The sequence below is a fragment of the Lissotriton vulgaris genome, chromosome 7 (assembly GCF_964263255.1).
Source record: "Lissotriton vulgaris chromosome 7, aLisVul1.2, whole genome shotgun sequence".
NCBI lineage: Eukaryota > Metazoa > Chordata > Amphibia > Caudata > Salamandridae > Lissotriton > Lissotriton vulgaris.
The window spans coordinates 968208559-968352737 of NC_141695.1; positions in this window are offsets into that span (position 1 = coordinate 968208559).

Genomic DNA, 144179 nt, shown 5'->3' on the forward strand with positions numbered 1-144179 from the left:
GGGTATAAGCTTTACCTGCAGTTTGTTCAAATAGGGATATTCCTACATTTTGCGGCAGATGATCGCTCAACGCGATTTGAGGTTGGGTAAAATCTTCCACACTAGACCCATAGCGATTAGAAACCAAAATGAAGTCTATTATGGATCCCAAACTGTGCCCATTAAATTTAGGGGCCAGGTGCACCGGGGTACAACTAAAAGTATTAGCAAAGCCCAGATCAAGGTCAAATACTAATTCATTTAGACATTCTCCATATAACATATGTGGGAAATGTGGATAGAAAATCTCCATATCATACGTTAAACCACAGTTCCCATTATCAGACTGTTGGCAGAGGGCAGTATTGAAATCTCCGCCCCATAGCGTAATCACGTCTTTGTTCCCCAGATCCTGCAACTTATATAAATGTCCCCGTATAGCTTTCAGTATGCCGTCTCCTAAATCATGTGGAATGTTATTATAGTAATTCACAAGTAATACTGAACAGTTGGTATCAACCTTCAGACTAACAATTTGATAAAAACTGTCCTCCCATACCAGGTCAACTTTTACAAATGTCGCTAAATTAGAAATATACCTACTAAGCCACCCCGCCCCCACCTTTGCTCTACCATAGACAGAGGCTGTTGCATTAGTGTGTAGAGTTCTATAACCATTAATGTGACATGGTTCTGTCACCCATGTTTCTTGAAAGCTATAAACATCAAATTGCTGAATAAAGTGATGCCATATTACATTATTCATTTTGGATTTTAAGCCGGCAGTGTTCCAGAACATAAAATTACATTTACCCTTCCCTGTGGGAGCTTTCACAGTTACCAAATTTTCTACGTTTCTCAACCCAGTAGTAGTATCCCTGCATCTCAAATGCGGAGCAGCAACTATAACAGGTTTCTCTGATAGAACCCTAAATAATTTGTCAACCTCTTGCAAGGATGCTCGCTCTTCATTATCATGTATTACCATAACTCCATTAGCTCCTTTATCGTCCTCAACCCAAAAATTCATTGGTGTGTGATCAATACAAAGAGCATTCAAGTTTTTATGGGATTCCCTCGAACAGGTTTTCTCAAATGTTTTTGGAACATCCCGCAACCTCACAAACTACTTCCTCCAGATTCTGCAGCATATGAAAATGATTAGAAGTGGGTATGCCATAATCTAGACTGGGTGATGTCCACCAAGCAACATTTCTCTGTGTCCTAAAATCCGGATGACTAGGTTTATAAAAATAACCTAGTGGGACAATATTAATGTGGTCTCCTCCTAATGGAATATTTTGTACCCTGTTTAAAATTGCCTTAATCAAACAAAGGGTTTTAAAATTCAAAATTACACAATCTCCCTCATTAACTTTAGGTCCCCTTCCTATCCAACCCACCCTTCTAGCCATTTTAAATTCCTCAAACATGTAATCTATTAAGCCAGTTCTGGTTCCTAACCAAGATAACGACGTATTTCTTAGGCTTTCCAGTGACTCATCAGACCCTTTGTAAAGCCTTGGGAAATTGGTTAGGACCACAACATACGGAGTTGCAGCCGGGGGAAGATCTATGTACGGCACTACTTTCTCAAACTCCATACATCTTGGAGCATCTACCATTCTGGACCCACTATGCTTCTCATATTGATTATTATCACGTCCATTATGGGCAGGTAGTCTAGTACTAGTCGCTATATCGCCAATCGTATTTCCAGTTTTACTAGACAGATTTTGGCTGTTAGGGTGCAAGTTTTTGCCCGATTCTGTAGTGATATTATCTGTTACAAAACGAATAACCTTGGATTGTGGTTGGGTTTTACTTAGACTATGGGATTTAATCAAGGATTCTTCTATTATTCCCAATCTTGCACTTAATTTCCCAAGAATATCTCTAAGATAAATATCTAGTGATTCAAGTTTGTTTTTTACATTCAAAACTACATTCTGCAACCGTGCCTTTGGCCTGGCTAAAACTTTCGTCTTCCCACTTGGTTTGTTTTGTGCCAATATCCTTCCCTTTTTTATTGCTTTTATTGTGAAGGGGTTACTACAGCCACATCCTTTGTAATATGTTCCTTGTCCTGCTTTTGAGATCTATCTGGATCGCTTTGGGGAGGCTGAGGATCACTCTGAGTCAGTACAGTCAATATGGTCGGAGATATTAACCACACACCCATTTATAGCCTCAGATCCAGCTGTTTTGACCGGGTTTTCCAGTTGGGGTTCTAATAATATTTGTGAATCATTAATAACACATACAGTTACAGTAGGGCCATCTTTACTTTTAGATTTATCTGAGGTCATAGCCACTTCCACATTTAATATTTGTTTTTTGATAGCACCCTTTGCACCAGTAGGATAATTCATTAGCGATAGGCATGGTCCTTCCCCCACTTTTCCCGGCTTCTTTTAAGGCACAGCACATGTTGTTTTTCATTTCCCCATATTGGAAATAAACAATACACTGGAGGGCCGGTTTGCTATCAACTTGTAGTCTAGAGGTGGCTACAAAAGAAAAGGGCGTAATAAACGCAGAAGAGGGATGATGATATGGGATCCCCTGCTGCTTTGAATGAATAATCGTGCTTAAGATGTAAAGTTAATAACAGGGGGAGGGAAAATTGTTTGTAATATATGATTTGAGCAACTTTTGATATATGTACTAAACTATGGACTTCTTTAAACGCTCCTCATTTAGTTTTTTCTGTGCTTTTCTTACATTCTCAAGGTATCTCTTTGTAAGTATAAAAATTGTGTCTTCTTGTTTGAGCTTGCTCTAAATGTTTGGGGTTGGGAAGGAGTGGGGGAGGCTTTTGTGTAAAGAAAATCTTAATAAAAATATTCCTTTTTTTTAAAAGGAAATAAACAATACACTGAAGATCTTTAACAAAGTTCACACGTGTCCAGAGTTCCCTACATTTAACAGTGGTTTTCAGTGAAATCCCCCTTCAGTCTAAGTACACAATACCTTCAGATGATATTCCGATGAGAATATGATAAAAGCAACAAAGAGCCGTGGCCCAGCCCAGCCTCTTTCAGCCGCTGACGGGCACGGACGGGCCTGGGCAAGCCAGCATGCGTCCCGCGTTGCGGGATGTGCACAGCTGTTTTAAGCGCCTCCGGGCACTATGAGGTGACGTGGTCGGTGAGCGCCACTCGAGGATGCCGGGAGATGGAGTCCCCTGTGGCCCGGCAGCCACCCCAGGACAGCCTTCACCTGCAGTGCAGAGAACAGGCAGCAGAGCCGCCCCGATGGGCTGAAAGCAGGTCAGTCAGTTCCCCTGCAGTGGCAATAGTTATCCAGCAAAGGTTTAAACGATCCCCATACACACAAATTTACCTTCGCACTCCCTATAGAACACCCCGTAAGCACCATTCACAAGTTACAATGTTCGAAACAAAAGTTCCTCCGAGTAAGTATAATTACATGCTGACCCTACTTGGATAGATGTGCCACAGCTGCCAGAGCACATGACTTCACACCATATGACACACAGTTTGGGATCACTCTTTCATCCCCGAGTCCGGCAGCACCTCACCAGCATAAGACTCTAGACACTACCTCACATATTTTCCGTACCCCAGGACTTTCAAACCAGTAAGGGTCAGTAGTTCGTCCAAGTAGTTGTAAACATGTGATGAGACTACTTCCACAGCTGTAATACAGCGGCACATGACTTCAAAGCATAAGACACACAATTTGGGCTTACCCTTTAATTCCTGAGTCCCGCTCCAGCTCACCTTAGTAGCATCAGACTCTAGGCAACACCTCACTTACTTTTCGTAGCCTAGAACTGTCTGACCGGTAGGTATGATTAGTTCACTTCACACCCCCTGTATAGCACATCCTGAACACCCCACAGCGGTTACAGTGTTCCTACCCTCCTCTTTCCTACTTTTTTGCCCTTTTTTCTCCATGCAAGATGGCCGCAGGGAAGGAGCTGTTGGGATCAGTTCCAGGGCCGGGATCACCAAAAGTGTAAATCCCGGCTGGATCGCCCACAGCAGCCTCCCTCCCTCCGGCGTTAGCCATGATGACTCCACTTACTGGGCGAAATCCATGAGCCTGAAGAAGGACCGTAGAGAAGGATCCGGAGATTCGGAGTTCTCCTGCGGGGCAGTGTGAGGAGTGCTCCCAAGTGGGATCTTCCTGGAGGTCTCCGAAGCAAGACGAGCGGGAGAGTCCGCCCCCCAGTACTGGAGAAGCGCAGAGGATCTGGAGCACCGAGACACTCCATGACGACAACGAAGCCCCGGACTGATTTGAGGTTGGAGATTCAAATGCCTGTCCCAGCAATGGCCGCCAGAGTCACAACTAAAAACTGCGGAGGTATATGCATTGATCCCAAATTCCTTCTACCACACAAATCGGCTAAAACCAAGCAGCAGCACTAACAATCAACTCACCAAATAATTATTGAGCCTGTTTTCACAGAACTCCCGCAGAGAGAGAACATTACACATAGAGCTCAAGACGCCTGACCCTGTAATGGCTGCCTGAAGTGACAATGAACGAGTCTAAGCATCTACACATTCCACCAACGCTATAACACCCTAAGCCCGCTAAGATTATTACATTGCCCATACTCTACCTGCAGCAAATATGCTATAAAGGAACTGAGATAAGCCAATTTCACGAACCTTTGCTGAGAATCGGCCATCTTAAATTGAAATCCAGACGCCTGACCCACTAATGGCTGCCAAAAGAGACACTGAAAGGGACAGAAGCATTTACACAGATCTCTACTACTATAATCTCCTAATCATACTCACATCAAGTATTCTAATAAATTGAGATTTGTTTTTTATTTTTAACATTGAGTATTCTAACAGATTGAGATTAATTTCAAGATCACTGTCAAATTAATCTATAGATCTCTCGCAGAAAAATGGGCACCTTGAGATGAGCACCTGTCACCTGATCCTATATTGGCCGCTAGCACAGAAACAGAAACGGCCTGGTTTAAGGCATCCTGAAGACCGCGGACTATCACGATCTTCACGATAAGTAGGGTCATCTGAGACCAGTGCCCATCCTGAGACGGGTGAAGACCCTCAGACCTCAACCCTCCTCAACCCACGAGAAACCCCTGAGGCCTGACTGAGCATTGGTCGACAATCTGTGACCTACCAAGTTATCCACCCTGAAGTCCCACGCTGACCCTGATTCAGAAAAGGGGGTAGTGATGAACAGAGTGTCTGAATTAAGCAGACCACTCTTACCCAGTCCAAAGATCAGGGCTTGATCCATCACCGTTTTTTAGCTCACTGCACCATCCCAGCTCAAAACTTGGCTATATGCAAATTAGTCTGACCCTGGCCCAGTGCATCATGGGAACAGGGCAGACCAAACTACCAAGCCAATTCTTATACTGGGAAGGAAACAAGCTACCGGGGACCGGTTTCTTGCATTTCAGCCGTCTACGGCCCGGCTTGCTTGAATCCTGATGGTGCAATGAGCTAGGGACTCACATCTGAGTATACCCTTCCACGCTTATGGTGGACAAAAATGATTCAGAAAAGGGGGTGGTGACGAACAGAGTGTCTGAATTAAGCAGACCACTCTTACCCAGTCCAAAGATCAGGGCTTGATCCATCACCGTTTTTTAGCTCACTGCACCATCCCAGCTCAAAACTTGGCTATATGCAAATTAGTCTGACCCTGGCCCAGTGCATCATGGGAACAGGGCAGACCAAACTACCAAGCCAATTCTTATACTGGGAAGGAAACAAGCTACCGGGGACCGGTTTCTGGCATTTCAGCCGTCTTCGGCCCGGCTTGCTTGAATCCTGATGGTGCAATGAGCTAGGGACTCACATCTGAGTATACCCTTCCACGCTTATGGTGGACAAAAATGATTCAGAAAAGGGGGTGGTGACGAACAGAGTGTCTGAATTAAGCAGACCACTCTTACCCAGTCCAAACATCAGGGCTTGATCCATCACCGTTTTTTAGCTCACTGCACCATCCCAGCTCAAAACTTGGCTATATGCAAATTAGTCTGACCCTGGCCCAGTGCATCATGGGAACAGGGCAGACCAAACTACCAAGCCAATTCTTATACTGGGAAGGAAACAAGCTACCGCTGACCCTGGGCACTAGGAACCTCACTTATAAAGCGAAGAGGATCCCCTGAGACCCTGTAAGACAAGGACCGCCCGATTGAGGAAAGGAGCCCCAAGACACTACATCCCAGAAGTCCCAGATGCCTGACACAGGAATGGCCTTCTATACAAAATCATTACAGACAGCGTCCAACAATTAGGCCTCATCAAGCCCTCCGTGAACCTCAATATCTCTGATAACTGCAACAAGGAATAAAGGTTAGTCTAGTCAGCAGACCTAAGGGTTCACTAGAGACCCATAAAGGACTGGCTTGATCCAGTGCACCTCCAACGTGGCCCAGGTCCCTTAGGATAACTTGCGTGCCCTCTCAATGCTTACTCTGGCCTAAATCTCTTATCCATGACCCCAACTTGACAGTGGTACGCCCACCACCCACTGAGAATACCTCCAATGACAAAGGCCCCCTTTCCAAGAGACCAGTCCAACTCCCTCTACCAATCCCAGACCCAGAATAGCCCTTCTCAGCATGCCCCTCCCCCCTCTGCCCCCCAATATGTGAGGCATTCCCCAGCCCCCTCCTTCCCGCACCTGACCAGACAGATCTCTCTCCCCACACAACACCTCATCCTATCAATAAAAATGCCACTGGACACGCAAACAGCTACCGCCCCGCACATCCCAAACCTTCTGATCCCTCATTGTCTGAACTCCTTCGCAATCGCTTCTCCCCCCAAACTCTTGAGTAAAGCGAAGAAACTCTTCAAACAAAGACTGCTCTGACAACATCCCGAGACACTATTCGCAGACACCTATCACTGCCTCTCCAGAGGTCAGATAGAAATGGACCTCATCTTCCACACTGACAGACCCAACTTTTGGCCCATCACTCTCAACACCCATCTCAACATCTCCAAAACCACCACTACCCTCCACAGCCGCTAACTGACAACCTCTCTCCCAAGCCACCAGTCGAAGAGCAGCAATATCTCCATAACCATCTTCATGAACGGTACAGTCCTAATACAGGCTAAGAGCGCTCACCTTGAGGTCTTTCGACTCCCTCTTCCTCTCACTAAAAAGGCCCCATGATCACCTCTCGATTTGGATCAACCCCATCCCTCCCCCTGAGAGCCTTTCACGACAGGGAAGGCAGCGGACCCCTCTCTCAGCTGCCTTGAGATCCACCTCGCTACCATCTCGAGGCCCTCATCCTCATCCTTACTCTATTCCTCCCAATACCACCCACTCCCCCTACATCAGACAGCTCGCTCACCCGTGCCCCATCAGCCTTCCCCTCCCAACATCCAGGATTGAGCATTTCTCTCCAGCTCAGCCCACTCACAGCCCCACCCCGTCCCCTCGCCACACGAGATCTGTCACCTGCCATGAGGCAGCACCCCTACCTACCAAAAACAATCCAGGCAGCCCCTCCCCTAATATTCATCAGGACCAGGACTCACATCCCTTCTTCAACTTCCATCACGTTAGGGACCCATCCCCCTCCCCAAGGTCAAGGCTACCCCTGTCACCCTCTCACCCCCTCTGGTCCCTCCCCCGCACCCAAGGGCAGTGATGCCACAGACACCCTCCCTCCCTCCTTAGACAACATGACGCAACGCCTCTCCCTCCTAGAAACCCAGTTGGAAATCCTGACGCGAGGCCTGAATGAAATTCTATCCAATCTTGGCTTGATCCGAAATCCCACCCAGCGTCCCAGAGAGCTATCTAATCTCACCCAACCCAGTCTAGACAAGGAACCACCGTCCACAGAGTCTCAAGTCCCCCCAGACCCCGACCCTGGTCATCCAGTAAGGGGAAGGATAGTGGCTACGAAAGTCCTAAAAGAGCTATTAACTCACTTCCCCTCAGGAAGTGACACACTAGCCACACCCTACGACCCCCCTGACAAATTCCTCCCCTAAATCCGCGATACAAGTAATTATGGGATTTAGAAAAGAACACCCCCCTCAGAGAATCCCCAGACCCCCTGCCCACCTAGCCTTCCTTTTTAGAGTCCAATCCAGCAAGATCAGGTGCAAAGAAGAACCCCCCATCAATTGCTTGCTCCTAAACTGCAGATCTGCCTCTAAACATGTAACCGATCTAGCGGAAGCTATCCTCTCGCATGACATTGACATAGCATTCATAACAGAGACCTGGCTCAATAATCTCGCCTACCCCAGCATGGACATGCTGGTCCCTCCCGCATTAACTATGATTAACCAAGACATGCAATGTGAAAAGAGGTGGGGGCATTGCAGTCAATCACAAGAACTACATCTCCATCACGGAAACTCCCTCTTGCTTGTACAGCTCCTTTGAATGTCTCTCAGTCAATATCAAAACACAGGATACCAGGCCTACACTCTATCATCTACTATACCACCCCCCAGGCAACTCCATGGAATGAAACAATTAACCTGCTCATTCTAACCCCAAACAACCTACTGATAGCTAACAACATGCCTGAACACTGCTCAGAAGAAACACACCATAGTGGAGCAATTCTTGACGCTATTATTGCCGAAAGCAATGCAATTTCCATCGACCACCTCCTCCCCGTTAACTGGTCCAATCATCACATAGTTCTCTTTCGCATCAACCATCTGATCATAACCAATCTAATTCCCAAACTTGACCTCCCCCAAATGGGTCAGGAACACAACCCAGATTCCGCGAGCTGACCTAGAAGAAAGAATTAGCTTGCTGCTCCCTTCCTCGACTGACCATCTCTCCACTACCAAGCTAAAGAGGGTTCAAAAGAAGAGGAATGGGAGTTGCGCGACGTCCCAGGGTTCCTCGTACCATTGAAAACTGGACCTCAGCTTTCCTGATATATGCAAGTATTTATTGCGAGAAATATCCTGAGTGGTCAGTTGCCCTCTATAAATACATAGATATAGTCAGGAAAGCGCAGTTGCATTTTGGGGGATACTCATGGTTGAACTATGACGAAGAATTTAGAGCTTATATTAGTATATGCGCTGAGAAGCTGTGGGAGGACGTGAACTCGGAACTTTGGCTCCAATGGATGTCCACTTCTCACCCATTGGCAACGACAAACACGGCAAGCGGATTGCCAGTGCCTTACCGGCCCTTTCTGTGGCGTCCCGCTCAATCTGGGGCGGGTGCATGGGGAAGGGGTTTCAGCTCTGGGACTGGGGCCTGTTGGAACTGTAATAGAGGAAAGTGTAGTAGACAATTGTGCCGCTTTAAACATGAATGTTCACAGTGTGGAGGACGTCATCCACTCACGCAGTGTGGTTCCCCAGCAAGAGGTTTTGGCGGCCAAAGATTCAGTGACCAACAAAGATTTAACAAACAAAACAAATGGGCATATAGGGGAAGGGGCGCCCCTTTCCATGCTTTTCCAAAAGGCGCATACACCAGTTAGATCGCCAAGTTTGACGCCTTGGTTAGACATGTATCCAGATACTGACACAGCGGCTAGATTGTTTTGGGGGTTCCATGAAGGCTTTAAGCTTGGATATCAGGGCCCCCGTCATCGTAGGTGGGCTCACAATTTACGTTTTGCTAAAGAGTTGCCAGAGGTTGTTCGTCGTAAGTTAGACGCAGAAATCAAGGAAGGCAGGATAGCGGGCCCCTTTCAGCACTGTCCTTTACCAAATTTAATGGTGTCCCCACTAGGTGTCATTCCAAAAAAGACAAAAGGAGAGTATAGGATGATACAACATCTGTCCTTGCCAGAAGGTGGCTCCATTAACGATTTCATCTCGGCAATTGGTACTTCAGTGTCTTACACCACAGTAGACGAAGCAATTAAGTTAGTGACATTGATGGGAGAAGGGGCAGAGATGGCAAAATGTGACATCCAATCTGCTTTCCGTTTACTACCAATACACCCTTCTGATTTTGAACTGCTGGGTATGTTTTTTTCAACGCCAATACTATGTGGACAGAGTTTTACCAATGGGCTGTGCGGCTTCATGTGCGCTTTTTGAGATGTTTAATACGTTCATTCAGTGGGTATTTTCTCAAGTGTGTGCCAAAGGCATCAGCTGTCATTATTTAGATGATTTCCTTTTTGTTGGGAAGGCTCAGTCGGTCCATTGCAAGGAAGCACTCACTCAATTCCAGGCACTGACAGAGTCTTTGGGGGTCCCATTGGCTCCTGACAAGACAGAGGGGCCTGGCCCGATAATGCTCTTTTAGGTATTGAGATTGATACACTGAAGATGACAGCGCGCCTCCCAGAGGGTAAGATACAAGAAATCAGATAATTTTTGATATTAGTCCTAGACGCATGGAAGATTGAGTTGAGACAAGTACAGCGCTTGTTAGGCTATTTGAACTTTGCGTGTAGAGTAGTGAGAGCAGGGAGGCCATTTTGTAGGCGATTAGGTATGGCGTTATCAGGTGCTTCTCTCCCACACCATAGAGTTCACATGACTAAGGGAATTAAGGAGGATTTGAGAGTGTGGTTGTGTTTCCTAGAAAGTTTCAACCGAATACCGTTGCAATTCATGGATGAGGATTTTGTTTGGCAAGTACAAATTTATTCTGACGCTGCTGGATCAAGTGGTTTCGGAGTATTCTGGGAAGGGAGGTGGTGTGCCGAAAGCTGGCAGGAGCATTGGAAGAATCAAGGCCGCAGTATTGCCTTCTTGGAGCTGTTTCCTTTGATTGTTGCTCTGTTGGCATGGGGTCATGAATTCCAAAATAGATCTGTCTTATTTCACGTTGATAATACAGCAGTGGTAAATTTAGTGAATAACCAGAAAGCCAAAGACGTGAGAGTTTTACAATTGCTGAGGATGTTCATGATATTGAGTTTGCAGTTCAATATGATTTTCAAAGCTAAGCATGTCCCTGGAGTTAACAATTCTATTGCTGACGCCCTTTCCCGCTCTCATTGGCAGAAGTTCAGAGAATTGGCTCCGGGGGCGGATGTCAGAAAAACGAGGGTGCCACACAACCTTTGGGCCCCAGGGGAATGAGGATTATACAGCTAGTCGAGCAGTCCATTGCTCCTTGGACTAGACGAGGTTATGTACAAGCATGGGAAGAATTTGTATACTATAAACAGGTTTTAAGTGAAACAGGGTCAGCAGAAGAGGAGAGTGTAAATATTTGTGACTTTGTTCTAATGTTAATAGATAAAGGTTTATCTCACACGACCATTGCAGGGAAATTGTCGGGTTTGTCATTTTATGGACAATTGTTGTGGGGTTTTGATCCAGTGGATACTATTTTAGTTAGGAAAATGTTGAGGGGACTCAAGAGGAGGACAGTTAATTTTCAATGGCTACGGGCCCTCATTACTTTTGAGCTACTACAACAGTTGTTAGAGCAGCTGGCGTTATTTTGTTATGATGTTTGGGAATTACAGCGTTTTAGATTGGCTGTGATTTGGATGTTTTTTGGTGCATTCAGGGTGTCAGAAGTTTTGGGTTTGCGGAGAGATCGGGGTTTATGCAGCAAGGAGATTTCAGTTTTTGAGCACAAACTAGGTATATGGGTTAGGAGGTCCAAAACTGATCAGTTGGGTAGGGGTACATGGGTTTTTCTGAATGACAGCGGGATAGGGCATTGCTGCCCAGTACAGGAATGGGTACAATTTTCTTCTTCAAGCTCTTTTCAGCAAGGCCACATTTTCATTCACGAGAATGGAAACAAAATAACGAGTGCACAATTCTTAGCAGTATTGCGAAGAGCCTTAATGTTCTTAGGAGAGAACCCGCAAAATGTTGCCACGCATTCATTCAGAATAGGGGCGGCTACAAAGGCAGCTAGGTTGGGGCTGGGACTGGACGTATTGCAACGTATTGGCAGATGGAAATCCAGTTGTCACAAAAGATATGTACGCAAATCAATATGCATTGACAATCGTCAAATTTTTTGCAGTAGGTTAATTTCTGTTTTCTTATTTAGGTAATGTTCGGGGAGTTACATAAAATTTTAAAAAGCAAACGTGGATGGTAGGTCATTCCTTTGTAAAATGGGCAGGTCTTTTTGCGGAGAAACAGATTTATGGAAGATCTCTTGGTATTCCCAGCGCCCAGCATGAATTGATGTGGAAAGGCAAAGGAGGTATGAAATGGGCTGATTTGTTCCCAACGCTATCAAATATCTTTCATGTACGAGGTTGCCCGGATTATCTCATTATCCATCTAGGAGAAAATGATTTGGTGGACTTATCTGGCCTAACGCTCATCAAAAAGATGCAATTAGATTTAGCGGTTTTGAAAACCAATTGGCCGACCACTCGCCTCATCTGGACTGAATTCATTTATAGACAATCTTGGAGAAATGCCAGATGTCATGCTGCAGTAGAGAAAGCAAGAAGAAAGTTGAATAAAGCAATGAGGGTATTTTGTACAGTGATGCAGATCAAATGTATTGTGCATGAGAATATCACAAGCACCGAAGGTCACCTTTTTAGAGACGAAGGAGTACATTTGTCACACTTAGGCATAGCTTATTATTTAATGGAAATCGGGGATATGCTGGCTCAGGTGCTACAAGTCAATTTGTGGTGTAATTCTAAATTGTGAATCGCTTCAGTTTAGGTAGAGGGTGGGGCCAGGAAAACTCTTTGGTTTTCCTGGGTGGCAAAAATCTCGGGGAGGAAAAGTCTAGAGCGGGCTTCTCCAGTCATTAGTTGGGGGTAGGGGGACTTATAGAGAACAATTGAGGAGAAGGATGTAAAGAAAATGTTGGGGAAGTTTATTTCAGTTTGGAATACAAGAAAAATATATTGACGGTTTCGTTCTGAATTCATATTTATAGTTAAAAAGTTAAGATGACAAATGGTTTTCTTTTCAATTGCCAAATTGCATATTATAATAATAATAAACGGTTATCTGATGGGAATTCATATATCCTGAATAAAGTGGCCTTCTATGCTATAAAGAAAAGCGAGTGGTCTTGATTTTGTGGGCAATCAACATTCTATACTGACACGTACAGGCTGAGCAGCACTCTACATGAGGTAACAACTGTCTTGTACCCTCCGCTCCAAATAATCTCCTGACCTGCACACCGTCACATGTCATACCCGCGTCCGAGGGGGCTGTCCTCCCACATCGCTCTCGGACTGCATGTCGGCTGTGTAATCGGAGCAGTCTCCGTGAACTGTGCACGCAGCGTGTGATATGTGACAATATGTCGAGTGTGTACTCACACCGCCACAGTAGAGATATGTATTCACTTTGCCATCATACGAAGTTAGTGCATTTTCCCCTGTTTTTCCCCCGCTGTTTCTCTTCTTTTTCTCGCCCTCTACCTCCTATTTCTCCTCTTTTCTGTTATCACTGGTTTGCTTCGTCTCAGCCTAACTGTGGTAACTTGCGTCTGTGCATGCAGGAACCAGAGCATTCAATTTTGCATGGCCCCTCCGTAAAAGTAATGGGACGTTAGGAAAAATGAAAAATATTCTGATGTGCTACATTTAGACTCAGTTCTCGCCAGGAAGAAGGATGTTGGCTTGTGCAAAACACCCACCTTATATGCATTGTCTCCTGGGTACATAGCTGAGTTTTAGTAGCCATGACAATAACTTGTCCATGCATTCCCTAGAGTAAATGTGTAGGGAAACCTGTGTGAGGTCACGGATTCGTATCCCTGAGGAACAAATGCAGCAATCTTGCGGTTTAGTGTTTACATCATTCTTTAAGTGACTGGGAAATTCATATTATAATCTGTCTTGCTCGCTCAGGCAGGCTCTGTGATCCTGGGGAAGTCCCTTTATCACGCTGTGCTTCGGTTCTTTCCCTTTCAACAAACTGAGAGCTCTTCAAAGCGGAGGAACCCTAGAAGCTGCTAACATTCTGGACGTTACAGGTGCCCTGGGGTGGAACGAACAGACCTGGTATGTACTCAATCCCACCTCAGGCGACTGAGCAGTGTGCTGTTTGGCACATGATCACATGTGGGGCCGCCCACCTCTGCTTCTCTGCCGTGTATCGACGGTCCGATGAACCCTCCCGGGGTGCTGAATACTTGCGGTAGGTAAATGACTGCAGAGTGGTCCGGAGTGTCCCACCCAACCTGCCCCTCTCCAAATTGCTGCACCTCTACCCCTTGCCTGCTGACAGCTGCTCGGTGCCCTGCTCAATACCCCGAGGGCACCTCTCCAAGTGAGGCACGGGTGAACCCAGCACGGCTTGCGCAATGATGTCCAGCGGTGTCGAAACCTGGCCCAACTTCAAAGGGAGGGACCACTGAACTTGGCGCACTGTTCAAAATCGGCAAAAACTGTATCACCAGTTGGGAGGGAGAGGGAATAAGAAGGTGGGAACTTGTCTCTCCCCCTGGGAGTTTCAGTTTGTATAGCGCATATTTTGATCTCTGTGACTTTCTGGGCGCTGTGGGGCACTTGCAGGGTTAATCTATTCGGACAGGATTTCCATCAATTACACACCCTAGCGGGATTTAAAGAGAAGTGTTAGCTTGTATTATCAGATTATGCCAATGAGATGAATGTGGATCCAGTGGACAGCTGGGTCAGGCTCTTGCTGCTGTGGCGAAACTGTTCGGTGAACTAATAACCCTGAGCGGGAGGTAGATTGGTGGTTGAGTGCCTGCTTCAGAGATCTAAGTGAAATCTGCATATTAAGGGCATGGCCCCCCAACAACCCCATTGCAGCGTTTCGTTAAATGGGCACTATGCAAGTACAACAAGATAAGCGCTATGGAGCTTTTCAGGTCTAGGAAAGAAGGACTACATTTATCACCATCTTGCTGCAGTTCAAACGTGAGCAAAAGTGACGCTCAATAGAGCAGAATGTCATTAAGGATTTACTTTTAGTGTAGATTTTTTTTGGGGGGGGGGCGCACTGTCCACTTCTGTTTCAGTTTTTTTTTTAACCCCCCTCTGACGAAAGTTTCCAGAAGGGCCTCATGGGCGTGTGGTGCGCGGGTCATGTTACAGGCAACAACATGTGGGGACGCAGGCAAACATGGCTGACACCTGGACTGGCTTCAGATTCCAACAGGCGGGGGGGGGCCTGGCACCTCGCATGGGGAGATTTTCACCTGATCTTGTTTTAGGTTTCTGCGGGCTCTTAGATCTGACTCCAGTAGGTGCCTAGTTCTCCCCAGCATGCCCCAAGTTCACCTGGATGTATTCCCACAGTGCTCACATGCTCTCCTTGGTGAAGAGCCCTCAGGCTGCACACCAGAGTTAAGTAAACCAGCCTTTCCCCCCAGGGACCTCCCGTAAGCATGTGTCCTACCTCCAGGAGTACACCCCTCCCCGGACAGCTAAGTGTGGTGTCCACCTGCCCCGTCTCCTCTTTCCAGGAGTTTCTCTGCGTCAATGGTTTGCAGGCCACATGGTGTAACAGAAGGGGTATTATATAAAGCTTCGGGTGGACTGTTCTCGTCTCTCCCTCTATCTCTTACTCTCTACCCTTCGTCTCTTGCCCACACTGCTTCTTGCTACCCCAGTGTACCTTGCTCTCTTACGCTCTACCTCTTTTTTGCCCTCCATCCTAGTGGCTTTTGCACCCTATCCTGTCTCATACTGTCTAGCCCTATCTTTTGCTCTCTACCCTGTCTCTTGCGGTCTACCCTCTCTTTCCTTTAGCACTCTCTAATCCCCGTACTCCTCAGCCTCCTGCTCCCTGCCTCACTATCACTTACGCCAAACAACACTGTCTCTTGATTCCGTCCTCTCTTTTCTTTCTCCCTCCTCAGCGCTGTCATAAGTAAATAGGTATTGTGTAACCATGTGTGTATATTTGTCAGGGGAGGTTCCTACAGGCCTCATGGACACAATTCTGAGAACACCCACACCGCTAAGAGGGGGAGGGGCAGAGCGGGGCCTATCCACAGACGGAGGCACCAGATCCCCCACTTGGTTTTTTATTCTGCACCACAAGGAGCTTTGAGTCCGGGGCCGGAGGCGCTAGAGGCCACTCACAAGTGTTGCTTTTAGTAGCTTTTTTAGCAATAAACATCAGTTATTCAGCGCCAAGAGACCCCGATGGGGTGATCGTTATTAATATCTAGGGTTTATTTCTCTCAGATGGGGGAGGGGGCTTAACATGGGGCAGAGGGTGTACAAGAGACCACGGCATGCTCTCAGGTGGGGGCGGGGGCTTCACATGGGGTCTGAGGGTGCACAACAGACCAGACCATGCTCTCGGGTGGGGGAAGGGGCTTTTCATGGGATCTGAGAGTGCACTATAGACCAGACCATGCAAAACACATTGCCATTTACAATACCAACAACTTTAAACTTTACAAATGCGAGACCTATTGCACTGCAAATGCTTGTTTTAAAATGTACATCTTTTTGGCCTGTGTTGTCTACAAGCGCGATCTTAAAATATTTTTCTCTCCGGATGTACTCCATCCAAGGTAGCTGCCTAAGTCTCGTGAAACTTGTACATTTTTTTTTTCAATTACAATATACAACATTGATAAACTACATCACTTTTTGAGCACAGTCATTCTCCAGTCATACCATTGTTTACCTTTTCGTTTTCATGTCCTGTTTGAGAGGATCAAAATCCTCAAATATTTTCCTAGATGCTAAAACTGCCTTACTCAAAGGGCTGACATTTATAAGTACTTCTTCTTCTGGAACCATGTTAGACTTCTTTATATGTAAATCCAATCTGTGCATTCTCCAAGGAAGTTGGAGATAAAATCTATATATTTACACTGTAAAAGAAAAGTGTATATATCTTTCCGTACACAATCAGTGGTTGTGAGAAATGTGAAGAGCGTGCCTTTAGGAAGAGAAGGATTTGTTTCCTAGAGTACGGGCTGGAAGTGAACACAGGTCGCTCCATGATGCACCCCCCTATTGTATTGACTCTGCTTGCGAAGTCCTGCAGCGTGTAGGGCAGCCAAGTGGAAAATACGGAGTTTAGATTCTTTCACTTTCTGCCTTGTCGTGGCTGAAGAGGAATCTGAAGACTCATCGACCTGAGGAAAATTGAATTTTATATGGCCAAGTATGTCCCCTATCGTGTACCCCAACGTTCAATGTATGTGCATGACCTCCATGCATTCTCCCTCCATGGCCGAAAATGAAGACGCATTTACATTTGCGTCCAACGTTAACATGTCATCTACCAAGTCCTCCATGAAAGCAACCTTAATTTGGTTCTTAAGCCTATGTTGCCAACGTCTTTACATGATGCACGTTTAAAGATGCACACGTTTTTCTGGCTCAGCCGAGCCAGGCCCTGAATTCAGGCTCCGAGCCTCTTCTGTCTCTGAAAGCTACAGTTTAGGTATGCATCCCTGACCTCTACCTTACTTCCTGCCCAGGCAAGCGGTGCCCGGCTCGGCCTGGCCTGCCTGCCAAGACGGTATTTTGCCTACAGTTATCTGCTCAGCCTCCGCAAAAACACATTCCAGTCTAGTGAAATAGGTAAACATATTCCCGGCTGCAGAGCAAAGGGCCCGGCCTTCCTGTCTCCTTACAAGTAATTTACTGCACCCGTTGCCATAGTAGGCCCATGGCCCCGCGCACTGCACGAAGACACGTATGCACCCACTAGCATTCAGTGATGTATGGCCTCTGCCCGAGAGACCTTGTGCTTCAGACAACACATCCTCCAAACACTAGATATCAGATATGCTATAGGTGCAGGTCGTTCTGACATCCCAGACACCAGACTCCTCTACTAGTGCTAAAGTCAAGCCCCCCAGCTCTCCCCAGTTACACGTCAATACCACGTCATGCTCAGTTGCGCACGCATCCAGGGTAAAGGTTTCTGCAGACCCAGCAGATTTCTCTATGCATCCACCCACCTATGACACTTCTGTGACGTATCTAGCACGCACCTCCATGTACGCCCTGTACACGCCTTCTTTTACGCCCATTGGTTCTTATCTTTCTCTTTTCACTTGTCACGCCTACTGTATTCAATGCAACTGTTCAGTATTACTATATATAATGTGTGATGTTAATAAAATGTTGAATATCCCTTCCTGAACCTTAGTGGTGATGGAACCCGATGTCCAGTGTCTCGAGGCACTTAATTAAAGCCCGTATGACTCAGATACCACGGACTCTGCCTCTCATTTTATTGAGCTATCCTTATTGTCATTTAATGTATAGAAAAATAGTCCCGGTAATTGGAATACATGTTATTTATACCATGCTTTTTAGCTGTGCTGTTAGTAATATAGAGCAGCAGTTGTTACCCTTTTGTGGACCCCTGCGGAATCTCTAAACTGGGCATCTTAGCTTAAGCAATTTCTAATACTTAAACATCAAAACAATCTACAAATATATAGAAACAAGTATACATCGTACAGACAGACAAACTGACATTTTATTTTATTAACAAACAAAATATACAACTTGAAGAAAAGTACCTCTTTCAGTAGGACCCCGCCCCCAAAAGAGTCCCAGAGTATTTGCTCTGAGCCACACAGAACGTGTACTATTGACTAATACCAGATTGGTTCATTTAACTTAACTGAAAGTCCCTAGCATATGGTACCATTGATACTCTGGGCTAGTAAGTTAAATGTCAGTAGTGTGCTGCAGTGGCAAGGTGAAAACGTGTCTAGGTCTGCCACTACAGCCTCACCAGGCAGCCTTAAAACTACCTACCCACCATAGGAAAATGAACCCTTATGCCATGTCAGATCCTTCCTTTTAGGTCAAGAATGCATGAACGGGGGAGGAGCCAAGATGGCGACCGGAGCGGACGCGTAAGCTCCCGGCTCCGCCAGCCCTTGAGCCCCGTCTTACTATCCTGCCTGCCATCCTGCCCAACTCACCGGCTGCCCAAGCGGGGGCGACGCGCTGATATCGCCCATGTCCTTCCGGACTCTCAGCTCGTCCGGAGTGTTGAGATAACCTGGTGCCCGTCCCGACGCCATTGCCCCGAGGTTGCTCGCCACTGGATGCCGGACCTCGGCGGAGCGGAGACGGACAACCTGCCTGCAGGGCGCTCACAACCTGGAAGAGGCTGCTTTCCCTGGATCGCGGATCACAGCGCTTCGGATGCCGTGGAGTGCTGAATATCGCGATTGTCACGCGATTGAAGGGAAGATCGCACTGCACTCCGGCTCCTTTGTTCCGTGCTGGGAGAGGGCGACTCGACTCCATTACGGGACTCCCCCGGACTTGGCTGACCGCCCGTTCGCCCTGACTGACTGTTCTTGCCGACGGGGGCTCCTCACTGGCGACGCTACACTGCAACTCATGGCAATGGGAGACGGGGCAACTGCTGGTCCATGTCGCACCCCCCCATGTTCCTGTGACTGGCTTGTGGGCGCTATGGATGTTCCCGCTGACCCGCGGGACGGAGATGGACGTCCGCCCTTGCCCTGTGCCTGTGGCGCCGTGGCCGTGCCGGGGATTAACTTGCCTGCATCTACCTGTGTCGCAGGCGGGGGGGGCACACTGCCTACCCTGTCCTATGGAGATGTCCTGCTTGCCCTATGTGAACTGCGGGCGACGCTATTACAAGACTCCCAGGGGCTAAGTGACAAACTCGACGACATTGCCTTTGACCTGGCGCAGATTCGGAAGGACTGCTCTCAGCAACAACTGATCGCTCCCCTGATGGTTCCTGCTACTGCTACTGTGTTGCCAAGTGTTTCCAGCGGGGCTGAGTTTCGTGATGCCAGGACTGGCGCCTGCAGACGATCGCTCACCGACTCTGCCTGTGATACATTGTTCCCACATTCGGCTACTGCTCCATTATATTCGCTGCCACTACCGGCGGTGGGACTGCCGGCTAGGCGACTCCTGGCCCCCTTGAAAACTCTCTCATCAGAGCCTCCGCTTTTTCCCCTGTTGTATCTGGTTTCTCAGGGCAATTTTGTGACTCTTTTGACTGTGACCGATGCATTATTGGGTATGTGGCGCCGTCCATCTTATACTTGTGAGTCTCCCCCTTCTTCTTTGCTTCCATCTTGTTCCTTTGTTGTGGAGGGGGTCGACACTCGTAGAGGGATGTGTACTGAAGGGCGTCCGAGATCGGGCCAGGGTTAGGCAGTTTTTCTGCTGTATTGCTCTCTTACCTGATGGGGGTTGGGTTCAGAATGCTATGTGGAGGGAATGTATGGATCACACGCAGAGTGCAGCTTGATTTTTTTCCAGCTGGTTTGATGTTATTAGATATGGCTTAGCTCTCGCTCTCAAAGCATCCTTTGTGACATTGCAATCTTGTTTACGGCATAGTCGGCGCTACAACTGGCTATCCTGGTACCTAGTGAGCCGTCGGCTCTGTTGCATTCTCTTGGGTGCCTGACTTGCCAACAACGTTCATTGGGACAGGGGGGTTGCTTGTGAAGGGTGGCGTCCATTTTACTTTTCTTTGTCTTTGCACTGCCTGGGGCGGCCATCTTAGTCTTTGTTCCAGCTGGGGCGGGCTCCGGGCGGGTACCATGGTGTAGTAGTCACTTGCGACTTACATAGAGCTAGGGGGCTCCGGGTGTCAACTTGTACTGGCCTATTTGATGTGGTCTATAATTGCGGCGCCTTTTTGGCGCGTATCTACGCTACAGCTCCTCACATTTATTTTGCTCTTCTTGTCTATCCTGGCACCTTCGATTGTGAGATGGAGCTGCTCATATCCTGTTGTCTATTTTACAGATGGTGTGGTGACTCATGGGTTCATTCCGCGTCCTGGGTGTACCTGTTTTTGTACCCCCTTTGATTTTATGGCCTTTGACTTTTTTGATTCTAATGGCGTAGGAACTGCTAATGGCTGGGTGTCCGGGAGATCTGTTATTGTATTGGCTCCTCCCCACCTTCTCTAGTGGCAGATCTGGGACAGATTTCTTTCCTTGCTCCCTATATCACTGGTGAATATTTTTCTTTGCCTCTTCTTTCCTTTCTCTCTACTTTTCTTTTCTTCCTAAATTTCGGGTTTTTGGGGCGACAGACACTCTGCTGGGGGGGGGGGGGCAGGCCGTAGCCTCTGCATGTGTGTAGGGTGGGGGGTTACATTTCATTTTTGTTAGTTTCTATGGTGCCTATGTATGATCTTCTTTTATAATTTTCTCTTTTTTCTGTTCTGGGTCTGTGACAGGGGTTTAGTAGGGAGTGGGTAGCGCTGTGGGTGGTACGTAAATGCGAACTGTTTCTTCTGTTGATTTGTGCAATACTACCAAGTTGACGGGGTGTTCTTCACTACTGTTGGTTTTTCTTGATGCTGCCTGCCCATGTTGTGAAGTTAATGTACGGACTCAGTTCTCCTTGATTCTATTCTTCACTGATTTATCTTTAGACTAAAACATTTTAAAAATTTTAACCTTCAATGCTCCTTCTCCCTGGCGACATGAGTCCGTTCAGTGTAACTGCTGTTAATTGTAGCTGTATTGCCTGATGGCGCTGGGGAACCGTAATGCTTGCTCCTGTGCTTAAAAGTATTGTGGCCGGCCTGACGGTTGTAGGCCCGTATTTGTCTCATTTTTCATGCACAATAAAGGTTTTCAAAAATTAAAAAAAAAAAAAAAAGAATGCACTCTTGCCTGCAAAACGTTTGTGTTCAGTAATGAGTTTAGAACTCATCCATTGCTCACAATTTGTGGGTTTTAATGTCACTCATTTGCTGCCCTCTACTTCAATCAATCAAGCGTTTGTTAAGCGTGAATACTCACCGTAAGGGTGTCGTAGAGCCAGGTTTTGAGGAGTTAGAAATGGGATCCCTGGCTGGCCAGGGCTTGCGCCAAAGTCAGTCAGAGACCACCACTCCTAAGTCAGGGCAAGGGAGTTACACACCAAGATAACCCCTGCTCACCCTCTAGGTAACGTGACAAGAGCAGCAAGGCTAAACTTGGAGGCTATGTAAGTTAAGTATTTGCGCGCACCTCAGCAACAACACCCAAGGCCCACCACAAAGGAAACTCCACACAAGGTTATATATAAAAATAGCCTTTGTATTATACCAAAACACATTAGATAAAAACACACACTTTACAATGTGCCAACAGGCATGGGCAGAATTTAGAGGGGATATGTACAAGACAGGGCCACATGGACCACTGTCAGGAATATGCACTTTCAGACTTAGTACTTGGTAGAATTAGCACTTGTAGGAATAATAATTAGCACATAGCACATGTAGTAATAATCACTGTAGCACAAAATAGAACATAAAGCACACAACCAGTAACTACTGGTAAAGGTTAAGTACCACCTACGCAACGCTAACCACCTTAGGAACAGGTCACGCAGGGAACCAGGACCTCACTAGCACCACCTGTACTAGCAAGAACAACCACCTAAGTATCACAATACCTGTAGGGGTATAAGCACATTACACATGATGCATCACAACACATTCCGAGGTGTCGGGAAGGAAAACACATGATGCAGAACCTACATTCAGCGGTGTAAAAACAAGGCGCATGACGCATAAAAACACATTCAGAGGTGCAGCAACAAACAATTGCGCAAAACTCACATGAGCCACCACCTGTGGCAGTCCCTAGGACCTCTGGCCTTGTTGGGGCTAGGACGCCCTGTGTCCCAATGCCAGGGGCCTAAACGTAGCAGATGCTCACTAAGTGCTGGGCAGCTGGAACACTTCTGGGCTCTCTGTCGCCCCATGAATAACCTGTGCCACGCTGGAGCCCTCTGGCTCAAGAAACAAATGCGGCACTCCAGAGCCTCTCAGGCTCGCAAAACCAACTATGCCGCTGTGAACCTCTCGGGCTCGTCACCAATGTGACCCTCCAGAGCCTCTCTGGGCTCGTAATAACAAAATGGCCCTGTACCTCTCTCGGGCTCTTAAGCAATGCCCAGGTCGTTTGGGAGCCCTCAGGCTCGACAGGAAGGTCACCCACACCGATGGAGTCCCACTCGGGGGACTCAAAATTATAAAATGCCCCCGGAGCCCTCAGGCTCCAAATGCGGAATGCCTGCTGAAGCCCCTCGTGGGGTTGGGAACCAATGCGGGATCTTCGCTGGAGCGGCCCACTGCCAGTCGGGGCCGCTCGGTGATGGGTGTGAGGAGCCCCGCACCTCCCTGAGACCAACAACCCGGGTCTTGCACTTACCGGGTCTCTGCAGGCAAGGGCTCCTCTCTCCTTCTTGCTTCCGTTGCGGGTCTCCCTCAAATGGCGGGATTCCCACGGCCGAGTCCCCGCAGCCCTCCTCCAGCCACGGCAGTCCTGGAAAGCGTCTCCTCCCAGGGGAGACTCCAGCCGCAGCACGGCTTCCGGTTTCCTGGTGCCGGCTTCTTCTGCTCTCGCCAACGCGTCCCAGTGCGGGGTAGGCTCCCGCCTGGGCTTCCGGTTGTCCGCTTGTCCAGCCCCCGGCCTGCCTGACTTCCGGTTGGGGCGCCGGGCGGCGGCAGGGATGATTTTGCGCAACTTACGGGGAAAATGCCGGATGGGCACCGGCTCCTTTAAAATATCAATAAATCAGGGTGGGCTCCCGCGCCGCTCCTCACGCAAAATGCGGGCCAAAAAAATGCCGGGTGGGCACCGGCCAAAGCACACAAACTGCTCCCAAGCACTACGAACAGGTACAGCGCTCCCAGGCGCTTTCAAGCAGGAATCAAGCGCTCCCAGCGCTTAAGGGAACAAAAAGTCCAGCAAAGTTCTTTTAGGCAGGCAGGGGCGCAAGGCTAGGCCCAGAGCCAGCTCACTGGGCCTCCAGGCAGGGAGGCAGTCCAACTGGCGGTCCTCCTGGCGCCCAGCACAACAACAGCCCCCCTCAGACAGGATCCTGGAACACAACAAATTGTAAGGGAACACAGCCCCTTTTTATACATTGAAAACCTTTGTCTGTGTGCAAGGTGAAGGAAAAACCAGATGCAACTGGTTTGTGAGCACTCTTGAAGTGCTCAGCCCCTCACTGTATTCACTGGCAGGGCTAGGGTCGTTAGACGCACCACAGGGGGCGGAGCCAGCATTGTGTGGGGGAAAGCCCAGCCCTATTCAGGACCCAGGTGCACTCCTCCCCAGCCATCAGCATGCTAATCTCCACACTCACCACCGGGCAGACCCATACAGACTCCTGGAGCCAGGCTCATCAGCCAACTCCAGCCAATCACGTGCCAGCACACTCACTGCACAGACAGGCATACTTCTAGAAGTGGCACTTCCATACTAGACACATACATGCCGCATACATCATTGCGCAGCATTCAATCTCACGAGTTCGCACGTACCAAACTCGAGCCTGCACACCTCACACATCAGAAACTACCAGGGACACAGACATTCCCCATGCATTCCTATGGGAGGGCAGGCCTATCTCACCCCATGCACTCAGAGTGTGCACGCACTTTCCACTGGGACACAGTGAAAGTGCGCAGAAACCAAAAATCACCATCACCAGGTCACCATTAAAATCAAAAACTTTATGGGTGAACCTGCCAGAAGGGCCAAGTCCAACACAACCCCCTTCCAGCCAAAACGCAGGGCAGACCAATCACCACTGTGATGGGCTTCCCTGCTTGGGGCGATAAAACACGAACCCGCAACTGCAGGGACACTCTCCTGTTCTACGCCACCGTGAACCCCTGGGGTTCCTTCTAAAACTACTGTAGGGACTAACTGGGCTACCCCACTGGTACTCTCCAGCTGTCCTCGGCCAGGACCAGGCCCTAGGCCACCCAGGTGCCACTGGTTCCTGCCTACTCACAGAGTGGGGGGTAGTAACCCCTGGCACATAGTAGCCACTCTCCACTCTTCCTGTCTGCAAGACAGGGCTGGACTGCCACTGGTTCTCCAGCCTAGGGTCTACAACCTCAGGCGGACCAGGAGTCTCAGGGAAGGCTCTCCTCCCCTTACCTCTTCTTCTAGGGTTCCTCCTCCTCCTGCGAGGGGTACCCTCAGAACTCCATTCTCCCAACCTAGGGTTTAACCCCTCAGGTTGCACCGGGGTCAGAGGTGGGCTCTCCCACCCTCTGCACCCCTTTCCAGAGTCCTGCTCCCTCCTAATCTGGCCGGTACCTCTGGAAGAAGAACTGGTCAGGACACTGATTACAGTTGTCCCACCCTTCAGGTCAGGCTGAACCTGAACCTGGCCTCCCAACCTTCGGTCTAAAAGTTTTGGTGGAATAATTGCCTGACATTCCAGGACTTCTGGGGACTCAAACACCATCCCCCTGAGGCTGACACATGACCCATGTGTCGTGTGACTGTCTGTCTGTCGCAGATCTCCCGTCCCCTGTCCACCTGACAGCGCTTGAAGATCCCCCAGAACAGAAGAGGCACCACCCGGGTCCCCCCATGCAGATCTAGCCCAACTGGCTAGTCCCTGGTCCACTGGTGCATCCACTGGGAAACTCATCCCCCAATCACTCCCCACTTTGGACTTCTGTGCCCTCCCTCCTGGAGTAGCACTGCCGGACACTGGAACCCCTGGAGCTCTAGTTACAGATGCTCGAGGTTCCCTAGCCACTAGGAGATCCTCCTCAAGTGTACTAACAGGACAGCCTAGGTCCCCAACCTGGTGTTCCCTCAAGAAACCACCCAGGTTCTGAGATAGGGCTTCGGGCATCTGGGGACTCTCAGCCTCCCACTGACTCCTGCTCCACTGAGCCAGGTAGTCAGCCTCTCCACCCCTCTCACTATATTGGGACCTAGCTGGGCTACACTGAACCTCTTCCACCACGCTGGGCTGGAAGATACCTGTACCACTACTGTTGGACTCACTCTCCAATGACTCTACAGAACCTCTGGCACTCTCCCAGCGCTCTGCTTCTTATGCAAGGGTGTCTGGATCAGTCAACCCACATTCCAACAGGTGTTGGCGCAACCCTGGCAAACAACTACTGAGCACCTGCTCTCTAAGAACCAGATCAAATAGCTTGGCAAACTCAGATTCCATGTGAACCTCTAACCAATCAGCCAGTGAACCTTGACATTCAACCACAAACTCTTCCCAAGACGGGTGAGACAGTTTCCTACTGCCCCTGAATTTCAGCCTTAACTCCTCCTCTGGGGGAACAGGTACCAGCCTCTGGGAACTGGGAATGGGATTTCCTGCACTGATGTCTACATAGCTGCCACCACTGGACTCAACCCTCCCTGGGGAGTCGAGAAAATTAAAACTGCGCTCAGGGGACAACCTACCCTCCTGAGCTAATCTCTCTCTGGCAAAGGCCCTCTCAGCCTCCGCCATCCTCTCCTGCACACCCAGCTGCGCTATCTCCTTGGCATGCTCTAACCTGAGCTTTTCCAAGGCCAGCTGGTGCTCCCTTTCTTCCCTCCTATCTACCCACTCCTCTGGGGACAGGGACCGGGATAGGGATGAGGTACTGCCTCTGCTACTGGACCCAGCAAGGGACTCCCTATCTATGGGGTCCTCACTATCTGCTGGTGCCCATCCACTGTCATTTTCATCCTCCTCTTCAGGGCTCCCCTCAGACCCACCACCCTTATGGCGTGCGGCCCGGGCCCTCTTTTTCTCACTGTGCTCACGTTCCCAGTCATCCTTCTGCCATAGGATCAGGTTATCCCTAAGCTTGGGCTGGGTGTCTGACTCATTCACTGTGATCTCTCTCTCCTCACAAAACTGTACCAGCTCATGCATACTGTACCTAAACAGACCACAGAGGTTAAAAGAAGATTCCATCTTGGCAGGATGCTCACAGACACGTGCAACACAGGGGACCTAACAGTCTGAGCTGAATCAAAAGTACACAATTCGCAAAGTATTCAGCAAGCTCCCTATCCCAGAGAACTCACACTCACTTGTCTAGTGCCACACACCATTCATCCACACACAACCCCCCCCTCGGACTAGTAAGGCACTTTCTACCACCCCTGATTTCTCAACCTGACCACACGTGACACAGGTACCAAACTCTGGGCGCAGGGCGGGGAACAAATGTACTGGACACAATTATGCTGCTCCCACTGGATCCCACCCACTGGTGAATCCAGAAACTTCACACTGCACTAGAAACACATTTCCCAAGAAATGACATTCAGAACAATTCAGAAACAATAATCCCCAAAATGTGATTTATCTAAAATGCAGAGTTTTGTGGTGCAGCCAGTTGCTACAATGGTACAGCGCAAACACAAATCCTTATCCTTTCCGTCGCTACCAATGTTAGAAATGGGATCCCTGGTTGGCCAGGGCTTGCGCCAAAGTCAGTCAGAGACCACCATTCCTAAGTCAGGGCAAGGGAGTTACACGCCAAGATAACCCCTGCTCACCCTCTAGGTAACGTGACACGAGCAGCAAGGCTAAACTTGGAGGCTATGTGAGTTAAGTATTTGCGCGCGCACCTCAGCAACAACACCCAAGGCCCACCACAAAGGAAACTCCACACAAGGTTATATACAAAAATAGCCTTTGTATTATACCAAAACACATTAAGTAAAAACACACACTTTACAATGTGCCAACAGGCATGGGCAGAATTTACATGGGATATGTACAAGACAGGGCCACATGGACCACTGTCAGGAATATGCACTTTCAGACTTAGTACTTGGTAGAATTAGCACTGTAGGAATAATAATTAGCACATAGCACATGTAGTAATAATCACTGTAGCACAAAATAGAACATAAAGCACACAACCAGTAACTACTGGTAAAGGTTAAGTACCACCTAGGCAACCCTAACCACTTTAGGAACAGGTCACGCAGGGAACCAGGACCTCACTAGCACCACCTGTACTAGCAAGAACTGTGAGAAGTTGGCCTGGTATATAATGCTCACTAATTCTTAGTGATCACTTTGTACCATGCCAAGCAACCCTTATGATGATGGTTGTAATTCAACCTTGTAGACCAGTTATCCTAGTGGTAACGTGGACAAAGCAGTCTTAGGCTAAACTCTGAAAGGCATGTGAAGCCAGCTGTTATACCATACACAACCCCCTTGAATACCAAATGAAAGGGACACCACACAGATATATATTAAAAATATATATATTGATTTATTAACTATAAAATCCCCTGGACTCTTTATGAGCACAGAAGCACAAGCGTTAAATCACAAGACAGTTTAAAATACACAAAAGTTGCACAATATGGATGAGCCCTAGGGGCCACCTAAACCATATACTAAGAAAGTGGTATAAGAGATACCAGGAGGAAAGTGAAGAGGCCTAGGGCCTTGGGAATCGCTGGAGCTATTCGAGACTAGCTGTGACTAAGTCGGGAGAGGCCCACGGGACTCGGGTGCAGTGTTCAAAGTGCACGCACTTTCCAATACAAAGTCTATGGTGCGTAAAAAGTACAAAGTTAGAAAGTTAGGAACCTTCCGAGTGACCTACGGAGCTGAAACTTAAAACACAGGCCCTTGGGATGTGTACCAGTGCAGGAGCACCGGCGGAGCTGAGTTACCTCACCCACAGGAAGCGGGTGCACAGGGTCGAAGTCGTGTCGGGTTTCGTCACGCTGGTCGATGGTGCTTGGAGCTGAAGATGCTGCAGGCGGCTCGATGAGAAGAGTTCCGGTGGATCCAAGGGTGGATCTGAAGATGTGAAGACCTGAAAGCAGAGGGGACAGTGTTCAAAGTCACTAGCCAGTGACTACCGTGGAACCAGATTGGAACCAGGCGATGTCGGGTGCAAACAGGCGTTGTCGGGTAGCTTCTTTCTGCAGCCACGTGGATACCCGGGGTCGAGGACGTCCAGGAGTCGGTCACGAGCTGTCCCACGCAGGCTTCTCGCTGTTGGCGGTGTCGGCACCTCGATCGGAGCAAACAGGCCTTGGCAAAGGCAAGCCAGGCAGAAGTTGAAAGATGCTTAACACTCGGACCAGCAAGGTCAGAGCAGGTGCTCCTTTTCACAGGAGCTTGGGTAGGTCTGGAGCAACCAGACCTGCTGTGTAAATCTTCGGGTTCGTTGCCAAGATGGCCGCTGACCACGTGGCTAGTGGCCGGGACGGCGCGTCGAGTGGCACAATGCAAAAGGGCCCCACGCAGATCGTGGAGATGCTGGAGGGCTGATCTTCGGTGCAAGGGCTGCTCGGTGGTGGGGGTTCTCAGTCCCTAAAGCACAACGTCGAGGATGCCTCAGAAGCTGCGCAGTCAGCTTTTCGAGTGTCTTCCAAGAGGTCCGGTCCCACGTCACTCGGTGCCTCCACGGGTCCCTTCTTTGCAGGGACTGTGGATCGGGCTCTGAGAGGTCTGGGACTCTGGTTCTTGTCGGGCTCTGGGCTCGGTCTCCGGCGGGAGGTGGCGGCAAAGCAGACGTCGAGTTGCTGGTTGGTACCTGTGTTCACAGGGTGGCCACTCCTAGGCCACAAGGGAGATTCTCTTCAGTCTTCTGTGCAGCAGAATGTCGAAGTCCAGTCTTCTTCTTCGTGTAAAGTTGATTCAGGATGATCTGCTGTGCAATGGCACTGCTCCCTCTCTTATTCCCAATCTGAGGGGTGGATCACCTACTAGGTCCCTCCTCTGGGAGGAACCAGGAAGGGGGGCGGTTACACCCCCTTTCCTTTGTCCAGTTCTGCGCCAGGCCTGGGTCTGGAAAGTCCCAGGACCGGTTTGGACTGGCCTATGCACGGGGACACCTTGTGTGCCCCGGGCATGTCTGATTCTATTCAGCCCTGTCCTACCCAATACACAAAATCCTGTCTGGGGTGGTGCTCGCACCTCCCAAGGCAGGAAACCCTTTGTCCAGGCCACCATCTGCCGAGTTTCGGTCAGCAGCAGGAGGCCAGACTCGTGTCTGTGGTGGCAGCATCCATTTTGTGATGCTGAGGCTCTGTTTAACTTTAACCGGGGTTAAGGCTACACACATGTCGTGTCCCTCTAGAAGGGTGGAATGCTATCCCCGTCGCCAGAATTGGCGAGGGGATAGTATTCCAATTCGTATGACACCTTACTCGACATGTTTTGATAAAGCCAAACCAAAGATAGCAAATAACCGCGAGGATTATAATGCACTTAAGAGTATATGGTATGGCAATATCCCGGAACAGCTTAGGGAGTGGTTCCCGACAGCTGCAGACAGGCTCAGCTCATGCTAGAGCACCATCTCACATATTTCCAAGCACTCTGCCTCCAGGATTGCTGAGGCCTTCCATAGGAGTGGCTGATAGGAACATATGTGTCCAGTTTAGGGTTAGGCACAGACATACTGTACCTAAGTAAGAGGTGATTACACCGACTTACCCCAGCTGAGTGATCAGCCAGTTGTGTCAAATATGGAGGCCAGGTCAGGGGTGGCACAATACATGCTGCAGCCCCTGGTAGGCCTTGGATACACCTATGCCCTGGGCACCTAGGGTGCACTAATACAGGGGCTCATAAGGTGAACCAGTTCCAATTCGTAATGCACCTAGAGTGCATTGGCAGTAATTTAGAGAGAGAACAGCAGGCTGTGGGTCTGATTAGCAGGCCCACAGCCACATTAAGTCAGAAACCAGTGAAGCAAAAAGCAAAAATTTGGGGTGACCATAGGATAGCAGACCCTACTCTCCTACATAACCCCCCCCCCCAAACGCAGGGACATTAGACTAACCTTGACCAGTTGTGTCTTCATGTTCTAAGTGGAAGTACCTGGAGAGACCATCTGCGTTGCCATGGTCAGTCCCTGGGCGGTGCTCCACTGTAAAGTCCATCCCCTGTAGGGAAATGGACCACCTGAGTAGTTTGGGGTTTTCACCCTTCATCTGATTAAGCCATAGGAGGGGCTTATGGTCGGTCTGAATCTTGAAGTGAGTACCAAACAAGTATGGCCTCAACTTCTTCAGGGCCCACACCACAGCAAAGGCCTCCCTCTCTATAGCTGACCAACGTTTCTCTCTGGGGGTCAGCCTTCTGCTAATGAAAGCAATGGGCTGGTCCTGGCCATCTACATTAAGCTGTGAAAGCACTGCTCCCACTCCCAACTCAGAAGCATCTGTTTGGACAATGAACTCTCTTGAGTAGTCAGGACTCTTCAGGATAGGTGCAGAGCACATGGCCTTCTTCAGGTCATCAAATGCCTTTTGACCGATCTCTGTCCACTGAACCTTTTTGGGCATCTTCTTGGATGTCAGATCATTAAGAGGAGTCACAATGGACCCATAGTTCTTAACAAACTTCCTGTAGTACCCAGTCAGGCCCAAGAAAGCTCTGACCTGAGTCTGGGTAGTTGGAGGGGACCAGTCCTTGATGGTCTGGATCTTACTCTCCAGTGGTTGAACTTGGCCTCCACCTACAAGGTGGCCCAGGTATACAACCTTACTCTGCCCTATCTGGCACTTTGTTGCCTTGATAGTGAGGCCTGCCTTCTGCAGAGCCTCAAGCACTTCCTTCAGGTGGACCAGGTGATCCTCCCAGGTGGAGCTAAAGACAGCAATATCGTCCAGATAAGCTGCACAAAAGTCATCCAAAGCAGTGAGGACTTGATTCACCAACCTTTGGAAGGTGGCAGGTGCATTTTTCAAACCAAAGGGCATCACCACAAACTGATAATGCCCACTAGGGGTAGAAAATGCTGTCTTGGCTTTAGACTCCTCAGCTAACCTGATTTGCCAGTAGCCAGCTGTTAAGTCAAATGTGCTCAAATATTTGGCAGAAGCCAACTTGTCAATGAGCTCATCTGCCCTTGGAATAGGGTGTGCATCTGTCCTGGTGACAGCATTGAGTCCTCTGTAATCCACACAGAACCTCATCTCTCTCTTGCCATCTTTGGTGTGAGGTTTGGGGACCAGAACCACTGGGCTAGCCCAGGGGCTCTCTGAAGGCTCAATGACACCTAATTCCAGCATCTTTTGCACCTCAGTCTTTATACAGTCCCTGACGTGGTCAGGGTGCCTGTAAATTTTGCTCTTTACAGGAAGACTGTCACCAGTGTCCACCACATGTGTACACCAGTTAGTCTGACTGGGTGTCAATGAGAACATATGCCTGTATGCCTGTAGAACTTGTCTGCAGTCATGTTGCTGATGTTCAGTGAGGCTGCCACCTAAGGCCACACCATCAACTAAGCCATCCTCAGGGTTCTGAGTGAGCAGCTCTGGGAGAGGGTCACTCTCTTCCTCCTGTCCCTCATCTGTAGCCATGAGCAAGCCCATGTCTGCCCTGCTGACATATGCCTTCAATCTGTTCACATGGAGCACCCTGTGGGGGCTCCTGGGAGTTCCTAGGTCCACCAAGTAGGTAACCTCTCCCTTCTTCTCCAGAATTGTATGGGGTCCAGACCATTTGTCTTGGAGTGCTGCTGGGGCCACTGGCTCCAACACCCATACCTTCTGTCCAGGCTGAAATTCAACAAGGACAGCCTTTTGGTCATGCCAAGCTTTTTGTAATTCTTGGCTAGCCTCAAGGTTTTTGGATGCCTTTTCCATGTACTCTGCCATCCTGGAGCGGAGACCAAGTACATAGTCCACTATGTCTTGCTTAGGCTTTTTGAGAGGTAACTCCCATCCTTCCTTCACCAGACACAGGGGTCCTCTTACAGGGTGCCCAAACAACAATTCAAAGGGGCTGAAGCCAACCCCCTTTTGAGGGACCTCTCTGTAAGCGAACAAAAGGCAGGGCAGTAGGATGTCCCATCTTCGCCTGAGCTTTTCAGGTAATCCTTTAATCATGCCCTTTAGGGTCTTGTTAAATCTCTCAACAAGCCCATTGCATTGTGGGTGATAAGGAGTGGTGAACTTGTAGTTGACACCACATTCCTTCCACATAGCTGTCAAATATCCAGACATGAAGTTGGCACCTCTATCTGATATTACCTCCTTAGGAAACCCCACTCAGGAGAAAACTCCAAGTAAGGCCCTGGCCACAACAGGAGCTGTTGTGGTCCTAAGTGGAATTGCCTCTGGGTACCTGGTGGCATGATCCACTACCACCAGTATGAATCTGTGCCCAGATGCTGTAGGGGGATCCATTGGACCAACAATATCAATCCCCACTCTTTCAAAGGGAACCCCCACCACAGGTAGTGGTATCAGGGGGGCCTTTGTTGTTCCACCTGCTTTACCACTGGCTTGGCAGGTTTCACAGGAGCGACAAAACTCCTTGGTGTCTTCAGACATGTGAGGCCAGTGAAAGTGAGGGACAAGCCTGTCCCAGGTCTTGTTCTGGCCTAGGTGTCCTGCTAAAGGAATATCATGGGCCAAGGTGAGTAGGAAGCCCCTAAATTGCAGAGGTATAACCAACCTCCTGGTAGCACCAGGCTTGGGGTCTCTAGCCTCTGAATAAAGGAGTCCATCGTCCCAATATACTTTATGGGCACCTTGAGCATTCCCAGCAGCCTCAGCAGCAGCCTGCTGTCTGAGGGGTTCAAGAGAAGGACAGGTTAACTGAGCCTGCCCCAAGTCTGCCCAAGAAGGTCCCCCTGTCCCCAGAAACTCAACCTGATCAGGTTCAAGTTCTTCAGGGACAGTTCCTTCAGGGGTCTCAAGATCAGTTTCCTGTGAAGCCTGATCCTCACTTGTAGGCAGTTGGGAAGGCGCAGCCTTAACCCTCCTGTTCTTCTTCTTGGAAGGTACTTGGTCCATTGTTCCAGGATCCAAGACCTGAGGTTCAGAGAGGCACTTTTTGGCCTGTGACCTGGTCACAGCAAGGACATGTGATGATATCCCTAACATCTCTGCATGAGTCCTGTACTCAACTTCTGACCATAGAGAGTTCTCCAGGTCATTGCCCAACAAACATTCTACTGGGAGATCAGCACTAACCACAACTTTCTTTAGGCCAGTTACCCCTCCCCAGGAAAAGTTAACAAGTGCCACACTATGTGTAGTAGTGACATTGCTGGCATTGGTCACCAGGTAATCATCGCCTGGCATGTATTGTCCAGGGTCCACAAAGTTAGGTGTCACCATAGTGACACTGGCACATGTGTCCCTGTAAGCTTGAGCCACTTTATTGTTGATCAAAGGTGTCTGTCTGTATTTGCCCAGGTTACTGGGACTTATGTCAGGGGTCAAATCTATGTCCCCTTCACAAACCAGAACAGCCTGTGTAAGGGTTCTGACTAGGTCAGAATCTCCTTCAGTTCCCAAAGTGATACCCACTAATCCCTTGGCTTGAGGACCAGCACTGCTAACTGTACTAGTGGGTGCAGGTGCCTTAGGGGCTGCAGTGCTGGGGGCTCCACCCTTTTTACACTCACTTGTCCAGTGAGAGGTGTTCTTACAAGTTTTACACCAGGGTTTCTTCTGACCTTCTTTCTTCTTCTTCTTGGAAGTTTGGGACCCACCCTCTGTCTCAGTTTGGGGCCCTGTTGAAGACTTCAGGTCTTTAGCTTTCTGCTCCCCACCCTTCTGGTCTGTTTTCTTCTGGTCACCACCCTGGTTCTGGTTCTTTTGCTTAACTCTGGTTCTTACCCATTTATCTGCCCTCTTTCCCAATTCTTGGGTAGAGGTCAAATCTGAGTCAACCAAATGTTGATGCAACTGCTGGTTCTGACAATTATTTAAAATTTGTTCTCTCATCAGCAAATTATACAATCCTTCATAGTCTGTAACCTTGCTTCCCAGCAACCATCCCTCCAGAGCCTTAGTGGCACACTCAACAAATTCAGACCAGTCCTGAGTCTGTGTCTTCTGGGTATCTCTGAACATTAACCTGTACTGTTCAGTGGTTAAGCCTAACCCATCAATCAGAGCACTCTTCAGGACCAGGTAGTTTCTAGAATCGCCATCACTAACTGTGAGGAGTCTGTCTCGGCCTCTACCTTCAAAGGAGAGCCACAAGATTGCTGCCCAATGCTCCTGAGGGATCTGCTGTACTCTGCAGGCTCTCTCCATTGCAGTAATCCATTTATGGATATCATCCCCAGCTTTGTAGGGGGGCACAATCTTACTCAGGTTTCTGTTATCAAAAGACCTGTCTTTATCCTTGTGGATATTGCTGCCACCAGTGGGTTCTATTACCCCACTCTCTCTAGGCTGTCTTGCTCTAGCAAGTTTCTCTTGGGCCAGGGCAATCTCTAACTCTTGTCTCTGGACTCTCAATTCAGCCTCTCTAATTTGAGATTCTCTCAATTTGGCCTCATGTTCCCTTCTCTGAGGGCTAGTCATCCCCCTTCTGGAGTGACCATGAGAGCCTCTAGAAGCATGGGAGTTGTCAGAGTCACCTGAGTGAGTCCTTCTCCTCCTAGGCTTCTGGTTAAGTCCACCTGGGGGTCTGAATGGGTTGTTACCTGATTCATTCCCAAGTAAGCTTAAGTTAGCATGGTTCAGTCTACTGACCAGCACCTGACTATCTCTGTCATCATCTGACTCACTGCTTTCCACCTCCTCCTCTTCCTCCTCTTCCTCTACATCTACCTGAGGAGCTCCAGTGGTGGAGGCTTCCTCATCTACCAGGATGATAGGGGCAGGGGTGTCTACAGTGTCTTCCTCTGAAGGATGGCCTCCTTCAGCATCCCCTGTGGGGTTTGCCTTAGAGGGCTTTAGAGTCTCAGACTGGTCTAAGAGCTCTCTTAGGTGGTCTGTAGTAGGGGAAGGCCCTGTCTTCAGACCCCTTAAGACACAAAGCTGTCTTAATTCCTTAAAGGAAAAAATAGCAAATTTGGATGGTGCCCTTGGAGGGTCACTCTCAACAGGAGTAAGTCCACTGGACCCCTCTGCTCCAGACATTGCTCTAGTGTGGGTGGATGTGTTGCAATCTACCTACACTGGTGTTTACCTACTAAACCTATCTAGTAGTTGTAGCTAGGGTGTGCTACTCCCTTTGCTCTACAACAACTAAGTTCAGTAGAACTTAAGTATACTAGTCTTGTTTTATATGTACCTAGCAGGTACCTGTATGATCTTTCAAATGATAATCTCAAAGATTGTAATGGTAAAACAACAGCAAGCTCAGATCCCAATCCGCTGCTCACCAATGTGAGAAGTTGGCCTGGTATATAATGCTCACTAATTCTTAGTGATCACTTTGTACCATGCCAAGCAACCCTTATGATGATGGTTGTAATTCAACCTTGTAGACCAGTTATCCTAGTGGTAACGTGGACAAAGCAGTCTTAGGCTAAACTCTGAAAGGCATGTGAAGCCAGCTGTTATACCATACACAACCCCCTTGAATACCACATGAAAGGGACACCACACAGATATATATTAAAAATATATATTGATTTATTAACTATAAAATCCCCTGGACTCTTTATGAGCACAGAAGCACAAGCGTTAAATCACAAGACAGTTTAAAATACACAAAAGTTGCACAATATGGATGAGCCCTAGGGGCCACCTAAACCATATACTAAGAAAGTGGTATAAGAGATACCAGGAGGAAAGTGAAGAGGCCTAGGGCCTTGGGAATCGCTGGAGCTATTCGAGACTAGCTGTGACTAAGTCGGGAGAGGCCCACGGGACTCGGGTGCAGTGTTCAAAGTGCACGCACTTTCCAATACAAAGTCTATGGTGCGTAAAAAGTACAAAGTTAGAAAGTTAGGAACCTTCCGAGTGACCTACGGAGCTGAAACTTAAAACACAGGCCCTTGGGATGTGTACCAGTGCAGGAGCACCGGCGGAGCTGAGTTACCTCACCCACAGGAAGCGGGTGCACAGGGTCGAAGTCGTGTCGGGTTTCGTCACGCTGGTCGATGGTGCTTGGAGCTGAAGATGCTGCAGGCGGCTCGATGAGAAGAGTTCCGGTGGATCCAAGGGTGGATCTGAAGATGTGAAGACCTGAAAGCAGAGGGGACAGTGTTCAAAGTCACTAGCCAGTGACTACCGTGGAACCAGATTGGAACCAGGCGATGTCGGGTGCAAACAGGCGTTGTCGGGTAGCTTCTTTCTGCAGCCACGTGGATACCCGGGGTCGAGGACGTCCAGGAGTCGGTCACGAGCTGTCCCACGCAGGCTTCTCGCTGTTGGCGGTGTCGGCACCTCGATCGGAGCAAACAGGCCTTGGCAAAGGCAAGCCAGGCAGAAGTTGAAAGATGCTTAACACTCGGACCAGCAAGGTCAGAGTGGGTGCTCCTTTTCACAGGAGCTTGGGTAGGTCTGGAGCAACCAGACCTGCTGTGTAAATCTTCGGGTTCGTCGCCAAGATGGCCGCTGACCACGTGGCTAGTGGCCGGGATGGCGCGTCGAGTGGCACAATGCAAAAGGGCCCCACGCAGATCGTGGAGATGCTGGAGGGCTGATCTTCGGTGCAAGGGCTGCTCGGTGGTGGGGGTTCTCAGTCCCCAAAGCACAACGTCGAGGATGCCTCAGAAGCTGCGCAGTCAGCTTTTCGAGTGTCTTCCAAGAGGTCCGGTCCCACGTCACTCGGTGCCTCCACGGGTCCCTTCTTTGCAGGGACTGTGGATCGGGCTCTGAGAGGTCTGGGAGTCTGTTTCTTGTCGGGCTCTGGGCTCGGTCTCCGGCGGGAGGCGGCGGCAAAGCAGACGTCGAGTTGCTGGTTGGTACCTGTGTTCACAGGGTGGCCACTCCTAGGCCACAAGGGAGATTCTCTTCAGTCTTCTGTGCAGCAGAATGTCGAAGTCCAGTCTTCTTCTTCGTGTAAAGTTGATTCAGGATGATCTGCTGTGCAATGGCACTGCTCCATCTCTTATTCCCAATCTGAGGGGTGGATCACCTACTAGGTCCCTCCTCTGGGAGGAACCAGGAAGGGGGGCGGTTACACCCCCTTTCCTTTGTCCAGTTCCGCGCCAGGCCTGGGTCTGGAAAGTCCCAGGACCGGTTTGGACTGGCCTATGCACGGGGACACCTTGTGTGCCCCGGGCATGTCTGATTCTATTCAGCCCTGTCCTACCCAATACACAAAATCCTGTCTGGGGTGGTGCTCGCACCTCCCAAGGCAGGAAACCCTTTGTCCAGGCCACCATCTGCCGAGTTTCGGTCAGCAGCAGGAGGCCAGACTCGTGTCTGTGGTGGCAGCATCCATTTTGTGATGCTGAGGCTCTGTTTAACTTTAACCGGGGTTAAGGCTACACACATGTCGTGTCCCTCTAGAAGGGTGGAATGCTATCCCCGTCGCCAGAATTGGCGAGGGGATAGTATTCCAATTCGTATGACACCTTACTCGACATGTTTTGATAAAGCCACACCAAAGATAGCAAATAACCGCGAGGATTATAATGCACTTAAGAGTATATGGTATGGCAATATCCCGGAACAGCTTAGGGAGTGGTTCCCGACAGCTGCAGACAGGCTCAGCTCATGCTAGAGCACCATCTCACATATTTCCAAGCACTCTGCCTCCAGGATTGCTGAGGCCTTCCATAGGAGTGGCTGATAGGAACATATGTGTCCAGTTTAGGGTTAGGCACAGACATACTGTACCTAAGTAAGAGGTGATTACACCGACTTACCCCAGCTGAGTGATCAGCCAGTTGTGTCAAATATGGAGGCCAGGCCAGGGGTGGCACAATACATGCTGCAGCCCCTGGTAGGCCTTGGATACACCTATGCCCTGGGCACCTAGGGTGCACTAATACAGGGGCTCATAAGGTGAACCAGTTCCAATTCGTAATGCACCTAGAGTGCATTGGCAGTAATTTAGAGAGAGAACAGCAGGCTGTGGGTCTGATTAGCAGGCCCACAGCCACATTAAGTCAGAAACCAGTGAAGCAAAAAGCAAAAATTTGGGGTGACCATAGGATAGCAGACCCTACTCTCCTACAAGAACAACCACCTAAGTATCACAATACCAGTAGGGGTATAAGCACATTACACATGATGCATCACAACACATTCAGAGGTGTCGGGAAGGAAAACACATGATGCAGAACCTACAGTCTGCGGTGTAAAAACAAGGCACATGACGCATAAAAACACATTCAGAGGTGCAGCAACACACAATTGCGCAAAACTCCCATGAGCCACCACCTGTTGCAGTCCCTAGGCCCTCTGGCCTTGTTGGGGCTAGGACGTCCCATGTCCCAATGTCAGGGGCCTAAACGTAGCAGCTGCCCACTAAGTGCTGGGCAGCTGGAACACTTCTGGGCTCTCTGTCACCCCGTGAATAACCTGTGCCACGCTGGAGCCCTCTGGCTCAAGAAACAAATGCGGCACTCCAGAGCCTCTCAGGCTCGCAAAACCAACTATGCCGCTGTGAGCCTCTAGGGCTTGTCACCAATGTGCCCCTCCAGAGCCTCTCTGGGCTTGTAATAACAAAATGCCCCCTGAACCTCTCTTGGGCTCTTAAGCAATGCCCAAGTCGTTTCGGAGCCCTCAGGCTCGACAGGAAGGTCACCCCACTCCGTTGGAGTCCCACTCGGGGGACTCAAAATTATAAAATGCCCCCGGAGCCCTCAGGCTCCAAATGCGGAATGCCTGCTGAAGCCCCTCGTGGGGTTGGGCACCAATGCAGGATCTTCATTGGAGCGGCCCACTGCCAGTCGGGGTGCTCGGTGATGGGTGTGAGGAGCCCTCTCTCCTTCTTGCTTCCGTTGCGGGGCTCCCTCACACAGCGGGATTCCGACGGCCGAGTCCCCGCAGGCCTTCCTCCAGCCACAGCAGTCCTGGAAAGCGTCTCCTCCCCGGGGAGACTCCGGCCGCAGCGCGGCTTCTGGTTTCCTGGTGCCGGCTTCTTCTGCTCTCGCCAACGCGTCCCAGTGCGGGGTAGGCTCCCGCCTGGGCTTCCGGTTGTCCGCTTGTCCCGCCCCCGGCCTGCCTGACTTCCGGTTCGGGCGCCAGGCGCCGGCAGGGATGATTTTGAGCAACTTACGGGGCAAATGCCGGGTGGGCACCGGCTCCTTTAAAATAACAATAAATCGGGGTGGGCTCCCGCGCCGCTCCTCATTCAAAATGCGGGCCAAAGAAAGGCCGGGTGGGCACTGGCCAAAGCACACGAATCGCTCCCAAGCGCTACGGACAGGTACAGCGCTCCCAGCCGCTTTAAAGCAGGAATCAAGCGCTCCCAGAGTTTAAGGGAACAAAAAGTCCAGCAAAGTTCTTTTAGGCAGGCAGGGGGGCAAGGCTGGGCCCAGAGCCAGCTCACTGGGCCTCCAGGCAGGGAGGCAGTCCAAGTGGCGGTCCTCCTGGCGCCCAGCACAGCAACAGCCCCCCTCAGACAGGATCCTGGAACAGAACAAATTGTAAGGGGACACAGCCCCTTTTTATACATTGAAAACCTTTGTCTGTGTGCAGGGTGAAGAAAAAACCAGATGCAACTGGTATGTGAGCACTCTTGAAGTGCTCAGCCCCTCACTGTATTCACTGGCAGGGCTAAGGTCGTTAGACGCACCACAGGGGGAGGAGCCAGCATTGTGTGGGGAAAGCCCAGCCCTATTCAGAACCCAGGTGCACTCCTCCCCAGCCATCAGCATGCTAATCTCCACACTCACCACCGGGCAGACCCATCCAGACTCCGGGAGCCAGGCGAATTTGAGTCGACTGTTCAGGTTTGCTGATCCGGGGTCGTGGAAGGCCTTTTGTGCGTGGGTGAGCATCTTGAAGGTGGCTGTAGCCTCGATGGGGAGCCAGTGGAGTGTGCACAGGTGCTGGGAGATGTGGCAGTGTCTTGGCAGGTTGAGGACCAGTCTTGCAGCGGTGTTCTGGATGTTCTGTAGCTTCCGGTTGAGGTTTTTGTTAATTCGGCATAGTGCATTGCGTAGTCGACTCAGCTGGTGACCAGGGCATGAGTGACGGTCTTTCTGTGTTCGAAGGGGATCATTTGAAGGTCTTACGTGGGAGGTAGACGGTGTGAAAGCTGGAGGACGAGACGGAGTTGATCTGGCGGACCATTTTGAGCTCAGAGTCCTGGATGATTCCCAGGTTGTGTGCGTGGTCTGCGAGGGTGGGTGGTCTCCTGAGGGCGGGGGGCGACCAGGTGTCGTTCCAGGCATCGGGGTTTGTGCCCATGATGAATACTTCTGTTTTGTTGGTGTTTAGTTGTAAGCAGCTGTTTTTCATGAATTTGGCAACTGCTTCCATGCCTTCTCGATAGTTGTGTCTGGGGTTGTTAGGTTTGTTGAATAGGGAGAGGATGAGTTGGGTGTCGTCTGCGTATGACACATTGTTGAGTCCATAGGTTCTGACGATGGGGGTGAGCCGGGCCATGTAGACGTTGAAGAGCGTATGGCTGAGGGAGGACCCCTGGGGGACTGCACAGGTGGTTGGTGTAGGGTCCGAGAGAAAAGGGGGGGGGGTCTGACCCGCTGCGTTCTGCTGGTGAGGAAGGAGCGGATCCAGTCGAGGGCCTTGTCCTGGATCCCTGCGTTGTGGAGTCTGCGAATTAGGATGCAGTGAGAGACTGTGTTGAATACCGCTGAGAGGTTGAGGAGGATGAGGGCTACTGTTTCTCCTCTGTCCAGTAGGGTGCAGATGCCGTCTGTTGCTGTGAGGATGGCAGTTTCCATACTGTGTTTATTTCTGAAGCCGGATTGGGAGGAGTCGAGGATGTTGTACTCTTTGATGAATGTGGCAAGTTGGCTGTTGATGGCTTTCTCTGTGACTTTCGCTGGAAACGGGAGCACTGAGATGGGTCTGTAGTTTTTGACAGTGGGTGGGGTCCACCAAGGGTTTCTTCAGGAGGGTGTTGACCTTGGTGTATTTCCAGTTATCGGGAACGAGGTGGTCACCAGGGAGCGGTTGATGGTGTGGCGGAGCATGGGTACGATGGTGTTGTTGGCTCTGTTGAAGATGTGGTGGGGACAGGAGTCCGTGGGGGCCTGGAGTTGATCGTCTTCAGTGTGTCTTCGGTGGTGAGGGCTGTCCAGTTGTCAATTGCTGGCCTCAGGGTGTCGGAGTGGTTGGTGGGGGTTCAGTGTGTTGGTTGTCTTCGTCAAAGTTGTTGTAGATGCCCTTGATTTTGAGGAGAAAGAAGGTGCTGAGTGTGTCACAGATGTCTTGTGAGGGAGGGATGTCAGTCGACTCGCTGGTGGGTTGGGCGAACTCCTTGATGATGTTGAAGAGTTGTTTGCTGTTGTGCTTGTGGAGATTCTGTCTTCAATCGCTTTTTCGTTTTTCTGATGAGTTGCTGGTGGGCATTGATTGCGGCTCTGAAGTTATTGTGTGCTTCTGTGGATTTGGTGTTCCTCCAGGCCTTTTCGAGGCAGCAGCAAGTGCGTCTGGACTAACGAAGTTCATTGGTAAACCATCTGGCTTTCTTGGCATGGGTGTTGTTTTTCTTGAGGGGAGCTATGGCGTTGGTACTGTCTGAGATCCATCTGTGAAGGGTTTGGGCTGTGGTGTTGGGTCGTAATTTTCTGCGATGGTTGGGATGGAGTTGCTGAGTGAGGAGGTGAGCTGGTCATCAGTGATTCTGGTCCAGTTTCTTCGTGGGAGCAGGTGCTAGTGTCTGTGGATGGTGGGTGTTCTGAAGGTGAAGTGGATGCATCGGTGGTCAGTCCATGGGAGTTCGGTGGAAAGCTGAAGGTGATGGAGTTTCCTGTTGTGAAGAGGAGGTCGAGGGTGTGTCCTGCGGAGTGCATGGGTTCAGTCACAATTTGGCAGAGTCCAATGTTGTGGGGGCTGTCTAGAAGGGAAGTGGTGTTGGGGTCCAGTTGGTTGTTTAGGTGGAAGTTGAGGTCTCCCAGCAGGGTGTAGTTGGTGGATGCAATGGCATGTGGGAATGATGATGTCCGTGATGGAGTTGGCAAACAGTCCGCGGGGTCCAGGGGGTCAGTAGAGGAGGGTTCCTTAGAAGGTGGTGGTAGGGCTGGTCAGTATCTTGAAGTGTAGGTGTTCCATCATGTCTGAGGGCTCGTTCGGGAGTGTGCTCGGGTGGAGGGTGGATTTGTGGACAATGGCGATTTCTCCTCCCGTGCGGGTGTGGCGGTCCTTCCTGGAGATCTAGTATCCTTGGGGAATGGCGATGCCTGGTCCCGAGGTGGTGTCGGTGCAGGTTTCGGTGAAGAACGCTACGTCCAGGGTGGTGCTGTCGAGGAGGACCCAGATTTCTGTGGCGTGTTTGTGGAGGGATCGGACGTTGAGCAGAATGCATTGCAGGGTCTTCAGTTTGGGTGTGTTCTTGCGGTCGGGTTGTCCTGGGTCTCTGCTCCTGGTGGTGCTGTAGGTTTGTGGGCAGCAGTGACAGCTGAAGGGCCTGTGGGTGCCGACTGGTGATGCTAGCATGCAGTTGTTGTTGCGGCCTGGGTTGAGTGCGTGGAGGGCTGCTAGGTCATAGCATTGGCGGGCGGAGGTCCAGGGTTCCTGGCACTGGTCGCAGACGGGCACATATGGGCTTGCCTTTGGGGAGCCCGCCGTGCATGTCCGCGGCTCGTCTGCCATTAAGTAGGGGTTGGGGAGAGCTGGACTGCGGTGAGGGGAGCTGGATTGGACTGGTGGTGCTGGGGGGAGTGGCCGCAGGGGCAGCAGCGATGGGGAAAACAGGTGGAAAAATAGAAAAGGACTAACAGTGAAATAGGGCAGAAAAGCAAATGAGTGCACAAAAGGGATGGACCATCTGGGAGATAAAGCAGAAAAGCGCTGAAAAGAGATTTAGCTGAGGGTAAAAAACGAGTGAAACAGAGAGGGAAAGCGGAGCAATAGAAAGGAGACAGGGGTCCACTGGACCACCAGGGATAGGGTGCAGGTAAACCTCCGGGTGGAGGAGGGCTTCGAACACCAAACACTACAGGAGTGCAGGGGTTCAGGAGGGCCTCACATAATGGTAGAGCTGTGGGAGAGGGAGAGCAATTTCACTGACAATGAGTCAGTGGTCTAATTAGGCAGCGTATGGCAGGTGTCACTTCCTTTTCTTTAGTTAGAGCAGGGACAAAGCACTGATTCATATGTAACGGGTTAATTATGCTGCTGATGCTGTAATTGAAGTGGTATTTGTTATTTTTAAGGTGCCAGCAGTGGAAGGCCAGTTTATTATTTTTTTTTTTTTGCAGCACCAACTCTACCTGAACTACACTATATATTCACATTTTTGTTAGGCACAGGTAAGTGACTTTTCTCATAATGCCAGAATGTTGAGCAGATTTAGCCTTGAACCTGGACCTCTAGATCCAGAATCGGTAGCTATGGCCGCAAAGCCACATCCTTTCCCCACTGATGGGTTGCTCTCCCTCCTCAAACTATTGTTTCTCTTTCTCGCTTATATTTCTCCTACGTTCCCAATGTTTGCTCGTGTTTGCAACTTTTCTTCTCCCCCCGCCCTCTCCTCTATTGCCCTCACCCCCATAATCATATTACTTTTTAAATTAATGATACTAATCACTTTTGTGCTACATTACTGATCTTTTTGGATCAAAAATAAAGAGCAACCACGTTATGTGAATGCATGCACACACACACACAACTCCTGTGTTTTATTTAGTTCATGCTGTACAACATCAGTATGCTGTATAGCATGAACTAGCTGTATAGGCAGAGCCAATTCGTCGCAAAGGCGAGTGCTTTTGACTTTGTCACTGCTGATATTTAGCTGTTGCAGCTTCTGCAGAGGCAGAAGACTTTCCTCACTCAAAACTATACACAAGCTGCTGTTCGGCTCCCTGGAAACCTGGTGGACAAGGAAAATTAGTTTTGTTCTGTGCCCCAGCACTCCCTAGCAGTGAGGCATAATGTCCTTAACTGTCAGTGTAGAAAACTCATCCTTTTTGCCCCGATCACCCCTATTTCTCAACTCCTACTGGTGGTTACTGACTCTGAATGAATGCTGGGCTCAGTTAACCAGTACCAGAGACAGTGCTCTGATTTAAAAGGGATATAGTAGGAGGTATAATGACAATTGATTCAAAAAACATATCCAAGTCCCTAGTATATGGTAGGGCAATCTAAAAAGAAACACATAGTGACAGATTCCTTACCTTAGAATATCCCCAGGCGTCAAGACTGGATCCGGAAAGTTTTCGTCAGCAGTACCCCTGCGCGTCGGTAGGTGGTGTTGTGCGGCTCTGCGTCGGAGTCGTGGTCGCCGGGATCATGTCGCGGGCGCTACTTAGACGCCACCCACATGGGCTGACGTCAGTTGTTTTTTTCCCGCCAGCAAGCACAGATCCGGGAAGAGCAGGTAGCCTAAGTCATTTTTTAACTAACTTTTTTAGGCTTTTTGTCTACATTTTTTCATCGAGTCTTCGACTCCTGGTGCAGTTCGGATGCCCGATTTTAAGTCCTGTGAGGACTGTCACTGTATGATGTCGGTGATGAACCCGCACGGGTGTCTTTTCTGCCTGGGGTGCCCCTACGACCCCAAGTCGTGCCCGACCGCTGGGCGATAGCGCCAAAGTGTTTGAGGGAGCGGTCCTGAAAGCTGCTTGAGTTCTGGCAGTTGGCTCCGTGCCAATCGAGGTCCAGGTCCCATGGGAGGTCGAGGGATTGGGTGCGGAGTCATCATAATCTGTCCTCGTTTTCCAAATCTTCGCACATTGGATCAGGTAAGCGTCATCGCTCTCCGACTTCTCTCGCGCGACACAGCTGCGGGTGGTGCCTCCCCCGCGGCTCCAGCGGGGGAGCCTGTGGTGTCGCCGCCAGCCTACCCACCCTTTCTGGGTCCGTTGGCGACACCGGCCCAGATGCAAGAGTTCCTGTCGGCCATGGCCCGACTCTTTGGGCCGTTGGCTCTCACTGGTGTGCCATCGGGCCCCACGAGCCCATCTGGGGTTCCTCGCGTTCCTTCGCCGGCGGCTTCAGCCCCGGCACCACCATCGGCTCCAGGCCTGGATCCGGGTCGACGCCGGTTGAACTGATCACACCTCTACCGACGTCAACCGCACCGGCATGACTTCTGACGTCGCCTGCTCCTCGAGATGACGTTGGCCCCGGTTTCAGCCCTGAAGGGGACGCGGCGTGGGTCGATGCCGTTCTTGACGCTGCTCAGGGATTTCTATCCATGTCCCTACCCCTTATTTTCAGCCTGTAGAACGGACTGAGAAGGAAGGGGAGGACTTGAGGCTCCAGGCCTGGATCCGGGTCGACGCCGGTTGAACTGATCACACCTCTACCGACGTCGACCCCACCGGCACGACTTCTGACGTCGCCTGCTCCTCGAGATGACGTTGGCCCCGGTTTCAGCCCTGAAGGGGACGCGGCGTCGGTCGATGCCGTTCTCGACGCCGCTCAGGGATTTCTATCCATGTCCCTACCCCCTATTTTCAGCCTGTAGAATTGACTGAGAAGGAAGGGGAGGACTTGAGGGGTCTGAGGACCCTCTCGCAGCCGCCTGGGAGTATGAAGAGGACTGAAGAATGTGATGTCATTCTGGCAGCCAGGCGTCCCTCTACTAAAGTGGTATACGCCTGCAGGTGATAAAGTTTGTGGCATGGTGCACAGCAAAAGCTGTGGATCCCCTTTCTGCCTCCCTTTCTGAGGTTCTTTTGTTCCTTCTTTCTTTGGCCCAGCAGGACTCTGCTCTGGGCACTATCAAGGGCTATCTTTCTGCTATTTCGGCCTTTCTCAGGCTACCCGATCAGCGCTCTCTTTTCAAGTCCCCTGTTGTAAATAGATTTCTCAAAGGCATTATGTTATGTTATAAAAATACTTATATCGTGCTCTAATACTCTAGAGCAGAGGTCTTTAAACTTTTGTAGGTCGAGCCCCCCAGCTCAATTTTTTTTAGCTGTTGAGCCCCCCCCCACACCTGACAGAAATTTCTGCAATCTGGTACACTACATAATTGACCTCCGCGCGCATATCCTGGGCCATATCCAGCAAATAATGTTCAACATAATAAGAGTGTTTAATAAAGTTCAGGTTTGCTAGTGGGTGTGCTGAAATGACAGATTATTACATAGCTCAAATTCTTTTTACTAGGATGCTTTTTTTTACACATGACATTGATTGATAACACCACCAACAAAAAAATAATGGGTGTGCCTGTTTTTCGCCACAGTCGTCAATCTGTGGATGGATGTTTGCTACTGCCATCCTCAGGTAGTGTCCACATTCAGGGGCAGATTTACAAGGAAGTGCCGCAGCGTGGCACTGCAAGCCCATGCTGCGGCACTTCCGAAGCACAGGGATGCAACATATTTACAAGGCTTCCCCCTGCGCTGGCGCACAAACTGCAGCCATGCCCCCTCCCACATTTCCTCCTTCTTCATGAATTCCCTCACTACCACTCACCAACGATGCACCTCATCTATCTTTATTGTGTTATAGCCCTACTCATTGTTTACTCACAATCAGTTCTGTGATCTCCATGGTACACATTCCATGGAGCAGGCACATTAACCCTCTGCTGTGTGGGTGGCAGGAGTGCTCGTGTTTGCACAGTGAGCCATGCAACAGTTTGCGAGTAGAGTAAGAGGTGTGACTGCAGGGTGAGCGAGGTGACCATATGAATTTGGTTGCAGATATAAGTGCAGAGTGGGGCGAATGAATGTATAGTTAGTGGTGGGCTTATTTGAGTGAGATTGCAGATTGAGCAGTGAGGGAGACAGGTGAGTGAAGTGTCACTTGACCTCAGGTTGAGTAGTGTGATTGCAGGGTGAGGTATAGGGTGAACAGTGCAAGTGTTGTGAATGCGGAGTGATCACTGTGAGTGCAGGGTAAGTGGGTGAATGGTGAGTGCATGGGGATCATTGTGAGTGCAGGGTGAGCCTGAAAGTGAAGGGCAAGAATGAGAAGCGAATTGTCTGAATGCAAGGTGCATTCCCTGACACTTGAAGTAACTCAGAATGTTATTGAGGGCAGAGTAGGGTTTCAAATGTGTTAAACTACTGCTAATATGGCAGTAACCAGGGATCAGGTTTGAGGAAATAAATAATGTGGTGATCCTGCAACAAACTCCCAGTATTGTGATTAAGGTTGACAGCTTATTATTTTGATGTCCCAGGCGGTACAAAAATAAGCAGTCACCTAAAGCTGTTTTGTCCATGCATACTTTGAACAGCAAATAGAAATAGAAATAACTTTTACTTGTGTTCCAGGGCTGCTTGAATAATCTATGGCTGATAATAAAAGGGTTTTTGTGGAGAGTCTGCGCACACCGTATTTGAACACAATAAACAAAGAATAATCAAGTTTCACTTAGTGAATGCGTGCAACCCAGTTAGAAAGTACCCAGCCTACTCAACTAACACAATACTTATGGTGGAAAACCACCAGTATACCAGATCCACAGCTAAAAAATACTGTATGTTATCTTTACATTAGTAATCAGCAAAATATCACAATATCTTCTGTTATTTTAAAACTTTATTTTTTATAATGTACGAAATCGTTTTTTCTTGTATTTTTCAAGTCTAAGAACTGGCAACATGAAAATCATTACATGAATTGCGAGTAATGCAATTATTTTACAAATAATGTTTAAACTAACAGTAGATATTGTGATCTTTTGCTGATTACTAATGTGAAGATAACATACAGTATTTTTAGCTGTGCATCGGGTATACTGGTGATAATAAAAGGGAACATGCAGTCTGCAAAAGAACACATGGCTGGCTGGCATTTTACGCACCTGCCTGTGTAGTTTTAAAAGAAACTTTGTCTCCTTTCTGGGAAGCTCTAACCCTCCGAGGAGGGGGTTAATTTGTAGAGCTAAAATGCTTAAGCTGCAGTGAGAGGCAGGATGTCTCCACTGCTTAAACTGAAAGCGAACAAACAGACAGGCATTTCAGCTGCAGTGCGAGGCAAGGAGTCTCCTCTATAATAATATCGAATGTGAAGGCTGTCTTCAGTTCATTTACCTTCGGTTTTAGCAGAGGAGACTTCCTGTCTCCTCACTGCAGCTGAAGCTGAATGGATTAACCCCCTCCTGGGACTGTGAACATAATAAAAGCATGGGCACTTCGTGCCCCATCAATTTCCCCTCCCTCCTCCCTCCAACCATTCCGGAGTTCTCTAAGAAGACTTGTCAGGGAACAAAGGTAAAATTAGAGTGGAGTGTGCACCCCCCCTAGGAAGGTGTTCCGCCCCCCCAGGGGGGTGCACCCCACAGTTTAAAGAACTCTGCTCTAGAGTGTCATTACGCACTTTTTACCTCCTATTCCTTTCGTGATGCCACAGTGGGACTTAAACCTGGTTCTTACATACTTAATATGCGCTCCCTTTGAGCCTCTCCACAACTGGCCTCTTCGTCTCTTGACCCTGAAGGCTGCCTTTCTGATGGCCATCAACTCCGCTAGGCGAGTGAGTGAGCTCCAGGCTCTTTCTTGTTAGCCTCCCTTTCTGTCGGTCCATCCAGATAAGGTTGTACCCAGGCCCATCCTTCCTTTTTGCCAAAAGTTGTTACGGCCTTTCACATTGGGCAGTCCATTGCCTTGCCCACCTTCTTTCCGTCTCTGCATCCTTCTAAAGAGGAAGAGAGGCTCGACCGTCTGGACCCAAAATGCTGGAAGGGGAAGTGTAAGGAAAAGTTAGCCACACCTGTTGGTTGGATTAGTCCGACCTGAACTCCAAGGAGATTTTGTCTCAATTTAATTTTTTCTTGAGATGTGCATTCTGGAACAAATATGGCACACTTCCTGGGATGTGCTTATAACAGAGGGTGGTAACTTGAACACTTTTGATTGGGGTGACACCCCTCTTGCCAACCCAGAATATGGAATGGATATTGAAGAGCAGCAATGCACCTCAAATCCTTGCCTGAAAGCATCTGGAGAACTACTGCTCCACTGGACCCGAGGACTGCACTCAGGACCTGCTGCACACTCAAGGCTACACAAGAGGACTTTGCCTGCCTTAAGAGATGAGTGACTCCCTGATGAACAGATAGGAAAGTGCTTGAAAAAGCTTCCTGCAACGTCCACAGGGACAAAGCCATCTAACTATTTTCACCTGGATTTACCAGGTACATTGTGGGAGTTGAAGTCCCAGACCCCAAGAGGCCAACTAGATCTTCTGAATCCTTGGCTGGTGTAGACCCCTTTTGACCCTCAAGGAATCTTTCAGTGAAACGTCTGAGAAAGCTCCATAAGAAGACTGGCATCGAGAGGCAAGTCGACAAAGTGTAACTGCAACTCTGGCTGACTGCACAGATTTGCCCAGTTGAAAGGTCTGGAGATCCTCCTTGACGGCAAAGATCTCCATGACTCGCCGAGGTATCAATGCAGCAGGTCGAGGTCCCCGAACCAAATTCCAGATCAGAGTACCCAATTGCTCTATTTCGAGAGAAAAAGCTCAAAAAAAGTGACTATCAGATGGCAAAAACTTGACCAGGCCCTACCGCTCATCTAATCTGAACCACGCTCCATCTTGGTCAGCCTAAAACTTTAACACTGTCCCAGTCCAGTGAGACCAGATATCTGCAGTTGGCGCTCTTCAATTTTAGGTGCTAGAAAACACTTTATTTTTTTTATGTTAAACTTTTAACATTTGGAGTTTTGATGTTTGGTTTCATTTCAAAGATAAATATATTCTCTTTTTATGATTTGTTTTTTTAATTTTTTTAATATATAACTTATTTATTGTTTTGGTGATATTAAATGCTTTACACACCTGTTTCTAAATTAAGCCTGACTGCTTGTTTGCTAAGCTACCAAGGGTTGAGCAAGAATTAATTTGAGACTTGACTGGAACCTATTTGTGATGGTGTTATTATTCTTAGTTGTTGGTTCTTACCTGCCCCTAATAATAAACCTCCTTCCAAAAGTCAGTCACTCCATAAGAAAAGAAGGCCCTCCCAGTATGAAAGGGGCTACGGGAGATTGTGGCCAGGAGGACAATGCTGCCTGAAGGAGACGCATACAGGGCACAATCGCCAAGTTTCTCAAGTCATGAGAGTATAAACCGTGATTTAGTGCTCATATCTGGCAGTTCAGCAGTGGAAAACAGCCTTCGGGCTGGAAGTGTAAATGGTAGATGTACAGCTCAGTGTTGGCATTGGACATTACTCTTTCTTGGCAGTAGCAGCACTGGCTATACTTCTCAGGGCTTACATGTTTTACACTGGCTACAACACAGTTTATTGATAAGTGTTGACAGGGCACATAAATCATAGGGCCTACAGTGTCCACATTGAGCACACTGCCTATTGGCAGTCTTGCCGGGGTATACGGTGTTAGCATTGTACTCCTTGCTCATTCCCTGCAGCTACATCAACAGTACATACATTACTCAATGAATATATAGAAAGCTGGCTCTTTATATGATATATAAAAAATATGATAAACCTTGTAAATAGTCCAGGGGTTCCTGTACTAGTGAACAGGGGATGGCTATGCAATCCCAAAGTGCTCTTTTGGGGGGTAGTGTGGTCAAGCAGCCTTAAGCTTAACACGGAGGAGTTCAAGTCATTTGCAAATATGCACAATGATCAATAAATGACAAACTACTCAAGAAGGAGATCCACACCAATTTATAAAAACATTAACTATGTTCATATGTTTAGGCATCAGAAAAATTGTTGAGAGACGTATATGTTTAAAAATAATAATTCTTTTAATTATAAAAAGTGGACTTTGTGCTATTTCTGAGTTTTGCAATGTTATCCTATGAAAGGAAGGACAAGTTCTGCAAACTGGTATCATACAGTGACTTACAAGATCAATTTCCAGATTTTAAGATGAGTGGTGGGTAAGATCCAATGCAGCACCAATAGTGCACCACCAGTGGCATGGGGGCGGCAGGGTGTAAATCCTCATCTGGAGCCCAATAGGTGTCTATGTTAATCGGTCACTGCAAAAAGAGGCTGCATACTTTGTCTGGAAGGCCTGAACTAATAGGAGGGGTTCAAGGTTTTCAATGCTAGCTGTCGTAGGGACACCTGGGGTTCTCTTCTCCACAGCCCAGGGGAGACTGAAACATAGGTGTCTTTAGGCATCTGGTTTCTCTTACTGGGGGCATTCGACGGGACCCGTGTGCAGAGGCTGCAGGAAACATCTGAGATTCCACAGGGGGTGAGACCACAATGGACTCTAGTTGTGGAGGGCAAGCAAACCTTGTTGGTACCGGTGACCCACTTAAACTTTGGCCGGAGATGACGAGTGCAGTGGTGGCTTTGGGTGTTGTTTCGGCAGTTCAAGAGGCCCCAGAATCTTCTCTTTTGGTGTCTCTGCAGGATTAAGGCAATAGTTACACTGTTCTTCAGGTGTTGTCGGTCTTTATTGAAGGCAGGCGGTCCTCCCAGGTTTTGGAAGAACACAGTTGCAGGGCGAGTAAACTTTGGCACAGGGTCGATAGGACGGCAGACATGACAGCAAGCCTGGGGCCAAGTCAGGTGATCTCTTCAGTTGTACTTTGTGACCTTCGCAGATTGTTAGGCTCTGCTTGTCTGGTGGATGGGGCTCTCCTAAATTCGGAATTTATGGAAGATCAGGATAGTAGCCAATGAGCTACTGACTCTTGGGGTCACCACACCCCCTATATTACAACTTCCCGTGGGAAGTGGGCAAAGCCCTGTCCCAAAATTCCTAAGTATGCCATAGCAAACATGGCTACTTCTGAAAAGTTGTGTCCACATCACAGTGGCCCACCTTATGGTGTGGTACTAGCCTGGAGGTGGCACGCCTATGTAAATGTAAATGTGTTTCGATTTATATAGCGCACTTTAACCCAGGGGTCCCAAGGCGCTTGCTTAGGGAACCCGTCCTGGTATTCCCCTGTGAGATATCCCGGCCGGGTATCCACAAGGTGAAAGCCAGGCATCCCGCCGCGAGGGGCCGTAGTGGAGATTAAGCAAGCTATGGCCCAGAGTCGCAGAGTGTGACCCCGTGAGTCGAGAAGGCACCGGAGAGAGAATTGTCGACTCTGTGGAATGTTTGAGCCCGAGACCCGCCGAGGCGGGGAATCGAACCCTGGTCCACGGCCGATCTCAGCTTCCGGGTCTGCCGCCTCTAACCACTGAGCCACGCTTCTCCACAACTACCTGACTAGCTAATTTTCCCATCTGACCAGGTGTCAAGGGAGCTCTGTAGGGGTGAGGGGGAGAGGGGGGAGACTCCCTCTCCTTTGGATGGCGCCAGATTTGCATTCCAGAGGGGCAGCTTTTTTGAAGGGAGTCAGCTCAAGGAGGCTAATCAGCATGTGCTCCTGTAGGAGAGGGTGTTCCACCCTCTTCCCAAGCAGGCTTTTGTTCTGGGTAAGAATGGGCGAATTTAGCGAATTCGCAAATGTGCGTAGTCACGAATTTGCAATCCGCAAAATCCGCGAACTTTTGCGAATTTGCGGATTTTTTCTTTTTTTTGTGTTCGCAAGGGTTTCTGCCAGTTCGCGAGGGTTTTGTACCAGTTCGCAAACGCGAACTTACTTGTCGGGTCGCAACGGTCGCGACCATGTTGTTTCTACGTCTGGTTCATCAGAGCACCCTCTGTTTCACCACTGCCACCCTCTGGTTCACCCATGCCACCCTCAGGTACATCACTGCCACCCTCTGGTTCATCACTGTAGATTATGTGGGAAAAGCACACCTGCCCTGCTTCAACTGACATGAATTAATTTGGGGCTGATTAATGTGTCACTGAATTTGAGCTGGCACCTGCTTCCTTAGCTGTAAGTGCTTCCTGATTAATGATGAGCTTGAACTTTTGCACCTGCTAAGTGCTTTCAGTTTTGCAAAATTCGTTAGCACACCTGCCCTGCCTCAACTGATATGAATGAATTAGGGGTTGATTAATGTGTCACTGAATTTGAACTTCCAGTCTGGCACCTGCTTCCTTATCTGTAATTGGTTTCTGTTGCAGTGTAATTTTTTTTAACAGGACCTTTGTGGCATACTTGTCGCTATTCTCTGAGCCTGCTGTGAGGGTCAGAGCAGGGTCATAGAATAGTTGCAAGTAGGCAACTGAACTCTGGAGGGGGCCCTCAGGAAGCACTACACGGAATGGTTACTAATGATGAGCTTGAACTTTTGCACCTGCTGAGTGCTTTCAGTTTTGCAAAAATCGTTTTTCTGCAATTTCGCGGGATTCGCGGGGCGCAAATTTGCACGAGATCGAATTCGGAAGCCGCGAATTTGTGCAAATATGCAATTTGTTTTTTTGCGGCGTGTTAGTTCAACTGTTTTTTTGCGTTTTTGCAAGCCGCTGGTAGCGCAACAACGCCAAGTTACCCTAGCGGTCGTACATGGGCGCGGCCATCTTGTTTGCGTGACGTATTTCTGTTTCCGGGCGCTATGTGTAATCTCGCAAAGTGTGCGGCTTGCTAGTACAAGTTCGCGTGTGATCGCGGGGGAAATCTTGCGCGAACTTACCCACGCGGTCGTGAACGGGCGCGGCCATCTTGTTTTTCATTCATTGCCATGGTTCTGGGCATGCTTTCTGTATCCTCTCTCAATCTCTGCCATCCTTTGCTTGTTTGAAGTTTTTTTTAATCTATTTTACTTATTATCTATCCCTCTATTATTCTAGCTCTATATTTTTGTGTTTTCTGCTACTTTTGGTTAATTTTAAACTACTTTTTAAACTCTTTTCTTTTCTTCTTCCCTATTCTATTTCTTATTTCTTATTTACCTTCCTTTCTGCCCAGACCATGGTAAAGGGAGCCAGGAAGCAGCCCGTGAAGGGTCCCGCACCCCGTGCCTGGCTCTCGTGCGGGCGTTTGAGGGGCGAGCTAGTGATGCCACGGGAGATCTTTAGCGTGGAGGAGGTGGCCGCACTAGTGTTCTATGTACAGCGCCGCCTCCCCAGGACCATCATTGCAGGCAGCAAGATCGCAAGCGGCTACGGGCTCCGGGAGCGCCGGAAGCGGTGGGAGAAGGTGTGCCAGGCCATGTATTCTCACTCTCGGGTCCGGCGCACCTACAACCAGGCCACCCACCGTTGGACGGATCTCCTGGACCGGGAACGCGACTTGCTCGACCTGCTCGGCATCGAGATCCCCTGGCTTGGTGAGTAGTAGTAGCTATTTCATCACTACTCTGTTTTCTCCTGCTCTGTGTGTTATTATATTGCAAATTTTTGTTTTTTACCAAGAGCAATAATGCTGTCGATTACATTGTAGGTAAATTATATTTCAAAATAAATCTTCTGTGCATTTCAGGTGCACTGCTCTCCTTCTCAGTAGCGTTGCTACTATGCTTATTTGTTTTCGATTTTGTGTTCATTTCATTGGCCTGAGAAATTATGTATGAGTGCAGTTTACAGAACTGCGTAATGCTAGACACTAAGGGGAAGATTGGCAATTACCGGCGCATCCCTGCAAAGTAGCAGGGATGCGCCAGTAATTGTGCGCCACGCCACCACCACCCATGGTGCGCCGTATTTACAATGCGGCGCACCATGGGCCCAAAACGTCACCGAAGCGTTACGCATCTGTGCCGTAAAGGCGGCACATTGCTGGAGTTGCGTCGCAACGATGGCACAGCTCCAGCAATGCTCTGGGGTGCCCTATCTCTCCAATGCTGCGTCAAGCCGTACGTCTGCTTCAAGCAGGCGCAGGGTTTGAGTGACGCATCATTGTCCTAAAAGTGACTGATTGAAATCTTGTAGATTTCCCTCAGCCACTTTTAGGATGCGTTCCTGCGCAGGAACGCCCTCCCTTGCGCCGGAATGCCCCCTGATGGCGCAGGGCTTTACAACGTGATGCATCTCCCATATGCGTCACGTTGTTAATATACGCTGCACCATGGCGCCTCTTTTGTTCTGCCGCTGCGTCACAAAAGTCACGCAACAACAGAGCAAAAGAGCCGCAAGGGGCTTGTAAATCTGCCCCTACAGACTCAAGTTCAGTCCTTCCTTTGTACACCTGGCAATAAGAAGAAATAGTGGTGGTGGATTGATAGTTTGAGTATTTTAATGACTGGTTAATGTAGCAGGAAACTTTTTAGTGTTGTCACTGATCTGCAATCACAATGGAGTTTGTCTGTCACGTCGCGTGCTGCGGACTGCTGCCTGCCAGTCCTAGGGGAACCTTTTTAGTAGTTTGTTTAGTGAGTTACATAACTTTCCAAGTCGACGGTCCGCAAATCAAGCAATACTAATATCGGAGTAGACCACATGAGATAGGTCAATATATCCTGTGGAATAGTTTTTTTTTTTTTTTTTTTTCAAACCTTTATTTGGAGACAAGTAGGTACAAGGGAAGTGTACATTCAAAACATACAGTCACATTCGGCCATTACAGTGGTGCGTCAGTGCCCAGAAAGCATACAAAACAGAACTACATATGGAGACACGAGGAAGTACAGGGCGAGGCATCAGTCAATACAAGGAACAACAGCGAAATGTGCAGGAGATATCAAAATACAATGAGCCAGCATGGACAGGCGAGCCAATAAGACAATGCAATATGAATACAGTACAGTAGCGGAGATCACGTGAGCCAGAGTGGACACAAGTATGAGGAGCACTGGATAAAGGGGTGCCGCGCAGGGGTACAATCCGAATTCCCGATAAAAATACCTGTCCGAAGGGAGACTCCCACCCCTCAATAGCTCGCAGGAACAGGAGACAGTCAGCCCCCCCCCCCCCGATATCGGAAGAGCAGCAGGTGCCGTGTAAAATCCCAGCCCGTCCCGTTGTCATCAGCCTATCCCCTCACGGTCCTCAAGTTCAGAATCAGAGTCCCGCGCAGCTCTGGTCAGGAGGTACACCTGGAGCGGACTCCAAAAGTCCTTTGGTCTACATCGAACAGGCATCAATTCAGAATAGATATTATACTGATCCTGACAGTAAATGAGGTCAGTCACCCAGTCCTGAAAGCGCGGCACCCTACCACGACCCCAACAGCAAGCAACCCTACGCTTAGCCAACAACAGGGCCACGTCGACAAATCTACGGTGAGAGGCAGGTACGTCCTTAGTGAAGCCAAGTAACATCACCAAGGGGTCAAACGCCACCCCATCCTCCGCCATAACCTGCAGGGCCTCATGAACCTGAGCCCAATATTCCAAAACCCCCGCACAACCCCAAGCCAAATGCAAGAAGTCAGCGCCTTCCGCTCGACACCTAGCACACCTGTCATCCTCCGCCAAATGAAACCGCAGTTTCCTCGCCGGGGTATAGTAGTACCTCTGAACAAACTTGTAATGGATAATTTTAAGGCGACAACTAGAAGAGACATTGGCCGTGAGCCCGCAACAATATTTCCACTGCTCGTCTGTAATAGGAGCACCTAATTCGGCAACCCACTGCTCGCGCACCCGATTGGTCGGGACCGATCGCTGTCGGCGAATAGCCCCGTATAACTTCGACACCAGGTGTCGCCCATCTGAAACCAGCAGCACATGGAGGGGGAGGGTTACCCCAGGCTCCGAAGGATAGTCCGGTAGCAGAGCACGCATGCCCTGCCGCAGGCGGACAAAGTAGAACAGGTCTAGGGGGGAGCAAGCAGCCGAACCGAAGAAATGAGCCTGCGTACGAAAGGCACCTTCATGAAACAAGTCGCCCCACGTAAGAACACCTAGCCGCTTGCACATTCGCTGAAACCCCGTCTCCAACAACAGCGACAGATCCGGATGATAAGACAGAGGCAAGGCCGGCGAGTAAAGAAAGGAAACGTCTAGCAAATGAGCCGTCCGCTTCCAAGCATCCACCGTGCATGTCACCGTCGTGCGGGGCGTTTCCACATCTGACACCTTGCCCAAGACCATCCCCTCCAGTGGGAGCGGGTGGGCGACCCAATGCTCAGCAGCAATCTGGGGCATGAATGGCGTGGGGCGCATCCAATGATAGGCATAGTGCGCCTGAGCGCTGAGATAGTAGAGTTCAAAATCAGGGACGTCGAAACCGCCATCAGCATAAGGCAACGTAAGGGTAGCCCAGGCCACCCGTGGCTGCTTGCCCCCCCAGAACAATCGCAGAAGCTCAGAACGAAGTCTACGAAAGAAATAAGCACCAGGATGATATGGGAGGTTTTGAAAGAGATAAAGAAAGCGGGGCAGAACCACCATCTTGATAAGAGACGCCCTGCCGGCCATGGAGAGGGGTAAAGACATCCACCTGGTGACATCATCCGCCAGTTTAGTAATGGCCACACCATAGTTGAGCCGAACCGCGTCTCCACTATCTAAGGATACAACAATACCAAGATAGCGCAACTCCGAGTCACACCACTCCAGAGGGTAGTCAAGGGGAAACCTGGCCACCGCAGATGTGAGGGGGAAAAATTGAGATTTCCGCCAGTTGATATGAACCCCGGATACGCCACCAAAAGCGACCAGCTCCCGCAGGAGCGAATTAAGGTTGTTCTCAGGGTCCTTGACATAGAGTGTGACATCATCAGCATATAAAGAAATGCCGACCTGCCGCTGAAGACAATTAAAGGCGCTCTGCTGATGAAACTGACGTATCCTACAGGCTAGCGGCTCAATAGCGATAGCAAACAAGAGGGGTGAGAGGGGGCAACCCTGTCGGGTCCCTCTCGTGAGAGGGAACGAGGGGGACAGCACCCCATTCACTACTACCCTCGCCATCGGATCAGTATATAGAAGCTTAACCCAAGAGATGAAAATCCTGGGGAAACCCATCCGACAAAGAACATCAATAAGGTAGCCCCACTCGACAGAATCAAACGCCTTAGTGGCATCAAGAAAGACAGCGGCAACCGGGACAGCGGGATCGATGGTCGACACAAGCGAGAACAAAGTGCGAAGATTGTGAGAGGTGGCGCGACCGGGCACAAATCCCGACTGATCAGGCAACACGATAACGGGCATGAGTTCGGCTAATCTCACCGCCAAGACCTTCGCGAGAATTTTAACTTCGCAGTTGAGCAATGAGAGGGGCCTGTAGGAGCCCACATCCAGTGGATCCTTACCCGGCTTGAGCAGCGACGTGATGGCGACCTCCCGCATGGAGCCCGGAAGGCGTCCCTCCTCCAGAGACTCCTCAAACACCTCACGGAGCACAGGGGCCATAATGTCAATATAACACTTATAAAATTCAGCAGGAAGGCCATCCAGCCCGGCGGCCTTCCCATTAGAAAGAGACATGATGGCATTCCTGACCTCCTCCTCCTCCAGGGGCCTGCCTAAGAACTCCCGATGGCCATCCGATAGCCAACAGAGCGCCAACTCGTCGAGGAAGCCACCGTATCGAGTCTCACCCGTCTGCTGTGTCGTGTAAAGGTGTGCATAATGATCAATAAAAGTGCGCTGAATCTCTGATGTATCTCGACAGCGAGTGCCATCCGGAGACACCAATTCCAACACGTCCGACCCATGCCTAGGATGTCTAGTAAGGGCAGCGAGGACCTTACCGGGCCGCTCCCCTTCGCAGTATCGCCTCGCCGTCCAGTATTTCCCCCTGTGCTTAGCCTCCCGAGCAGCCTCCTCCTCGTACTCGGAGAGCTTAGTGCGGAACTGTGCCAGAAGAGCGGGGTCCGAAGTCACCTGCATTCTGCGCTCCAAGTCCCGCAAGTCAGCCTCCAACCTCTCGAGGGTCCGAACAATCAGACGGAGTACTCCACAACTTTTAGAAATAGTGACACCCCGGATCGTAACCATGAATGCCTCCCAAATGACCTCAATGCTCTCCACAGAGCCCTTGTTTCTAGGGAAGAACGCCTCCACCTCCGCACCGAGTTCCTCCTTGAACACCGGGTCAAGCAAAGCAGTCGGAAACAAACGCCAAGGCGGGCGCGGTCTGTGTAACCCGGGGACGGACAAATCAACCTTCACCGGACAGTGATCAGAATACGTCCGAGCCAAATGTGAGGCCCCTCTTAGGCCAGCCATCAACCCTCTAGAGAGAAATACATAATCCAGTCTCGCCCATGAACGAGCATGTGTGGTGTAATGGGTGCCCTCCCTAGCGGAGGGGTGGGTGAACCTCCAGCTGTCGACCATCCCAGCCTCCTCCACTATCCCCCGCAGCACATCCCTTGCCTGTACATTGTACTGAGGGCTACCCTCCGATCTGTCCACCTGGGCTTGAAATGCAAGATTAAAATCACCCCCCCACACAATGTGAGTAGCATCCACAGCAAGAACATGACCCCACAGAGTGACAAAAAAGATTGGCGTATCAACATTGGGAGCATAGCAATTAACAAACAGTACAGTGGTCTGCCCAAGCCGTCCCCACAGCAGCACGTAGCGCCCCTCCGGGTCCCCCATAGATCCAAGTTCCTGGAATGCAAGCGACTTCTTAACAAGGGTAACAACCCCACGAGCATAAGAAGAGTATGAAGCAAACCCCCTGGCCGCAGCCCACCTTCCGCCGAAAGTGGGGGAGGGAGCGGGGCGCAGATGCGTCTCCTGGAGAAAAGCAACTTGAATAGCATGCCTGTCCAAATACTGTATCACACTGCGACACTTCCTGGCATCATTAAGGCCCCGTACATTCCAGGACAAAATCGAGATCTGATCCACAACAGCAGTTGACATCACGTAAAATAAGGGCCCCTCAGGACCCTATAACCACATACAGGGCATCCAACTACCAGCAACAGCCATTGATAGGTCCGCGCCTCAGGGCACGGGCAAACCTCCACATACGCTCCATACATCTCCCAGTCATCTCCAAAACAACCAAACAGGAACACAACAACACCCCCCCAACCGACCCATCCACGCAGCAAGCCCTCGGGACAGCCTACGCGCCGCGCGCCGCCAAGCCATTCCACACGGCCCACATCACGCACACGTGCTACGCTCGCAGAGTGCGCCCCGGCACGTGGCAGCCCAAAATGGCGGCCGGCGCACTCGGGCCCAAAATGGACGGGAGCACGGATCCCAGAACCCGTCCCGTAAGATAGGAAAGTGGAACAGCCCGGGTAGCGGGCACCCCGACATGTCCGTGCACTCAGACAACAGTAGCAGCTACCAAGGCGAACCAAAAGTCTCGGGCAAACAGACATGGACAGCTTCAACCCCCCCCCATCCACCCACCTGACACCACCCCAACCATCAGGCCACATACACCCCTCCCCCCCATCCCTCAACACACATCCAGTCAACCAACAGAGGACTAGAATCCAAACAAAAGGTAAATATGGGGCACACCCTCCGGGGAACCTTCCAGAGGTGCACGACGCCACTCCCTCACGCCCCGCCAGTGTCCGCGCCAACGAGTATCAGGCGGCCCCAGGCGCAGCGCGAGGGGGTGGGTGCCCAGAGCGCAACATCCCATAACACCATCCCGCGGTGCCATCCCAACCCCACAAAAACAGCAAAACGCACTCACTCATCATGATACAGACATAACCCACGCATCAGCAAAAAAGAATCAAATATGGACAATGGCAAGGCCACAAATACTGAGAAGGAAGCCAGCAGGCCCCGATACAAAAAGTTACATATCCACAACACTACAAAAACCGGGAAAAAGATAGACAAAGTCCAAAGTCACCAGAATCAGGCGACCTCCTCCTCAGCAGCCGAATGTTCACCCTCCGGATCTCGATCGTCACCACGATCCGCAGCAGCGCGCTCGCGCTGGAGGCGCTTCGCAAAGTCCTCAGCATGCTGTGGGTTGGTGAAAAAATGTTGTTTAGCCTGGTGCGTCACTCGAAGTTTGGCCGGATAAAGCAAGGCGTAGTCCACTTGAAGGTCCCGAAGCTTCCTTTTCACCCCCAAGAACTTCCGACGCTGGTCCTGTACCATCGGTGTGAAGTCGGGGTACATGGTGAAAGACACCCCTTCGAAGGAGAGAGTCCTGTTAGTGCGGGCAGCCTGAAGAGCAGCGTCTCGGTCACGATAATTCAATAGGCGCGCAATGATGGGACGCGGTGCAGCCCCAGGGGCCGGACGAGGTCCCAACGTCCGATGCGCTCTCTCGACGATGAACTGGGACGAGAAAACTTCCGCCCCGATGGCGCCCACCAGTAGCCTCTCCACATAAGTCTCCATTTTGCCCACATTCGTGGACTCCGGTACACCTACAATGCGTACGTTGTTGCGCCTACTTCTCGCCTCCAACTCCTCGTTCTTGGCGGCAATGACACGCAAAATATTGTCCATTCTCGCCAGCTGGGTGGTATGGGTGGTCGCCGTGTCATCGTGGTCCGAAATGCGCTGTTCCGCCGCCGTCAAGCGCTCCTCATGTACGTCCAATTTCTGAACGACCGCATCCATGCGTGACGATATCTTGTCCACTTTGTCCACTATAGTGGCGAACCCCTGCCTCATCTCCTGCATCATTTGGGCGAAGTCCGGTGGAGGTGGGTGCGGGACACTCTCAGCGACATTCGGGGGGGGGGAACCGCGAAGTTCCAGCTTCCTGGAGCGAACGCGCCCCACGCCTGGCCCCTCCAGAGTCAAAGGACAGTTTGGACTGTTTAGTGTCCGGCTTCCCCATGACGGTGGTACAGAAGGGGAACGAGGCAAATGGAAGTCAGGATACAGGACGGGCACGGGACCCGGCCAAGCAAAAAGCAGCTCGAATCGTGGGGGCACGAGCAGGCCAGCACGCCCCGCCACTCCCACCGATGAGCAAAGGCCGTCGCCGTTCCCAGCCCAAGGTGGCAAACCCCAGAAACCAAGTATTAAATCCGTGGCACTTCCGTAGGCGATGGTATCTGGACAGGCAGATGGGAAAGCCAAGAAAAGTCCGACAACAAGGGAGAGCCCAGCGTCTCGCCCGGCCAGCGATCGGGCCTGGCGGAGATGGGCGGAGCTAGGCCTACACCCCACGTGCAGAGCCCCGGACTGGCATGAGCGGCGGCGCCGGGCAAGATGGCATCAGACTTCCAGAGCGCGAGTCGGAGAAACTTGGGACCCTCATAACTTCGGCCAGCAACCTCCGAATGGCACAGGAGTTGGACCGTGGGTGGACAGCCGATATCCCAACCGAACCATGGGGTCAGTTCAGGGCGCAGCGATGGTAGTCAGGATACCTAGGCGGATATTAGCTCCGGGCAGCGGGAGCCTCACGACAGTGCGGCCATTCCGCAGTGCGCCCTCTAGCGCCCTCATCCTGTGGAATAGTTGTCTATTTGCTATTTCGCCAAAATATTTTGTTATTGTTCTTTTGAAATGTTTCATTTGGTTGACAACAATCATCCATGTTTTCGGGTCTTTCTTTCTTTCATGTTGTACATCAGCTTCCCCCAGGGCCAAGAGGACAGAGGAGGAGGGGGTATCGGCTGCTGCTGCTGTACAAGGCCAGGATCGGTCAGGCGAGGGCTCCTTTGCTGGCCCCGGTAAGTTTTAATTAGAGTACCTATTTTTTCCTAGCATTCCTCATTCGATTATTTCTAAATCGTCTTTGATCTTCTTGTAGACTGTATCTAAATTCTTATCCTGCCTCTACTATGACTCCCTGTGGTAGGGACAAATCTGCACAAACAGAACTATGGACAGTAAATAGTGCATTGTTTATCAATTATAATAGGCGCAGGTAGACTTTCCACATACCTCAGTGATATCAGACTTTGAAGAACCCCCAATCTCCTTACAGACTAGATAGTGTGTCAGAGTAATTTAGCTCCCGAATTCATCGATGATTGATCCCTAATGATGATTATCCAACGCAGGACAAGAGTACAGAGTCAGAGTCCAGAAGTCTCAGAGGCACGGACTCATGCTTGCAAATTGCAAAACCTTTTACTCATTCACTCTTGACCAAAAACCACAGAGTCTATTTAAGTTTTAAAGCTTTATTAAAAGTAAAAATATTTATTAAAATCAAGCTTGTCATAAAACATAAACGGTTGATTAAAAATGGAAAAGTGCTTAGTGATTTATTTCACACATTTATTGTGGGCGAGCCGAGCCCTCATCTGGTTTGAACTTTAATTTTTCTTTTTGGTGCTGAATCGTTGGTCACTCCGTCCTACTGATGATGATTTGTTCTTAGAAGTGAAGCTTCTGTCTGTTATGAGAAAAATGGTGCGTGTTAAAAAGCAAGCATTCATCAGTTGTGCCAAAAAGTACAGCAAGACAACACCCTTCCCTGGAAAAGGGACATTTTTACTTTGGAATAGACAGTAACAAATTATTAGATTGGTTTCTGTATTCACATTTCTTCATTCCTAGACAAAATATTAGTGAGTGGTGACATCTAACATTCTTAAATGTACTTTGTAGGTGGAACATCTGGTGCTGGGCCCAGCGCGGAGGTGGAGGAGGACACTTCTGGGGAGGAGGCGGTGCAAGTGCCGGAGGAAACTGCTGTGCGGGTTGCCACGGTAGTGGCGGGCAGTGGTAAGCTCTTATATTCCTTACTTATTGAGATTGCAGACTGCAGAGTGTGCTCTCTGCATGGGTGTAGTATATATGTTCTACAGTTAAGTTACTATACTGTTAAGCAGACTTTCAAATTTAGAACAAAGTTTTTATCAAGCAGGTAGTAGCCTCCTCTAAATTTACTTCAACTCAGCTGTGAATTATTTTTGAGAATCCAAATCAGATCTGAGATGAACTTGATGGATGGGATGAACGAAAAGCGAAAGAAGGGTGTCAGTAAGTGTGGAAGGACGAGCAAGTTAAAAGTAATGATGACTGACAAAGAAGAATGATACGTGTTTGATTGGTGCCCGAGGTGGCTGGGAAGGAATATGATGCATGGCTGGGTGAAGGATGAAGCAAGGATGGGTGGAAGGAGAACAGCCTAGGTGGGTGAAACAGAAACTGTATGTGTGCACAATATATGCTTTGGTTGAAATTCAAATGCAAGTCAAGCACGGATGTATGGCTTGTGGTTTCCCAAATAAAATGAAAAGGTTGTTTTCCCGTGAGAAAACGTAAGGTTTGTCCAGATGAGAGACATGAAGAAGAATGATTGACATATAGTTTGAATGGATGGATGCCTGGATCATGGTACTATCTGACTCTTAGATAGCATATGTGTATCTAGAGAGAGTAGACGGTCACTGGATGAACTAAGTGTTACTTTGAAGAGCATGTAACACCGCACCCGCACGTCCGTCCCAATGTAGGAAAGGCAAGGAAAAGAAGTTGTAATTTTGTCTGAATACTACCATGAATAGTAGCAGTAGTTTGTATCGCAAGCACAGCACATATACGGCTATTACGATGGCCACTCACTACCTCTGTTAATAGGTTTAGTAGAACTCGGTCATTCATGTGTGGATGTATCACTGTTCACTCAATAAAAAGCAAAGCACCTAAAGTCATGCCATATGTAAGCAAATACATACCATCTGCAGTGATAGATAATCAGATTATTTATCTTCTTCATTTTCCTTTTCTAGTTTTCATTGGCACTGTAGGGTGCAAGTTAAATTAATTAAGCAGTAGCCCTTGTAACAGAGTATTCTCAGTGCCATCCGTAATAGAAAAGTAAGAGCATCACCACCTGCATGTACTGGACTGGTACAGTAACGCAAGTCAGTCTCAATAATCATGGCGGGCGTCTGTTTTTCTCGGGTGCAAGTTGACTGCGCTGGCATTATGCCGGCTTGCAGAAGTTAACGCACCAATTTTGGTAAACAAGAGAGAAGAACAGAATAAGACTGGTGTACTGTCATAGTCGACTCTAATGGAGTGAGTCCATAGTGCTCGTAGAATTGATTCCTTAAACTCCCACTAATGTTAGAGCAAGGATGAAGAAGTGGGAGGTTAGATAGATACTGGCCACAATAGTTATGTACTGCGCTTGTAAGTTGCTAGTTCTACTGTGACACAACTTTCTGCTGATTCATTTTGTGTTAATCTTAAAGAGCATTGGTTACAGACTATGTCTTTCTTTCTTCATATAGGTGCTCCTTCCAAACCAACACGCAAGGAGCTGGCTAAAAGAGCCTGGCAACGGAGGCTGGAGGCAACTGTCGCCGAATATCGGCGGCTGGTGGCCCAGGAGGAGGGGGACTCGCAGTCGACCACAACATCTACCGGGACAGCTGCATCCTCCTCCACGCTCCCTGGGTCAGCCAGTCAGTGCAGCAGGTCTCCAGCGGTACGGAGCCGGGGTGCCGCAGCCACCCGCCACCGCCGAGCAGCAAACAAATCAGCTGCCCCCCACAGCAGTACAGAAAAAAGGTTGCACCGCCTTTCACGTAGGGTGTCCTACCTCGAGCAGGAGCTGTTGAACACCAAAACCCTGCTCGAGACCCTCCGCAAGGAGCATGCCGACCTGGCCCGAAAAGTGAACAGCAGCCAGCAGTAGGAGGAGACTGTCCCTTGCCCGTTTTTTAAAGACTTCTGGGGGTGGGAATTGGGAGTTGGGTTTTTTGGACTTTTCACGGACATTCGTTGGGGTTAGGGATGGGGGTGGGTTCGGTCTTGCGGGAGATTATTTATGTTAGGGATATAAATATACTTTAAACTTTATCTTAGCATACGTGTTTTTTACTGCTTTTGAGGCTGGTGGGTGGGGGTTTAACAGTAAGTTTGTTTTCCTGAAACGTAAGTGGCATCTTGATTCAAGTTGTGTAAGTAATTACTAATTGCCCAAACGTTTTCAAAACTAAGTGCCTCTCACAGAGTAAGTGAATTCAATAGTCCTAGGACTTTACTAGTGCTACCGTCAGTCTCTCATCTCTCTTAATACTCCATTATACTGCCTCCCCCCATTCGCTTATCTTACCTGTAATTTGTGTTTGGAAATAGGACTAGGCACAGGGCTGGCTGCACGGGAAATGGCGATTAAGGTTGGCAATCCTGGGCGGATGAAATGTCATCATTGCGGTGGTACTAGTGGTGTTACACAGTGGCAGTTGCAGCATTTGAAAAAAAAGAAAGTGAAACCTTGTTTGTACTTACTGGAGCATTAGAACGGTACAATAGAGAATATAACAGGTGACAGTACACTAGAACAGTGCCACAATGTAGCCTAACAAATGGTAAAGTATTGAAAGTATAACTAGTACTTCCGTTGAATTTCTTTGACATTGGCTACTACTACAAGAAATAGTACTGAAGGTGAAGGACACAGCAGCGTAATAATTTGCCACGTCTAGGAGGAGGATGTTCTTGATGACCAATCAAGTTGATGGCGCACATGAAAATCTGCTTTCATTTGCCAATAGTGACTCTGTGTCAAGCTGAGTAAGAATACATCCTCGGATTTCTTCACCAGCCTGTTGCTATGACCTTATCCTCCCCAGCAAGTGGGTGGAATTATTTCTGTCATTTAGTCACACATCAATCAAAACCACACAGCCCGGGGGAAGAGGGTTAGGGTTTGGAAAATGGATGGGAATGGGGGTTTTTGGGAAAGTTTTGTTGAGAGAAGAAAAAAAAAGCCCAGCATGGACAAACAATAATTGAAGATAAACAAATCTTTGGGTACAAAGCTATCCATAAATCTTTTAAGTGACATAAAGGAAGTCCATGCACTACTGCATGAATGGTTACTGAAAAGTAAGTAGTACTTTTGACAACCGTGAATGAAAGAATGCGACAGTACAGGGCTGCAGTAATAATTATGCGTTTTCACTTGCCTATCTCTGCACTCAGAGAAACACTTTGTACATTAAATTAGGTTTGCAAAATAGCAGAAGTAAAACCTATACAATGGCTGTAGGGATGAATTTAGAAGCAGAGATCAAAGAAATGCAGAGTGACACTCATAGAAGTTCACAGCAATAACATTACTTAAAAGATAATTAGAAAAGAATGGATACTGTATCTGTATGTTGTTGTAGTTGTCCTGTTGAATTTGGTAAGTTGCATGCATCCAACCATTCCTCTTATTAGCGGGACTCCTCCATTCCATCTAACGCTCCGTCCATCAATGTTGGTGACCAGAAGACACCCTGTCCACTGCCTGCCTGGCGGATGCTGAATTGCGGCTCGCTAATGTGAAGCCTGACTTCATCCTTTTTTTCCCATTGCACAGGCTGAAACCCGGCCTGTAATTATTGATGGAAAAACAGGAAGTGATATTAGAACACCACTGACAAATAAATATGAGGTATGTACGCTGTGTAGTGCAAAAAGTCAAACTTTGAGTTTCCTAGTAGTACAATATTTTTGAAAGTGCATACTCTGTCTGAGTCTCCTTTCGAAGGATAAATACGTATGGGTGAATTAATTTAGCGGATCTTTCCCCTCAAGCTAGGTGTACTGTAAACTGTGTTTTAGAACAAAATTAGACCTTCCCAGCAGTGCTCCCAGACCCTTCCTAAACCCAGTCGCAAAAATGTAGAAGACCCCCAATCAGATCTCCAAAAATGAGGCCTAGTAGAAAATGGTGACAAAACGTACTTTGAAAGTAAAGTAGGCCCAAATCCCCCCTTACCCACCATGGATTGTATTCAAACCACTTGCAAGCAAGGAAAAGTATCCATACCCCGCTCCAAGATTGCAAACCCCCCCACAAACACCAAAACCCCCCACAAACAGCCCCCCGAAAACGGTAGAGTGAGCGAAATCTCATAAAATTCAAAAACTTTTTCCCCATGGATTGTCTCCAAAACACTTTCTTTCGGGTATTAGACCTTCCCAGCAATGGCCCCAGAACTGTCAACCCGTGCGAAAACAAGTTTAACACCCTGTAGGCGTGGGAGGGGGTGTGGTACTGGTTACTGGGTCAGGTAGAGGCGGTACACCGGTATAACGTTTCAAACTAGGCTTTATTTATATGGTTTTCTTTGTCCTATATGTCAGCCTTTCTCTTGCGAACTCCAGGTTGTTCGTGGTGGCGGTGTCTTCGGCTTATAGGGGGTCCACGTGGTCTTGACCGGCGTCGGTGTCTTCGGCTTCGGTTCTCCGGGCCGATGTACCGAGGGAAAAGGAGACCAACAGAGGGAGCCGTTAGTTTACTGTCTGGATACTTCCGACTGTTCAGGGGCCCAAGTGAAGTGAGGAATCACCCGTGTCTCTCGCTACCTTATCTAACATGTGCAGAGTGGTGGGGTAAGCATGGGAGGAAACCAAACGGGTAGGGTGGGTGGACGGGACTCGGATCACACACAGGGAAAGGTACGCACAAGGCTATGTACAGATTTACACAGGGGCGTTCTTCTTCCCCACCCAAGCCGCCAAACGTCTCCGTACCTGAGTGAGCCACACTCCTCCCTCGGGAGTGTGGCACGGCGGTGCACAGGGTCATTGGCCTCCTGGCTCTCCCTCACTCTCGGGGTACTCGTCCTCCTTCTCTGCTCCTCGGCTCCGCGTTTTCTCGTCTTCTCCGTTCCCGTACTTCCTCACTCGCTCGCCTCCTCCGCTCTCCTCCTCCGAGGTGTAAACACACCCACCATACAGGATATCCTGCCCTTTGTCCAGTCCTGGTCCTCTGACGTCGGAAAGGGGCGGAGTCTCGTCCTGCTCCACGAAGGTCCAATTAAAGGCGCCGCGGTCTCTGTTTTCCTCCAGTTCCGAAACGCTGTCCCACTCCGCCCTTGGGTTGTTCGTCTGCAGGGAACGAGGGGAAGGAGGGACAGGCAACCACCAGTTAGAGTGCTTCTCCAGCTTGACCTTTCTACACTCCTCCCCCCTCAGATTCTCCCGTTCGGGAAGAAAGGGTGCCCTCGACAAGTAGTCGGCATTGCTGTTTGCTATGCCTTTCTTGTGTACGATATTAAACTTAAAGGGCTGCAGGTACAAAAACCATCTTTGCACTCGTGCGTTCTGGGATAGGTTCTTCTGCATCCACTGCAGCGGAGCTTGATCTGAGTGTAGCGTGAAGGGCCTCCCTTCCAGATAATATCTCAGTTTGTCCACGGCCCATCGTATCGCAAGGCATTCTTTTTCTACTGTGGGGTACTGCTTTTCTCTGGGATGTAGTTTCCTGCTTATAAAGAGAATAGGATGTTCCAACCCATCCTCCCCCTCCTGTGATAGGACTGCGCCTATGCCTGTATCGGAGGCATCGGTCGCCAGGATAAAAGGTTTCTCATAGTTAGGGGGAATTAACACCGGGCTGGAGGTGATGGTACTTTTTAGAGCCTCAAACGCCAGACGTGCTTCTTCTGGAGGAGGTTTCCCTCTGTTGAAGTTGGAAGTTTTTTTAAGGAGATTCGTTAAGGGGGCTGCAATTTCTGCAAAGTCCCTAATGAACCGCCTGTAATAACCTATCAGGCCCAAGAAGGCACGCAGTTCTCTGACAGTGGATGGAAAAGGTGTTTTGGTTATGGCGTTTACTTTCTCTTCCTGGGGAGCGATAACACCATCTCCTAACATGTACCCTAGATACTGTACTCTGGGGAAGGCTGCTCTTGATTTTTTTGCATTGACATGGAGCCTGGCTTTTTGTAGGGCAGTGAGGATACTCTCTATATGTCCTAAGTGATCCTCCCACGTGAGACTGAAAATAACAATATCATCCAGGTATACTGAGCTATACTCGGAGTGTGGGGCTAATACGGTGGTCATTAATCTTTGGAACGTTGCTGGGGCTCCATGGAGCCCGAATGGTAAAACGTTGAATTCGTATAAACCCTCATCTGTGGCAAAGGCTGTTTTGTGTTTGTCGCTTTCCCTCAGAGGCACCTGCCAATAGCCTTTGGTCAGGTCCAGCGTTGTGATGTACTTTGCTTCTCCTATCCTTTCTATTAATTCGTCTACCCTGGGGATAGGGAAGGAGTCGAAGGAGGAGATAGCGTTTAGAGCCCTAAAATCCATACAAAAACGGGTGGACCCGTCCGGTTTTGGGACCATAACTATGGGCGAAGTCCAGTTGCTTTTTGAGGGACGTATGACGCCTAGTTGTAGCATATCCCTAACTTCCTTTCGAACAGTGGCTCGCCTGGCGGCTGGGATGCGATATGGTCTTTGCTTCACTATTTTTCCTTCTTCTGTCTGTATACAGTGTTCGGCTAGGGGGGTACACCCGGGTTTGTCTGAGAACATGGAGGAGAACTGCTGTAATCTGTGTGCCAGCTCCTCACGTTTATCGGTTGGCAAGTCCGGGTTAATCGGTAGTTGATCTAGGGTTGACCTCTCATCTAGTCCTGGTAGTGAGAACTGTATGTTTTTGGGAGGGGGACCTATCCACTTTTTTAACAGATTGATGTGGAAGGTCTGTTGACGTGATGGAGAGACCTGTAGTTTGTACGTGGTTTTTCCCAGGGTCTCTGTGATCAGAAAGGGCCCCTTCCATTCGCTCCTAAACTTCTGAGTGGTCGACGGTAGAAGTACCAAGGCCCAATCCCCTTTGTGTAGTATCCTCCATTTCTTCCCTTTATCGTACTGTACTTTCTGTTGGACCTGGGCTTTTTCCAAATTGGAATAAGCTAGGTCTCTTAGCTTGCCTAACCGGGACTTCAGTTGAGTCGTATAATCCAATAAGGACCTTTGTTCTGCCGCTTCTTCCCTTTCCCAGGCTTCCCTGGTGATTTCTAACAGGGACCTGGGCTGTCTCCCGTAAAGGAGTTCGAAAGGCGAGAACCCTAAACTGCTCTGCACTTGTGACCGTATCACATAAAGCGCCAAGGGTAGCATTTTGTCCCAGTCTTTGTTTTCCGCACTTAACATTTTCTTAAGGGTGGACTTCAATGTGCGATTATACCTTTCGACCAACCCGTCTGTCTGTGGGTGGTAGGCGGACGTGCGGATATGTTTCAGATCTAACAATTTGCACACTTCCGCTATCATTCTGGACACAAAAGGGGTTCCCTGGTCTGTAAGTATCTCTCTAGGGAATCCTACCCTAGCAAATAGTTCAATCAGCTTTTCTGCCACGTTTTTTGTTGTAGGAGCACTCAGGGCAAAGGCTTCCGGAAACCTGGTGTTGTAGTCCACTATGACTAAGGCGTATGTGTGCCCTCTCGGGGTACGTGGGAGGGGTCCTATTAGGTCCATACCCACCCTCTCAAAGGGGTTACCTATGATAGGTAAGGGTTGTAGTGGGACTGCTGGGGGCCGGTACATGTTCTTCTTCTGGCAGACTTCGCATTGCTTACAATACATCTCGGCTGCCTTGTATATTCCAGGCCAAAAGAATAAACGAACGATGCTTTGTAGTGTTTTTTCGGCCCCGCTATGCCCCGCTGTCAAGTGGGTATGTGCATAGAACATTATTTGGTCCCTGAATTCCTGCGGGACAACTAGCTGAAGGGGTTCGCCTGCCTTCCCTTCCCTATACAGTAGGTCATTCATGATCCTGAACTTGGGATACCCCTGGGAAGGCGTTGTTTGTTCTCTATGTCCTGACTCCCATGCGTTCATAAGGGTAGGATCATTGGCTTGTGCGAACTTGAACCCCTTATCTAACTCCCAAGGTTCCGTTGCTAGATATGCTCCTCGGGGTTGGGTCCTCAACTCCCTCCTGAAGAGGGCTAGGAAATCAGGGTTATCTATTCCCACTATCAGGTCCTCGGGTAAGGAGTTCACCACCCCCACTTTTACCTCACATGGGTCTCTGCCGATTGGGCGTAGAGTGACCTGGGCTACGGGGTATGGCTTCACGTCCCCGTGGACACATCTGATATGCACTATAGCCTCGGGGCCTATCTGTGAAGGCAGAACAAACTTGGACTGTATTACGGATTGTCGACATCCAGAGTCTAATAGGGCTTTAACGCACAGACTATTTACAAACATCCTTACGTAAAAGGAGGGCCCCATCTCGGCTGTGTACATCACTGCTCTCGGTATGTACCCGACTTCCATTGGTTCTTCTACAGTTTTCTTTCGTGGACACATTCTGGCAATGTGGCCCCACTCCCCACACTCAAAACACTGCGGACCCCTATGAGGAGGAGCATCCATTCTTATCGGTCGAGGTCTCCCAATGTCCTGGGTTGGTTTGAGTGGTTTCTTATCTTGTTTCACGGGTCCCGTGCTGGATTTGTTGCCCTTGTCAGAGTCCCATGGAAACGTGCGTGGCATCGCTCTGTTATAACTAGAAGCTATCTCGATAGCCTGGTCTGGAGTCAGCCCGGAATGTTGTCTCAACCAACGCTGTGTTCCGTAGGGCAGAGCCTCCATAAATTGCTCGAGATAGATGCTGGCCATTACCTCTTCCTTAGTACGACTCTCGGGTCTCAAACATTTATCCGCTGCCATTTTTAGCCTAAGATACAGGGTCTTTGGGTGCTCTCCAGCTATACCTCTTTCCTTTCTGACCCGGAGACGGTAGGCTTCGGAATCCAGTCCCAAATGATCCAGAATTACTGCTTTGATGGTCGCATAGGGTGTTACCCCTGTAGGGTTGGCTACTTGGTAAGCCGCCTGGGCTTCGCAAGAAAGGAGGGGAGCTAAAAAGAAAGGCCACTTATCTTCCGGCCAACCACATGTTCTGGCGGCTCTTTCGAAGTTCACTAGGAAGGCGTCGGGGTCTTCACCCGGCACGTATTTTTGCAAATGTACCCCCGAGGGTCCGAACTGTCTTCTCTCCATTGGTACCGGCGCGCCTGGACTCTGTACCACTTTCTGCAGACTGTCCATCTGGGCGGCCATTGTTGCTTTAAACAGGTCTCTGTCTGCATCGGCTACTGACATCTGCTGTCCTACAGCCCACTCCAATTTCTGTTGCCCCTCGATGAGCTGCTGGATCACCTGTTCCATCGCTGGGTCCGGCAGAGAAGGGGCGGATCCCACTTCTGACACCAATGTAGGCGTGGGAGGGGGTGTGGTACTGGTTACTGGGTCAGGTAGAGGCGGTACACCGGTATAACGTTTCAAACTAGGCTTTATTTTTATGGTTTTCTTTGTCCTATATGTCAGCCTTTCTCTTGCGAACTCCAGGTTGTTTGTGGTGGCGGTGTCTTCGGCTTATAGGGGGTCCACGTGGTCTTGACCGGCGTCGGTGTCTTCGGCTTCGGTTCTCCGGGCCGATGTACCGAGGGAAAAGGAGACCAACAGAGGGAGCCGTTAGTTTACTGTCTGGATACTTCCGACTGTTCAGGGGCCCAAGTGAAGTGAGGAATCACCCGTGTCTCTCGCTACCTTATCTAACATGTGCAGAGTGGTGGGGTAAGCATGGGAAGAAACCAAAAGGGTAGGGTGGGTGGACGGGACTCGGATCACACACAGGGAAAGGTACGCAGAAGGCTATGTACAGATTTACACAGGGGCGTTCTTCTTCCCCACCCAAGCCGCCAAACGTCTCCGTACCTGAGTGAGCCACACTCCTCCCTCGGGAGTGTGGCACGGCGGTGCACAGGGTCGTTGGCCTCCTGGCTCTCCCTCACTCTCGGGGTACTCGTCCTCCTTCTCTGCTCCTCGGCTCCGCGTTTTCTCGTCTTCTCCGTTCCGTACTTCCTCACTCGCTCGCCTCCTCCGCTCTCGTCAATCCGAGGTGTAAACACACCCACCATACAGGATATCCTGCCCTTTGTCCAGTCCTGGTCCTCTGACGTCGGAAAGGGGCGGAGTCTCGTCCTGCTCCACGAAGGTCCAATTAAAGGCGCCGCGGTCTCTGTTTTCCTCCAGTTCCGAAACGCTGTCCCACTCCGCCCTTGGGTTGTTCGTCTGCAGGGAACGAGGGGAAGGAGGGACAGGCAACCACCAGTTAGAGTGCTTCTCCAGATTGACCTTGCTACACACCCCCAACAAGCCAAAAGGCAAAACCCAGGAAAAGCCACACTTAGAAAACTTTGGGCCTACCTGGAATTCAGTCCAAATGCGCTCTGCAGCTAGGCCCCAACTCCCCTTTTCCACCATGGATTTCCTGTAAAACCAATGTAATCAACATTAGACTGTGCCAGCAGTGCTCCCAGACCCCAAAACCCACCTACAAAAACCTGGAAGCACCCCAAAGACAGACAAGTGAGCAAAAACGCAAAAACTTTTTCACCATGGATTTGGTCCAAAACACTTGATTCCGATACTAGACCTTCCGAGCTATGCCCCCAGACCCCTGCAGCCACCCGCAAAAAAGCAGAACACCCCCAAACAGGCAAAAAGCAAAAATGGGCCTACCTTCAATTCAGTCCAAATACACTGTGCAGCTAGGCCCTAACTCCCCTTTTCCACCATGGATTTCCTGAAAAACAAATGCAATCAACATTAGGCTGTGCCAGCAGTGCTCCCAGACCCCAAAACCCACCCACAAAAACCTGGAAGCCCCCCAAACAGCACCCCAAAGACAGACAAGTGAGCAAAAACGCAAAATCTTTTTCATCATGGATTTGGTCCAAAACACTTGATTCTGATATTAGACCTTCCGAGCTATGCCCCCAGACCCCTGCAGCCACCTGCAAAAAAGCAAAACACCCCCAAACAGGCAAAAAGCAAAAATGGGCCTACCTTCAATTCAGTCCAAATACTCTGTGCAGCTAGGCCCTAACTCCCCTTTTCCACCATGGATTTCCTGAAAAACAAATGCAATCAACATTAGACTGTGCCAGCAGTGCTCCTAGACCCTAAAACCCACCCACAAAAACCTGGAAGCCCCCCAAACAGCACCCCAAAGACAGAAAAGTGAGCAAAAACGTTTTCACCATGGAATTGGTCCAAAACACTTGATTCCGATATTAGACCTTCCGAGCTATGCCCCCAGACCCCTGCAGCCACCCGCAAAAAAGCAGAACACCCCCAAACAGACAAAAAGCAAAAATGGGCCTACCTTCAATTCGTCCAAATACGCTGTGCAGCTAGGCCCTAACTCCCCTTTTCCAGCATGGATTTCCTAAAAAACAAATGCAATCAACATTAGACTGTGCCAGCAGTGCTCCCAAACCCCAAAACCCACCCCTCAACAACCTAAAAGCCCCCCAAACAGCACCCCAAAGACAGGCAACTTTTTCTGCTCCGATTTTCTCCAAACCACTTTTATCCGGTATTAGACCTTCAAAGCAATGCCCCAGACCCGTCAACTCACCCGCAAAGAAGTAGAACACCCCCACAAGTGCAGAGTCTTTCTTCATTGGGCGTAATCCAGCCATCTGCTTTGAGGGAAATAGGAGTCTAGAGGAGGAGGATAGAGGAGCATGTTCTTGTGAACTTGTGAACCCCCAGGAATGCAGACTGCGGCACCTTCAAATCAATAAGCAAATAAGTGAAGACAGTTCTGCTGATGGGCTTGTTTTTGTGATTAGGTGATTAAAGTTCTTTTTATATAGATTTTGCAAAACAAAGAAAGACAGACACACAGGAATAAAAGTGAATAAGGACGAAAAAGAAAGTTAGTGATTCATTGACTCATTTTCAGGGCTTGGTGTCAGGGAAGAAGAGCTCGTCCTCAAGCTCTGCGAATTCAGACGGGAGTAGGTCAGTTAACAGAGAAGAACTTCCCTCATCTAAGTTGGTGTCCTCCTCGTCTTCTTCCTGCGTGCATTCTCGTATTTTGTAATCTGGTGGTATGAGGTGCTGATTCATCTTGATCATTGTTAACCTCTCCACATTTTTGGGCGAGAGGCGGGTCCTTTTGGAAGTTACAATGCCACCAGCAGCACTGAAAACACGTTCAGAAGGCATGCTTGCGAGTGGGCAAGACAAGTAATTTATAGCCAGGTTGGTGATCTCTGGCCACACATCTATTTTCCCATGCCAATACGCCAATGGGTCATCATGAACATAGACCTCTGTTGAGTCATTCAGATAGTTCTGCACCATTGACTCAAGGTTCTCCAGGGTTTCCCCTCTTTGCTTACTTTTTTCTGGGACCTTTTGAGAAGCAAACCCAAGCTGAGTTTGCCAATCCTCTTCTTCACACAATGTTACTGTTGTGTCTGGTACAGATGATACAGTTGCTGGTGTCGTTAATGGCTGAGAGGGAAAATCACTCACTTCTGCCACAGCTACAGATGCAGAAGTGGATTTTTTTGACGGATGGCCTGCTGATGCTGATGTACTGCCTTTTCCTTCAATTTCCTGCCATTCTCTTTCAAACCAACTGGCTGACACAGCTAGCTAATGTTTGTACTTTGTAACATCTGCGTCATCAAAAGGAAAGATTACTCTGCCTGCCACTGCCTTTTTGTACAGTGGATCCAGAATAGTAGCAGCAATGTAATGCAGTTCTGTGTGGATCTTTTGAAGACGTTCATCGCAAAGTAGGCGCTGTAATAACTTCTCCTCCAACTCAAATGCTTCTTGCTTTCCATCTTTTTGAAACGTAGAAGACAACGCCTTCAGTTGGTGCTCTAGCATGCGCAACAATGGTATAGCTTTTCCCAAATTACAGTCCTCCCTGCTGACTGCACGCGTGAAGACCTCAAAAGGACGAAGCATGTCTGTCAGGCTTTTAACTAGCTGTCATTGCTCCACCTGTATCCTCAGGTCAATCATAGGTGTACCCAGTGTAAAGAAATACTGATCGACTACCGCATACTGCTCATACAAACGCTCAAGCATGTAGAAGGTTGAGTTCCAACGTGTTACCACCTCCTGGATGAGTACTTTCACTGGCACTTTACGTTCATATTGCAGGCACCTCAGCTGCTTCCGGGCCTTAAAAGAATGGTTGAAATGTGTGCACATTCTTCGGCAGGTGGTAGGTAACTCGCACACTGGACTTTCTTCACTCAAGAATTTTTTAACAGCCAGGTTTATACAGTGCGCCAAACACGGCACTCTGAAATAGTTACCCTCATCCATGGCCTTAACTACATTGGCGCCATTATCCGTGGAAACATAACCAATCATGCGTTTTCTTGGGGACAGCCATTGAAAGACCTTTGTGTTAAACTCATGCAAAATGTTTTCTCCTGTATGATTTTTCTCCATGGCAAACATGGCTAGTGTTGCATGTTTCCGAGCAGCTTTATAAACTTTGTCCATGTCAACACCTGCGGTTACCTTTGCTTTAACCCCTGAAAAAGAGACCCAGTGTGCAGTGATGCACATGTAATCAATGGCTTGGCAACTGGCCCACATGTCTGTTGTCAGATGTAGAGTGTGAACAGCACTCTTCTGCAAAGGTGCCCCAATCACCTCCAGCACATCTTCATGTAGTGCTGGAACCGCAACTCTGGCAAAAAAGAACCGGCTAGGAACCTTCCATTTAGGGCAGAGCGTTGCCACTAATTCAAGAAAACACACCCCTTCCAAAAAAGAAAAAGGGAGAAGGTCCAGCGCTAGCACTTTAGCCAGCTTAGTGTTATACAGACGCGCCGTTGGGTGGTTGCGTTCACGTGGCGCATCTAAAAACAACATGCTTCTAATGGTGGGCTGGACCATTTAACGGAATGATGATGACTTCTTCGACCCAGTTACGCTCGGTGATGATGAACTTTTTCGCATTGGTGTCTCACTCTCTCCCACACTCTTAGTGTGGCTCATATATCTTGCAGGGGGTGTGCTGCTGACAGGGGTACTGGGTGTAAGTGAAGAAATGTTTGACGCTTCTTCCTCCTCGTCATCATCAGATGAAACATCAACGGATACAATTTGTTGACTTGCAATTCAGGCTGCCTTGATCTCCTTTAGGTGCGCATGCCATTTGACAGTGTGCTGTCTCTCAAGATGACCTCTATGGCCTCCGGTACCATAGTTGGTACCAAGCTTACCACGACTAACTCGAACCTTACAAATGGTACAAATGGCTATGTTTTCCCTTGTTGGGCTAACACTAAAGAAGTCCCAAACTGCGGACTTCAAATGTCTGTGGGGGGCGGAGGAGGCGATACTGGTAATGCTAATGCCAGATGAAGTGGAGGATGTGTGTTGCCGAAATTTACTACGTTGTGCACTTACAGCACCACTAATTGAGGAAATGGAGGTTGAGGTGGATGGAGGTCCCTTCTGGCGAGAAAATATGGAAGCGGTAGGTGGTGGTGTACTAGTTAACTGCATTGGTGGTGGTCCTATTGCCACGCGCCAACATCACGCTCAGAAGCATTTCGGGATAGGGTAAAAATGTCTGTTTGCTGCATGCCCGCTGAGCCTAGAGTGACGTTTATGATGACTGCGTCGTCGTCGTGAGAGTCTTCATCAGCAGGAGTATACGTCACTTCTTGTTCAGCGTCATCATCACCCTCCATAGCTATGAGACTTTCGGGGACCTTCCTTTTACGCTAAGCTACCTTCGTCAGATCATGTTGTGCCTCACTCTCAGACAGCAGTGGTGGTTCCCAATTTTGATCCATATCATCAGAAGGAAGGGGGCTTGAAGAAGATGTAGACACCATCCTTGATCTTTTCCTTGCTGGGGATCTGGAAGACAATGAATCATCAGGAGGAGTGGCTCCCTCAGATGATACCTCGGATTGAATTTCGATTTTCTGATGTGCTCCTACTTCGGGAGGAACAACTATTGTGGGCACTTGTGCCACTCCATGCACCTCTGCTTGCGCCTCTCCTTGCGCCGCCTCTCCTTCCACATATACTTGGGCTTGTACTTGCAGCTCTTGTGGCTGTTGTTGCGGCTGTGGTTGTTGAACCCTCGTCATATGAGTTACAACAACCTGTGTTGATTGAGGGATGCTGCTACTTTCTTGCGATGAGCCAACATCACTGGTCGATGGTGATTGAACAACTATACTGGCTGCCTCTGCAGCACTCAAGGGCTTGGACCTAAGTTGGCGTGGTGGTGGTGGCACTGAGCCCAATGGAGCGGAGGTGCTGCTCACAGCTTGGTCCCCAGCAGACCCCGCTGCTGCTGCAGGCACACTTTTTTTTCCCCAACAAATGCGGCGGTCGGCACACCAGTCTCCTTGGTAAGTGGCGCCACTTGCTTCTTCTGCTCCTTACTGGCAACTTTCTTGCTAGAGGAGCTACGGGCAACTTTTTTTGGGGCCATCTTCTTCAGATGTCAGAACAGCAGGCCGCAGTTGCACAAGTTGCAGAGTTGTCTGTGGCCACACGTGACGTTGTGCTGCACACACCGCAGCAGGACTTGTTCCTGGCACTGATGAGGAATGATGAGGCTGATGATTCGTCTTTCTGCACCTAAAAGCAAACGAAGCCAGAGGAACATCAGTTAAATAAATGTTGCACATGTAGCGCTTCAATTAATAGTTTGCAAGTAAGCATTTTTATTATATCCACCCCCCAAAATGGAAAGACCAATAAAATGCACCACTGACAGAGTACCCCTGGGCATAATGGATGAAAGCATGGCAGACTGGGTGCAGGCCTATGGCACAACAAAGCACACTGCCTGTCTTCAAAATGGCCCCTAGACCCCCACCCACATGGCCAGGCCCTGCCTGGACCAGGCCTCAAAATGGCCCCCACCCACATGAACAGGCCACAACACCACCCCAAAAAATCGAAAAACACATAACAATCACCACAATCCAATGCCATCTATGCCCTCAATGATGTTTACATTCAAGACACCCCACAGAAAGACTAGGCCCATGCACCACTGAGTAACCCTGGGCAAAAGGCCCCAACAACAGCCAAAAAATCGAAAAACACACCACAATCCAATGCCATCCATGCCCTCCATGATGTTTACATTCAAGAGACCCCACAGAAAGACTCAGTCCATGCACCACTGAGTACCCCTGGGGAAAAGGCCCCAACAGCCAAAAAATCAAAAAACACACAAAAATCACCACAATCCAATGCCATCCATGCCCTCAATCATGTTGAAATTCAAGACACCCCACAGAAAGACTCGGTCCATGCACCACTGAATACCCATGGGCATAATGGATGAAAGCATGGCAGACTGGGTGCAGGCCTATGGCACAACAAAGCACAATGCCTGGCTTCAAAATGGCCCCTAGACCCCCACCCACATGGCCAGGCCCTGCCTGGACCAGGCCTCAAAATGGCCCACACCCACATGGACAGGCCCCTACAACAGCCAAAAAAACAAAAAACACACAAAAATCACCACAATCCAGTGCCATCCATGCCCTCCATGATGTTTACATTGAAAAGACCTCACAGAAAGAATCAGTCCATGTGCCACTGAGTACCCCTGGGCAAAAGGCCCCAACAACAGCCAAAAAATCGAAAAACACAGAAAAATCACCACAATCCAATGCCATCCATGCCCTCAATCATGTTGAAATTCAAGACACTCCACAGAAAGACTGGGTCCATGCACCACTGAGTACCCCTGGGCATAATGGATGAGAGCATGGCAGACTGGGTGCAGGCCTATGGCACAACCAAGCACACTGCCTCGCTTTAAAATGGCCCCTAGACCCCCACCCACATGGCCAGGCCCTGCCTAGACCAGTTCTCAAAATGGCCCCCACCCACATGGACAGGCCCCAACAACAGCCCAAAAAAAGATAAACACACAAAAATCACCACAATCCAATGCCATCCATGCCCTCCATGATGTTTACATTAAAGAGACCCCACAGAAAGACTCAGTCCATGCACCACTGAGTACCCCTGGGCAAAAGGCCTCAACAACAGCCAAAAAATCGAAAAACACACAAAAATCACCACAATCCAATGCCATCCATGCCCTCCATGATGTTTACATTAAAGAGATCCCACAGAAAGACTCAGTCCATGCGCCACTGAGTACCCCTGGGAAAAAGGCCCCAACAACAGCCAAAAAATCGAAAAACACACAAAAATCACCCCAATCCAATGCCATCCATGCCCCCAAACAAATAACATCAACTTACTTGTGAAATTTCTAATCCAAAAGTGATCCAAAGAAAGTCAAAAGGCCTCAAATCCAAATATCCAGCAGCATCCACAAAAAGTAATCCTTCCAGGTCAAGATCCAAATCAAAGTGACCAGGACATGAACAAAGCACTGGGAGGAGCCTGCTGAACAGGAACAGGAAGTTGGAGACTGTGGGGCACTTCCTTCCCCCCCCCCCCCCAAAATGGGCTCCTTGCAAAAAAAAGTGCAGGCAAATGTTAACCTGAGGAGTTATTCTGATAAAAATCATCATTTTCAGAAGGTTTATGCTGCCTGCTGGTGGATTTCTTGTGTAGAATTGCAAATTTTGCAATTTCGCGAGTGCGAGATTGTTGCTGCCCGCCGCATCTACGAGTTCGCAATTGTTTACTCCCGCGATACGTGATCACGAGCCTTTATGACGTACTCGCAATGACAAACTCTCGCTGTGCAAGGTGGCGAGCCGCGATAACGTAATCGCGGTCGACAAACTCCCGCGGGATCACGCAGCAAGATCCAAAATGGCGCAGTACACACAAACATAGAGAAAAACAACTCTTCAAACGCCGAATGACGGTAAGTGAACGCCGCGCGCCGCAATTTTGTATTTGTCAAGCGCGACCACGCAAAAAAATCCGCTGCGTGCGAATTGTCGGCAAATTCGCGAGAACTCGCGGATTGCGAATTTGCCGAAAATCCGCAAATTCTGCGAACGGAACGGATTTTACGCTCATACTTAGTTCTGGGTCTCCTGAGAGCAAAGGTTCTATCCCTAAGAGGTCAGAACAGTGTCTTGAGTGGCAGGCTGGAAGAAGCCAGTCGGCAAGCACACCAGAGGCTTGTAGGTTTTCAGGGGGCACCTCTAAGGTGCCCATATCGGTAAATCTGACACCGGCATCAGTGTGGGTTTACAAATACGAGTTGTTTGGTACCAAACCCCTATTTTTAGTGAAGCCATCATTTTGCTGGGGAACTTGTTATTATCACCAGTGTCCAGGACATGATTTAAAATGGCTTCACTGGCAGTAATGGAACTCACCAGCACAGGGGCATATCTGGACATACAGGTATGCCCTCACATGTAGTCTTAAGCAACCTGCCTTACGGCTGTCAGGCCTCCTGTAGGGGTGACTTACTAATATGACATGCAGTGCTACGTGACATCGCACACACAGATGTGTCGCGTCTTCCCTTTTGTCTGCATCAAGACACGCAGCTTGCAATGGCAGCCTTGCCTGTGCTTGGTGAGGTGTCCCTTAGGGTGGCACAATTTGTGCTGCATCCCTTAGGGAGGCCCTCTTTAGTGCCTGTGGATTCCTCACCTTTTGAATACCCCCTGCGTCAGCATTCTGCTGGAAAATTCTTTCCTAGCTCTCCCACGTTGACGAGGAAGTCACAATGGACAGGCTCCGCTCGCGGCACCGTATGATGTCATCGGAGCCACAAAAGGACCTTATCGGCGTGCTGACATCAGTTCCACCCATTTTTCTGTGCCACCGGGGCAAATGGGCGAACCAACACATTTTCAAATATATACATTGCATATCAAATATATATACACATATGTAAAATCACAAATGCATAATCAATAAAGACAAAGAGAAATAGCAAAGAAAAACCATTTCTCATTATTAAAATATAAACATGATTAAAATAAAACATTTTTTGGTAGAAGCAGGTGGACAACGGGGAGGCGGTATGACCGTGAGGAATCCACAGGCAGATATTGTATCCACCAGAAAAAGTGTTACAGAAGGTAAGTAACTTGTTCTTCTGATGGATACTTGTTCCTGTGGATTCCTCACCTTTTGAATAGATTCCCAAAGCCGTACCTCTCGAGGAGGAGGGTGTCCACCTGACTAGAACAAAAAATCCAGCAAAACAGAGCGAGTAAAATGGCCATCCCTTCTAACCGCAGAGTCCAAGCCATAGTGCTTTGCAAAAGTGTGGAGGGAGGCCCATGTTGATGCTTTACAGATATCAAGAACAGGAACACCTCTAGCCAAATCAGAAGAAATAGACTTAGCTCTGGTGGAATGCGCTCTGATACCTTCTGGAGGGTCCTTCTTGGCCAGGGCGTAGCAAATCTTGATGCACAAGATAATCCACCTGGAGAGAGTCCTCTTGTGCACTGCCTTGCCTTTCATCTTTCCAACATAGCCCACGAAGAGCTGATCGTCCAGCCTCAGATCTCAATTGCGATCCAAATAAAAGCTGACAGCCCTGTTCGGGTCCAACCGATGCAGTCTCTCTTCCTCCTTGGAAGGGTGAGGAGGAGGATAGAAGGTGGGTAAAGTAATGGATTGTCCCAAATGAAAAGGGGTAACCACCTTGGGAAGGAAAGCAGCCCTGGTCCTTAGAACCAACGTATCCGCATGAATGGTCAGGAAAGGAGGTTTTGAACTAGGAGCCTGAAGCTCACTTACCCTCCCAGCCGAGGTAATGGCTATCAAGAAAACTGTTTTAAAAGAAAGAAGCCTCAACGGGCAAGAGTGAAGAGGCTCAAACGGGGAACCCATTAAAAAAGTAAGTACGAGATTCAAATCTCACTGAGGCATAATGAAAGGTGTGGGAGGAAACTTATTCGTAAGGCCTTTAATGAATGTCATAACAATGAGGGACTTAAATAAAGATGGCTGGTCAGGCAAACATAAAAAGGCCGACAAAGTCGATAAATAACCATTAACAGTAGCTACAGCACAACCTTGCTGTGCTATAGAAAGTAAAAACTCCAAAATATTAGACAAGTGTGCCTTTAAAGGGTCAATGTCTCTCTCTCCGCACCACTTAACAAATCTGGACCATCTAGAAGAGTAAACAGACGTTGTGGAGTGTCGCCTGGATGATAAAATAACATCCACTATCTCTGGCGGGAGAGAGAAGGAACTCAGGTTGTCCCGTTCAATCTACAGGCATGAAGGTGCAGGCTTTGGGGGTGGGGGTGTAGAACCTGCCCCAGCGACTGCGAGAGGAGGTCTGCCCTGAGAGGGAGATGGAGCGGAGGGTGCGATGAGAGGTGAAGAAGATCTGTGTACAACACCCTTCTTGGCAAATCCAGGGCGATCAGTATAACTTGGGCCCGGTCTTGGCGAATCTTCCTCAGAACCCCAGGAATCAAGGGTATGGGAGGGGGGGAACTCGTAAAGGAGTTGTGAGCTCCAATCAACCTGAAACGTGTCCCCCAATGCTCCCTGCATCGGATACTGGAGACTGCAGAACAACGGGCAGTGCATGTTCTTGTGGGTGCAAACAGGTCCAACCTAGGAGATCCCCACATCTGAAAGATGCGATGGACCACCTCCTGATCAAGCCGCCACTCGTTATTGTCCGAGTAACGCCGACTGAGACTGTCCACACGAACATTCAGCACACTGGCCAGGTGATTTGAAAACAGACAAATCTGTTGGCCCTGAGCCCAGGACCAGAGTTGCAAAGCCTCTCTACAGAGACGATACGACCATACACCTCCATGTTTGTTGATGTATACATCGGGGTAGTGTTTTCCGTCAGGATCTGAACCGACTGACCGCAACGGGAAGAAAGGAAAGCCTTTAGTGCCAAATGTATCACCCGCAATTCCGTAAAGGTTGATGTGAAGCAACCTTTCCTCTGGAGGCCAAAGACCTTTGACCTCCAGATCCCCCAGATGAGCACCTCACCCTAGAGTGGAGGCATTCATGATCACTGTGGCCACTGGCAGAGGAGACTGAAAGGGCTTTCCTTGTGACAGGTTGACCTGCACACTCTACCAAGTCAGCTCCACTGCAGCTTCTCTGGAGATTCTGATGTTCTCCCCGAGATCTTCATTGTGTTGATACCACTGCGTGCGGGGCACCACTGGAGTGCCCTCATGTGCCAGTGTGCATGGTTGACCAACAGAATGCAGGAAGCGAGTAGACTGAGCAGGCGAAGAGCCTTCAGACCAGAACAACCGCTCCATCGTGAAATAAAGGAATCATTTCCTGTATGTTGAGAATCATCTGTGGAGGCGGGCTGCGCTGAGAAGGCACCAGGTGAGATTTGGGTAAATTTCTCGAAAAATCCAATTTGAACAATACATGAGTTGTCACTTGCAAATGGCGCAAAACCAACTCTGGAGACTCTGCTTTCAACAGTCAGTCGTCCATGTAGGGGAAAACAAGAATCCCTAACCTTCTGTGATGAGCCGCTGCCACTGCCATAACCTTTGTAAAGACTCGAGGTGTGGAAGTAAGACCAAACAGAACAAGGGCAAACTAGTTGTGCTGCGATCCCACCTTGAAACGGAGATACTTCCGATGCGACTTCAGGATGGGATGATTAAAAAACGCATCCTGTAGATCAACGGACACCATCCAGTCTTCCTGTTGCAGCGCAAGAAGAACCTGAGCCAAGGTCAACATTTTGAACTTCTCCTGTTTTAGGTAAAGGTTCAAAATCCTGAGGTCCAATATTGGTCTTAAGCGATCATCCTTTTTGGGGATCAGGAAATACCGGGAGTAGCAACCCTGACCCCTTTCCTGCTCCGAAACCACCTCTATTGCAACTTTCTGAAGCAAAGTAAAAACTTCCTGCTGTAACAGCAGAAAGTGGTCTTCTGAGCATCCACCCTGGCGAGGAGGGTAAGGAGGAGGATACTCAGAAAAGGGGAGGGCGTACCTATTCTCTACAAGATTCAAGACCCAACGATCGGACGTGATCAGTCTCCAATCTTGTAGAAAGTGGGACACCCGACCTCCAACCGGACCAACATGTTCTAAGATGTGGGATCTAGAACTGCTTTCCTGTTGAACCAACAGTGGCGGGAGGGGAGGTAGAGGAGGAGGAGGAGTCTTGTTGTCTGGCTGCTCCCCTGAGGCCTCTTTTATTCTTCCTCTGTACGACTTGTACAAGGGATTCTGCTGTTGCTGGCTCTGCTGAGATTGCTGACGGCCACGAAAGGAAGCAGCTCTCCCAAAACCACAATACTACTTGTAGCCATAGTCCACAGGACTGCACCTGAAGACCCAGAGACCTTGCAGTATGATATGATATGATGGATTTATGCAACGCACAAATACTCAAGAGTGTCCTGGCGTGAAAAATAACAGTGACCTGGTGGAGCGAAGAATTTACAACAGCTGCTTGAAGAGGAAGGTTTTAAGTTGTTCTTTTAAAAAGGCTGAGGTCCTGAATGTTCCGTAATTCCAGGGGTGGAGAGTTCCATGCCATAGCTGCTTTGACGGAAATAGACTGCCCCCCCAGCCGCATTCTGCAGAATCGTGGGATCGCCATTTGTCGTTGGGCGGCTGAGCACAGCGATCTAGTAGGGACATGGAAAGCAAAGCGCTTCCTGATGTACATTGGTCCAAGATCGTGCAGGGCTCTGTGCGCCAGGGTAAGAACTTTGAATTGCACTCTCTGAGCGACAGGAAGCCAATGCAGATCGTGTAAATGATATTTTAACGCTATCTCTTCCAGAGATGTTAAACAGAAGTCTAGCCGCGGCATTCTGTATGGTCTGTAGTTTTTTTTGCAAATATCCAGGAATACCTATATACAGAGCATTGGCATAATCTATTTATTTATTTAATTTCTTGAATCGCGCTGGACTCGACCCCGTAAGGGGTATCTCCGCGCTTTGTTCACCCTGGATAACAGACTTCAGTGCCTCTGTGGGAAAGCGATAGGGGGATTATATTTCTTGGAACAGGAGTGTTTTTAAGGTTTTCCTAAAGGAGAGGTGGTTGGTGATTTGTCTAAGACTGATGGGAAGTTTGTTTCACAGAGTTGGTCCTATAAGTGATAGGGCACGACCCCCTTGTCCGGTCTTCTTAATTAATGGAGTTTCCAGTAGAAGTTGGTTGCTAGATCGTAGAAGATGATCCGGTTTGTATAAGTGAAATTTTTGAGCAAGATATTTGGGGCCATCTCCAAAGAGGCATTTGTGCACTATACAACAAATTTTAAATTTAATACGTTGCCGTATTGGTAGCCAATGGAGTTCCCTCAAGAGGGGTTTAGACGGAGTTCTTGTGGGGGCATTAAGAATTAATCTAGCAGCAGTGTTTTGGACCACCTGCAATCGGTTCAATGCATCCTCATTAGCTGATATTAAAAGGCCGTTGCAGTAATCTAACCGACTTATCACCAAGGCCTGTACAAGGGTCTTTCTGTGGATGTCAGGTAGAAGAGGGAAGACTCGCCTCAACAGACCAATTGTTCGAAAACATGCTCCTGTAATAAAATGTGCATGCTCTTTTAGGGTGAGGTTCTGGTCAAGCTTCACTCCCAGGTTTTTGACTGACAGCTTTGGGCAGGGTACAGTTCCTAGATCTAAGGGCCACCAGTCGGGAGACCAGAGTATACTGACTTTCCCAAAAAGCATTACCCCGGTCTTCCCGACATTGCACTGGAGGCAGTTGGAAGCCATCCAGTTGGACACTGCTCTCATGGCCTTGGCAAAGTTGTTCTTAACGTCAGAAGTAAGAGAGTGGAAAGGAAAGAGGAGTTGGGTGTCATCGGCGTATGACACCGGTGTGAACCCATACTCTCTCACAATCTCAGCGAGGGGGGCCACGTACATGTTAAATAATGTGGGGCTTAGGCATGCGCCCTGTGGCACCCCCTTAGTGAGCGCCCTAGAGGTGGAGCGATAGGGGCCCAAGCTGACAGATTGTGAGCGACCGGAGAGGAAGCTCTCTAGCCAGGACAGCGCCACACCTCCAATACCCATCTTCCGCAAACGGCCAAGAAGAATGTCACGAGACACAGTATCAAAGACGGCAGACAGGTCTAACAGCACCAGAATCATCGACCCTCCTCTATCCTGTGACATCTTGATGTTATCAGTCACGGAGAGGAGTGCAGATTCGGTGCTGTAGTTGGGCCTGAACCCAGATTGTGAGGGGTCCAGACCCCCTGTCGCCTCTATGAAACTGGAAACATGGATGTTTACATGCTTCTCGGCCAGTTTGCTCAGGAAAGGCAGCAAGGAGATGGGACGGAGGTTGGAAAGTTCTGTCCATGGCAGTGCCAAGTTTTTCCGTATGGGATTCACAACTGCCTCCCTCCATTGTTGAGGATGTTGCCCCTCTTTAAAGGAGAGGTTCAGAATCTTATGAATCATTGGACAAAGTGTCTTGCTCAGTGTGGCAGTCAATTTGGCTGGGATCAGATCTAGGGGAGAGCCCGTTTTCATATAATTTATTAGTGACAGAATATCACTATGGCTGGCTTCAGGAAAAGCAAGTAGGGTGCCCCCTTGTGTCTCAAGGTGGGTTGTACTGGGGTCCTCAGTGTCCTTAGGGCATTTAGCTGAGGTAATTTTCTTGTAAATAGTTTCAATTTTGTCCTAAAAAAATAGGGAGATATTATTACACAAAATTTGGGAAAATTCATCTGGACTTTCACATGCCAATGGTTTTGTAAAGGTCTGCAATATTTTATACAGCTCTCTAGTAGAGTTGCCAGCTTCAGCTAGTTGTGATGTAAGACTATTCTTTCTTGCTTTCTTGATGTTTTTATAGTAGATGGACATGGCCTTTAGATAGTTTGCCTTACTATCGCTGGTGTGGGTTTTTCTCCAGAGTTTTTCCAGTTTCCTACACCCTTGTTTTTCAAATTTTAGCGGTTCGGTATACCATATCTCTCCCTTGACCACCGGGGAATGTTTAGTTATTTTTTGTGGGGCCAGAAGGTTAATTGTATCCAGGAGGGCGGCATTGTGTTTGGACAGAGCGGACTCCGCATCATCTGAGTCTAGTATTACTGGCTCTTTCCAGACTTTCTCGAATGCATCCAAAATAATCTTATGCCAAGGCCTTCGCTTGATAGTCAGGGCAATAGGAGGTTTATTAGGTTTATCCAAGCCCATGAAAGAAAATTCTAACATGCTATGATCTGACCAGTTTACAAGTTTATGGGGGTGGCAGTGTAAGGTAGAAAAGTTAGCGAAAATTAAATCCAGAGTATGGCCACCTCTATGAGTGGGTCCGCAATTCTGTAAGTTAAGACCTAAGAGGGCAAGATCGGCCAATAGAGTCTTTGTTTCAGAGTGTTCCAGGATATCTACATGAAAATTAAAGTCTCCAAGTAAGATGAAGTTCTCTCTGGCTTTCATGTGTTGTGCTAGCAATTCTGTTAAGGACAGAGTAAAGCCAGCATTGGGTCCAGGGGGGCGGTACACCAGGGCACCTTTCCAGTGTTCCTTAGGTCCTATCTTGATTTTAAAAATCATAACTTCCATTGAAGATTGACTAATCTGCTCTATTACAGATATTTTAAGATTTTCTTTATATATAATGACGATTCCACCACCAATTTTATCAGGACGGTCCTGTCTTAAGATGTTATATCCCATCGGGATCCCCAGAGTGATAGACGGGGTGGTGTGTGGCTTTAACCATGTTTCCGTTAGGAAGCAAACCTCTGGAGTGAGACTATTGATGAGGTCCCAAATCTCAGAGTGGTGTTTCGGCAATGATCGAACGTTGAGGAGAAAGCTTTTCCAGCCTTTCGCCACTGGTATGTTTTCCCTAATGCACCCGGCGATAATAGTTGTTGGTGTTGCCTGAAACCTACATGGAGCACAGGAAAAGGGCCCCTCAGGACATGGCCAGTAATCGCGGACACAACTCTGTACCCCCTGAGGTTGTAGATCTAATAATTTTTGAGTGGTGTACCTGATCCCGGAGCCTTTTGGATGTTCCATGTTGAAAAGGGCAGAGTAAGTGGCCCCTAGCCCCGTACAGTCGCGGACGGGCGCAGACGGGCCACTCTTTGGCTACTCTTCGGCGTAGCTTCGGCCCCGCTGAGCGTACGGAAAGAGGCAAGGGCTAAATAGCAGGAGAGAATGAGAGCACAAACCACCATTTCCTTGGCCGGCCTCGGAAGCAAGGGGAAGAACCTTCTTAGTGACTTAAGGGTGCACCGAAAACCGCAGGTCTTCTCCAAACCAGACCTGGCTGGAGCGCCCTCTGAATTAGGTCGAGGGAAGTCTGAAAGCCATAATGTTTCTCTGAAGGCAGGCGGAAACTGACCATATAGAAGGTCTCGTCCTAGTTGCATTTTAGTTGGGCATGGGCCAACCACTTAAACACAGACGAGAGACAGTTCTGAGCAATTTCTATCGACAGGTCGGAGTCCTTCCAGGAAAATAGGAGCTGGGTGTCAACAGCATATGCGAATATTTTTGCGTCCAGTTCCTCAGCCAGAAAATCAGAGGAGTCAAATAGATATTAAAGAGCAAAGGGCAAAGGGCTCAAAGTAGAACCCTGAGGGACTCTGGTGGACATTTTCTTGGCAGTCGATGAAAAAGGAGGCATCCAGACCTGTTGGGTGATCTCTTTCAAAAAGGATTTTAGCCAGTCCTGTTGCAAGGATTTCTGCTTATACACAGAACTGTGCACAAAGAGCTAGGACATTAGTGAATTGTGGTGTACCAGAAACTCACCTCAGTACCTAGAAACCCCAACCAGCTAGCAATCAGTGTCACATTAGCTCTTCGTCCTATAGCAAAGTAACTGATGATTAGACAACCTAGAACATGCGACTTAGGACCATCTCAGGAATGGTGGGAAGTGAGAACACTCTTTTGTTATACTCTCATACCAGTCCACAACAGGAGTAAAAAAGAGACACAGTAAGGTTAAAATATTTATTTTAACGACGTGATCTCATGTGCAGTATTTTAGTCAACATAAGTTGACATATGATTAAAAATAATATGGTCAGCATATCATATTACAATGATAGTGCAAACAGGTGATATAGCGCCTAGTTTTAACACCCTCCCTACAAAGGAACTATGTATTATAAACTAAAGAAGGTCTTTTGGGCTTGTTTTGGAGGACCCCATTACCTTAAGTGTAAATTACATCTGGATCAGCTAGGCTCTCTGCATCCATGGAATCTTCCAAGTATGTGAAATTTTAAGGCGCCAGAATCTTGCTTGACTCGCAGCTGCCAAAATGTTGTGTCTAGAATGTGTTACACGGACATGCCGATAAACAGGCTCACATTTTATGATAACCTTGACGGCTCAGCACACATTGTACAGACTGGGGGCACGATGTATGTCTAGAGATGTCGAAAAACAAACCTTTTCTAATGTATAGACCTTAGTGAAAGTTAACTTGCAAAAACAGCTGTGCAGTGTCACGTGAAAAAAGCAGCTAAAGGTAAAATGGCGTTTAAACTTCTAATAAGCCATGCTAACATAACATGCACGCAAAAGGAGGCCCTAAACCATACTATACCCTCCCTTGTTCGGGGTACACACAATAACCGGGGCAAACTTCATAGAACGCAGAGTTCAAGTTCGAATGAGACAAAACCAAGTTCAGAAATTTTGCCAAACTTGAGAAATGGGAATAAAAAATCCGAATCAAAATAGCCAAGTCAGTGAAACCAACAATGGGCGGCCATGGTGTGAAAAAAGACCTCAAACATTTAAGGAAAAATTAAGGCATTGAAATAAAAAAATATTCACAAGTTTAGTACGGGTTTATGAAGCTGAAAACAAATCTGTACTTCAATCCAACAGCGTATAAGCACCATACGTTGCAATTGCCTCTTAAAGGAAGTCGCTGTTATCATCCATGAACACTTCAGCCATCCAATTAAGTAAAGGGAAAGAACATATATGTTCCTCGATTGCTGGAGCCTCTAGTACCATCAGAGGACAACTCAGGCTTACTTCAAGATAACTGCGGCCAGAAAGTGATTGGCCGCTGTCCATATGTTCCAATTGCCCAAACCTCATGAGCCGCTGCGCAGGCCATAATCCCGGCACTAGAACAATCTAGTTCATGAGCAACTAAGGGACTCATTAGTAGATTAAAATCCAGGCCAGGAGACACCCTGTTGCAGAGACACAAATCCAGGGACCATTCAAATACACAATCCAGGCAATGGAAAACAGGCTGCACGCAAGTGAAAAATGAGAACCTGAAAGATAAACCATAAGCCACACTCAGAGTCGCCAGAGGCAGCGATCCATAGTATTCTAGCATCCGGTTACGAAGGTGGAGCAGCCGGGACAGATCGTCGTGGGGCACAGACTGTGCATCCATTTTGTAGTAAACAAATTAACAGCAGTATGCCCGCGCCTAAAGCCAGGGGCAAAGGGAAACCGCCAAAGACACACGAAAAATGCAGGGATCACACCAAATACAGTTTAAAATGAGGTCACTAGTCAAGTACATACTAATTTAAAAGAATGTGCCAGGCCAGTGTCGACGAGGCATTTAAGATTGTGTGAATCAAAGCACCGAAATGCAGGGGCAGGTCTGTGTTTAATAAGGCATTTACCTCAGTACGAATATTTGCAACGTGAAGGACGAATGTCTCACGCGCAGATGTAAGGGGGACTTCCTTCTGGGACAAAAGAGCTCTTATTCGAATCATCTCGTTGAACTCTGCTTTCAAGGTCTCGATAGAAGGCCAGATAGAAACATCGAGCCTCCCATGTGGAGGAGGAAACAAGACATTCTTACAGCAAACTACATGCTGGGAAACCGTAACGATATAAGGAATACCAGCATGCATACCACAACAATCTTCATTATTTAACAACAAATAACTACAGTTTGCGAGCAATGTGAATGTCGGTGTAATGGCCGGAACTGGAGTTCCCTTTAAAACACAGACAAGGTTCGGTGCAAGGATATTACAAGAACCGTGCAATTGCAGATTTCTGCACACTAATGAGTGATCTGGTGTGGTGGTGCAATCCTCGCCATTCAAATAAACTTCCTTTTCTTCCCTCAAACACCTGTATGTGAATGGGAGATTCCAGAGTTCATGAAGATAAGCACCACCCAAGGGCTCAAATCTACCTATTGCATAGTGTTTCATGCAGGACTCAAATTTGAAAAGGGGAAAAGGTAGAGTTCTCAACCCATGGATGAGCCAAACTGCCGAATTGTATTTTGCTACTGAAAAAGGTAAAGGTTCTAACTTTTCAATATGCAACAGTGAAAATGTGGTATCCTTCATTGACATAAATTGCTGTTTAACAGTCAAATTGAAAGGCAGAAATAATAAACTCTTGCTCATGTAATCCCATGGAACTCAGCCATTCTTTAACGTTTGCAGAGTGCATGCATATTGCATAACAGAACACAATTGATTTTGCCCATGATACAGTATGGCAACATCTTCTTGCACAATTTCAACCACAGATGACACAATATTATCTAGAGTGTAAATTCGGGAAGAAAGGGTGTTAATGCTATTATCTACAAGGGCAAGCACTTTTTCTAAATGGGCCTGATCAATAGCTCTAAGCCTAGAAGCAGCTTTAATTTGCAACAGCTTCCAAACCTCATTGTAAGCAGCATATATCCATCTTTTTGATCTGCCTGCTGCAGGACCTTTAACAAAATCATTTAAGTGGGCAGTGTCAGTGTGTTTGGATAAATGTAGCTTAACGGATGCTAAGGATGAATGTCTGAGCCAACTCTGGCACAATTTGCCACCAGAATAGGTGGTGACTGAATGTTGAGTCTGAAAGCGGGGATCAACTCTAATCTCTGTGTAGCCAGGGGTCAGACCCAGAAAACTGTGCTGGCAAGAATCTGTACTTTTTTGCCATAGCAACCAGCCTTCACGATTAATGCTGAAAACATTAAAAGAAGAAATTCTTAACAGGGCTTGTAAGTCACTAAGGGGAGTACTGGTATGATTATTCCAATGGGGAAATTCACCCAAATCAGGAAATGAAGGAGCATTTAATTTTTTAGAAGTAGCCAATCCAAAGCAGGTGGTTTGTGAAATAGTGTCATTCAGAAACAACATATGGTTTGGGATGAGACATGCACAATGCAAAGCTTCAGTACCTTGCACTTGCCAACTATTAGAACCCCAAACAGATTTAAGATCAATAGTATCTTTCCACAGTTCATAGCACCCAACAGCCAACTGGTCAATAAAAGACTTCGAATACAGTAATTTAGTGTGGGTGAGTCGAACCTTGGAAGAGAACTTCTCAGTCATCTTAAAATAAAATGCATTAGGGTTTGATTTATCAAAATCAGTAAAATAGAAACCCTTTTTCAAAAGCGTTTTCGAGCTGCCTTCCACTGGTGCGGGACAGTGCTCCCACTGTGTGTAGTTAACCATATTTCTAAATGAATTTGTCTTATGCATTTCTATCTGACCGTTCCTTCCAGGTTCATGCCCCCCCGTACTCATCCGGCAGTTTTCCATTGGGCTGTGGTGTTCCTCAGGGCTCTGCCCTCAGCCCCACGCTGTTTAATGTGTATGTCCGCCCCCTGGCCACATTGGCCAGGGAACGTAACATCGAACTAATATCTTATGCGGACGATACACAGCTGATCTTCACCTTCTCTAATAACATCGTTGGTGATCAAGCCAAATTCCAAGAGGATATCGTGGCCATTTCCAGCTGGCTTACGGAGAACTATCTTCAGTTAAATTCATCTAAGACTGAAGTCCTCCTGGTTGGCCCGGACACTCAAAAGTGGGACGAGCGGTGGTGGCCCCCTACATTGGGCTCACCGCCTATGCCCAAGAAGGAAGTTAAGAATCTAGGTGTGATCTTAGATGATGCTCTCACCCTGGATTCCCATGCGAAGAGGATAGCTGGTACTTGCTATGGCCGCCTGCGCTCTCTGAAACCTATTCTTGGCTTCTTTGAATCTTCCACCCGTCAGACAATTGTCCAGGCTATGGTCCTATCCCATCTGGACTATTGCAATGTATTAATGCTTGGGTCCAATCTGACAGTCATCAATAGACTACAGAAAGCTCAGAATGCGGCAGCTCGGACCCTGTTCGGCTTACCAAGACGCTGCCATACCTCTCAGGTTTTGCGCAGGCTCCATTGGCTGCCCGTAAAACAACGCATTCAATTTAAGACCCTGTGTGTTATGCATAGAATGTTACATTGTCTAGGTCCTAAAATCTTGCAAGGAATCTGTTCCTTCTATGTTCCACAGCGTGCACTCCGGTCTGCGGACCTCTTCCTTGCCTGTACCATCAAGATTCGGAGGTGTAGAGCTGGTGGCCGCTCTTTTAGGTTTCGGGCCCCAAAACTCTGGAACTCTATTCCTCTAGGTGTACGTTCCATCACAAACCACCTACAATTTCGAAAACAAGTAAAAACTTGGCTGTTTTCTTCTATTTAGGGTTCCGCGGTGTATAGATATCCTGCTGCATTCCTCCGGCTGTTATGTGATTGGACCCGTCTGCAAGCGCTGGGACGCCTCGTTGCTGGGGTAGCCATGCGCTATATAAGAGATACGTAACATAACATAACATAACATGCAGAAAGTGATTGCCAAAATGCTGGTGACAGTACAAATCACCGTAATTCGCAGATTCCAAATACAAATCTTCAGCATCAAAAGCAGCATAGTATTTCAAATCAGAAAATAAAGCCTCTACGGCTTTAGTGTCCCAATCATCAGAGCGAATATTCTGTTTAACCAAATCCCCCATAGAAACATGGAGTACATTGGGAACATTAATAACCTCTGTGGGACCATGTATCTGGAACTTTACAGCATCCCTTACAATCCCATCTAAAACAGCCCAAGCCGTTATATTCACAAATGTCTGGTCCCTCTTCATGATGTGTGAAGAGGAGTGGGGAGCCAAAGTTCCATCAATCATTCTAATTGAACATCTTTTTTGAACGTAGTGTCCATTGATAAAACGAATGAGTGTCGCACCATTGCTGGACACGAAACCGCAGGCGTCATACTATAGAGAATCGGCCACCCTGTGCGGTTTGACATTGTCAATGGAAATGTACCAGTTCCCCTTTCGCCCAGGAAGAAGAGGTAAAGTGACTGTTCTTGTACCCTGCACACCAAGCACGGCAACTGGAGCTCAATAGGAAGGACTAAAGTCTTTCTTGTTGTCGATCTTCTCTCGTACCAGTTCTCCAACCTGGGGTAGCCAGCCGACTACCGGAATTTGCAACGCAGCTTCAGATGTGGAGGGCAAGTATTCCTTTGCAAGACTGTCTCTGGTCTTTTGTAGATTCTGCAAAACATTAGAATGTTCATCTACATCAAAGGATGCAGCTCCCGACGCCATGTCTAGACCATCAAGGTCCATAACAAACATCTTGATGCCAAAGAGAATTTCGTATGGGGTCCGCCCACCCAGACACCTTCTAGGGAGATTATTTAGTGCACGTTGAACGCTATTGAGATGGGTTAGCCAGTCTCTGCCAGCGTCTTAAACTTTCACTGACAAGGATTGCTTTAAGTCACGGTTCATCCGCTCCAGAACACTATTACCCTCAGGCCGGTATGGAGACGAAAGTTTGACCTGGACCCCCAATGAAGCCATGGCATCCTTGTATGCCTTAGAGGCGAACGCTGGAACCTGGTCCAAATGGAAGGTACAACACGCAAAAATTCCCACAAAGACACGCAAATCCCTTACGACAGTACTAGAATCAGCGCTCCTTTGAGGCCGCACCCAGACAAAGAGCGTGCAAGAGTCAACTGCTACTAAGATGTACTTATACGCAGTATCAGAGGAGAAAGGACCGCAGTGATCTAAATAAACACACGCAAGTGGCTTATTAGATATGTACAACTGAGTTTGGGGCGGGCGTGCAGCAGAAGAAGGTTTAATTTGCTGACAAATGCAACATTGAAGGACAAAATCACGTGTCTGTTTGTACAAACCCCGCCACCAATATCATTGCTGGAGAAGAGATACAGTACCTGACACGCCGGCATGCACCAAAGCTATCCTGGCGTGGGCTGTTGTAATCAAAGCCTGTCTGCGGTCCGCGTTGGGAATCAACCTGTCACCAACGTCTTTAATTCTCACATAAGGAACTTTATCAGGACTTAAATGATAAGAGTATTACAAGGTAAACCCTTAGGGTAATTACCTCCCTTCTCTGTTGCAGGAATTGCTGCCAAGATGTCATCATCAATCTTACTTTTGGAACGTGTAACCGCTGTCTTCGAAGCTTCGTCTGCGAGACAGTTGCCAACAGTGTGAACTCCAACATGCTGATGACCCAGAGTGTGAATTTCAAAAACGAGTGGGAGTTGTTCTTTGAGCTCAGCCACTCGAACCCAGATCATTTTATGTTTTATTGTGCGACCCTTGGAGTCACGATAATCATTTTGAGTCCAAAAGGGTAGATTGTCATTGTAAGACTGAACACAGTAGTAAGAGTCACTCACAATAAGAGTAGTCACAGTGGGATCGGCGTACTCCAATGCAAGCATCAGAGCACGAAGTTCTGCCAACTGGGCGGTACAGTGTCCTAATGTCTGTGTATGCGCAACATCGGACTTGAATTCACCATCCACCATAGTACCAACCACAATTGTGCAGGCCGAAGAATATGCGTGCTTTGAAACCATAGCCGCTTGTGCGCTTCCGTCAGTGTAAATGATACAACGGAAATCCTCAAGTGGGCGCATAGTCAGAGGAGCTGGATGAACAAATTCGTACTGCAAGTACTCCTGAGTCTGCAGTGAGGAATCAAAAATGAACGTGACATCCGGGAATGTCAATAAAGTAGCCCATTGTATCCACCAAGGGTGTAAAGCTTTGGAATTTGGTACACTGGCTTTCATCACTGCCTCCAAGGCAGGTTATGGAGTAACAACCAAAATGCGTTTTCCCTGTGACAGTGCACGTTCCTTGAGAATCGCCAGTTGCACTGCTGTCAAAACTTTTTCCACAGTGGAAAACCGCAACTCAGCCGAAGTGTACAAGTGTGACTTGTATGCAATAGGGACTGTGTAACCCTCATTAAAAGTGAGGTACGTGAAACCCACCGCCCCTGGCACGATTCTTATCACCATTTTGGTGTGGTTATCATGAGTCGACAATAATTTAGATTCAAGTAGGTCAGCCTGCAAAGATTGCAAGATGGCTGAATGTTCTGGCAGCCAGAACGATTTGGAAAAAGTAGGTTGTATCAACGCATAAAGAGGTTTGATATGCTGGGCATATTCGGGAATATAGGTTCGACCGAAATTCAAAAAGCCCAGAAAAGATTGTAGATTTTTCAGTGTTGTGGGAGCTCGCAAAAGTGCGCATTTCTCCAGGAAGTGAGGAGCTAAACCTCGACCCTCATTGTTGAGATCGTAGCCCAGGAACAACACTGTGTACTCTGCAATGTGTGACTTTGCAAAGTTACGTTTATAGCCTATGTCAGCAAAACGGCAAATTATGCGGTCAACACGGCACAGATGCGTCCATAATTCATTGTCTGTGAGAAAAATGTCATCCACACACAAACATGCATCTGCGTCGAGCCTCTCCATGAGAGAGACAATGTGGGCAGCAAAAATGCCTGGGCTATTCTTGTAGCCCATAGCCAAATGGAGGAATTGGCACTGTTTGCAACCACTTGTAAAAGCCGTCCATTGACTACTAAGAGGGGACAGATTATGGGCAAAAAAAACATTGGATATGTAAAGTGTGGTTTTAAACCTTTTACGCACAAGACTATCCACAAGATTAGAACTGTGAGTATTCTGCACTGCGCACGTACGACAATGTGAGTTTAAGTGGCGGTAATCTAATACCAATCGGTACGAGCCATCTGGCTTGGTCACAGTAAAAAGTGGGTTATTCATCGGAGACACAGACGTTTCAATCACACCTTGATATTCCAATTGTTCAAGGATTTCTGCAATGGAAGCTTTCACTTCTCGCCCCATGGGGTATTGGGGTTGAGGCTGTGGCATCAACCGCAAGGGAATCTCATGTTGAGGGAAAAATTTGTCCCAGCCACAATGAGTACGGTACAACACCGGCGCAAGCGCCTTAGCCCAATCTTCTGCAAACTGCAGAGCCTGCTCCTTCGGCACTGTGTGCGCAAAAGCGGGGAGGATCACCTCCTCCCCCTGCGAAGCAGCTAAGACAAAGGGTGGGGGCCAATCTACCTCCGCCAACAAAATATCATAGGTAGTTGTTATATTTTTCCCAAAAAACCCTTTTAGTGTACTTTCTATGTCACCTTCAATTACAAGGACTATTTCATAAAGCCTGTCAGGGGGAGCCACTCTAGTGTCAGCTGTTTCTACTACAACGAAGGTGTCAGTCGCTGTCACCTTCAGTAGTGGACGCAATGCCTCTCGAATGATGGTAATCTCTGCCGCGCTCTCCAGCAGCGTCAGTGCCCATGTCAGATTCCAAAGCTGCGTTCTCACTATCTGTGGCTTATCTCGCTGTTACCACAGCACTTTTCTTCTTCTGAAACTGGGGCCTTTGACACAGTGTCTCGTTGTGCTTGCCTTTTCCGTCAGCCTTGCGAGGCAGCTCACGGCTCTGTTGGGCACCTTGACCTCTGCCGCCGCATCCTCCACCGGTGGTTGTTACCGATGTTTCCTGCAAAGAGCGAGGAGAACGTTGTTCAGGAAGCTGAAACCTATCAGGTGACTTAATAGTACTGCGGTTGCGCAACTCATATGTACGCTGAGCAGGGGCAGGGGTAGGTGAAGCAGGACGGGACCCCTGTTTCTATTGCTGTTTCCCCTGTTTTTTGTTCTTACTCCAATTTTGTTTCTAAACTTTTGGGCATGCATCTTTATCAGATGGCCCTTGTTGAGTTTACTGTTGTTTTTCTTTCTTAGCGAAAGGCTTAATACCCAAACTATTACGGCCAATGGTCTTATAGGCCTCCGTAATAATTTTCAGTAACTGACAGGGTTTGTTGGCGTCTGGGACATCGAGCAGAGCATTAGAGACCTGGAAACTTACTGCATCCCCCTTAACATTAGCAAGAACGAGATCACGTTCCATGTCAAATGCTCCCACGAGTCGCATTCACAATTCCATAGCCGACTGTGGTCCGTGTTCATCCTGAACACTTTTGATCACAGAGAGCAGGACAGTCATTGACGGGGTGCCAAAGCATCTAGTATAGACTGCCCCAAAAATCACACCCCAAGTTGTACATTCATTTACGTCTGGCACTAAGTCTTTCTGCAAACTATCTGTGAGGATCCTGTGTTTCTCCACAGGACTAGTATTCGGGAATACTGCTTCCAGTTGGTCGAAAAAAGGCATCTCCTCCTTATCCTGGGGATGCTTGCCCATGACCTCATTAACCATGACGGGACTAAGCTTCAACCTGCCCCCGCCAACTGGTTGAGCCGCACCACCAGGGGCCCCACCGGGAGGTTGCGGATAATGTAATGAACCAGACCCCTAATAACTGACACTGCAGAGGCATATAGGGGTCTTTTTTGCGGAGCTGTTAACGCACCCACCTGAGGATGCGGGATGTAAGCAGCTAAAACAGGCCAAGTAGCACCTGAGATCGACAACGACCCTTGTCTGACCGCTGGTATAATGTGTGGGAGGGCGCCAATAAACCAAACGGCATGCTGCCAGGCAGAAATCAGAATTTCCATTGTCCGATATGGAGTGTATGCTGCAGGAGCAACAGCAGGGGTGTATGTGTGAAATACACCTGTACCAGCATCTATCGCAGGAAATGTAACCCATGAGTAAAACAACTCAAAAGGGTACGCCGCATCAGCTGTGACAAAGAAAACCACTGCCTGTCCCTCTAAAGAAACGAGGTATTCCTGCAAATGATTCCGCACAGCCACACGACTGTGTGCTGGAATATCAACCGCAGACATACCGGTACAGTAATAGATAAGTACAATGCAATACAAAAAGGCACAACTGGGTAGTAATTCAAACAGAAAACCGTTTTAAATGTATTAAGCTTGAAGAAACCTATGTAACTATAGGTAGGTTTTATCCGTCACTACCGTCGACCGGAAACCATAGTGAGGGGGTCGTAGACTGATAGAAGCACTACTCAAGTGTCTCACAATAAGACCACACTCGTTGGCGGCACCATGTTGCAAGGATTTCTGCTCATACACATAACTGTGCACAAAGACCTAGGACATTAGTGAATTGTGGTGTACCAGAAACACACCTCCGTACCTAGAAACCCCAACCAGCGAGCAATGAGTGTCACATTAGCTCTTCGTCCTATAGCAAAGTAACCAATGATTAGACAACCCAGAACATGCGACTTAGGACCATCTCAGGAATTGTGGGAAGTGAGAACACTGTTTTGTTATACTCTCATACCAGTCCACAACAGGAGTATAAAAGAGACACGGTAAGGTTAAAATATTTATTTTAACGATGTGTTCTCATGAGCATTATTTTAGTCAACATAAGCAGACATATGAATAACCTCTTAAGTGCTTCGAACGTTCGGCGGCCGACGGCACCACTACCTCAGGAGTGCTGCCGTCGGCCATTGAACGTTCGAACCTCATAGCTGCAATGGAACGTCCAGCACTGGAGCTGGACGTTCCATAGCCGTTATGAGGTTAAAAATAATATGGTCAGCATGGTTACAACTCCATAAAATACAAAAGGAGGAATCATATTACAATGATAGTGCAAACAGGTGATATAGCGCCTAGTTTTAACACCCTCCCTATATAGGAACTATGTAGTATAGACTAAAGAAGGTCTTTGGGACCCCATTACCTTTCCGCTCAGCAAGTGTAAAAAACATCTGGATCAGCTAGGCTCTCTGCATCCATGGAATCTTCCAAGTGTGTGAAATTATGGCAAGTGTGCTCTGATAAAGGTGCCAGAATTTTGCTGGGTTAACAGCTGCCAAAATGTTGTGTCTAGAATGTGTTACACGGACATGCTGATAAACAGGCTCACATGTTATGATAACTTTGAGGCTCAGCACTCACTGTACTGACTGGGAGCACGATGTCCAAAAACAAACCTTTTCTCATGTATAGACCTTCGTGAAAGCTAACTTGCAAAAACAGCTATGCAGTGTCGTGTGCAAAAAGCAGCAAAAGGTAAAATGGAGTTTAAACTTCTAATAAGCCATGCTAACATAACATGCATGCAAAAGGAAGCCCTAAACCATACTACAGTCCCAGGTGGAGCCAGCAATGCCAATGTTTGAGAGGCGGGCAATGAGTAATTGATGGGCACCTTATCGAAAGCAGCAGAGAGGTGAAGTAAAATCAAGGCTACTCTGCCGCCCGCGTCCAGACACTCCCTGATCGCCTAAGCCATTTCCACCAGTGCAGTCTTGGTACTGTATGTTGCCCTAAACCCAGATTGCGCAGGATGGAGAACACCAGATGTTTTCACATAGGCCTCAAGCTGTCGAAAGACCACCTTCTCACAAACCTTTGTCAGTGCCGGTAGGCGAGATATAGGGCAATAGCTAGTAAGTTTAGACTGGTCTGAAGAAGGTTTTTTTAAAAAGTGGTAGGAGCTTAGCCTGTTTACAGCTCAAAGGAACAACAGCGGTCTGTAAGGATAGATTAATAATCTTATTTATCTCTGGATAGACCACCTCAGTGGCCCAGCCAGCACTCTGGCAGAACAAGGGTCAGTCGGAGACCCCGACTTAAGGGATTTGAGTATGGCAAGGGTATCCGATCTGGCTATGGATCGGCTATGGAACAAAGAACTAGGGGCCAGATGTAGGTAGGCATTTACCGGTCGGTAACGGCCGAATTTGGCCGTTACCGACCGGTAAATGCAATTTGAGATGTAGGGCCCTGTATTTTACAGAATCGGTAAATTTACCGATCGGTAAATTTACCGATTCTGTAAAATACCGAATCGGTATTTATTCCGATTCGGTAAAATTGATATGTAGGTGGGACTCTTCTGAGTCCCACAAGCATTACAGAATCGGTATTTTACCATCAAATACTATTTGATGGTAAAATACCGATTCTGGTGTGCATGCACATGTGTGCATGCATACCTGTGCCATATGACAGGCAGACCTGCCCTTAGGGCAGGTATGCCTGCCACATGGCCCCCGAACCTTTTTTGGGGGTGCTAGAGGGTGGCAAAGCGACACCCCCTGCACCCTTGTCAGAATCGGTATTTACCGATTCGGTAAATACCGATCGGTAATGCCCCATTCATTCCTATGGGCTTCAAAGCCCATAGGAATGAATGGGGCATTACCGGTCGGTATTTACAGAATCGGTAAATACAGATATTTACCGATTCGGTAAAAGGAACATCTGGATGTTCCTACATATCCACCCCTCAGATTTACCGATTTTTAATTACCGAATCGGTAAAATTCGGTAATTAAAAATCGGTAAATCTCATTTACCTACATCTGGCCCTAGGTGTAGGTAAATAGTTTTTACCGATTCTAAAATACCGAATTTTACCAATTCGGTATTTTAGAATCGGTAAATCCTATGTAGGTAATTATTCGGTAAAAATTGGCCTGGAGGCCCATAGGAATGAATGTCAATTTCCGAATCTGTAAATACCAATTCGGTAAAATAGGGAAATAGTCATGGGTGGCAGGGTGTCACTTTGACACCCTGTTGCACCCCTGAATAGTGCTGGTGTGCACATGTGGCATATGTACATGCCCTAAGGTGTAAATGCACATATTTGCATTTACATAGGAATTCCTTGTTTACCACCAACAAATAGTTGGTGGTAAATAACAAATCCTTTCAGCCCAGAAGCACTGTTTGAAGTGCTTCCTACATTTCATTCACCGATTCGGTAAATACCGAATCGGTAAATGATGATTCGGTAAATACCGATTCGTTATTTACCGAATCAGTAAATGTGCCCCCTACATAGGAAAAGTCTATTACCGGTTGGTGTTGGACGATTTCGGCCGTTACCGACCGGTAATAGCCTACCTACATCTAGCCCAAAGTTCATAAATAGAGAAGCTGATGGAGTGGGAGCTAGAAGGGGAAAATAATTGCTCTGTGCAAGGGAACCCGACCCAAGACTGTCTTGGATGTTCTGTATTTTTTCAGCAAACAAAGAAGACAGCTCCTCAATCAATCAATCAATCAATCAAATTTGTAAAGCGCGCTACTTACCCGTAAGGGTTTCAAGGCGCTGGGGGGGTGGGCTGCTATTGCTCGAAGAGCCAGGTCTTGAGGAGTCTTTTGAAGGTCTTGGGTCTGTCGCAGGTAGGTGGGTAGGGTGTTCCAGGTCTCGGCGGCGAGGTATGAGAAGGATCTGCCGCCGGAGGTGGTTCGTTGGATGCGGGGAACGGTGGCGAGAGCGAGGCTGGCGGAGCAGAGCTGGCGGGTGGGAGTGTAGAAGTTGAGTCTGCTGTTTAGGTAGGCTGGTCCGGCTTTGTGGAGTGCTTTGTGTGCGTGGGTGAGGAGTTTGAAGGTGATCCTCTTGTTGACGGGGAGCCAGTGGAGCTCTCTCAGATGGGGGGTGATGTGGCTGCGGCGTGGGACGTTTGCGATGAGTCAGGCGGAGGCGTTTTGGATGCGTTGTAGTCGTCGTAGGTGTTTGGCTGGGATTCCTGCGTAGAGTGCGTTGCCGTAGTCCAGTCTGCTGCTGATGAGGGCCTGTGTCACAGTTTTTCTGGTTTCAGTCAGGATCCACATGTAGATCCTGCAGAGAGTGCGGAGGGTTTTGTAGCAGGAGGAGGAGACGGCGTTGACTTGTTTGGCCATGGAGAGGGAAGAGTCGAGGATGAATCCCAGGTTGCGAGCGTGGTCGGTGGGGGTTGGTGCCGTTCCTAGGGTGGTAGGCCACCAGGAGTCGTCCCAGGCTGAGGGGGAAGGTCCGAGTTGGAGGGCTTCCGTATTGTCGGAGTTCAGTTTCAGGCAGCTGTTCCTCATCCAGTCGGCGACGGCCTTCATTCCCTTGTGGAGATTGGATTTGGCGGTGATGGGGTCCTTGGTGAGGGAGAGGATGAGCTGGGTGTCGTCGGCGTAGGAGATGATGTTGAGGTCGTGACGGCGGGCCACTTGTGCGAGGGGGGCATGTAGATGTTAAATAGCGTGGGTCTCAGGGAGGAGCCCTGGGGGACGCCGCTTATGATGTCAGTGGCTTCTGAGCGGAATGGAGGGAGGCAGACGCTCTGGGTTCTGCCGGAGAGGAAGGATGTGGTCCAGTCTAGGGCTTTATCTTGAATTCCAGCTTCTTGGAGGCGTGTCATTAGGGTGCGGTGGCATACCATGTCGAAGGCAGCTGAGAGGTCCAGGAGGATGAGGACAGATGTTTCGCTGTTGTCGAATTGGCGCCTGATGTCGTCTGTGGAGGCGATGAGGGCGGTCTCGGTACTGTGGTTTCGTCTGAATCAGGATTGGGATGAATCCAGGATGTTGTTGTCTTCAAGGTGGCGTGTCAGTTGCATGTTGACGATTTTCTCTGCGACCTTTGCCGGGAACGGGAGGAGGGAAATTGGACGGACGTTTTTGAGGTCCTTGGGGTCGGCCTTGGGTTTCTTGAGAAGGGCGTTGATTTCTGCCTGTTTCCAGCTTTCCGGGAATGTAGCTGTTTTGAAGGAGACGTTGATGACCTTGTGTAGTTGGGGGGCGATGAGTGTGTCTGCTTTGTTGAAAATGTGGTGGGGGCAGGGGTCTGTCGGAGATCCTGAGTGGATGGAGTTCATGACCTTGCGCGTCTCGTTGTCGTTGACGTTGGACCAGGATGTGAGGTGGTTGATGTTGCTTGTGTTCTCTGGGGAAGTGGGGACTGGCGTGGTCGTGGTGTCGAAGCTGTCATGAATGTCAGCGGTCTTGCGGTGGAAGAAGGTGGCCAGTGAGTCGCATACTTCCTGTGAGGGCGGGATGTCGTTGATGTTGGTACTGGGGCTGTATAATTCTTTCACGATGCGGAAGAGCTCTTTGCTGTCATTTGCATTGTTGTCCAGGCAGTCTTTGAAGGAGGACCTCTTGGCTGACCTGATGAGGTGGTGGTGTCTGCGGGTGGCGTCCTTGAGGGCTGCGTGGTTGTTCGGTGTGCGTTCGTGGAGCCATTTCTTTTCCAGCTTCCGTCAAGCGTGTTTGGAGGCCAGGAGCTCGTCGGTGAACCAGGTGGTTTTCTTGCTGGTGTGGTTGTTGGAGGGTTTGTTCAGTGGGGCGAGGATGTTGGCGCAGTCGTTGATCCATTGCCTGAGGTTGCAGGCTGTGGAGTCTGGATCAGTGGGTTCGGTTGGAGGGTTCTGGGAAAGGGTGGTGAGTAGCTTGTCTTCGGTGACTTTGCTCCAACCGCGGCGGGGGAGCTGGAGGGTGTGGTGGTGTAAGGTGTTTTTTTTGTAGGTGAAGTGGATGCAGCGATGGTCGGTCCAGTAGGGTTCGGTGGTGTAGTTGAAGGTGACGTGGTTGCTTGTGGAGAAGATGGCGTCCAGCGTGTGGCCGGCGGCATGGGTCGGTGTGGTGACGAGTTGTCTGAGGCCGAGGTTGCCGATCAGCGTGGTGGAGTTAACGTCGTTGTTGTTCTCAAGGTGAAAGTTCAGGTCCCTGAGGAGGATGTAGTCCGTGGATGCGAGTGCGTGGGTGCTGGCGAGGGCGGCGATGGCGTCACTGAACTGGGCCCGTGGTCCGGGGGGTCTGTAGACGAGCGTTCCTCTAAGGGTGGTGTTGGGGTCGGTGTGGATGCGGAAGTGCAGGTGCTTGGCGGCGTTGAGGTGGTCGTCTGTGTGGGCGGTGACCTTGAGGGTGGACTTGTGGATTATGGCAATTCCTCCTCCAATGCCGTTGGTACGGTCCCTGCGGGAGATCTTGTAGTCGTCTGGGATGGCGATGGCGATATCTGGCGTGGAGGAGTCGTTCCACCATGTCTCGGTCAGGAAGGCTACGTCGGGGGTGATGGTGTCGAGTGTTAGGGTTCGAGAGGAGAAGAAAGAGACCTTGAGCTGTGTTTAGGGTAGGATCACAGACTTGGGACATGCACTTTACACACACTCCCTTAGCCCTCTAAAGGAACGCCTCGCACGTAGCCTGACGCTTGGCTTACTGACTCGTTCCGTGACCACGCCCCCTTCCACTTCCGTGTTGTTCCAGTCTCGACGCTGTTCCTTTGGCGTCTTTGTGATTTGGTTACCGTTGCCCTGGTTCTCGACCCAGCTTCGCTTGGAGTCGGATTCCTCCAGAGGTGTAGCAGTATTTAATTCTTGGCAGTTTCCCCCTTCGCTGCATTTTTCCCCCGCACCCCCCTTGTTGTTACTTGCCTCATTTATGGTTTACATCGAGTACCTTATCAAGTACTGGTTAGTCTGTCACGGTCTCAGTACTATTCAAGGTTTTCATTTATTATCTTCACCTTTGTTGTTCCGTGCGAGGGCGTAGCTGTTCCGCTCCATATTTTTCCCATGGAGCCGGACGGCACACCTCGGCGAGTGTGTCTCTGCTCCGCCCTGCTGTGCCTGTCGGGGCCGGGCAGAACACCTCGGATCCCTTACCCGCATACAAGGGAGTTGCTGTTCCGCTCTATATTCCCCCGTGGAGCCGGACGGCACACCTTAGTGAGCGTGTATCTGCTCCGCCACGTTAGGACTAACTGCCCGGCCGGAACACTTCAGACCCCTGTCCTTTTTTTTGCACACGTTTCACCTTCATTTCCATCCCCCACAGTGTCAGTTGAATGAATGGTGAATGAATGAGTGTTAAGGTTACCTCAGTTGGAGACCTCCCTAAAGACTTCCGATAACCTACCCTCATTCCAGCCACATACAAAGAGGTACTTGGATATTTGAAGGTCCTCCTCTTCAAAGAGTCTTCCAGACGAGTGCTGGTGAGTGCGTGACGATAATAAACACAGTTCAATGTTTAGCATGTTCTAACAAGTGCATAGATATATATAAGGGAGGTTATTGTTCTTTCCTTCCAGCATCTACGTTTCTTGGCTGCCATTCTACACGACCTCGATCCTCATCATATGGGGAGAGTGGTGGACACTCCTTGGTTTTGTTCCCCCATACTTTTTAAGAGCAGTGTCTCGGAGTGAGTTTCAAGGTTCTCCTTTGAGAGCTGCTTTTTGGAAGTTGGGGGATTTTCTCTTCAATCCTGTAGATCCTGGCGACTGTTCCTTGACATCGAGCAGGTCCCAGAGCTCGATGGTGTGTTTGCGTGCGGAGCGGGCGTTGAGGAATATGCAGCAGAGGTGGTTGGGTCTGGCCTTTGTAGGTTTGGTGGTTCGGTCGCAGGTGAAGTGGCAGTTGCGGCAGGAGAAGGGTCCGTGGGTGTGCTTCGGGGCAGCTTGATTGCAGTGTTGGTTTTGGCCGGTGTTGAGTGCGTGGAGGGAGTCGGCATCGTAGCTGAGGCTGGGTTTGATGCGGTGGGGTGCGCAGGGTCCAGGGGTTCTGGCGCTGGGTGCGGTCCAGGCGCAGACGGGCGCGCGCCTGCGGCGCGCCCACTGCACGGTCGCACAGCGACCTGCATAAGAAGGGGTGGAGGGAGGGAGGAGCAGCTGGGAGGCAGGTGGCAGTGAGCGAATGGGAGGGAGGGGGTAGGGGGGAGGGGCCACGAGGACGCAGCGGTGGAAAACGGGAACAGAAGCGGCGAGCGGGGAGAGGGAGGGGGGCGAGGTGGGGAAAAAAGCGGGGTAACAGAGGAGAAAAGGAAAGAGGTGCAAAGACAGAGGAAACAGAGGCAAAGTAATGAAAAAAGCAGGCAGCAATATACTGTAGTGAAAAACTGGAGAAAAACAGAGGGAACAGAGGAGAGGAAAAAAACACAGAGAGAAAGGCAGCAAAAATACAGGCACAGGGGGAAGAAAAAAGGTTACAAGGCACACAACAACAGACCAATACTTACTGCACACCACTGGGCCCCCAGGGATGAGGCGCAGGCGGGAGCCTGCGGGTGGAGGAGGGCCTCGAACTCACAGGCGGCAGCAGCCTAGGGGCAGAGCACCACCAGGGAGCGCTAGGCCGGCAGGGGAGCGTCTTGGCCAGAGAACAGGTCAAGGATCGCCTCACACCATTGTGATGATACTGGGAGGGCCGTTTGTTCAGCGCAGGGTGCCAGAAAGCTTCTTACAATGGAGAAAATCTCCTTGCTATTGTTGTTAGCTTTAGCAATACGCTCCGCATAGAAACTGCTTTTCGCCTCCCCAATGGCTGCATAGTAGTCTCTCTGGGCTTTGCAAAGAGCATTTGTGCCCAAGGGAAAATACTCCCAACGCCAACAACGTTCCAGTGTTTTACAACCCAATTTGAGGTCTCTAAGAGTGCCTGAGTACCAAGATTTAGATGGAATAAGTCTCAGTCACCTGGTGGAGAGGGGTTTTAACACAGCAGCGGCTCCTTGACTGATCCAGGTGTAAAAACTATCTACCGCTCCTTCAAGATAACAAGAGGCCGAAGGGCATGACTTTGAGAGAACCTTAGAGAGGTCCGGAATGTCAATCTTCCAAACCGGTTTATTATGGGCCGGGACTTTAGATGACGGGAGTTTCCCCATGGTCCAAGAGAACTGGACCAAATAATGATCTGACCAAGTGACATGACGGGGGTCAGAAGCAGACAAGAAGGCAAAGTTGGAACATACCAAGTCGATTATATGTCCCCCCTTATGTGAGGGAGACTTTATCCACTGGGTTTATTGTGCCAGATCAAACAGGTCCATTAGTTCCCTGGAACCAGTAGCCTCCGGGCAGTCTAAATGGATGTCTAAGTCACCCAGAAGGAGGAAATTTGGAAAGCGTAGGGCCCATGGAACGATGACATCATCCAGGGCTTTCAGGAATGCTCCAGTAGGGCCAGGGGACCGGTAGACCAATGTGCCACCCACTGTCTAGTGGGGCGATATGACAATAGAAAAGTATGGCGCCTCCCCCTCCACTAACCCCACTGAAACCTCGCTGGAGAAGACCCAAGTGTCCCTGAACACCACTGCAATCCCGCCCCCTCTCCTGGTTTTGCGGTCCACTATTGCAATTTTATATACCAAAGGGATAGCAAGTTCAACCACTGGGGCGCAAGATTCATTAAGTCAGGTTTCGGTTATAAATAACACATCTAAGTGTTCATCCGAAAAAAGTTTATAGATATCAAGGGTATGTTAAACCATAGAGCGCAAATTAATAAGTGCAGCCCGAATTCTTCTCTCTCTCTCAGTTCGAGGGACAGGGGCTGTCTGCTTATTATGCAAGCGGAACTGGCAAGTGGGGCAAGTCCTGGAAAGTCTCTGAAGGACTGACCACTGATCTCCGCCAATACACTTTCCAGTTCCTTTCTACTAAAGGACCTCTGACCTCCCTGCTCCTCTAACGTGTAACGGGCAGCGTGGCTGACGCTCGACGCACCCAGAGCGCGGATGGGCGCAGACGGGCTTGCCTTTGGCGCGCCCGCTGCCCGGTCGCTGCATCGGGTTTAAGTAGGAAGTGTGGGCTGGGGGAAGAGCATCAACTAAAATGCTAACCTTCATGTGGGCCCGCTCTGACAGACGGACACCGCGTTAGCGTTTAAATGAAAAAAAGGTAGCGCACACTCTCAAATTCCTAAAAACAGCAGTGCAAATCATTTGTTTTTCAAAAACAAGAACACAAGTCCCCCACGCACTAGGAGCAAAACGAAGGTCACAATTACCGGTGCGCGGTCGCTGCATCCGGTTTAAATAGGAAGTGTGGGCTGGGGAAGAGCATCAACTAAAACGCTAACTTCACCCGGGCCCGCTCTGACAGATGGACACCACGTTAACGTTTAAATTAAAAAAGGTAGCATACAATCTCAAATTCCTAAAAACAGAAGTACAAATCAGTTATTTATTAAAAACAAGAACACAAGCCCCCCACGCACTAGCAGCGAAATGATGGTCACAATTACAGGTGCGCGGTCGTGGCATCCGGTTTAAGTAGGAAGTGTGGGCTGGGGGTAGAGCATCAACTAAAATGCTAACCTTCATGCGGGCCCGCTCTGACAGACGGACACCGCGTTAGCGTTTAAATGAAAAAAAGGTAGCGCACACTCTCAAATTCCTAAAAACAGCAGTGCAAATCATTTGTTTTTCAAAAACAAGATCACAAGTCCCCCACGCACTAGGAGCAAAATGAAGGTCACAATTACCCAGTAGCCCTGATGTCCTTAAAACGCTCTAAGGCTGAGTCCGCCTTCGAACCAAAAAGTTTAGACCCATCAAATGGCAAATCCAGCAAAGTCGCCTGAACATCAGCAGAGAAACCAGATGATCTAAGCCATGCCTGTCTCCTTGCAGCCACAGAAGACCCCATCACACGAGCCACTGAGCCTGCAGTATCCATACCCGACTGAATCACTTGACTTGCCGCCGCCTGTGAATCCAAAAGGACTTCCAGAAATTGGCATGATCTTCCTCAGGCAACTTCGGAGCTAATTGCACAACTGGGTCCATCAATGCATGGATGTATCTTTCAAGAAGGCAAGTTGCATTAGTAGACTTTAGAGCCATACTTGCAGAAGGGAACACCTACTTTGCAGTTTGCTCCATCTTTTTAGAATCCCTATCACCCAGAATGGTAAGGAAAGAACCCGAAGACTGCTTCGAACAAGAATCCTGGACAACTAAACCTTCCGGCGTAGGATGGGATGACAAAAAAACAGATCTCCTGGGGCAGGCCTGTACCTTCTCGAGATGGAACGAGAAACCACTGGAGCTGATAAAGGCTTCTGCCACACTTCCAAGATTGGCTCAGTTAAAGCATCCGTAAAAGGAAGCAATGGCTCAGACGTTGACGAAGATGTATTCAAAACTTCTGTTCGAATGTTTGATCTTACCTCAGCTGAGGGAAGTTGAAAACCAAGTAAATCAGCCGCCTTCCTTATGATCACATGATATGGAGCAATGTCTTGTACAACAACTCCACCTGTAGAAGGAAGGTTATATTCAGGGGATGTATCAAGGCCACTAGCTTCATGAAGACCTTCAAACTCATCCATAGAGTCAACAATCTCCCCTTCCTCCTGGTTCTGAGCATATTCCTCCTCTTCAAGGAGCCTCTGAGCCCCCTCCTAGAGCGTTGCTTAGGGATCAGCGTTGGCGGCACCACACGCGGCACCGGTGAAGACATCAACGACGTCGACGAGGTGCCTCGGCTTCGAACCTCTACATCAATCGAACTCGAGGAGGAGCAGACTCAGCAGCCAAAGGAGTTCGAGGAGCCGGAGTAGAGGATCTCTGCACCAGGAAATGCCATGCCAGAGTCGACGGCAAGAATGGCATAAAAGGAGCCTGGGGATAGAACTAAGGAACACCAAGGTTGAAGTCCAGTGAACCCACGGGGCCCAAAGGTTGCGCCAGATGGAGTCGAGGCTCTGGCAAGCATTCCAAACATCGCATTGAGAAAATGCAAAGAAACTGACCCCGGAGCAGGAAAAGGAGGATAGGGATCTGTAGCTTCCTGAAGCCTGCGGAGCCGGGGACGGCGCCCGCACAAGTGAAGCCACCCGGCCTGGAGAGGACTCACCCGGCGCCGGAGACGTCGCTTGAGACAGTGAATCTTCTTGGAGTGAATAACCTTTCGAAGCCGGAGATGGTACCGACGTCACCTGAGAAGAAGGAGATGGAGAGATAAAGTCCTTCCTACGAGGTAGCTCAACCAGAGTCGTCGACCTCGACCTCGAAGCCCTGGCCTTCGAAGAACGATGTGAGATCCATGCCTTTGTTTTGACTTCTTATGCTTCTTCCACCTCGATGTGTGAGAAGATGAAGACTTCGCTCTCTTGCTACCCCTCTTCTCCTTCTTAGCTTTGGCCATAAAGAGCTTGGCTTTACATGATTTAATCGCCTCGAGATTCTTCTTCCTGCAGCTTCGGCATTCTTTGACGTCGTGGTCCGAAGATAAACACGAGAGACAGTCATCGTGCGGGTCCATGATTGACATATGCCCGCCACACTCTCTGCAGGGTTTAAATCCCATCTTCCTAGAAGTAGCCATCAGGAACAATCAAGACATACAAAGTTTTCTTAGAAGAAAATGGAGAGCCCCTAGAAAAACCGTTAAGCGGCGACGGTGCGGAAAAAAGGGAACGGACGTCAGCACGCCGATGAGGTCCTTTAGTGGCTCCGAAGTCGTCATACGGTGCCGCGAGTGGAGCCTGTCCATTGTGACGTCCTCGTCGACGTGGATGAGCTAGGAAAGAATTTGGCGCAGGGGGTATTCAAAAGGTGGGGAATCCACAGCCAGAAGTATCCATCAGAAATAGACTTTACACCCCAGGTACTAACTATGCACATGTGCATCTTTTGCTGGGTTATCTGTAAAGATGTAACAATAGTATAGAGGCTGCAGACAGTATGATCTTTAGTTCCTTCAGACATTGGTTATTTTGGGCAAATAGTCTTTTTATTTTATTTCATTTTTTTACAAGTTTTGCATGGAGTGTACACTGCTCTTGGTAGATAATTTTTAATACTATGTGGTGTATTTCTCATGAAATTCTCTGTTCAAGGAGTGTTGTACAGAGTAAACTCTCTCTTTAGTGTAAGCACTGTTTACAGTATCCACTTTTCTACTCCCGCCAACTTAATTTCTCAATGTAGGTATGGTGACTGAGGGATTTAATACAGATAAAAGTTGTCCGCAGTAGGGCACTTGTTTTGGTGCAGATGTTGAGTATCATGAGGTACTTGGCTTTCCCTGACCAGTTGTATACATATTGAACACTGTGTGCAATGAGTGTTTCCCATATATCTGTGGTTGATAATGTGAACTAGACCACCTGTGAAGTGTCAATGTTGCACATAACAGATGCCTGTTACACTTAAGGGAGTTGTATGTGCAATGGCACTGATGATGCTTCATGTTATTCTGAGCTATTTTGTACTTAATTTCATAACTCTAATACATACCAGTTTATAGAGCAATGTGCCCAAAATAAATTTGGATGATGTCAGTGATGTCATAAAACATGTAATGAGTGATGCAATATGTGAGGTCATAAGCAGTGCATGGCGGGGCCAAAGTAATAGTTAGCTTTGCTAAATATAACTGGTGAATTCCAGTGTTTTTTTTTAAAGTTTGAAATATTAATGTCAATGACCTACTCACTGAACTATAAAATTACTTAAACATTTGGCCAGGCCCTACAGCAAACCCATCACAGGCACTCAAACCCACCTTGTGCACTTTAGCCCAACACAGCAGGAGATTGGCAACAGGGCCTGGCCTGTGGCCAACCCACCTGGAGGCAGCAAGCTGCATGCAGCCTTTTGTCCCATGCAGCGTGGGGTTGGCTGCAGGGCACCAACAAAGCACACTTTGAGGGCCCTTGCATTTCTAGTCAACTCCCCGCATGGTGTGGAAACCAGCTTCCTCTGGGCAAGAGCAGATTTCAAGTGTTCTCCCAGTCGGTGGGAGCATTTTTTAAGCTCCTGCCTTCTGAAAGCAGACTTTGTGAGTGCTCCAGTGTGACGGGAGATTTGAAAACAAGTTTCTGTGCCCGAACCAGTAGGGGCAGGGAAACCACTGTGTTCCTGATGTGGGCTCCCCAAGACACTGCAAGTGAGGAGCCCCAGGGGTTGAGGTCCCCCAAACACTGCTCAGGAGTGGGGGAGGAGGGGACGCATGTCCCTCTCCACTTAAATATATGGGGGCCCTGAATGGACTAGGGAGGGGGGCCCTAGTGATGCCCCACTCATATATATATATATATATATATATATATATATATATATATATATATATATATATATATATATATATATATATATATATATATATATATATATATATATATATATATATATATATATATATATATATATATACACTGAAAAAAACATTTTAGGGGAGTTATAGTTAGCTGGACATTCCACTCATACAAAACCATTGAAATTCCTCCGTTATAGTTAGTTGATTGAGGGCACGAGAGTTACAGTTAGTACAACTAACTATAACGGAGGAATTCATAGTTCTTCTGATTTTATAGGATTTTTTTTAAGTTCAAAAACTCCACACTAAGAAGAATTTCCAAGTGAAACCAGTCAATGTTAGCCTATGGAAGAAAAATTCAAGTAACTGGTAAGTACAGTTAGAATTACTTTTCATGATCAGTACTGAGCTCCAAGATGCATCACTGACGTCTATTCTAACAGGTGAGTAAATCGGAATTTGTAGTTTGGCTGATTTTAGAGGAATGCACGTTTCAAAAATTGACACTTAGAAACTTAGAGAATTAAGTCACCTAGAATCCTGATGTCCCCTGGGGCCAACTGGCCCACCAGGTACCTCCAGTATGCGCCAGGGAGCTGCGTTGCGGATATGTGTTCTGAGGCCACGCCTCTTTTTACAACACTCTGCAACTCATCTCTGTGGCACTTAGTGGAGGTACCTGGTGGGCTAGTTGGCCCTTAGGGGACCTCTGTATTGAATAGGAATTAATTCCCCAACTTAAAATGCACCACAGGGCATGTTTGCTCACATATCAACTCAGGCCCCGCCCTCTACCTTCACCATTGTTCAAACGCGCCCTGTGGTGCGTTTTAAGTTGGGGGATTAAGTCTGCTTGAATCCTGAGGCCCCCTGGTGGTCAACTAGCCCACCAGGTACCTCCACTAAGCCCATGGATCTGCGTTGCGGAGAGGTGTAAAAAGGGGTGTGGCCTCAGAACACCTCTCTGCAACGCAGACCCCTGGCGCATACTGGAGGTCCCCAGTGGGATAGTTGGCCCTCAGGGACCCACAGTAATCAAGGGGAATTTGTTCCCCCTCGGCAAACGCCACAGGGGGCGCGTTTGCAGAGTGGTGTAAGAGGGGGCATGGCCTCCGGCCCGATCCCGTTTATTATTCTGATTTATTGGCCCTGGGGATCCCTTCCCCCAGGGCCTGCCCCAAATTTTTAATTTAAAAAAATCGGGAAAGGGGCCGCGTGGCCACCCTCCCTAGGCCATAATTTGCCCCGGGGACCCCAACCCCGGGGCATGGCCCTTTTTTAAAAAATTCTTATTTTGGAAGGGGGCTTCCTTGCCCCCCTCCTGTGGCCAGTTCTGGCCCAGGGACTCCATCCCCTGGGCCGTTCTTTTTTTATTTTTTTTATTTTTTTGGGGAGGAGAGCCGCGTGGCCCTACTCCCGGGCCACTACTAGCCCCGGGGACCCCATGCCCGGGCTGGCCCTCTTCTTTGGGAGCTGTGGGGGGTTCCCAATCCCCTCACGGTCCCAGCCGGCTCCCCTCATCCTGCGGAAGCCGGCATTGCTTTTGCATATGGGGAGAAGCTAACATGCTGCTCCCCCTGTGGAAAAGCAATCTGCTTTCCTATTTGGAAGAGAGAGCAGAGAGAGCAGGTTTCCTGATCTCTCTTCCAAATAGGAAAGCAGTTTGCAATAACAGGGTGGGAGCTGCAAGGCTCCCGCCCTGTCATTGCAAACAGAAGTGTCTCGGGGGTGGGCACCCCAGGACACTGCAGGAGCCGGCCCTGGGGGGGTGGCAGTCCCTGGGGCCCCCCTCCAACATTTGTAAGAAGCCCCGGGGGATTGGCGGTCCCCGGGGCTGGGGGGCCTCAGAGCCCCCCACACATATTTTGAATTAGCCCCGGGGTGGCGGTCCCCAGGGCTGGGGGGCCTGAGAGCCCCCCTACATAATTTTCTAAAGCCCCGGGGGGTGGCGATCCCCGGGGCTGGGGGGGGCCTGAGAGCCCCCCACCCACTTGAAACAAGCCCCGGGTGGCAGTCCCCAGGGGCTGCGGAGGGCCCTGTGAGCCCCCTGCATATATTAAATTAGAGCCCCGGTGGTGGCGGTCCCCGGGGCTGGTGGGCCTCAGAGCCCCCCAGTTAATGTTTTAAAGTCCCGGGGTGGGGGTCCCCAGGACCTGTACAAAGCTCCAGGAGGGGGGCCACGTGGCCCCCTTCCTACATTTGTAAAAAGAAGCCCGGGGTGTTGGCGATTCCCGGGGCTGGGGAGCCTCAGAGCCCCTCCACACCTATTTTGAGTTAGTCCCAGGGTGGCGGTCCCCGGGACTGGGGGGGCCTGAGAGCCCCCCTACACAATTTTCTAAAGCCCCATGGGGTGGCGGTCCCCGGGGCTGGGGGAGCCTGAGAGCCCCCCACCCATTGGAAACACGCCCCGGGGTGGCGGTCCCCGGGGCTACGGGGGGCCCCGTGAGCCCCCCGCTTATATTAAGCAAGAGCCTCAGGGTTACAGTCCCCGGGGCAGTGTGGGGGGGATTGGGACTCCCCCACACTATTTTTTTCATAATGCCCCCGGGATTTGGACCCCCGGTGGCAAATTACCATATTTTGTGCAGGAGACCGCGTTTCTTTTTTTATATCGGTAGGATGCTCCCCGCAATTTAAAAAAAATTATAAAAAAATGTTGGTCCTGGGGTCCTTGTGGGACCCCCTGAGCAGGCCTAGCTGGTCAGGGTGTATCTACCCTGCCCCCTTTTCGCGTTTTGCGGCGTTTGTTTTGGGTTTCTTGTGCCTCGGTTCTACCGAGGCACACGATGGCTGCCAACACTTCCTGATTTTGACTGTTGACAGCCAATTAAAAAACAGCTCATGCACAGCAGGGTGCTTGTAGGCTGCGCTTAGGGTACGCGGATAGGTACGCGGATCCACCGCGCCCATAGATATATAAATTACTTTTAACTGTCATTTTCTCAGGAACTACTGAACGTATTTACACCAAATTAGCAAAAGGCACGAGTGTGAACCAAGGAGTACCTCTTTGCCAAATTTGGTGTAATTCCGTTCAGCAATTCGGGCTGTAGGTGCAGCTAAAGGTCCTATGGGAAAATGCATAAGGAAAACGCGTTTGGGACCCCCCTTTTTTTTTCTCAGCCCCCGCTTCATGAATCAACCTGAAACTTTCAGGATAGGAGCTAACCGGAGCTGGCCAAAGGTTTTGAAAATTTCACGCAGATTCGTCAACCGGCGTCAAAGTTATTCCAAATAGAATGTTGCGGATTTTCTATGGATAATAGGTCCTAACTATAACTACACTATATAATATATATATATATATATATATATATATATATATATATATATATATATATATATTTGCCTTTTATTTTCTCTGGGTGTTTCTCATACATAACTAGGTTCACATCACTTTGTGTATGCTTCACCATCCTTTTTAGCCCTGCAGCATTTACTCATTGCTTTTCTATCCTGTTGTACTGTGATACCGTAGGAGCTGGCCTAAGACGCACTTATGTGCCATACTCCCGTTATGAGTGCAGGAAATTAAGTCTTTTTCTCACACTTGCATTTTAGCTTCTGTATTGGAACAGGTTCTGTTTTCAAAGTTGCAGCTGTTTGCAATAACACATTCATCCATCCTCAGTACTTTGTGGATGTCTTTGTAGTTCAGTGTACGTAACGTTCTTTCACTCGAGATGGCCTGGTAAATGAGGTACTTCGCAAAAATGAGCTGAGTCTTCTAGATACTATCCAGGCCTGACCCTACTTAATTTCTCATTCCTGAGATCGGGTTTAAGGTAGCTTTTATAGAAATGACAACAGACTACCCCTACTAGGAAGTGTAAAGTGCTCCCAGGAACAGGGAACAAAGTGAATTACTGGTGCAGGTGTGACCTCCTCCAGCAGGATACCATGCAGTGGCCACAGATGGCCCAGCTTCAAAGAGGCTCCCAACTCAGTGAAGCAAATGGCAATTGCACCGTCGCCTGCCCGCGCCTTTGTGTTGGCAGACAAGCTAGCAACTCCTCCAGAGGGAGACAACCAGTTGCAGAACCAGTTATCCAGTAGTAGTGGCTAATTGTGCTGTGTAGAGCCCAGGGGTGTGCCTAGGGTTCTTCACAAGGGAAGGCGGCTTGCACCATCTAAATTTGGGCAGAGAGCGGTATTCTATCATTGTTTAGTAGACATACCCCGAGGATGTGATATAAATTGGGAAGGGTTGCATCATGGGAACTGATGCCCCATTTGCTAATGAGTCCTCCCCTTCCACAAACGAGAAGATGGCATAAAAGTGGCAAACCTAGCCCACAGTTGCATTTGAGCTGGAATGTAGACTGACTGTCCTTTTACTCCTCGGACTTAGCGAAAGAGGCTGCACCAAAGATAAGACTGCAACTGCTGTAACCTAGGGATTTGCAAAGAGGACTTTGCCTGTTGTGCTCCCTCATGGAAAAAAGTAACCCTGGACGTAGTACGCGTAGTTGCTCTACGCGATACTACGTGAAGACGTTCTCGCACTACGCGAGCTTCGCGAGCGTGCGTAGTAGCTTGCTGGTCCTGTTCGCGGGCCGTTTTTCTTGCTCGGGAGTACGTTGTGCATGTTCGGGGCGCTGTCTGCATGTTCAGGGGATTGTAGCGTGCGACCTTACCCATGTGGTGGGATATGGGCGCGGCCATCTTTTTTTTCAATTGACCCCCCATCTCGCGTCTCCTATTTCCTCTTCCGGGTCGCGTATAACGTGTGCGCCCGGTGCACGTCTTGTTCGGGAACACAACTACTTGATCACGCTGACAAAGTGCGTGTTCGCGTGAAATCGCGCGCGAACTTACCCACCTGGTCGCGATGGGCGCGGCCATCTTGTTTTTCACACTCTATGCTATGGTTCTGGGCCTAGTTTTCTATCCACCTTATATCTGTGCAATATTTACCTATTTTCACAGTTTTTCTTACTATCTCTCTCTGGCCCTAAGTTTATATTTTGCATTTTATTTCTACTTTTCCACCTTTTTTTAAATTTTTCTGTTTTATTTTACTTCTTTATTTAAGCTCCTACTTCTTCCCCCTAACTTTTTTTCCTTTTGTTCTAACTTTTCTTTTTCACCTCCACCCCAGAACCATGGCAAAGGGGAGCAGCAGAACCGGCTCGAAGGGCAAGGCGCCTGCGCCCAAGAGCCAGCTGCCTTGCGGCAGAACGCGACCTGCAGGGGTGCAGGCCCGGAATCTTTTCAGGGAGGCGGAGGTGGCCGCCCTGGTTTTTTTCATCCAGCGCCAGCTCCCCTTGGCTCCGGTTACCTCCCATAGGAGCGTCACCGCTGGTGGGCGAAGGTGCGCCGGGCAGTCTACCGTCGCTCGGATATCCGGCGCACCCACCAGCAGCTGGCCCACCGGTGGGCAGACATTCTGGACAGGGAGCAGGACCTGTTGGAGCTGCTAGGTGTCGAAGTCGTGGGGCTTGGTGAGTATCTAGTAATATTAATAATTTAATATATATTATAGTAGTATAAGTATTGTGTATAATTCTTGGACGAATAAGTAACACGGTTACTGGTGCGCTTAGTTACATTGCAGATCAATTCCGTCTCAAAATCTTCTGTTATTGTATGACACAGGTGCTGCTCGCCACTTCTCTTATTGGTTTGTAACTTAGCGCTAGCTTGGGCTGCTGATTATTGATGTTAGAGTTTTTAGAGAACTGAAGTTAGTTAATGCTATTGCTAGAGTCTAGTCCCTACATTGTCCTTTAGTGAAATAGTGGTGGATGGATAGTATTAGTTCAGATTTTTTTAACGGTCTGCATGACGCCCCCTCCATCACTGAATGCTTAGTTAGTTCTTATTTACCCCACCCCTCCATAGAACCGGTTTGAAGTTTGTTTACTGAGTGGTAGGCTTAGCAGCAATAGCATGGTCACGTGTGTCAGTAGCAGTTCATATGACGCAAGCAACCAACAATTCCGTGTATGCACAAATTTATGCATGTGTTCTCCATCTCATCATCTATGCATGTTTGCGGCAAAAATAAAATTGAAATGCCGACTTACTGAACAATTGGCCCATCTGGATTCTTGAATAGGTGGTGTAGGTCAGGTGGTACTGGCTTCGTTAGTATATTCTGCAATCAGAATGTTTATGGAACATTTGATTAGTGTTCTATAAGTAGACGGTCTGTGGATCCTGCAAGCCAGTAGTCATTTATACTTCGAAGTCAATTTTATTGGAATTGTTGTTCCCTAAAATGTTTGAGAGGTTTTTTTAATGAGGTCTTTGTTTCACAGCACTTAATGTTTCTCTTTCTTTATTATTTCTTACATGATAAGCACCACCCAAGGGCAAGAAGACGGGGTCCGAGTTGGCGGGACAACCACAAGAGGAGCGCTCCTCTACCGAGGATCCTGCTGCTGGCCACAGTAAGTCCTACAGTGCTTATATTATTAACAATTATATTTTAACTTTTTAACGCACCTTATTTTTTCCAACCTATTAAGCGTCCTTCCTAATTCAATGTTAGCAAAACCTTCTTTGGTCTTAAATTTGTTTTCCAAATTTTGGGTATCCAATGCCATCCCTGACTTTCAGTTCCTTCAAACTGCCTCTGCCCTAAAACTCTCTGTGCTACTACTATTAGACTGTGTGTAGCTAAGCGTGCCCTGTTGGCCACTCTTTAGTTAAGGTATTCTTTTGAATAAAGCTGTGATAGAATAGCTGTAGCCACTGGGTCCACTCCTGTCTTTTGCGTTGTCCTCTGTAATCTCCAGTCTTTGTCAATTCCCACCAACAAAATGCACAACCAGATGTTTGCCTACTAATTTTTGTTCAGTTAGTATACTACTACTACTGTTGTGGTTATTATTCTCTGCACATACACATACAGAACTATGCACAAGAAAATAGGATGTTGGTGATCGGGAGGTTGGACCTTACACCCTAGTCACAGAACTCAGTCAGAAGAACCCACAATCCAATGACTGTCTACCTACCTAAGTGTCTCGGTCATAGTCATTTGTCCCACTCCCGACCCCCACACGAAGATAGTTAGATATATATATACCCAATGATTTTATTACAGAACTCCGGCCAGAACAGAAGAAGACCCTTTCGCTCACTCACTCGTTTCAGTCCACAACACCCCAGACACTCAAAATATACCACAGAGTCTATGTGCAAGTTCAAAAACTTTATTTTTTTAATAACAAGCTTTGTATTGTTGTAACTTGTAAGTATTTCCATGAAAAACATCCTGCTCCACCATGCAAAATGAAGAAGATTAAATACTATACATTTTGTACATCTAGTGCACGATAGAGAAATGTGTGAATTGTGGGAGACCCCTCACCGTTGAACGTATACTGGTTACACATGCATCTTTCGAAAGCTCTGCAAATCCCTTGTTTCGTAGAAGGCAATCTTATCTTCTCATCTGCCTATGAGAAAAATGTTGCACGTTAGACAGTGAATACAACTGTGCCAGTTTTTAGCAGTCATGGTAAAAAGTGCAACATTATGGATAAGCAAAAGGGACTAACAATACTGGTTTGTCAACCTCTTTAGTTGTATGCAACACTCATGTGGCCTTAAAGTTGTCTTTCTTACTGTGCAACAAGCTGCGAGGTAACATGGGCAAAGCAGTAGACCCGGATCTAAAATGGTTATATGGCTCAGGCTAACTTTCCAAAGACTAGAGTAGGAGTAGAGATTCGATGACCCTAGGGACCATCTAATAAATTAAAACTAAACTCTGTCTAATGTGACTGCTGTACATTAGGACGCAATTTGGACTAGTTACACAACGATTCATGTTGTACGTAACTGTTTTTTCAATCTTCCTTCCTGGTGAAAAAAGTACAACTAGTAAAATAGGGGGAGGTGTGCAGGCATCTAAAAAGGTGTACTTGCTTTTATAGGTGCACAATCACTACCAACCACCAGTGCCGACGGGGCCAGCGGCGATGCGATTTCCATCCAGGATGGGACAGAGGCTGCGGCACCTGCAGGAGCATCAGTGGGGGAGGAAACTTCAGCGGTGGGCGGTGGTAAGTTATATTCATTACTTATTTGCATTACTAGGTGGAAGGGGGACATTTTTTCCCTCACTGTGCTATGAGACTTATTAAGAAAGTATGAATTTGAGGTTGTACTGGACAATATACAATGGTTGAAGAAGACACCCTTTGTAGCATTACCAGTGTGAGTTGAGTAAACAAGGCCTCTTCCATCAGACTCCAACTCAGCTGTGAAAGTTATGGAGAAGACTAAAAGTCAGATCAGATGACCTTGAGGGATGTGTTGAACAAAAAGGGAAAGAAGTGAACTAGGGTGGAAGGAGGAAGGACTAAAGAGATGTAATAATAAGACTAACTACCATAGAAGGATACTTTGGAAGGTTCATTCACGTGGCTGATATGAATCCGATGCATGGGTTGTTGAAGGATGGGTAGAACTGGATGGTCAAAGAAAATGCAGGCCTGATTGGACAAAACAATATGGGTGCATGGATACAGTGGATAGCAAGAATCATGAGCGGAGTTTGTGTCAATGAAACCCAAGGCAAGGAAGGAGTGGACGCATGGGTGGTTGCTGGTGAAAGTGAAACCAGCTAAGCCGATAATAAAGAATGATAGACATTTACTTATAATGGGTGGATGCCCCCTAAATGTATTGTATTCATTATAGGTGAAGTCTATCACTGGAAGCAGAGTCTTACTTTGAAAAAATAAAAGGAGATACAAAAAAGACTTTTGTTCTTATGTGTACTCAAGTACTAGGGCAAGTACACTGCCGAAAAAAACTTCAACAAATGCTACAGGCAGGGTAAGCAGGAGGATAGATTAGATAGATACTAAAAGTTGACACCAATTGTATGTACTGCGCTTGGTAGTGCTACTATGCCACAATGTACTGTTGAATTAATTTTGAAGAGTTTCAGTTACAATTCTGTTTCTTTTTTTATAGATACTCATACTCCTTCCCCAAAACCATCACGGAAGGAGTTGGCAGCCAGGGCCCGGCAAAGGAAACTGCAGGCCATTGTGGAAGAGTACCGCAAGCTGGTGGCTGAGGCTGAGGAGGAGGAGGAAGAGGCGGTGGTAGCAGCTGCTGCCTCTTCCAATGCGTCTAGCCCCAGCAAGGCCCCACCTGCAGGAGTACGGCGCAGCAGCCAGGCAGCCGCTCACCGCCGGCAATTAACATCTGCCACCCCCACACAGCATGGATGCAAATGCAAATGTAGGTACCGTGCATTTCGGCAACAACTTCTCCTCCGGGTGGCCAAGCTGGAGGACCAATTAGAGGAGCGCGTCAAGATTATAGTGGACAAACACCTCAAAGGCCGCCAATTGTAATGGACCCTGTTGATTTGCCCCTTTTTTAATACTTTTGTTGGTGAGTGGGAATTGGGTGTTGGGTGTTGGGGTTATTTTTGTGTGACATTCTTTGGACATGTACATTGGTTGGGGTTAGGGTGGGGATAGGGGTGGGATAGGAGAACTAGGAGGATATTTTTTGTACATGACAATGTTATTTATTTTCAACTTACACATATGATATGATGTTGTTTTGTGATGGGGTTACTGTTGTACGTCACAAGGTTTACTCTAGATGCAGGGCAGCGGCCAGTGTTTGATTGAAATACTTTATTAATTGACCACATGTGTAACATGCAAACAGATAGATGGTGTACCCCTCACTCAGTTATATTTGTCCTATTAGTACTACCAGCCTCTCCTCCATTATACCTCCCAGCAAACTTCTCTTCTTACCTGTGATTGATGATGGTTACGTTTGGCACAACAAGAGCTGCATGGTTTCCCAAGACAACGGAGAATATGCCGTGGTTGTGTGATAGTAGTAGTAGACTAGACACTGGCACTGGCATTGGCAAACAAAAACAAAGAGACAGTCATTTGCCTGAGAGAGAATGTGAGAAAAGTAGAAAATTACAGTACATAATACGGACAAAAAAATACAAACAATATTGCAACTGCTAAACGAACTCAAAGAAATCAATGGTGTCGGGGACTGTGCCAAGTAGAAGAAGATAACTGTAGTTGCGTTGGAGTCATTAAAACACAATACAAATTGTAAACTTAAATGCTCTAAAATTAAATTCAAACAATGCCAGCAATGATTTACATTTATTCGTTGGGTCACTTTGGGAAATTAATTGCCTTGTACACTAGTACATAATGTGAGCTTGGGTGGGCAAGCAGAAGAAGATCCTCACCCTGCCTCATTGACATTTGATTTCATTAGTGTTGCTTTCACCACATCTGCCCCAGCAAGCGTGTGATCAATTGTTGATGTAGATTTAATGTAGTAACATCACACCTCAATATAAAACCACACAGCCGGGAGGAAGAGGGTTAGGGTTTGATGAATGGATGGGAACGGGGGTTTGGGGAAAGGTTTGACAAAGAAAAACAGTACGCATGGAGACAACAAAAGCAAAACAATGAAGACGATGATTGCTGATGCACAACTACCCAATAAATGTAAAGTCAAGTAAGAACAACGAAATGGATGCATGATGAAAGTTTATTATTATCTTGATGGTTAATAATAAGTGGTAATTACTTAACTACTACTACACAATTCAAAGGAAGTATTTCTTATATATGATATGAATATGACTTTTGCCTAGGCTGTATCCCCGCTGAGAAACCGTAATACCTGATGTAGCGGGCTGAAAGCTAGCAAAGAAAATTAAGAGATAGTTTAAGTGAACAATCAATTACCAAACACAAGCTTAAAATAAATGAAGAGGAAAAAGGAATCAAAGAAAAATATGAAAATGATACTAAAGTTAATGTATTATCCAGGGCCAAATGTGTAGTTGTATCTCGTCATTCATTTTTTTCCTCCCTTCCATGGACACTGTGACTGATTATATCATTCTTGGGCACCTCTGGCTGGATGATGATGAGGAGGATTGGTAAGGTAAGTGTGAGTTGTTGGTCCACGTATAATAGCGCTGGGTGAAAGGCCGGCCTGTAAGTGTTGATGAAAGAAGAAATGGGGTATTACAAAATAAGTTAACAGAATGAAAACATAAAAATCAATTACGGTGTAGTGCAAAAAAGACAAGACTCGTGAGCGAGAAGATTTTCAGACTGAGGCTGCTTCGATACATTGATTAACTCTACTCTTCTAGTTGCAAAGCAGTCTTCGAAAAGAACAACAAGATAGGAGCCAGCACAGAACAGTTACAGGGCCACACCACAACACTGGGCCGTTAGTCTGTGGCCCAAACTCCATTTACCTACATTTTTCACAGTTTCAGACAAAGGCATATACATCAACCTAGCATTTTCCAAAACAAGTGATTAATTTCAATCAATGCGCCAATGTCAGTCAATCATACCACTATTCTGTTCCACCACTGCACACACATGTAGCCTAGGTCTGCTGTGGTTCTTGTTGATTGGTTGTGTGTTTACCTTGTATTCCACTTCCTGAACATATTCCATCAATCATCTCTGATCAAACTGACTGACAGTGTGCAAAGATGGTATGGTGGTCATCATCATCATCATCCGGTGTGGAACGTTTACGTGTTCTCCAACAGACCACCAACAGCAACTCAGTCTGTAGTGAGTGACTACAAAAGTCAGACTGCACCTGCAGTAGTAGGAGTACAATTGGATACATATTATTAAACAACATGGAAACATTGACCATCACTTAAGACACAAGTACTTTGTTATTATATTAAACTACTAGTATATTTCTACATCATGCACATTTGCTCTGAGTAAGCAAGCAGCCAATGCAATGTATGGCATCATTCATTTCATATACCTGTCTTTCTCTTCTTTGTGCCTGTCAGATCACAGATGCAGCAGAGTCTTCTGAAAGTGATGACGAGTTTACTTTAATTTTGGAGCCCTGCTCAAGTTCTGACATTGAAGAGTTGTGTATGCCTGCAGACAGAGGTGTAGCTTTAAGACAGTGATGCATTTCAGATTGGAAACTAAACAGAAGATGGCTATAGTCACGAACGTTTCACTTGTTATGGAGGGACTGTTAGAGGCTACATTATTGCACTATTGTCCATCTCCATCCAAAGTATGGCAAGATGGAAATTTATTTAGGGTGAGTCAGGAAGATGGAGCAGCACTCTGATAAGTGGAGTGCACAGTAAATGCTCAGATGTGTAACTCCAATAAGTAATTAAAAGAGAAAGGAAGATGGTGTTGGTTTTGAAGTTTGAGTCAGAAAGACAGATACACACAGATAAGGAAGGGAGAAATAAAGGAAGGGAGAGTGTAACAATTTCAAAGCCTAGTTGTCAGGGAAGAGGAGCTCGTCCTCAAACCCTGGTGGTTCTTCTGACAGAAATAGGTCCTGTAACTCACTACTTATTTCTTCCGACTCGCTCTCCTCTTTCAGCTCTGATTCACGTACTTTGTAGTCTGGTGGTATCAAGTGCTGATTCATTTTAACATGGTTAACCTCTCCACGCTTTTGGGCGAGAGACTGGTCCTTTTCAAGGTCACAATGGCACCAGCAGCACTGAAAACACGCTCAGAAGAGACACTTGCAACAGGGCAAGCTAGATACTTTATCGCCAGCCTGCTGAGCACTGGCCATTGGCTTCTTGTCCTATACCAATACACCAATGGGCTTTGCTCCATGAACACCTCTGTTGTGTCATCCAGATAGGCCTGGACCATCCGCTCAATGTTCATTGGTGCTCGGGTTTGCTCGTCCTCTTTTTGCTTTGCGACAGCAACGGACTTACCCATCCCTTTCTGTATAAACCAAGCAGCTATTTTTTTGCTTGTGTCTGATGAATCAGATCCTGTTGGTGCGGTTGTTGTTATTGTTTGTGTTGGTGACTGCTGGGAAGCAAACGCACTGCTCGCATGCTGTGAAGAAGAACTTGACTCTGTAGGATGCTCAGTAGTACTTGCACTGTCCTTGGCTGGCACTGGCAGGCCTCTAATTGAGAGCCGTTTGTTTTCTAAATCAGTGGCTTCCTCGGCTATTACAGTTTTGTACTTGGAAACATCCCCTTCTGAAAAAGGAATTACTGCATTATTTTTCACAAATAATTTGTACCGTGGATCCAAAATTGTGGCAGTAATGTAATGTTGATGTGACACAATCTTATTTTGAATCCTTGTATTCTCAGATAAGCGGCCAGCTAAGGACTTCGCCAAATTACATGCTTCAAGTTTTCCTTCAACACCTTTGTATGTTTCAGAACCTCCTTCAGCTCTTGCTCTAGCATGTACAACAATGGGATAGCTTGGCTCATAGTACAGTCCTCCCTGCTGACTGCATGTCTGAAGACCTCAAAAGGAAGTAGCATCTCTGTCAGGCATTTAATGAGGTCCCATTGCGACATCTCAACTGTCATGGCTTTAATAACAGTTGGATCCCCTGATCTTCTTGACATTGTCATGACATAAGCATTAAGTGGTATGTACTGCTCAAACAGCCGATCAAGCATGTAATAAGTAGATTTCCAACGTGTTGGTACTGTCAGGATCCGACCAGTGCCTACCCAATGATAGCCCAGAAACTACATATCCCAGAAAGCTTAGCGTGCATCGGTAAGGAATGAGAACATAAAACTCCGCGAGAATAGGAGTGCGATGCACGTAATTTTGTCTTTTCGGAGAACGGAGATTGGAAGCGGATCTTTCTGTGACTGTCTTCAGGATTACAAGTGTTCGAAATTGTGTTTCCGTAACCCGCGGCTGCGGGGTTACCTTGTCCTTCGGATCGAGTCTACCCGACACGAGAGACGCGAGGATTGCACCCTCTCATGATTCGGGAACTGGGTTAGAACTCGTTTTGTGGCATTCGGAGAGACGCCGGATTTCACCCTCTCGAGTGCGGTGTTGAGTATTGTTTGCGTACTGGTGTTGTGGTGTCGGATTACGTGAGAGACGCTGGATTTGCACCCTCTCGTGTGACGCCTCCGTGTTGGTCTGTTCCAGAAAACAGATCGAGTTCTTCCGACGTGAGAGATGCTGGATTTGCCCCCTCTCATGGTCGGTGTGACCTTTCATTAGTGTTGAACAGTAGCGGTCGCACTCGTGCGGTGTGGCGGTGCTGTATTAAAGAAGTTGGTTTCTTGGGAGAATCCGAAACCAAGAAGGAAGAGGTATTTTCGGAATGACATTAATTCCTTCTTCTTTTCCTGTGACTGGTAAGAGCAGCGTAAATGATGGGGTGTTGTTCAATTAGTTACATCCTTAGTAGCTGGTGAAGGAGGTACTTGGTATCGAACCAGAACAGTCCTAACTTTTACAGTTCTTGTTTCCTGCAAAAAACCCTGGGGCTCATCGTCTGTACATATTAAGCCGAGGTAGAACCTTTTAAGATAAGGGACTGGAGAATATCGGGTATGTATTGAAACCCGCACCAAGGCATATAGTCAGAGTTTAGGGAGGGAAGTGAATTAACCCTGTGTGTGTTTCTTGTATTTCCAGATAACAATCCGGGTGGTGAGAGAGGTTATCTCATATGTAGAAGGGAGAGGTCCTGAGACGAATCAGGTAGGAAGGAATTCAGTAGGGGGATCTAGTGGGGTGCATGAAGAGTAGGGCTCTCCTCTCACTGTGTATCCTTTGTGTTATTACAGAGACCTCGTCTACAATCGTTTCCAGTCCCGGACCTTTTTTCCCTCGCCTGCTTACTATCGTGCTCGGTGGTATCTATTCCCAGAGCACGGAGAAAGCTGGAGGTGGAACCCATTTAGCATCTTCCGATCCTGAGGATCCTGAGGATCCTGAGGAGCCGTTGGACCGGGACAGAATTACGTGCCCACGAAATAGTCTCCTCCTGATCGGGTAGTCAAGTGATGGCTACCTTGGAAGATGTAATGGCCGCCTTGTTGCTAGTTCAACAAGAGTTGGTTACTTCACGAGCAGAAGCTGCTGCTCTGAAGGAACAGGTGGAGAGACAGGGCAGGAATCCCTTTAATGCTTCTGCAGGTATTCAGCAGGTTCAGGTCACAGTCCCCCAGCCTATCCCGTTGGCCAGTCCGGAAAAGTATTCTGGTAGTCCCACATCAGTACAAAACTTTTTGACGCAAATAACATTACATTTCTCATGTCGCCCTGCATCTTTCCCCACTAATCTATCTAGAGTAGCATTTGCAATCTCGTATTTAACGGGGGATGCAGCAAATTGGGCAGGACCTCTAGTTAGGAATGATGACCCTCTCCTAACTGATTGGGGTGCCTTTAGGAGAGAATTTGAAAGGATATTCGATAGGAGAGCCACAACCTTAAGTGCAGACAGGGATATTCTTGACTTGAAACAAGGTCGTAATGATTTAATCACATACATGACAGCCTTCAACCGTCTGATCGCAGAAACGGCCTGGCCAGAGGAGAAAAGAATGGCATTATACTACCATGGTCTTTCCGAAGAGCTGAAGGATGTTCTGGCTCAGATCGATCCACAGCCAGTTACATGTACAGATCTTATCAATTTGACACTGAGACTTGACCATCGTCGAGCGGGTCGCTCGGGTGAACGAAGACGTGGGTATCATCCTCCGGGGGGTCAGGGGAGAGTTGAAGGTGGTCTTCCCACGGAGAAGGGAGGTGAGGCCGAACCTATGGAAGTAGGAGCTATCAGGGCTCCTTTATCTAGAGCAGAAAGAGAAAGCCGCCGTACTTTGGGTCTCTGCATGTATTGCGGAAAAAAGGGCCATTATGTCAAAGACTGTACGGTGAAGCCCAAGAAAGGCCGTCCGTATTCGATGGGAAGGACTCAGGCTGTTCCAGCAGCCATGGAGGACTCTGAGAGTAAATCATTGTTGCTGGAAGAAAAACCCGAGGAACAGGGATGGCGGTTGCCGTCCCTTGCGGGTGTTTCTGCCACGAATACGGAAGCACACATAGTGTTGTCTATGTTGTTACAAGTGCGAGGAAAGCTCCATCCAGTGAAGAGTATGGTGGACTCTGGGGCCACAGGGAACTTCATAGACGAAGGGTTGGTTGCACGTTTGGGGTTGGTGAGAGTGGCTATGCACAAACCAGAGAGGGTGCTGGCCGTGGATGGCACTCCGCTGAAGTCCGGGCCCATTACAGAACACACTGAAGAAGTGGAGTTGCATCTCCCGGGAGATCCATTGGAGCATGTGGAAACTATCGTGCTGAATATCATCGAAGCACCTCAATATGAGGTTATCCTGGGCATGCCTTGGTTAGGTCTGCACAATCCTACTATGGATTGGAGACTGAAAACCATCAGCTTTCAGTCGGCTGAATGCCAAGCTTCCTGTATGAAGGAAAAGGTCCATCATCTGCTTGCTCTAGCACAGGGGTATCAGGTGGCTACGGCTGTGGAAAAAGATGTTAGCTTGCCATCTGTTTATGATGAGTATAGTGAGGTGTTTAGTGAAATTAAGGCTGCGTCGTTGCCACCTCACCGTGAATACGACTGTCGTATCGATCTGGTGGACGGTGCAGTGATACCCTCATGTAGAGTATACGCCCTTTCAGAGCCTGAAACAAAACACCTGCAGGAGTATTTGAGAGAATTTTGTGCCATGGGGTTTATTCGTCCCTCTCGGTCCCCTGCGGCTTCACCCCTGTTTTTTATAGCCAAAGCCAACGGGGAGCTACGAATCTGTATCGACTATCGCCTGTTGAATAGGCAGACAGTTAAGAATCGTTATCCGTTGCCACTCATCCCTGTGTTACTGGACCAAGTAAGGGAGGCCAACATTTACACTCGGTTGGACCTCCGGGGAGCGTACCATCTGGTGAGGATCTGCAGCGGGGATGAGTGGAAAACGGCCTTCAAAACTCGGTACGGGTTATTTGAGTACTTGGTAATGTCGTTCGGTCTTTGCAATGCCCCTGCGGCATTCCAGTACTTTTTAAATGACGTGTTGAAGGATTATATTGACCAGTATGTCATTGTATACATAGATGACATCTTGGTGTATTCTAGGTTTATTCCTCAACATACTAGTCACGTCATTTTGGTTCTGAAGAGGTTGTTGGATAACAGCTTGTATTGCAAACTTAGCAAGTGCGAGTTCGGAGTAGATGAGGTGGAGTTTTTGGGAGTCATATTGAGCCCCTTGGGTTTCCGTATGGCGGATCGTAAGGTGGAGGCAGTTCAGCAGTGGCCAACTCCCAAGAGTGTAAAAGAGGTGCAGTGTTTCTTAGGTTTCTCAAACTATTACCGAAGATTCATAGCACAATTCTCGGCGGTGGCTGCTCCGATTACTCGTTTGCTGAGAAAAGGGACATCATTCGAATGGACGGTTGGTGCGGATGACGCCTTCAAGCGATTGAAGACGGCGTTCAGTACAGCCCCCATTTTGAAGCATCCTCAAATGGACGTTCCGTTTGTGGTAGAGGCGGACGCCTCGGATGCCGCGGTCGGAGCTATCCTCTCGCAAAGGGACAAGAATACTGGACAATTACACCCGGTGGCCTTTTTGTCAAAAAAGTTGTCCTCCGCTGAAACCAATTATACCGTGGCGGAGAAGGAATTGTTCGCCATAAAGAAGGCCTTCATGGAGTGGAGGCATTATTTATGGGGAGCAAGACATACCATCACGGTGTATTCGGATCACCGGAATCTTGTCTATATGAAGACAGCTCGCCACTTATCACAGAGACAGATGAGGTGGATGTTGTTTTTTGCTGGTTTTGACTTTGTGGTCACGTTCCGTCCAGGAGCGGATAATAAGAAGGCGGACTCACTGTCAAGACAGACAGAAAAAGAAACATCGATACAAGAAACACAGGCCATCATTCCCTCAGAGAAAGTACTGTGTGCGAATGCAGTAGAGCATTTTGTGACTCAAGTAGTGAAGCAGAAGAGTCCAATACAGTGGTCCGCTTGGGCTAGTCAGGATCACAACAGAGTACTGAAACATGGGGTACCCTTGTGTAATGGAAAGCTATATCTACCTACGCATTCCCTTAGGTTGCAAGCCTTTAACTGGTGTCATAATGCAATAGTGGCCGGCCATCCAGGTTACAAGAAGACCCTTCTCCTAATACAGCGCCATTTCTGGTGGGGAGGTATGGGTAAGGACGTGGAGAACTGGGTAGGACAGTGTGAGGTGTGTGCTAGGGCAAAGGGGGAGCAGTGTAGGTCCAAGGGGAAACTGATGCCACTACCAACACCTTCTCATCCCTGGCATACCATTAGTGTGGACTTCATTGTGGGGCTGCCAAAAGATCAGAACTGTAGCGCCATATTAGTGGTAGTGGATAGCCTTACTAAAATGGCTCATTTTATACCCTGCCATAACCTTCCAACGGCCAAACAAACTGCCCACCTGTTGTTAACCCAAGTGGTGCGTCTGCATGGTATTCCACGAGTCATCGTGTCCGATAGAGGACCCCAGTTCATCGCCCGATTTTGGCACATGTGGTGCAAAGCCCTACAAGTAGAGGATGCCTTGTCCACCAGCTTCCATCCTCAATCGGATGGACAAACCGAGAGGATGAACCAAACTCTCAAGAAATATCTGAGGTGTTATGCGAAAGAGGCGGAACAATCATGGGTCTCTATGTTGTGGTTGGCGGAGCTCTCATATAATAACACCTGGCATAGCTCCATCAAGGAAACGCCATTCAGGGCTAATAACGGTTTCCATGCAAAGACATTGCCCATAGTAATACCGGGTGAAGTGCAAAACCATCCTTCTGTGGCATCTCATGTGGAGGAATTAACGAAAATCCATAAAATCATTCGGAAGACCTTGTGTCAATCTAAGGAAACCTACAAAGCATGGGCTGACAAACATCGACAGGATGGGCCGGAGTACAAGGCAGGTGACAGAGTCTGGCTCTCCACTAAGAATATCCGATTCCGCTATCATAGCGTGTTTCATCCACGTTTTGTCGGACCCTATACCATACTCCGGAAGATCAATCCTGTGGCATATAAACTGAAGTTGCCGGTACACATGAGGATACATCCGGTATTCCATTGTAGCTTGTTGAAGCCTGCAGGGAAGGCAAAAATGTTGGCGGCTCCTCCTATTCTGAGGGCTGATCAGTTGGAGTACGAGGTCCGGAGGATTCTGGACTCGAGATTCCGCCAGGGCACTCTGTGGTTTATCATCTCGTGGAAGGGATACCAGCCTGAAGATGATTCCTGGGAGCCGAGTACAGCTGTTCATGCTCCTAGGGCTGTTCGGGATTTCTATCGCCGGCATCCAGGGAAGCCGGGCGCTAGGAGGCACGGGGGAGGGGGGCATACTGTCAGGATCCGACCTGTGCCTACCCAATGATAGCCCAGAAACTACATATCCCAGAAAGCTTAGCGTGCATCGGTAAGGAATAAGAACATAAAACTCAGCGAGAATAGGAGTGCGATGCACATAATTTTGTCTTTTCGGAGAACGGAGATTGGAAGCGGATCTTTCTGTGACTGTCTTCAGGATTACAAGTGTTCGAAATTGTGTTTCCGTAACCCGCGGCTGCGGGGTTACCTTGTCCTTCGGATCGAGTCTACCCGACACGAGAGACGCGAGGATTGCACCCTCTCATGATTCGGGAACTGGGTTAGAACTCGTTTTGTGGCATTCGGAGAGATGCCGGATTTCACCCTCTCGAGTAGGCATGGGCGGAAAATCCGTTCCGCTCGCGGATTTTGCGGATTTTCAGGAAATCCGCAATCCGCGAGATTTGCGAATTTCCTGCAAAATCCGCAAATCCGCGAGCAGCGGATTTTGCTCGCACTGCTCGCACTGTTCGCGTGAGTTCGCGCCCCGCGAATAAGTGCGAAATTGCAGAAATACGTTCTAAGCAAAACTGAAAGTAACTACTTACCAGGTTCAAAAGTTCAGGCACATCATTAGTAGCCATTTCCTGTAGTGCTTCCTGAGGGGCCCCTCCAGAGTTCAGTTGCCAGTTGAAACTATTATGTGACCCTGCTCTGAACCTCAGAATAGTTACACATATGCCACAAAGGTCATGAATTACAGCTAAGGGAGACAAGCAGGAGCCAGGCTGGAAGTTAAAATCCATTAATCAGCCCCTAATTCATTATTGTCAGTTGGGGCAGGGCAGGTGTTGTAACTAATTTTGCAACAATGAAAGCACTTAGCAAGTGCAAAAGATCACTAATCAGGGCGCACTAAGGAAGCAGGTGCCAGCTAAAAAAATATTCTGTGACACATTAATCAGCCCCAAATTAATTCAGGTCACTTGAGGCAGGGAAGGTGTGCTTTGCTTTGCCGAAAATAATGTACACTGGACAACCAGAGGGTGTGGTGATGAAACAGAGGGTGGCATGGGTGGGCCAGAGGGTGGCATGAGTAGTCAGAGAGTGGCAGTGGTGACAGAGAGTGGCAGTGATGAAGAAGAGTGTCCCAAACAGGTTGGACACGTAGAAACAACAAGTTCGCAAAACTTGCGACCCGACAGGTAAGTTCGCAAATTGCGAAATTGTAAAAACCCTCGCGAACTGGCAGAAACACGGGCGAACACAAAAAAAAAAAAAATCTGCAAATTCGCGGGAATTCGCGGATTTTGCGGATTGCGAGTTCGCAAATCCGCAAATTCGCGGATTGCCAATCCGCAAAATCCGCTCATGCTTACTCTCGAGTGCGGTGTTGAGTATTGTTTGCGTACTGGTGTTGTGGTGTCGGATTACGTGAGAGACGCTGGACTTGCACCCTCTCGTGTGACGCCTCCGTGTTGGTCTGTTCCAGAAAACAGATCGAGTTCTTCCGACGTGAGAGACGCTGGATTTGCCCCCTCTCATGGTCGGTGTGACCTTTCATTAGTGTTGAACAGTAGCGGTCGCACTCGTGCGGTGTGGCGGTGTTGTATTAAAGAAGTTGGTTTCTTGGGAGAATCCGAAACCAAGAAGGAAGAGGTATTTTCGGAATGACATTAATTCCTTCTTCTTTTCCTGTGACTGGTAAGAGCAGCGTAAATGATGGGGTGTTGTTCAATTAGTTACATCCTTAGTAGCTGGTGAAGGAGGTACTTGGTATCGAACCAGAACAGTCCTAACTTTTACAGTTCTTGTTTCCTGCAAAAAACCCTGTGGCTCATCGTCTGTACATATTAAGCCGAGGTAGAACCTTTTAAGATAAGGGACTGGAGAATATCGGGTATGTATTGAAACCCGCACCAAGGCATATAGTCAGTGTTTAGGGAGGGAAGTGAATTAACCCTGTGTGTGTTTCTTGTATTTCCAGATAACAATCCGGGTGGTGAGAGAGGTTATCTCATATGTAGAAGGGAGAGGTCCTGAGACGAATCAGGTAGGAAGGAATTCAGTAGGGGGATCTAGTGGGGCGCATGAAGAGTAGGGCTCTCCTCTCACTGTGTATCCTTTGTGTCATTACAGAGACCTCGTCTACAATCGTTTCCAGTCCCGGACCTTTTTTCCCTCGCCTGCTTACTATCGTGCTCGGTGGTATCTATTCCCAGAGCACGGAGAAAGCTGGAGGTGGAACCCATATAGCATCTTCCGATCCTGAGGAGCCGTTGGACCGTGACAGGTACCTCCTGAATGAGTGCTTTGACTGGCATTTTATACTCACGTTGAATGACCCGTAGCTGCTTCCGGGCTTTAAAAGAATGATTGAAATGCATGCAGATTCTTTCGCAAATGGTCAGTAAGTTGCTGACTTTGCTTTCATTTTTCAGAAAGTCTTGAACCACAATGTTAATGCAGTGTGCCAAACACGGGACCCTGAAATAGCGACCATCTTCCATGGCCTTAACTTCATTACTGCCATTGTCGGTGACAACAAAACCAATATTGAGGCCTCTTGGTCGCAGCCATTCAAAGACCTTGCTGTTGAACTCATCCAAAATGTTTGCAGCAGTATGCGATTTCTCCATAGCAAACATGGCTACAGTAGCATGTCTACGAGTATCATTAAAAATCTCAGTAGTGTCAATGCCTGTAGATATCTTGTCTCTAACGCCTGAAAAAGAGATCCAGTGTGCAGTGATGCACATGTAATCAGTGGCTTGGCAACTTGTCCACATGTCTGTTGTCAGGTGGATACTATGCACAGCACTCTGCTGCAAGGCTTTTCCAAGCAATTCCAGCACGTCGTGGTGTAGTGCTGGAACAGCAACTCTGGCAAAATAGTAGCGGTTGGGAACATTCCATTTTGGGCAGAGGGTTGTCACAAATTCCACGAAACCCACCCCTTCAACAAAAGAAAAAGGGAGAAGGTCCAGAGCTAACATTTTAGCAAGCTTAGCATTGTACAAACGTGCTATTGGGTGGTTGCACTCGTACTTTCCCTCCTGCCTAAACATGCTAACAATGGTACGCTGCTTGGTATTTCTTTCAGTTATTCCCGATGCTGTCATTCGCGGCGCAGACTTCGCACCCATACTCCTTGGTGTCTCCGGGTTACTACTCTTACTCTGGTGCCACAGAGATGTTGCTGATGCGGAGGATGTTGGATCTACCACTGCAGTGCTGGGGACTGGGACAAGGGTACTTAGTGTACCACTACCAGATAGAATGTCTCCCTCTTCTTCCTGTTCGACCCGTGGACCTTCTACTGCTTCCCCACCAACATTTATGGTTCCTGCTTTTATGATACCTAGGTGATCCTCCCACTTGATTGTGTGGTGTTTTTTCATATGGGTCATTTGGCCTCCGGTACCATAGTTTGTACCAAGCTTACCCCGACTAACAGAGGAATGACAAATGGAGCATATAGCAATGTTCTCCTCATTTGCGCTAACTGTAAAGAAGTCCCACACTGGGGAGCTTAACTTTTGTCTCCTGCTAGAGGTGCCACTTCCAATGCCGGATGAACTGGAGGTTGTGTGGTGAATTTCACTATGTGGCTGCTCAGTAGTACCACTACCTACTTCTGCTGAGGTGGAACTTGTGCTGGATGTAGGACGCTGCCGGCTGTGTGCAAATGTAAAAATGGAAGCTGGAGGTAGTTTTGGTGTAGCCTGTGTTGGTGGTATGCATGCTACATCCCTAGTCGCATATATATAAAGAAAGTGGTCCTAGACACAATTTTTAAACACTGCTAGTGATGTGAGTATTACTTCTTCGCAGTCAACAAATAGTCAGACTTAATCTGAACACACAGACACATGGAGATGTATTATTAGCTAATTCAGCTATAAATGCAAAAAAATGCAAAAAACTCAACACAACAGTATCACGACAAATTATACTGCAGTTTATTTACAATTTCATAAAATTTCAGCAAGAAGAAAAAAGAAAGGTTGGTGCTCAGGTGAAGAAAGGTGTAAGTAAAGGTTTAGAGTGATTCAGTGCAACAAAGAAAATATTTTTACATTGCACATGTAAAGCCTACCCATACACAGTATATATACAATATTATACAGGGGGACAGGGAGGGACTGGTGTAGGCTTTAAACAATACAAAATGGGGGGATCGTCGACGTTTCAACCCTGGCGCAATAAGGGAAAGTCACGACCTCTGCTGCGGGTCTTCTTCAGGACGGTTGGGGGGGGACTGGGGACCAACCGTCCTGAAGAAGACCCGCAGCAGAGGTCGTGACTTTCCCTTATTGCGCCAGGGTCGAAACGTCGACGATCCCCCCATTTTGTATTGTTTAAAGCCTACACCAGTCCCTCCCTGTCCCCCTGTATAATATTGTATATATACTGTGTATGGGTAGGCTTTACATGTGCAATGTAAAAATATTTTCTTTGTTGCACTGAATCACTCTAAACCTTTACTTACACCTTTCTTCACCTGAGCACCAACCTTTCTTTTTTCTTCTTGCTGAAATTTTATGAAATTTTAAATAAACTGCAGTATAATTTGTCGTGATACTGTTGTGTTGGGTTTTTTGCATTTTTTTGCATTTATAGCTGAATTAGCTAATAATACATCTCCATGTGTCTGTGTGTTCAAATTAAGTCTGACTATTTGTTGACTGCGAAGAAGTAATACTCACATCACTCGCAGTGTTTAAAAATTGTGTCTAGGACCACTTTCTTTATATATATACATTTACCCAGGTCCTATTGATTTATTGGGTTCACCCCATTGTTTTCAATGACATCCCTAGTCGCAGCCATTCTTGATAGGGTTAAAATGTTGGTCTCCATGTCCTCAGGGCCAGGAGTAATGCTTGTGATGACTGGGTCTGACTCATCATCACCATCATTATCTGGCTGCTCAACATCGCACTCCATAAGTGGTAGGCTTCCTGGAACCTTCCTTTTCCCTAGCCTGGTCTTCTTGGGATGTCTCTCCCTCTCATGCTCAGATTGTTATAGCTCCCAATTGAGGTCAAGATCATCAGAAGGGATGCTTGGCGAAGAACTCGATGGACTAACCCTCCTTTTCCTTGGTGGGGATTTGGAAAACAATAGATCTCCTGCATGAGGTGCTGCCTCTTCTTGCTCTGCATCAGGCTCAATTTCCTGAACTGCCCCGACTTCGGGAGGAACAACAACTACTATTGCCGGTGGTGGTTCTTGAACAACACCTATTGCAGGCGGTGGTTGTGGTTGTTGTTTTCATTGAACATCTACTACTGCGGGCGGTGGTTGTGGAACAACTACTATTGCAGGCGGTGGTTGTGGTTGTTCTTTTCGTTAGGCATCGACTATTGCGGGCAGTGGTTGTTGAACAACTACTATTGCGGGCGGTGGATCAGGTTGAACATCTACTATTGCGGGCGCTGGTTGTTGTTGTTCACTTTTCTGCTGTGTTCCCTCTTGCGTGGAATGTGTACTACTTTGAGATAGCGATAAGGTCAGGTCAGGCTCAGTATCACTGCTTTCACCATTAGGCTGGCTACCTCTTCCCCACTCATCTGCTTGGGCCTGGGTTGGTGGCTTCGGCCCACTGATGCGGGGGTGCTGGCCCCAGCTTGGACTCCAGTCACTGCTGCTGCAGGCGTACTTTTTTCCCAAAAAAGGTTTTCGGGTCAACACTTAAGTGTCACTTCCTTCTTCTGTTCTTCCTTCTTCTCATCAACTTTCTTGGTCTTGGAGGACCTGGTACCTGCTTTCTTTGGGCCCATCTTCTTCAGATGTCAGCAGCAGCACTCAGTTGCACAAGTTGCTGAGAATGATGTCTGGTCAGGTTAGTCACACCACACGTGACATAGTACAGAAGGACGTCCGTCTGGCAGTAGAACAGGCGATGAATGATGACAGACACCTCCTCTTCAGTCTTTTGTGCACCTACAAGCAAAGAAGGCAGAACAACATCAGTCGAATGTAGATTTTTGTAGCTTTAATTTTAATTACTACTAGAAGTATTAGTACAACCAGTAAGAGTAAGAATAGCAAAGAACTAAAATGCAAATGTAGTGGAACTTGTTTATCCTTAATTTGTGCATCATTTCGGATGGATGCAGCATCAGTGACCTGCAGCAGATAGCAATGGGGATGTGAACAGTAGTAAGTCAACAGGAACAATGGCAAGACACAGGCCAATTTGTCAAAAACAAAACAGTACACTACTACTACCACCACAGCTCCACATGGGCACTCTCATCACAGGTACATGGGTAAAGGCCAGAAAACAAACTCAAGCAGGCCTATATCCCTCCCTATATGGCCAGAAAAAGGAGGATGCCTGCATCACAGCTTAATGCAAAAAAGAAAATCCCCATGGCTACAAGGTCTGAAAGTTACACAACAACACAAACAACAAAGGCATTTGGAGTTTCACCCAAACAGTTAACTACACCCCAAACACCACATTTGAAAATTCAATGAATTGCCACCCATGCCCTAAATGATGTTAAATTCAACAGACAAAATGGAAACCGCAATATCAAGCATCCCCGCTGACTATCTCTTGGACTCTAGGCCTACTGGCAGAAAAAATCACACAAGTTTGTAGGCCTGCGGCAAAAAAACTAAACCAGGATGGAAGGTCACACAAAATGGCCGCCCCCACATGGCCTGGCCACCCCCAAAAACATGAAAAGAAAGAGAAGACAGACAATACATTCCTATGGCAAAAGGACAATGCTTGGCTTGACAAAATGGCCGCCAAGCCGCCCACATGGTCAGGCCACCCTCAAACAACAAAGTACATAGAGGACAGAAACAGTAAGTGGTCCATGCTCCAAAAAGTACAAGCAAATGACAACCTGAGGAGTTTCTTTTAGCAAAATGAACAGCATCTACATTTTCGGGAACGTTTTAGGCAACTCGAGCGATATTGCTCGCGAGAATGCAAATTCGGCGTGTTCGGCAGCGCGAACTGTACAAAACATCGTGATCGCGTGCCCGAGCACGCACATTGAGCGTGCGAAGAAGACAAAAACTGTAAGGTCGCGTTGTAGCACTGTGCAAAGTTACCAAAACTACGCGAGCTGAATTCTAGAGTTACCTATTGCGCAGAAAAAGCCATATTATTCAACACACACCCAAAACCTGCAATTCAACACCAAACACACATTTTGCTAATTAATCCAAAGCCATCCGTGACCTACGTGATGTTACACTTACAACTTAAACACCCCTATAACAGTTGAACAACTTTCATGCACCCATGATGAGGACTCTAGTAGTACCCTTGGGCCTACTGGCACAGTAGGCCACAAGCTTGGAGGCGTATGGCAAAAACACAGAAGCTACTACTAGTACCAGGAAATGGCCGCCACGACATGGACAGGCCACCCCCAAAATCATGAAAAGAAAGAGAAGGCAGACAATACATTCCTATGGCAAAAGGACAATGCTTGGCTTGACAAAATGGCCACCAAGCCGTCCACATGGTCAGGCCACCCTCAAATAACAAAGTACATAGAGGACAGAAACAGTAAGTGGTCCATGCTCCAAAAAGTACAAGCAAATGACAACCTGAGGAGTTTCTTTTAGCAAAATGAACAGCATCTACATTTTCGGGAACGTTTTAGGCAACTCGAGAGATATTGCTCGCGAGAATGCAAATTCGGCGTGTTCGGCAGCGCGAACTGTACAAAACATTGTGATCGCCTGCCCGAGCACGCACATTGAGCGCGCGAAGAAGACAAAAACTGTAAAGTCGCGTTGTAGCACTGTGCAAAGTTACCAAAACTACGTGAGCTGAATTCTAGGGTTACCTAGTGCGCAGAAAAAGCCATATTATTCAACACACACCCAAAACCTGCAATTCAACACCAAAAACACATTTTGCGTATTAATCCAAAGCCATCCATGACCTACATGATGTTACACTTACAACTTAAACACCCCTATAACAGTTGAACAACTTTCATGCACCCATGATGAGGACTCTAGTAGTACACTTGGGCCTACCTACTGGCAGAGTAGGCCACAAGCTTGGAGGCCTATGGCAAAAACACAGTGGTTACAAACACAAAATGGTCCCCACCACCTGGCCAAGCCACCCACAGAAAGTAAATGAACTCAAGCAGGCCTACACTAACTACATGAACTACTAGGGTTACCTAATTTTACTAAAAAGAATTACATTCCACTACAACAGAGTATGCAATTTAATCCAATGCCATCCATGATGTTTTACAGACACAACAGAAACATGGGTGGACCCTTGGGTACCTCCAGGCCTACTGGATGAAATTTCAAACACATACAACTTGGCCCCTCATGAAAGTACAGGCCTCCCTCAATAATATTTTTTAAGAAAGATTGAGAAGCACAGAAAACTGTAGTTAAAAAAAACCCAAACCAAGCAAACATTTACAGTACACCAATTCTCAATTCTCAAACTTACTTGTAAAAGAAAAGTTCAAATCCAAAATTCCTCAATAAATCCAATTAAATGCTATGATGCAGCAGACATACACAAAGAGTGATCCTTCCAGCTCCAATTCCAAATGAAAGTGAACACCACATGGACAAAGCACTGGGAGGAGCCTGGTGGACAGGAACAGGAAGTTGGAGACTCAGGGGCACTTCCTTTCTCTTGAAAAAAAGAGTAGAAACAAAAAGAGGACTCCTAGCCCAAAGAAATACAGCCAAATCACAATCTGAGGGGTTAAAGGAACATTTTTGAGAAGATTTTAAGATGCTCGAGAAGTATTCTTTGCCAGATTGCAGTTTCTGCGTGTTCGGAAACGTGATCATACCAACATGGTGCTACAAGGAGGATCGCGCGTCCCATGACATGTTCGCGCGTCCGAATGATGTAATTCCGTTCTCAAAGTCGCATGGGATTGTGCGGCCGGATTCCAAGCATCGTAGCGAACGCGACCGGGAGAGAAAAGCGAGAAAGCAAACGCAGAACCACGGTAAGTCATTACCGCGCACGCAAGAATGCTATTGAGTGCGCGAGGAAGAATAACTACTACGCTACGCTGTAGATTGCGAAGTAGTCGACAGCTTCGCGCTCGCCGCGAAGTTGCCGAAAATTCGCAAACTCCGCGAACGGAGCTTAGTTCTCCGCCCAGGGTTAGAAAAAAGCTACACTTCTGCATGGATGGCAGAGGTGACTCCAAAGGCTTGTTGGCAAGCTCCCTGTTAGTATTCATCATCAAAAGCTAATGAATCCTGCTCTTCTTGAGAACCCAGCTGCACAGGAACACCTACCCACTACTGATGCCATAGTGCCAGCTAGACAATAAAGTCCTGACCTTTCGAGGTGTCTCCAAGCCAGTGGGACCCATAGCTGTCATCTAGGGGGCCCTAGTTCCCAGAAAGAAAATTATTGCTTGCCTGTAAGCAACCTCTGGACCTGCTGTAACAGAGAGACCAGTTGACCAGACTTGAACAGGGCAACCTGAGCGCATTGTGGAATATCCAGTCGTAGGACTGCAGGTGACCCCTGAAGTTCCTGGATCATAGGTTGGCCTGGGGAGATTAATTATTTTGCCCATAATCACAAGATGTTGAGCTGGTGCCGAGATTCTAATCTGGTACCCCATCTCCAAAGTCAGCAGCTCTGACCATAACGCCACAGCCTCTCCATGCTCGATGTTCCAGCTAGCTACACTTTGACACACTGGTAACTGCAATTGGCATTTGTTTAAGAATATAAACTGCTTATTAAGTATAGGAAAAGACCAATTTAAAATGTTTGTGCGTGCATACCTTAAAGTGAAGAAAAAAATGCTACGACGCGGTTTGGTCACGTTTTATTGCCTTTTTCCCTATTTAAGCTAGGTAGATTAGCGTCTCACGCTACATTAAAAAAGAATTGACAAAGCCAATAGATTTTGCATAGGCGACATCTATTGACTTTGCCCACTTTTGTTGACGTTTTGGTGTCTAATTTAAGATCACAATGCACTCTATATTTATAAATTGGTGTCGGATTTTTGTGTTGTAGTCCTTAATTAATCACTACCTTGGTACTTGTAAATACTTTCCACTTATTCCTATGATGAAGACTGACTGCTCTGTGCCACAGCTACCCAGGACTTGGCTAAAGGTTTTATGAAAGAAACAGAACTGGACCAGACCAGGATTGTGGCATTAATACATGTTGAGGTCCAACAACCATACAACATAATCCACTTTCCTAAAAAATACTTTTTGCGTTTCAATGGGAAATGTTGTGCTTTAAATTAAATACATTCCTAAAATAAAAACGACGCCACAGGCTAGACTTTAGCGTTTCACTTTCTTTTTTTTTTGCTTCTAATCCATGCTGGTTCTGTCAATACTTCAGTTCTGGCCACCAGTTAGCCATATAATCAGTTTGCTGTATTTGCACTACTTCCACGAATCAAGCTAAGGGTACCAACTTCATTTTTAGCTTCCCATTTTAATTTCCCACACATTTACAGTGTTTTAAATGTTTCATGTTAACAACTTTTTTTATTCATAAAAAATGTAGTAATTTTCTGCACAATTTTGTACCCCTTGAGTATGCTTCATGGACCCCCAGGAGCCCACAGCCACCTGGTTAAGAATCACTCATCTAGGGGGGCTTTCTGATACCCTTTCATAATGTTGCTGTTCCTTGCATACCCTCGATGGTCTCTTCTATCAGAGAGGCGACATTCTAGTGTGCAAAAGAAGACCTATCTGAAGTACATTCTCAGACTATATATAACTGAGCAATAAGGTTCCTGCCTACTTTTGTGTGAGTTATCTTGTGGCACTTCAATTTCAGTGCAATATTTTATAAGGTTAGAGAGTGTTTTCCAGTAAGCATATGTCAAATGATTATCAAGCAAGAGTAAAGCATTTAACCAACCTCAAGTAGGGGAAAGAATGTGCAATTTAATGGCTATTATTTTGCGTTATGCCACTGAGTTCTAAAGAATATTGACAAATAGTTTT